Source organism: Trachypithecus francoisi, unplaced genomic scaffold (assembly GCF_009764315.1).
Source record: "Trachypithecus francoisi isolate TF-2019V2 unplaced genomic scaffold, Tfra_2.0 Lachesis_group16, whole genome shotgun sequence".
Taxonomy (NCBI): Eukaryota; Metazoa; Chordata; class Mammalia; order Primates; family Cercopithecidae; genus Trachypithecus; species Trachypithecus francoisi.
In genome coordinates this window covers 80,376,834-80,498,729 of record NW_022681461.1, presented here as the reverse complement: position 1 = coordinate 80,498,729, position 121,896 = coordinate 80,376,834, and the positions used below count along the sequence as shown (strand labels likewise).

At 38.9% G+C, this 121,896-nt stretch overlaps 1 protein-coding gene and 1 pseudogene across 3 annotated transcripts; both read left to right on the top strand.

The window, feature by feature from the left end:
* The first annotated feature begins 1,373 nt into the window (after positions 1–1,373).
* Positions 1,374–84,654, top strand: TMEM38B (transmembrane protein 38B). Of its 3 annotated transcripts, none has more exons than XR_004443627.1 (7): positions 1,374–1,634; positions 18,471–18,627; positions 32,103–32,287; positions 33,111–33,198; positions 56,038–56,155; positions 59,022–59,127; positions 82,704–82,808. XR_004443627.1 is itself a non-coding variant. In XM_033237897.1 (7 exons), the coding sequence occupies exons 3-7, from the start codon at positions 18,521–18,523 to the stop codon at positions 82,917–82,919; spliced, it is 714 nt and encodes a 237-aa protein (XP_033093788.1). In that variant the 5' UTR covers positions 1,374–1,634; positions 16,499–16,615; positions 18,471–18,520; the 3' UTR covers positions 82,920–84,654. The 3 variants fall into 3 exon arrangements, 2 of the variants coding, with proteins under 2 accessions (XP_033093788.1, XP_033093787.1); XM_033237897.1 differs by lacking the exon at positions 59,022–59,127 and adding an exon at positions 16,499–16,615 and having other exon boundaries at positions 82,704–84,654; XM_033237896.1 differs by lacking the exon at positions 59,022–59,127 and having other exon boundaries at positions 1,375–1,634; positions 82,704–84,654.
* Positions 65,720–69,187, top strand: LOC117099437 (annotated as a pseudogene).
* Positions 84,655–121,896: the final 37,242 nt, after the last annotated feature.

The following is a 121,896-nucleotide window of genomic DNA, read 5'->3' as shown; positions in this document are numbered from 1 at the left end:
GAAAGTGTGCTACAGGTCTAAAGACTTTTCTCTACAGGAAGTGCTTGCTTAGAAAACCACACGTGTAAATATTTGAACAAATCTATTCTTTCTTGATAAGTCATGAAGTGTAGAGATTTACTACAATTTTCCTGCGTTTTAAACACTTAGTGTTTAGGGCAGTACTTCTGACATCCAGCAAAATGCTGGCTACATAGTAGGCACGCAAAAAACATTTTGTTAAATGAATTAAAATTAATGAATAAATATTCAGATAAAAAAATTCTCCTCTTGCAGTGCATACTCCTGTGGAGCTGCCTCACCTACCTAGCAGCTAATCACTTTTCTCCAATTTCCTGGTGCCAGCATGGTCCTGTTCATACATCAAATACAAGTTTGCCAAGCTAGTATTTTTTCTTACCCAAACCTACTCCTTCTTGTTTCCTATTTATCAGAATGCAACCACAATCCTCCTACCCACCTGTTCCTCATTTTCTTCGACAAATGCTGCCTTTCCGGCCTGTACAGACTGACACTCACTGACGGTATTCTGCTTCTACCCATGTTTCCCACAATTGGTCTCAATTTCTGCTGCCACAGCCTCCACTACCTTTTGCTTGGACCAGTGAATACCCTCCGATTTTCCGTTGTCAGTCGCTTCTCATCAATCTATTCTTAATCTTGTTGCTTGGTTGCACTTCCACGCCCTCATCCTCCACCAAACAACCCGGTTAGCGTAATGATTAGGAGAAGGGATTCTGCCTCTGTGCATAACATATTGATTGATCAAGAATTTAACCTCGAGCCAAACTGCCTGGCTTTGTCTGCCATTCGGGGACTTTTCCCAACCTCATTTCTCACTTTGTAGTCAACCCAAAACACCCGCCTCCATCTCCCACCTAGCTTTTGCTTCTCACTTAACTTTTAAAGTCCGGGTCACATGTCACTTTACCCACTGCCCAGAATTGTAATCTTCGTCTCGGAACTGCTCTCGCACGGCAGCTTTACCTCTCAGTACCTGATTTTGTACCATTATGTGCGTTTTTTCTCTTTTTATAAAAAATATCTTTCAGGGAAAGCATAGTTCTTTAGGGCAGGATATTGCTGTTTTATCTCCAGTAAGTCACTGTGACTTGCACTGTGGTTGCTCGATAAATGTTAGGTGAATGACATCAATTTACAGAAATAAATCCAACTCTGAGCGTCTCCCCTTGAGGATCGTGTTTTGTTCATTTGCATGCTCTTCAGGTCCTGCGCCGCGTCCAGAATGGGGAAGACGCTGGACCCTTATTAGGAGAACCGAGGCCAGAGCCTCCTGCAGCTGCTGAGAACCGGCTCGCCCCGCCCACCCGCCTGCCGCCAGTGAGCCTGCGGCTCCCTCTAAGAGCGGCCCCGCCCCCTCGGCGCCAGGGCGCGCGCGCAGGACTGGAGCCGGCCCGGAGGTGCGGGCGGCTGTGGGTGTCCCCTCTCCTACCCTTGACTGTGCGCGCGCGCGGGGAACCAGTCGCCGAGGCTGCTTCGGTTGCCGCGGTCGGTGGTCGTTATGGACTCTCCATGGGACGACTTGGCTCTGGCCTTCTCCCGCACGTCCATGTTTCCCTTTTTTGACATCGCGCACTATCTAGTGTCAGTGATGGCGGTGAAACGTCAGCCGGGTGAGTGCGGGGCGCCGCGGGCCGGGCCCCTCAGAGTGCCCCTGACGGCGAGGACCGTCTAAGTCGGGTGGGCGGCTGAGTGGCCGCTAGCCCAGACAGTTCGATGGTAGAGTTGGAGGGGCGCCAAGGGCCGGTGGGTCCGATTTCCTGAGTGCAGATGGGGAAACGGGCTGGGGAGGACGGAGGCTCTAGTAGTTGTCAAAGGAGGCGTGACCTGGGGTCCGCGACCCCCCAGCCGGGACGAGCGGGGTCGACCCTGCCAACCGCCGGCAGAAGTCCCAGGACTGGCAGAAGCCGCCGCCGCGTTTCGGAACTATAGTTACCCGCGCCAGCCCAGGGCTTGCGCGGCCTCCTGGTCGTACCGCCACTCCGTTGCAGTGTTGAAAGTCGCGTGAGGAGACAGCAGGTTTCTGACTTAGTCTCTTGGAGTAATAGATGGTTGCGGACTACTCTCCAGTTATGAAAGTTGTACAAGCACTGAAACAAAAAGCCTCCTGTAGCCAGACCAGGATTCCCCTTCACGCAGTGTCCTGACATCCTGCCTAGCACGTGAGAAGCGAGTGCGTTCCCCTTTTCACAGTCACTACGAACACAGTACAGTTAGAGTTACCTGGCATAGTTTGACTGCAGAACGGGGATGTAGCCTTGAAACAGCATTTTGAGTTCTTTCAGCAATGCGATCAAGGGACAGTAGTTGTATTTTATTGGATTTTACACCAGGATGCGTTTGCTCTAATACTGCTTTACTTTTGTAGTTATTCTACTGTCCTTTTAGTTGTATGGACCTCTTCTTTCTTTGAGGTCAGGCATTTCTTTGCCTACTTTCTTTGTGTTCTTGCTGTCTTTCGTCACCTTGCCCTACAGATAGTTGATGAGTGAGGTCTGGAGGATGATGCTGTACCTTTTTTATGGACTGCTTACTGGTTTTAAAAACTCATTAGACCTCAGAAATATTTTTCATTTACGTTGAAGTTTGTAGCTCAGTTTAAATCACTGATACAAATTTTGACCTGAGTAAGGATGGTATTACTGTATTAAAGTAGAACACATTATTTGCATAAGGTATTATTTCCTTGATTTGAAAAAAAGTTTTGTTACTACTACATGTTCAGAATTTGATTAAAAAAAATTTTTTTTTGTATAGGCTGAATCAGATGTTCAAATTGTGGTCCAGGGACCCATGGGATTCTCTGACACTGCCAGTTTAAAATTACTTTTATAATAATATGCAGATGTTATCTTTGTCACTCATTTTTTCAAAAGTGTACAGTGGAGTTTTCCAGAGGCTGAGTTGTGATACTGTAACATAAGAAAGTAGATATGGGAATCTAATAGTTTTCTATTTGAAGCCAGACATTTGTTAAAATGTGCAACACTATGATTCTTCTCACTAAATGTTTTTTGTTTTAGAAAAGTTATTTTTCATGGAGAATACATTATCATAATTATTATTATTGTTTTTGAGAAAGAGTCTCTCTGTTGCCCAGGCAGAAGCGCAGTGGCGCGATCTTGGCTCCGTGCTGCAACCTCTGCCTCCCGGGTTCAAGCAGTTCTCCCTGCCTCAGCCTCCCGAGTAGCTGGGATTGTAGGCGCCTGCCACCACATTCGGCTAATTTTTGTATTTTTAGTAGTTGAGACGGGGTTTCGCCATGTTGGCCAGGCTGGAAGAATACATTATGTTAACATTTAATACATGTACTTTTTAAAAAATGAAAACGTGAAAAACAATTGTTGCATAGTGGACAGGTCTATGCAGTCCTACCCACAAAGGCTAAGGAAGCTGAGAGGGTGAGGAATTCAGTTTCTCAGAAAGAAACCTTTAAAAGGGACTTAAGAACAGAAGCCATGTCTTGGGTGGCCCCAAGGAGATGGTGGATCACCCCCATTACCCAACCCCCAACCCCCAACCAGGGATGTGTAGGACAGTTGCTTAAGGGCAGGATTTATGGTAAGTGAAATAGCGTCAAGGTTGTTTGACCTAAGGGCAAGGTTGGTAAGTATATACTTTTACACAAGGAACAGTAGATAAAATATAAATCTTAGAAGCAATCCCAGAACTGGGGTTAATCATAAGTCAACATGGCGGATGTTGGGGTTGCTTTAGCCTCCACAACTATTTAAAATTTTCTCAGTTACAATTTCTAAGATGCTAAGTATTGATACTTGTAACCAACATAAACAAAACCCTTTAGGGTTCTCAAAAAATTTAAGTCAGATTGTTTAAAAGATGTAATTTACATAGAGTCTATTCACCATTTTTAATAAAGTTCTGTGTTTTTGAACAGACACATACAGTCATTTAACCACAATCACAATCAAGATATTGAACAGTTTCCTCACCCACCCCAAATTCCTTCGTGCACTTTTGTGTAAGCTGTCCCCCATCCTTGGCAACCATTAATCTGTTTACTAATTTTTAGGGATGTAGAGGGCTCCTGAGATTCCAAAAATTGAGAACCATGTGATTATTGAATACTAATATAGTATCATACAGTACCAGTACTTGTAAAGAGGTAAAAATGATAGAATTCAGATGCAGGAGTGAACGGTGTACCTGTTTAGCCTTTTACCTGAAGTGCGTTAGATTGCCCATTTCCTTTGACAGTTCTATTATTGGTCTTCAATATCTTGCCATTCTGATGATCAGAAAACAATTTTTCATTTACATTTGTCATGGTACTGATGAGTTTGTGCCTCTTATTGGTCATTTGTATTTCCTGCAAATTGCTTGATTTTTTTGTCCATTTTCTTATTGGGCTGTAGGCTGTTGTCTTCTATTGACTCTCTTTGTGGATCATGGATATTAGTTCTGTTTATGTCTGTAGTCCTTTTTTCCCATAACTCTTGCTATCTTTTAACTTTGTTTATATTGTCTTTTATGGCAGAAGTTTAAACAATTTCATAATATTCTTACTTTTTCATAAAAAATCTATTAATTTTTTTCTCCTATGTCACCATTGGGATTTGTGTATTTTAAAAGGGCTTTCTCAGGCCTAAGGTTATAAAAATACTCCTCCTTGATCTTTTTTAAAAAAAATTCTATAGTTCTAAAAAAGTATAGGTTCTTAATCTATCTGCAGTATTTTTTGTTGTATAGATGTTCCTTTGCAAGTATGATCATGGCTGGATAGAACAGTTGGAACTCAGTGGTCTCAACAGAGTATGCTCTATGCTCACTGAACTGGTTCTGCTCTGGACCTTTACTAAGATCATCCCTCCTGCATAGACCTCTGGAGTGTCCTTAGTTCTTGTTTGTTTTCGTTAGCCTCTCATTTTTATTTATTTATTTTTTTCTGTGAGCTACTGAAATCCTTTCAATGAATTCTTTATGGCTTAAGTTTGTTGGTTTTTGTTGCTTGTAGCCAAGAACCCGGGTTCCATTTCTTTTTCTAGCCTCTTTATATTAAAGTGTGTTTTGTTGAATACTAATGATAGTGGGTGACTTTGTCTTACTCCTGAATTTAAAGAGAAAGCTTTTAAAGTTTTCTCAAGAGTGATGTTTGCTATAGGTTTTTATGAGGGATACTTTTAAGGAAGTTTTACTTTATTCCCAACTTTCTAGGATATCCCTATATCTTTACACCATCCTGATGAAGGTGACATATTTTATCAAGTGCTATTTTTTTTTCTAAATCTATTGAGATCATATTGTGTTTCCCATTTAAAAATGTAATGTAGTGAATTACATTATTACATTTTTAAAAAGTGATGAATCATCCTTATATTCTTGGACTAAACTACTTGATACATTATTTTAATTCATTAGGGATTTTGATTTGGCAGTACTTCATGTAAAATTTTTGCATTTATGTTTATAATAGAAATGAGCCTGTTAGGTTATTTTATTGTGTGACCCTCAGTTTGGGCCCAAGGTTATGCTGTTTTTGTAAAATAGAATGGGAAGCTTTTCATTTTTTAAGCTTGGGATGGTTTATTTAATAGGCATTGCTTGTTCTTTGATATTTGGTAGACTTCAACTATGTAGTTTTATGTTTTTTGGTATATTTTAATGGGTAAATCTTATTTTTTTTCCAATCCAGACTTAAGTCATTTTGGTAATTTATTATCTCTCCCAGGAATCATCTATTTCTTTTAGACTTCCAAATCTATTGGAGTAAATGCTTACATTATATTGTAGAAAATTCCTCTGGATTCTCCAGTAGCTAATTCTTAAGTGTTATCTATTTCACTTGAATCTTCTGGATCTTAATCACTTTATATCCTATAGTAATTTTTACACCCCATATATGTCTTTTTTTCTTCTAACTCATTTTGAATATAAGATACATTTGTTCAGGCTCTGTCAGTAGATGGAGTGAGTAGCTTGTATTACTCTCCTTTTATGTGGTCAGAATTCCTTTTTCATATTCAGAACTGAAGCTAATATGTGTACTCCTCCTACTGCAACACCATTTCTTTTAGATTTTTACGTAGAATATGTATCCGTTACTTAATTGGCAACTTTTTCCTGTCCCCCCAGTGATTGATTCTCTAGAACTCACACCTGCAGTAAACTATAATTCATATATATACTACTACCGGAGTTCTTCATATCTTTAGCCTCTCAGATGTGTTACTCCTTGAGACTTTGTTTTGGTATGTACTCTACCACTGCCAGTACCTCACTCCCTACTTTCCCACCATTTGTATCGGATCATTTGTACTGTCTGCCTAGATCTTAAAAAATGCCACCGGAGGCAAAATGAGAAAGGGGATTAACTCTTTTCTGCCTAAGGTGTGAAGGACTGCATCCCATTTTTGTTTGGTTCAGGTTTTTGGCTTTAAAATCCCAGGAAAGATAATACTCCTCCACCCTTCTCTGTAACTTTTGCTTCATAACCAAATACATAAAAGACATCAGGTAATACAACAAGTGGGATTTTTTTCTTTGTTTACCTCCATTTGTCTTGTGAACAAACATGTGAATCCTCCTGAACTCTGGCATGTGATTGGCTATAGTTTTCAGTCTGGGCTGATAGTGTAAGTTTTTTTGTTTGTTTGTTTTTTCTTTTTTATTGTACTTTAAGTTCTAGGGCACATGTGCACAATGTGCAGGTTTGTTACATATGTATACATGTGCCATGTTGGTGTGCTGCACCCATTAACTCGTCATTTACATTAGGTATATCTCCTAATGCTATTGCTCCCCACTTCCCCCACCCCACAACAGGCCCCGGTGCGAGATGTTCCCCTTCTGTGCCCAAGTGTTCTCATTGTTCAATTCCCATCTATGAGTGAGAACATGCGGTATTTGGTTTTCTGTTCTCGTGATAGTTTGCTCAGAATGATCGTTTCCAGCTGCATCCATGTCCCTACAAACGACATGAAATCATCCTTTTTTTATGGCTGCATAGTATTCCATGGTGTATATGTGCCACATTTTCTTAATCCAGCCTGTCATTGATGAGCATTTGGGTTGATTCCAAGTCTTTGCTATTGTGAATAGTGCCGCAATAAACATACGTGTGCATGTGTCTTTATAGCAGCATGATTTATAATCCTTTGGATATATACCCAGTAATGGGATGGCTGGGTCAAATGGTATTTCTGGTTCTAGATCCTTGAATCACCACACTGTCTTCCACAATGGTTGAACTAGTTTACACTCCCACCAACTGTGTAAAAGTGTTCTATTTCTCCACATCCTCTCCGGCATCTGTTGTTTCCTGACTTTTTAATGATTGCCATTCTAACTGGTGTGAGATGGTATTTCATTGTGGTTTTGATTTGCATTTCTCTGATGGCTAGTGATGATGAGCATTTTTTCATGTGTTTGTTGGCTGCATAAATGTCTTCTTTTGAGAAGCGTCTGTTCATATCCTTTGCCTACTTTTTTTTTTTTTTTTTTTTTTTTTGAGGCAGAGTCTCGCTCTGTCGCCCAGACTGGAGTGCAGTGGCGCAATCTCGGCTCACTGCAAGCTCCGCCTCCCGGGTTCACGCCATTCTCCTGCCTCAGCCTCCCGAGTAGCTGGACTACAGGCGCCCGCCACCTGGCTAGTTTTTTGTATTTTTTTAGTAGAGACGGGGTTTCACCATGTTAGCCAGGATGGTCTCCATCTCCTGACCTCGTGATCCGCCGTCTCTCGGCCTCCCAAGTGCTGAGATTACAGGCTTGAGCCACCGCGCCCGGCCTCCTTTGCCTACTTTTTGATGTTTTTTTTTTTTTTCTTGTAAATTTGTTTAAGTTCTTTGTAGGTTCTGGATATTAGCCCTTTGTCAGATGAGTAGATTGCAAAACCATTCTGTAGGTTGCCTGTTCACTCTGATGGTAGTTTCTTTTGCTGTGCAGAAGCTCTTTAGTTTAATTAGATCCCATTTGTCAATTTTGGCTTTTGTTGCCGTTGCTTTTGGTGTTTTAGACATGAAGTCCTTGCCCATGCCTATGTCCTGAATGGTATTGCCTAGGTTTTCTTCTAGGATTTTTATGGTTTTAGGTCTAACATTTAAGTCTCTAATCCATCTTGAATTAATTTTTGTATAAGGTGTAAGGAAGGGATCCGGTTTCAGCTTTCTACATATAGCTAGCCAGTTTTCCCAGCACCATTTATTAAACAGAGAATCCTTTCCCCATTTCTTGTTTTCGTCAGGTTTGTCAAAGATCAGATGGTTGTAGATGTGTGGTATTATTTCTGAGGGCTCTGTTGTGTTTCATTGGTCTATATCTCTGCTTTGGTACCAGTATCATGCTGTTTTGGTTACTGTAGCCTTGTAGTATAGTTTGAAGTTAGGTAGTGTGATGCCTCCAGCTTTGTTCTTTTGGCTTGGGACTGTTTGGGCAATGTGGGCTCTTTTTTGGTTCCATATGAACTTTAAAGTAGTTTTTTCCAATTCTGTGAAGAAAGTCATTGGTAGCTTGGGGATGGCATTGAATCTATATGGGCAGTATGGCCATTTTCACGATATTGATTCTATCCATGAGCATGGAATGTTCTTCCATTTGTTTGTGTCCTCTTTTATTTCGTTGAGCAGTGGGTTGTAGTTCTCCTTGAAGAGGTCCTTCACATCCCTTGTAAGTTGGATTCCTAGGTATTTTATTCTCTTTGAAGCAATTGTGAATGGGAGTTCACTCATGATTTGGCTCTCTGTTTGTCTGTTATTGGTGTATAAGAATGCAGTGACTTTTGCACATTAATTTTGTATCCTGAGACTTTGCTGAGTGCTTATCAGCTTAAGGAGATTTGGGCTGAGATTATGGGGTTTTCTAATATACCATCGTATCATCTGCAAACAGGGACAATTTGACTTCCTCTTTCCCTAACTTGCCTGATTGCCTCCTTTCTTTCTCTTGCCTGATTGCCCTGGCCAGAACTTCCAACACTATGTTGAATAGGAGTGGTGAGAGGGCATCCCTGTCTTGTGCCAGTTTTTGCCCATTCAGTATGATATTGGCTGTGGGTTTGTCATAAATAGCTCTTTATTTTGAGGTATGTTCCATCAATACCGAATTTATTGAGAGTTTTTAGCATGAAGGGCTGTTGAATTTTGTCAAAGGCCTTTTCTGCATCTATTGGGATAATCATATAATTTTTGTCTTTGGTTCTGTTTATATGATGGATTACGTTTATTGATTTGCGTATGTTGAACCAGCCTTGCATCCCAGGAATGAAGCCCACTTGATCATGGTGGATAAGCTTTTTGATGTGCTGCTGGATTTGGGTTGCCAGTATTTTATTGAGGATTTTTGCATCGATGTTCCTCAGGGATATTGGTCTAAAATTCTCTTTTTTTGTTGTATCTCTGCCAGGCTTTGGTATCAGGATGATGTTGGTATCATAAAATGAGCTAGGGCGGATTCCCTCTTTTTCTATTGATTGGAATAATTTCAGAAGGAATGGTACCAGCTCCTCCTTGTACCTCTGGTAGAATTCGGCTGTGAATCAGTCTGGTCCTGGACTTTTTTTGGTTGGTAGACTATTAATTATTGCCTCAATTTCAGAGCCTGTTATTGGTCTGTTCAGGGATTCAACTTCTTCCTGGTTTAGTCTTGGGAGAGTGTATGTGTCCAGGAATTTATCCATTTCTTCTAGGTTTTCTAGTTGATTTGCGTAGAGGTGTTTATAGTATTCTCTGATGGTAGTTTGTATTTCTTTGGGGTCGATGGTGTTATCCCCTTTATCATTTTTTTATTTAGTCTATTTGATTCTTCTCTGTTTTCTTCTTTACTAGTCTTTCTAGCGGTCTATCAATTTTGTTGATCTTTTCAAAAAACGAGCTCCTGGATTCATTGATTTTTTGAAGGATTTTTTGTGTCTCTATCTCCTTCAATTCTTCTCTGTTCTTAGTTATTTCTTGCCTTCTGCTAGCTTTTGAATATGTTTGCTCTTGCTTCTCCAGTTCTTTTAATTGTGATGTTAGGGTGTCAATTTTAGATCTTTCCTGCTTTCTCTTGTGGGCATTTAGTGCTATAAATTTCCCCTACACACTGCTTTAAATGTGTCCCAGAGATTCTGGTATTTGTATCTTTGTTCTCATTGGTTTCAAAGAACATCTTTATTTCTGCCTTCATTTCGTTATGTACCCAGTAGTCATTCAGGAGCAGGTTGTTCAGATTCCATGCAGTTGAGTGGTTTTGATTGAGTTTCTTAATCCTGAGTTCTAGTTTGATTGCACTGTGGTCTGAGAGGCAGTTTGTTATAATTTCTGTTCTTTTACATTTTCTGAGGATTGCTTTACTTCCAATTATGTGGTCAATTTTGGAATAAGTGCATTGTGGTGCTGAGAAGAATGTATATTCTGTTTACTTGGGGTGGAGAGTTCTGTAGATGTCTATTAGGTCTGCTTGGTGCAGAGTTGAGTTCAATTCCTGGATATCCTTGTTAACTTTCTGTCTCGTTGATCTGTCTAATGTTGACAGTGGGGTGTTAAAGTCTCCCAGTATTATTGTGTGGGAGTCTAAGTCTCTTTGTAAGTCTCTAAGGACTTGCTTTATGAATCTGGGTGCTCCTGTATTGGGTGCATATATATTTAGGATAGTTAGCTCTTCTTGTTGAATTGATCCCTTTACCATTATGTAATGGCTTTGTCTCTTTTGATCTTTGATGGTTTAAAGTCTGTTTTGTCAGAGACTAGCATTGCATTCCCTGCCTTTTTTTGTTTTCCATTTGCTTGGTAGATCTTCCTCCATCCCTTTATTTTGAGCCTGTGTGTGTCTCTGCATGTGAGATGGGTTTCCTGGATACTGCAAATTGATGGGTCTTGACCCTTCTTCCAATTTGCCAGCCTGTGTCTTTTAATTGGAACATTTAGCCCATTTACATTTAAGGTAATATTGTTATATGTGAACTTGATCCTGTAATTATGATGTTAACTGGTTATTTTGCTCGTTAGTTGATGCAGTTTTTTCCTAGCCTTGATGGTCTTTACATTTTGGCATGTTTTTGCAGTGGCTGGTACTGGTTGTTCCTTTCCATGTTTAGGCTTCCTTCAGGAGCTCTTGTAGGGCAGGCCAGGTGGTGACAAAATCTCTCAGCATTTGCTTCTCTGCAAAGGATTTTATTTCTCCTTCACTCATGAAACTTAGTTTGGCTGGATATGAAATTCTGGGTTTAAAATTCTTAAGAATGTTGAATATTGGCCCGCATTCTCTTTTGGCTTGTAGAGTTTCTGCTGAGAGATCCACTGTTGTTAGTCTGATGGGCTTCCCTTTGTGGGTAACCCGACCTTTCTCTCTGGCTGTCCTTAACATTTTTTCCTTCATTTCAACTTTGGTGAATCTGACAATTATGTGTCTTGGAGTTGCTCTTCTCGAGGAGTATCTTTGTGGCGTTTGCTGTGTTTCCTGAATTTGAATGTTGGCCTGCCTTGCTAGGTTGGGAAAGTTCTCCTGGATAATACCCTGCAGAGTGTTTTCCAACTTGGTTCCATTCTCCCTGCCACTTTCAGGTACACCAATCAGGTGTAGATTTGGTCTTTTCACATAGTCCCATATTTCTTGGAGGCTTTGTTCATTTATTTTTCCTCTTTTTTCTCTAAACTTCTCTTCTCACTTCATTTCATTCATTTGATCTTCAGTCACTGATACCCTTTCTTCCAGTTGATCGATTTGGTTACTGAAGCTTGTGCATTTGTCATGTAGTTCTCATGTCATGGTTTTCATCTCTATCAGTTTGTTTATGGACTTATCTGCATTGGTTATTCTAGTTAGCCATTCGTCAAATCTCTTTTCAAGGTTTGTAGTTTCTTTGCGCTAGGTTCATAATTCCTCCTTTAGCTCGGAGAAGTTTGATTGTTTGAAGTCTTCTTCTCTCAACTCGTCAAGGACATTTTCCGTCCAGCTTTGTTCCATTGCTGGTGAGGAGCTGTGTTCCATTGCTGGTGAGGAGCTGTGTTCCTTTGGAGGGGGAGAGGCGCTGTGATTTTTAGAATTTCCAGCTTTTCTGTGCTGCTTTTTCCCAATCTTTGTGGTTTTATCTGCCTTTGGTCTTTGATGATGGTGACATACAGATGGGATTTTGGTGTGGATGTCCTTTTTGTTTGTTATTTTTCCTTCTAACAGTCAGGACCCTCAGCTGCAGGTCTGTTGGAGTTTGCTCCAGGTCCACTCCAGACCCTGTTTGCCTGGGTATCAGCAACGGATGCTGCAGAAGAGTGAATATTGCTGAACAGCAAATGTTGCTGTCTGATTGTTCCTCTGGAAGCTTTGTCTCAGAGGTGTACCCGGCCATGTGAGGTGTGAGGTGTGAGTCTGCCAAATGGGGGATGTCTCCCAGTTAGGCTACTTGGGGGTCAGGGACCCACTTGAGCAGACAATCTGTCCGTTCTCAGATCTCAGACTCCGTGCTGGGAAAACCACTACTCTCTCAAAGCTCTCAGACAGGGACATTTACAATTGCAGAGGTTTCTGTTGCCTTTTGTTTGGTGATGCCCTGTCCCCAGAGGTGGACTCTACAGAGGCAGGCCAGCCTCCTTGATCTTCGGTGGGCTCCACCCAGTTCGAGCTTCCTGGAGGCTTTGTTTACCTACTTAAGCCTCAGTAATGGCGGGCACCCCTCCCCCAGCCTTGCTGCTGCCTTTCAGTTACATCTCAGACTGCTGTGCTAGCAATGAGGCAGGCTCCGTGGGCACGGGACCCTCTGAGCCAGGTGCAGGATATAATCTCCTGGTGTGCCGTTTGCTAAGACCCTTGGTAAAGTGCAGTATTAGGGTGTGAGCGACCCGATTTTCCAGGTGTTGTGTGTCACGGTTTCCCTTGGCTAGGGAAGGGAATTCCCTTCCCCCTTGTGCTTCCTGGGTGAGGCAATGCCTCGCCCTGCTTTGCCTGTCACTTGTTGGGCTGCACCCACTGTCTTGCCTTCACAGTCCAACACGACCCAGTGAGATGAACCTGGTACCTCAGTTGGAAATGCAGAAATCACCCATCTTCTGTGTCACTCACACTGGGAGCTGGAGGCTGGAGCTGTTCCTATTCGGCCATCTTGGCACTGTTTCTTCTTTTCTCTGTCTCCTGGGCATTTTATTAGGAAGTTGGAATATGCTGTTTTGGTGGTTGCTAGTGAGAAGCCATTTTAATGGGAAGTTTACATCATTAATTTTAATCTTTCTTATCTTACATTTTAAATGTCTTTTAAGTCTTCATTAAAATAAATACATTTCTTCAATTCTACATCAAACCACCATTTTGTATAAGACTTCCTGACTATAGTAATTTCTATTACACACAGAATGTATTGTTTTACTCTAAATTCTGATGTGACTCTTCTGCTAGCCTCTCTCAAATCATACATAATTAATTTTAGCAAATATTCATTGAAACTCTGTATTGGGCATTATATTAGATGTTGAGGATACCACAATGAAAGATGCTGTTATAGCTCTAAAGAGACTTATTGGTGCTTTTTCTCTATTTTTGATAGTGTCACATAAGGTTGCATTACTTTTTCTACACAATAATAGTAGGCATGATTGATTTTAGATATAGGGAGAACATTTTAGTATATTCTATTCCTCACACATTCCTGTAAGGTAGGTATTATTTAACTCATTTTATAGATGACGAATAGTTTTAAGGGATAAAATAACCTTCCTTAAGTCATATAGTTTAGTAAATTATGGAGCTAGTTCTTGACTCCAGATCTGGTTAATTCCAAAATTTCTCACTATTCTGTGCCTTACCTTTGCATGCCCATTTAATGTTCTTGGTTTCAATAATTAGCAATTGCTCAATAAGGTATCATTTGACATGGTTATTTTCTCCAATGATTTCTGTCATTTCTGTGAATTAAATCCTGGAATAAAGTTTGTCATTGTTCCTTTCCTCTAATTTGTACGAGACTGCAAGTTTATAGGTCTAGAATTTACCAGTTCTGGACATCCTGGAAAGGTGACAGCAGTGGTGGCAGCCCAGTTTTGCAATGTCTTTATGAATCTCCATGTAAAAACAGGGAGAAGTGCAAAAGTTATCAATGTCTAGCTCAATGGATTTTTCAAACACACCCACAATCAATATGCAGATAAAATGAGAACGTTTATGACCCTCCCCACAGCTTTGCCCCTTTGTTACATGATTTGAAGAGCCAGGGGCCATGTGCAGGGGTTCATGCCTGTAATCCCAGCACTTTGGGAGGCTGTGGCGGGTGAATCTCTTTGAGTCCAGGAGTTCGAGACCAGCCTGGCCAACATGGTGAAACCCTGCCTCTACTAAAAATACAAAAATTGGCCGGGCATGGTGGCACGCGCCTGTAATCCCAGCTACTCAGGAGGCTGAGGCACAAGAATTGCTTGAACCCGAGAGGTGGAGGTTTGCAGTGAGCCGAGATCGTGCCACTGCACTCCAGCCTGGGTGACAGAACTAGACCCTATCTTAAAAAAAAAAAAAAAAGAAAAAAGAAAAAAGAAAGCCAGGTTTTACTCCAGTATGTTTCAGAAATGACAGTTCATAATTTACTTCTGTGAGTTTAAAGAATTTTGCTTAAATTTGTTTAATATTTTTTAAATGAAAGAAAAGTTAGAATATTTGGATGACCTGTCAAAAAGTATTAGTCGGGGAGTATGTTGTGGTAGAAAGAGCTCATAAAGTCAGGAGACCTGCATCTAGTTTAGAGTGTATCAGTAATGGGCTAGGTAGCTTGGGATAAGAACTTAAACTCAGTATTTTATTTGTGTGGTACATGAGCTGTCTAGACCACCACCTGAGCAGTGTTTCCTCCACAGGGGTCTCAGTTTGGGCTCTAAAGAGTTCCTCTACCAAGTTTCTAAATTTTAATAATTTCAGTCTATTTTTTGCTCCCCCAGAGTAGTAACTGCTTTCTGGAACTGAACTCTGTGATAACATAGTATTTACTTTTTGCCTTTTCAATAACCTAGTTAACAATTTTATACCTACCGAGTTCTATTTAAATAACAGTGTTTTCTATCTCTGGACTGGACAGAAACCCAGGAGCAGGGTTTGAACTTCCTACTTTCTGGTTTGCATATATCTTATTAAGATAACTAAAGTACTTGCTACTTGCCGCTCATCAGACCCGGCCAGTATAATGTCATCAGTGGAGATCAGTGTGATGTGTGATCTCTCAATGTGATCAAAATCTCTGGACTATTTTAGAGAGCGAGAGTGTTAACATAGACCTGAAGCAAGACTGTAATGGTTGAACAAAGCACAAAGTGCTTCTGGGATTTTTTGGAAATTAATATAGGAAGAAAAAAGCATTTGCTTCCAAGTTTTAAGAATTGTGTTGATTTGACCCCATAAAAATACTACATCTTGAATGCTAGCTGCAATTACAGTCATGACCTTTCTGTGTTTATAATTCATAGCTATTCTCCAAGATCCAATCTGTCTTATATTTAGATCAAACAGTTAAGTTAGTGGAATGTGATAGCTATCACCACCTTTTCGTCTTTGGTTTTGGCACCAATTTCTGTGGTATTGTTTTTGGTTACTTTGTTGGTGAGGAGAGGAATCTCTAGGGGCTTCGATGTGATCCATTCTACCATATTGATCCTTATGCTACCATATTGATCCTTATGCCATAAATCAAAGAATCTATATGGGCATTGAGTCAGTTGCCAAGTATGTCTGTTCTAAGTACTCATTAAGGAACTGGGGAATAACTACAAGGTGAGTATGTGGATCTGCCTGGTCCACTATGATTCAAACTTGATCTAAGGCTGGGCGCAGTGGCTCACACTATAATCCCAGCACTTTGGGAGCTGAGGCAGGAGGATCACTTGAGGCCGGGAGTTCGAGACCAGCCTGGCCAACATAGTGAGACCCTGTCCCTGAAAAAATTAAAAAAATTTAAAAACCAAAAACATCCCCCAAGCTTGATCTAAAAGGCCTTGAATTGTGTCATAGGTAATCTGTAAGCCTCTGTTGCCTACGTGATTATTTTTACATAATTTTGATGAAAAAGCATACTTGAGGCATATGGGTTGTTCATTTTTGTCTCTTTTTAAAAAGAAGATAAATCTATAAAGGGGAAAGACTAAATCAAAAGTAAACTAACATGCAATTTAAAAATACTTAATATGTAGAGTTGAAGCTTTGAGAAGGCTAGAACATTCCCATGCTTCTTTCTAAAAGTTATGTCAGCCACTAGCAAGTTGAATGTTAACTGTTTTGAAAATAGCTACAATGCAACTAGTTCTTAAAAACAGGGATACACTCTAGAACTAAAATAGACTGAGTACAACAAAATAAAGAAGTCATGTATGCAGTGCATTAACAAACTATATTTCTAAGTTTTGTTATAACTGTAAGTTCATAAAACTATTTTAAGCATAGTCTAATGATTCATTTTGCCAGAATTTGGGATTATTTTGTAGATGTGATTTTAAGTGCATTTATGGAAGTAGAGCGTGACTTTATTTTCCTTTGTAGCTTTCATTTCATGATGAAGGTATTTATTTATTTATTTTCGATACAGGGTCTCACTCTGGTGTCCAGGCTGAATGCATTGGCACTGTCATGGCTCACTGCAGCCTGGAACTCCTGGGCTCAAGTGATTCTTCCACTTTAGCCTCCTGAGTAGCTGGGACAACAGGTGTGTACTATCAAGCCTGGCTAATTTTTTATATTTTGTAGAGATGGGGGGTCTTGCTATGTTGCTTAAGCTGGTCTTGACCTCCTGGACTCAAGCAATCCTGCCAGCTCAGCCTCCCAAACCAAAGTGTTGTGATTACAGGTGTGAGCCACCATGCCTGGCTGAAAGTATTTTGATATTAAAGTTCATGTGTGATTATTTGCGTTTTAAACATCTTATATTTGGAATTAGATTTAGGTCTCAATGTGACAAATGTTGCTAAGAATTTTGGGGAAAATCATTCTATTGATAGCATATTTCAAACATCTTAATGTAGGACAGAGAACTTTTTTTTTTCTCTTCTAAATGACAGTACATTAAAAATAAAATAATTTGAGTTGGAAGCCAGGTGTGGTGGCTCACGCCTGTAATCCCAGCACTTTGGGAGGCTGAGGCGGGTGAATCACTTGAGGCCCAGGAGTTCCAGACCAGCCTGGCCAACATGGCAGAACACTGTCTCTACTAAAAATACAAAAATTAGCCTGACATGGTGGCACCTGCCCGTAATCCAAGTGACTCGGGAGACTGAGGCACGAGACTCGCTTGGATTCAGGATGCTGAGGTTACAGGGAGCCAAGATCACTGCACTGCACTCCAGCCTGGGCGACAGAACGAGACCCTGTCTCAAAAATAAATAAATAACTAAGTAAATAAATAAATACAATTTGAGTTAGAGACACTGTTCATATCTAGAATGTTTTATTGGCCTTTTTTTGGGTGTTTTTTGACTTTGACATTTAAAAAATATAAGCCAGTTGTTGTTGTTGTTTGTTTTTTGTTTTTGTTTTCTCAGTAGCCTTCAGTTTGGGTTTGTCTGATTCAATTAGTTCAGGTTGTATATTTTTGTTAGAAATACCATAGAAGTGGCCGGGCTCAGTGGCTCATGCTTATAATTCCAGCACTTTGGGAGGCCGAGGTGGGTGGATCACGAAGTTAGGAGTTCGAGACCAGCCTGGCCAACATAGTGAAACCCTGTCTCTACCAAAAATAAAAAAATTAGCTGGGCGTGGTGGCAGGCACCTGTAGTCCCAGCTACTCGGGAGGCTGAGGCAGGAGAATTGCTTGAACTTAGGAGGTGGAGGTTGTGGTGAGCCAAGATCGTACCACTGCACTCCAGCCTGGGGAACAGAGCGAGACTCCGTCTTAAAAAAAAAAAAAAAAAAATACCACAGAAGTGATGATGTGTTCTCAGTGCATCATATCAGCAGTCATTTGATGTTATTTACAGTGATGTCTGCAAGGTTTCCCCCACTCAGAAGTTATTATTTCCCTCTACAATTAATAAGTAATTAGTTAAGACTCATGTTGAGGTAGTATAAATATCTATTCCTAAGAAACCTTTCACCTTTAGGTTTATTTTGTTACTCTGTTTCTCACCTGTCATGTTGAAAGCTTAGTTTGTTTATTTCAGCTTCTTTATTTTCTAATATACTTAAGATTATAAATGATTCTTATTAAGTCACTTTGACATACTGTCTGAGAGTACTTACTGTAGGGTTTGAGATGAAAGGAGACAATAAGTGAGAATATTGTTTATAATAATCCATTACTAGGAAACTGGCAATGGCAGCCTAAACAGAACAGCATATTTTTAAGGTGCTAAAGTGCCAAAAATCACCCATTAACAAAATGTTTCCAGTCTTGCTTTAAAGAATAAAAGATATGGTTTTTAATGATTTTGATTGGTACAACTATGAATAATAGCTGTTGAAAATTATGAATTTAAGAAGTTTATCTGTTTAGTGCAACTTGTACTTTGGGGCTTGTTTAATAAATATATAATGATTGCAGACCATATTTTACTTTACCATTTCAGGAGCAGCTGCACTGGCATGGAAGAATCCTATTTCAAGCTGGTTTACTGCTATGCTCCACTGCTTTGGTGGAGGAATTTTATCCTGTCTACTGCTTGCAGAGCCTCCATTGAAGTTTCTCACAAACAGCACTAACATATTACTGGCATCTTCAATCTGGTAAGCTGCCATTATGGTGACCTATGTGACATTTAAACAATTGTGTTGTAAATTGTTAGTAAAATGAATTTTTTTTTCTTTGAACAATATTTTATGTGCTTGAAAAGTTAATGCATCTACAAGGGAGGAACCCAAATAATGCCAAAGGTTTTTTTTTTTTTTTTTTTTTTTGAGATGGAGTCTCGCTCTGTTGCCCAGGCTGAAGTGCAGTGGCATGATCTCAGCTCACTACAGCCTCTATCTCCTGGGTTCAAGTGATTCTTCCACCTCAGCCTTTGGAGTAGCTGGGATTACAGGTACCCACCCCCATGCCCAGCTAATTTTTGTGTTTTTGTAGAGACGGGGTTTCACCATGTTGGCCAGGCTGGTCTTGAACTCCTGACCTCAGGTGACCTGCCCACCTCGGCCTCCCAAAGTGCTGGAATTACAGGCATGAGCCACCGCGCCCAGCCATGCCAAAGGCTTTAAGTGCAAAGTATGTCTCTTTCTTTTTCGTGTCCCCTTATCTTCTCCCAGAAGCAATTATTGTCTGCCATTGTCTTATGTACCTTTTTTGTTGTTGTTTTTTTGAGCATAGTCTTGCTATGTGCAAGACTGCAAGTGCAGTGGCGCGCTCTTGGCTTGTTGAGGGATGCAGAGGATTAGAGAGACCAGAATGGGTGAATACAGGAGGATATTTATTTTGAGGTACGCACCGGCTCAGTGGATTTACTTCCAAAAAGCTGGACCTTGAACAAAGACAGAGCAAGGTTTTTATAAGCGGGCTTATAAGAGCAAAACAAAAGTAGTTAATCATATAGTGTATAACTTGTGGCCTTGTAGCTGTGTCAAAAGAAAAACAAGAACTGGCTAAATACAGGTAGCTGTAAAACATAGTTATGCTTAAGAGGCAAGGGAAAGGAGTAACAGTAAAGGAATTTGTCTTTCTCTCTTTTTTTTTTTCTTAACCTTGCTCTGGAGAGGGCGGGGGTGTCTGGAGCCCGCCCATTCCTTTGGCCTTGGCTTTTTGGACAGTGTTATCTTATAACTGTCCTTGAAGTGAGCTGCTAAGCAGAGGAAAACTTGTTTTTGTGTTTGTTTGTTTTGTTTTTAACCCTTATTACAGGCTCACTGCAACTTCCACCTCCTGGGTTCAAGTGATTCTCCTGTCTCAGCCTCCCGAGTGACTGAGATTACAGGCATGTGCTACCACGTCTGGCTAATTTTTGTATTTTTAGTAGAGATGGGGTTTCACCATGTTGGCCAGGCTATTCTCAAACTCCTGACCTCAAGTGATCTGCCCGTGTCAGCCTCCCAAAGTGCTGAGATTACAGGCATGAGCCACCATGCCCAGCCTCTTATGTGTCTTTAATAGAAGCATTTCCAATATGAAAGGGCGTTAAGTATTTGGCCCTAGAGTTTATCTTGTGAACCTAACTGATACACACAGATATACAACATGATAAAATCATATATGTGACCAACTGAAACTAACCAAAAAGTGCAAACAATTATGGCTCATATTATTCTTCTCATACTCTGTTGATTTTATGAGATCTTTAAATTTTATAATTTTGAAGTGAAGAAAAAAATGTTACCAGGAATTGCTTTGAATTCTTGCAAATCCAAATTTGTTACCTTAAGAGGATTGATCCATCAAGTTTAAAAAAACTATAATACAAATTATACTGCTTTTTTATATATAAAGCAGAAACTGTGTTTTCTATTAAAAACCATATCATTAAATATATAACAGGAACACTTACAGTTCATTTTTATTGTGATAATTTTAAAATGAATATGTAACCAGTTCTGAAAGGGATATTACAAATAATAACTATAGGAAAAAGTAATCCTGGGAACCTATGGCAGTGTTGAGTTGTTACCATATGTCAGTTAAGTTCTTTATATTCATTGTCATATTTAATCACAGGAGTACCGTAAGGTAGCTATTATTATTTCCATTTGACAAATGATAAAATTGAGGCATAGGGAATGCTGCTATAATTTTCTTGTCTAGTAAGTGGTTGAGCTTAAGTTTTTAACTTTAGAGTCTTCCCACTTTATAGCCACTGTCTCTCACAGATTTGTTTAACCGTCTCTTAAAGTGTAGTCTTCCAGTTGCTATGTGTTTTAAAAAACTTTCCCAAAGACTTTAATTTCTATAACAATATTTTTAAAAGTTATTAGCATTTTGGAAGAATTTTTTGATGTGTATAGATGCTGAAACTATACAAAAAGGAAGATATCCAGAATTTGATACTTTCTATTATTTCTACTTCTGTTCCTATAATACTAACCTTCTGGATGATTGCAAGAGCTTCCTAGGTGGTCTTGCTGCTTGTTTGATTATCCCTTTGAGTCTATTCTTTATTCTTCACAGAGCAGACAAAATTATTACAGTTGGCCTTCTGTATCCATGGGTTTTGCATGCTTGAATTCAACCAGCTGTGGATCAAAAATATTTGGGAAAAAATCCCATAAAAAATAATGCAACAATAAAAATAATGCAAATAAAAAAATGTGTAACAACAATTTATATAGTATTTATACTGTATTAGGTATTATAAATAATCTAGGGATGATTTCAAATATAGCGGAGGATGTGTGTAGGTTATGTGCAAATACTCTGCTACTTTATATAGGGACTCTCACATTCACAGATTTTGGGGGAGAATCCTGAAACCAGTCCCCCACAGATACTGAGGGACAACTTAAGTTAGAACATGTCACTCATGTGCTCAGTAATTTCTTATCTTATTAAGAACGATCGCAAGGTCAAAAAAACCAAACACTACACGTTCTCACTCATAGGTAGGAATTGAACAATGAGAACACTTGGACACAGGAAGGGGAACATCACACACCAGGGCCTGTTGTGGGGTTGGGGGAGATGGGACGGATAGCATTAGGAGATATACCTAATGTAAATGACGAATTAATGGGTGCAGCACGCCAACATGGCACATGTATACATATGTAACAAACCTACACGTTGTGCACATGTACCCTAGAACTTAAAGTATAAAAAAAAAAAAAAGAACGATATCCCAAACTTTTACCATGGCCTGTAAAATCCTACAAAATATTCTCTTTCACTTTCTTTCATGTAATGTTTTACAACTCTATTCTTGCTCACTTTTCTCTAGTCACATGAGCTTTGCTAGAGCTTTGCAATTTCTTGAACGTTCAAATGTAAGGTATTCTTCTACCTCAGTGCCTTTGTACTTGCTTGCTTCTCTTTGTAATCTTTTTTTCCTCAGAAGTGTCATATTTTATCAGAGAGGCCTTCACTGACTGAAGTAGCACCTCCTCTTCCATGACTATCACATCATGTTTCTTTATTTTTCCTCTTAGAATTATTGCTATCCAACATGTTATCTGTTGATTTTGCTTTTAAATGTTGTTTTAACTGTACTGGAATAATAGCCCATCAGAGAGTGAGCCACCATGCCTGGCCCCTGGCTAATTTTTAAAATGTTTATATTTGTTGAGGTAAGGTCTCACTATGTTTCCCACATTGGCTATTTTTTTTTACTATAAAAGTTCTTTATTCACTATGCGTAGAACATGTCCCCTGTAAAATGTACATGTAAATCACTAAAAAGTAAAATTTGGTGAACATATTCTCAATTAGAGAACATACTACATCAGTTGGGATAACAGCTGTCTGCCTTTAAATAATCTAATTATAACACCAAATCTCCTTCATATGTAATACAAAGTTAAATACTTATTTTGGGGGTTATTACCTAGTATGTGTTTGGTGAGGCTGAGTAAACAATTTAATATAACTTAGTATATTACAGTCACTGCACAATAAATCAGTTTATTACAGATTAAAACAAATCATTTTTTCATTATTTGTAATAATGGGATCAAACACTGGATACTTTTAAATGGCATATAACCACACAATTACTTATCTTTGGTAGTATATTGGGTTCTATAATTGTATTAAGATATGAATGGTGTAAAATATTGTTATCAATAATACACCTCAAACAAAACAATGAGGCCATACTGTAATGATTCACTAGATTGTGCTCAGTAGACATTTACTGAATAAGGGAATTATCTATTTTTCTCCTCAATTATCCCGTACAATGTTTTGCCCACAGTAAGCGCTCAATAAATATTTGCTGAACATACTGACTAGGATAGAGGTGAGAAGCGATGGGCCCACTTAGCTGGATGTCGAATATAATTGGAATTTACCTGGGAAGGAGAGTAGTTAAGGAAGATGTAAACTGCATGTGGTGTACAAGTAAATAAATGCAGATCCCCTTCTCTCTCTTTTTTTTGGAGATGGAGTCTTGCTCTGTCGCCCAGGTTGGAGTGGAGTGGCTCTTGGCTCACTGCAATCTCCGCCTCCCGGGTTCAAGCCGTTCTCCTGCCTCAGCCTCCTGAGTAGCTGGGACTACAAGTGCGTGACACTATGCCCAACTAATTTTTGTATTTTTAGTATAGCTGGGGTTTCACCATGTTGGCCATGCTGGTCTCGAATTCCTGAGCTCAAGTGACTTGCCTGTATTGGCCTCCCAAGGTGCTGGGATTACAGGCATGAGCCGCTGTGCCTGACCTACTTCCTACTTTAAATAACCGTTATGATAACATACCAGTATCTTGACTTTTATGGTAATCACTTCTTTGAATATTTTAATAATTTTATAACTCAATGTTTATCCTTAGATACTATACTTTAGTCATGCCTATTTAAAAATTTCATATGTTTCTTAATTTTTTTTTTTTAAATAGTTACGCCTTCATTTCTTTCTTTTCCTTAAACTTTATCTGTTGAAGATCCAGAGCCAGTCAATCTGTAAAGTTTTCTTTAGTCCAGAGTTTGCTGATTGCATAATCGTAGTATATAGATCATTATATTCTTCTGTTCTTTGTGTTTCCTTACAATTAGAAGATTGATGCAGAATCCAAATCAGATTAGGCTAGATTACTTTAGCAAGACTTCTAAGAGGTCCCGTTTTGTGACATTAGCACCCTTTTACACGTAGTGTCTTTTAGGAATTGCAAAGTGAAGATAGTCTGGTTTTATCTTTTCGTCTTATTAGTTGGAATATTACTATAAATGATGACAGCCTCAGGCCATCTGGTGTGGCTGCTGTCATCATGCCAGCTGCTTCAGGGAGGGCACAGGGAGAAGGTGGACAGCCCCCCATCCCCCACAGCCCACCAGCCACCCTTGGGGCCTCCATGATGGGACTGGGCCAGGCTGGTTCCTGCACGGGCCGAGGGGGAGCTTCAGGTCGCCCCTGAGCTTTGGGGCCACAAAGAGAGCTTGTACAGCAATGTTACCCCTGCCCCAGATGCCAGCCCAGGCCCAATGAGGACCTGGATCACCCACCCTAGACAGTGAGGGGACTCAGCCCAGTGCCATGCCCCACGGAGTGGAGGGAGCTGGGAACATGTGGGAGCCCTGCCCCTTCCAAGTTGGTGGGTCTGGAGCTCCCCAGGTACAAGTGTAGCTGCCCAAGTCATGGCTGCAACCCAGGCACCCCTGTGCTCTTGGGAGCCAGGAGTAGGCAGTAGCCCCGCCCTCTCTGCAGGGCCTCCTCTTTGCTGAGAGCTGCAGATGTGGGGATGACCAGCTACAGAGAGGAGCTACCCTCTCTGTTGAGAGCCGAGCACTTGTTGGGATGACCTGTCTACAAACCACAGAGAGGAGCCTCCTCCCTGCTAAGAGCTGCAGAGACAATGGAAGGACCTGCTTGCAGAGAGGAGCCACCCACCCTCCTCTCTGCTGAGAGCTGCACACTCAACAGGATGACCTGCCTACAAAGAGGAGCTACCCACTGTGGGTCTTCTCTGAGCTGCTCTAACACTAAACAAAGGTTCTCTTTGTCTTGCTCACCCTCCACTTGTCTGCGTCCTTCATTCTTCCTGGACGCAGGACAAGAGCTTGGTCAAGGGTGCCACCAGTCACAGAGGTTTCTGCCCAGAAAGGTGACATCCCAAAGATCCCAAAATACAAATAGATACTTCCTATTTAACATCTATTTGGAAACCAGCTATACAGTTCCTACTGGAAAGGTAATGCTTGCTTCTGTCCCTTCATTTACCAATTTTCAGTGTAATGAACTGGATCTCTGTCATCCTCTAAAGATACCAGCTTAAAGAAAATAATTACGAGCCCATGGACTAACCGTATTTCATTGGTTTCAATAAAATTTCAGTTATTTTCATATTGAAGCTCAAATTATCCCGTGTTTAGCCAGTGGAAGCCTCTTTAGGTTGACTCCTGAGACAGATTTTGAATTAGCTTACTTTCTACCTGGTGTTGTAAGATTCATCTTGTGCTTTTCTTCTGGGATCACTTGTTTCTCTAAGATGGTCTGGTTTCTTTTGTTGAGCAATGGCATTTCAAGACCACGATTTGAGTGCTAGAGACTTCATCTGCTCCTTGTTACTGGGTTGATTATTATGTCTCGGTCTTTTTAGTGAACAGAGCTAGGAAAAATGAAGATAACTCATGAGTTCATATTCATATTTCTAATTCAAATTCAGGACCATATAGCTTTTATTTATTTTTTCCCTATTACATATATATCTCCTTTCTTGTACCCTAAGAATTTGGATTCTTAAGGACATAGGATGTAATTCAATTAATATATTCTAATATTACTGATTTTTTTCTGTATTATGCACACAGTAGTCTTAGAGTAATGTTCAAAGACTACCATGGAAATGATTACAGAAATTATTATTGTAAATATTCTATTCATTCTCCCATTTTAACAATAAATGTACTATTTTACACTGTCATTTTCAATATATATTACTCCATTTTCTTCTGGCTTAAAGCACTGCTGTGAAAGTCTGGTGATCTTTTAATTTTCTTTCTCTTTTAAGATTTTTTTTTCTAGATCCGTAAAGATTTATTTTTTCATTAAAGTCCAGTCATTTAAATAAAATATCTTGGTGTTGGTTGTTGTGCAACAGTATTCTCTTGTACATGGTGTGTTCTTTTTGGTACCTACACTTTTTTTTTTTAATTGGGAAAGTAATACTAGTATTTGTATTCTTCCTTTGCATTGGTTACCAACTCTTATTGTTGGTATATTGGCTCTTCTTTGCCTTTCTTCAAGGATTTTTAAAAAATCTGTATTTCTAAAAAAATTAACCTGCTTTTCATCTGTTTTTCTCTTTTCACCTGCTGTTTCTTTGAAGACACTGTCTGTTATGTTTATTTCTCTTTGTGTTTTCTGGTTTGTTTTTTATTTTGGAAATGATTTTTTTTTTCTTTTCTCTCTTTTTTTCTCCTGAGTGTTGAATCTTTGGTTCTCAGTTTTGCTTATTCTTATGTGTGTTCTTTTATGTCTTATATGACTTTCTTAATGTCTTTAGCTTGTTTTGAAATAGTTTACAGTTTTGATCTGTTTTGTGGGCACATTTTCCTGAGTGCTTACATTGTCTGTAGGGATTTATTCTGCTTATTTTTTTCTTGTAATAACTTTGTGTAGGATTTGATCTTGATACTTTTGGTCATTTTTATATGAAATTGGCTTTCATAAACTTGTAGAATGTGGTGGAAATATTTTTTTGACTTCACAGAGCTCCTGCTTTTGTTTTTATGTAGTGTTCAAAAGATGTGGACCTGTTTTTTGATATTTCTTGGGTCTCTTTACCTTCCTTGGCTTGGTCTGGGCCTTTTCTTTCTTCTATTCTCAGGTTTGATTCTTCCCAGTTTCTTCTCAGTGTGGGGAGCTCAGGTTCGATTCTTCTCAGTTTCTTCTCAATGTGGGGCTTGTTATAGAAGAGAGCCCTGGTGGATCAGTTTCAAAAGCTTGAAGCTCAGAGGTACTAAATTGTTCCAACCCTTTCAGAACTTCTTTTCATGGGCTCTTTGTCTTATCTGGTATTAGAGATGCCAGAACCCCTGTCAGTTGTAGTATTTGTGTGTGTGTGTGTTTGTGTGTGTTTCCAAATTAGTCTGCTCTGCTTTCCAGTGAATATCCATTAGCTGTTTTGGTATTATTTTGGTCTTAAGTTCATCAGTTGCCACCTTGTTGCTTTCTTCTTTCTGCCAAGTAGTACAGTGTTGTGGATGTTGGTGATTTTTCTCTACCCACTTGCATTTTGGGATTTGAGGGGATATCTTGTTACATAGTTTTGTTGTAAGTACAGTTGACCCTTGAACAACATGAATTTGAACTGTGTGGATCCATTTATGTGCAGATTTTCTTCTGCCTCTGCCACCCCTGAGATAGCAAGACCAACCCCTCCTCCTCATCAGCCTACTCTTTGTGAAGATGAAGAAGAATGGAGACTTTTATGATGATCCACTTCTACTTAATGAATAATAAATACATTACCTCTTAAAATTTTCTTAATAACATTTTTTGTGGCTTAATTATAAGAATACATCTGGGACAGATAGGTGACAGTGAAAAAGTTGTACATATAATATAAAAAATATATGTTAATCACCTGTTCATATTATTGGTAAGGCTTCTGGTCAACAGTAAGGTATTAATAGTCAGATTTTGGGGAGTCAGAAGTTATGTGTGGATTGTTGACTGCATAGGGGTTGGCATCCCTAACCTCCTTGTTGTTCAAGAGTCAACTATTGTGCAAGGGATTTTGGTTTTCCTGTCGTATTTCTCTGTGTGTTTTTATGGGAATTTGAAGAGATCAGAATGTATGCAGCCACTACCATCTTCTCAGAACCCTTACCATTAGTTTTTATGTCCCTTCTGTGGTCTCCTCCCATTCCATCTCTTTTCTTCCACCTTCAGAGGTTATCTTCAACTTTGTGATGTCCAGTGAAATAACTAGAAGCAATAAAAATGCTCATCCACAGAAGAAAAAATATGGATATTAATATAATGGCATTATCCAATAGAGTTTAAGAATCACTTTCTGGCGGGCGCGGTGGCTTAAGCCTGTAATCCCAGCACTTTGGGAGGCTGAGACGGGCGGATCACAAGGTCAGGAGATCGAGACCATCCTGGCTAACATGGTTAAACCCCATCTCTACTAAAAAAATACAAAAAACTAGCTGGGCGAGGTGGCGGGCGCCTGTAGTCCCAGCTACTCGGGAGGCTGAGGCAGGAGAATGGCATGAACCCGGGAGGTGGAGCTTGCAGTGAGCTGAGATCGTACCACTGCACTCCAGCCTGGGCAACAGAGCGAGACTCCGTCTCGGAAAAAAAAAAAAAAAAAGAATCACTTTCCTAAAATAAATCTCTTAGGCATAAAACAAGAGAAAATGTCGCTTATGTACAGATATATGCAAGAATGTTTTTAGAAACACTGTTTATAATAGGGAAAACTAGGAACAACTCTGTCAGCAGAGAAATGAATGGATAAATTATGGCACATTAATTCTGTTACAGTAAATACTGGTGAAAATTAGTAATTATAACCATACACAATAAGAATAAATCTCAGGAATAGAGCTTAAACAGAAAAATACATATGATTCTATTTATAAAACTTTTAACAACTATATTGTTTATGGATATAAACATGCTAAAACTACATAAAAAAAGCTAAGATTTGTATTCAATATTATGTTACTAAGATTCATCTGTATGTTTGTATGTAGCTATAGAACATACCTTCCCCCTGCTGTATAGTCCATTGTATTAATATCTGTATTTTATTCTTTTGTTGATGGCAGTTTTATTGGTTCTAGGTATTTTGTTAGGCATTACAAAACTACAATAATAGCAAGTACTTACACAGCATTTACTGTGTCTCAGTTTTCTTTTTTTTCATGTTTTATTTTTATTATTATTATACTTTAAGTTCTAGGGTACGTGTGCACAATGTGTCTCAGTTTTCTAAGTGTTTTACTTACATTATCTCACTTAAACCTGACAAGAACCCTGTGACGTAGGTATTATTTTATTCAATTACATGTTAAAAAGCATATAATTGAGACATGGAGGGGTTAATAACTTGCCTGAGGTGTCACAGTTACTGAGTAGTTGAAGCTGGGATTCCAACCTGGGGTATCTAGTCCTTTAATCTTTACTTACACAGTATATTGTTTTGTGCTCTGGAAACAGGAATGTTATCTTTGTCTTCAGAGATCCTTAAATATAAAAAATGTATGGCTTAAAGACATAGTGTATTTTACTATTTTCTTTTGTAAAGTTTTCATATTTAGAACAAATTTGTAATCTTTGCTTCATTTGAGGTGTTTTTTTTTTTTTTTTTTGAGACGGGTCTTACTCTTGTTGTCCAGGCTGGAGTGCAATGGCACGATCTCGGCTCACTGCAACCTCTGCCTCCTGGGTTCAAGTGATTCTCCTGCCTCAGCCTCCCAAGTAGCTGAGATTATAAGCACCCGCTGCCATGCTGGCTGATTTTTGTATTGTTTAGTAGAGATGGGGTTTCTCTATGTTTTGTCAGGCTGGTCTTGAACTCCTGACCTATGATCCGGCTGCCTTGGCCTCCCAAAGTGCTGAGATTACAGGCATGAGCCACCGTGCCTGGCCCATTTGATTTTAATTTGAGAGATAAAATGATGTTAGAAATGTTTTTAAACAAGCAAGCAAGGTAATCTTTAGTACAGTAGCTCATAGTGTATATATATCTGGAAATCAGCACCATCTACTGGCAAAGAGAAACAATAACTTGGTATGTCATAGTATTGTTTGGAAGACAGTGTACACTTTCATAGGTTTTATTTGTTTTGAAAAGCTGTTTCCGGGGGAAATAAATATTTTATAATTTTTTAGTATGTTTATTTTTGTTTCCTAGTACATTTTTCTTAAAATTGCAAGTATCAATTACTTATATATGGCACATTTGTGTAACCGAGACTACATTTAGATGAGGAAAAATACAACAAAAAGGTATCATTTTATGGGTGTCATTCTGTCTGTATTTTTCAAAGCATGTACAAAAAATTGGCAATTTGTTGGGGTGATAAGAGCAAGAACAAAGCTGTCATATTGGACTAACATGAACTATATTTAATTTATCATTGTGTTTTGTCTTAGTTAAGTGATACTGTCTTCCATAGAGGAGTGGAATTGATAGTAGAGTGAAAACAGAGTTCTCAGTGACTAAGCCTGGGAAGCTTCTCTCTGCCTAACTTTTTATATTAACCTAAATTCTACTCTCATTTTTTCTTAAACTGGTTGAGATTTCATTTGTTAGTGGCCTAGGATCTTGTTTGTATCCCGTTTGAGACTTTTATGCTTTCGTTACTTTTTTCTCTCTATTAACTTAACCTCTCCAAGTTAAATGTATGAGAAATCAATTGTTTTCTCATTCCACTTCTTCTCTCTTTTTCCGATGCGTTTTCTTTAGGCACTTTACAAGTTAAAGTTACCTTACATGTGATAATTTTAGTTAAAGGTGAAATTATGTTTACAGAAGGGGTTACAAGGTTATTACCTAATAAGTGTTGGTTGAGGGATCTATTAAAAGAATTTTAAAAAGCTAATTTGTTAGAGAGCAGGAATGGTTGTTGAGGGTGCCATTAGTCTGATATGTTTACTTATAAGTCTACTGAGCACAATAAACAATTGTTCTTTTGCCCTGTGGCTACTTAACTCTCAAATGAAAATAGTTTTTTTTATTTAAAATGTTAGCTTATTGTAGTTGTGCTTTAGAAAGATCTGATTAAATAGAAGAGTTGCAATAATTGCACATTTTTTTGTGTTATGCTATGATGTCACATAGTTGAATATAAAAGTCCAATATTCCTATTGTAATAGTATAAGTTTTTAACTCACGTTAAAGTCAGGCTTAGTTTACAGAATGAAAGGTCATTTGTAATATTCTTTTGATTGTTTTTTGAATATTTTACTTTTGGGTGCTAATTACTGCTAAGGTGAAAACAAATCCCCCTTTCTTAATGTAATCTGTAATAGATACAAAAATATTTTTGTTTTATTAAAAATACATTTAAAAATTAAATGTGTATACTTTCCCCATTACCTAACCAACTTCTTAGAAATTAGTTCTATATTCAAAGAGAAGTATACAGAGACTTTCAAATTTTCTATGAATGTGTAAAAATTTTAAATCATACTGGTTGTTTTTAAAATTCTTATATGAGCATGTAAAATTTTAAAGCCATACAAATGGTTTTCAGAAATCTTTTTACTACTCTCAGATAGTTTATTCTTTTTTCTCAAACTTTTTAATTATCAACTAATGCTTTGATTTGCTATATTTTGTATTTTGTCTCTAGATTGATTGCTAGTAAATGATTTAATTCAGGGCTACTTTTCATCATGCTGAGTTTTAGGTTAGAGGGTAACATGAATGATTCCTGTCATCTGAGAACTACTATAGTTCATTATGAGCATTATAGCCTTTATTTTATACTATAAAGAAAAATGTATAAAGAGCTATTTTTAGGCATAGGAACCAATTGGTTTAGTTTTACAGAGCCATCAGAATGTGGTCTCAGCTGAGATGATGAAATAAAACAAGAATCCCAAAGTCAATGACTATGGTAATATGTGAGTGGCACCTTGAAGAATAGGAAGGAATTGGTAAGTGGAGATGAAGAAGAAAGGGTGCTTTAGGCTAAACAGACTATTGTATCTTTTTATTTAGTCGCTGAAGCAGTATTTTGGCAAGCATTCCATATTTCATGAACATTGAAGAATTCTGACTTTATAAATCATGAATTACAATAGGATTAATAGCTTCTTTTAAAAGAGATATGATATTCTTTTATGCCATGTCTTTTATTCATCCCATTAGAAAGAAGATATGTTCTACTTTAAGCACAAAATTGTCTGCCAGAGTATTTGGAGAATGGCGAGAAAAAAGCATTATGTTTTCCGATAGATCTTACTGCTAGTATTTGAACAGATGCTTAGAACAAATTAAGTTTAAAAAAATAATTTACCAGAGATGGGATGAATTATTTTTAATCACAATTTAATTTTGTTAAAACTTAAGCTTAGTGAACTAAATTAAAGAACAAGCTTCATATTCTTTCGGTTGTATAGAAATGTATTTTTCCTTAATATTAATCTGCCTTCTTGTGAGCCATCATGTACCTTTGTATAGATTGTAGTTTATGTCCTGCACAGTGGGGCACAGGTGAATATGTTAGTTGGGATTGAAATGTAGCCCTTGCTGTTACCAAAGGGCCCTTTCTCTAATTCATTTTCCCAGAGGACAAAGACACTGTGTAGGAGTCCCTACCCCTGGAAATGATTATACATTTGTTTTGTTACTGGATTCAGCACTTAGCTTCTAGAACAATATAGGCACAAATTAAGAACTCACTAAATATTTCATATATCTATAAAGTATTCAGAAGTCCACAATTTACATTTGCCTCTGATCATGACTTTTTGGCAGATGACATATGTTTCATGTGATTTAAAAAATTGACTCCCTACCCAAGTTGTGCTTTTATTGAAATCAAGTTAAATGTTTATATGGAAAATTTCATTTGTTGTGTTTTGCCAAATTGTTACTGCTGTTAGGTTGGATTTTAATTTCTGTTCTTCTGATTCCATTTATATATTAAAATGTGTACATTTTATTTTCAGGTATATTACATTTTTTTGCCCGTATGACCTAGTTTCCCAGGGCTATTCATATCTACCTGTTCAACTGCTGGCTTCAGGAATGAAGGAAGTGACCAGAACTTGGAAAATAGTAGGTGGAGTCACACATGCTAATAGCTATTACAAAAATGGCTGGATAGTCATGATAGCTATTGGATGGGCCCGAGGTAATATTAACAATATGTGTTCATAAATATTCTCTTATTGGTGTGTTATTAATACCATTACTGAACAGTTCTCTAGTTACATTAATGGATCACATGCTTTAATAACAGAGACTTTTTGGAAGGTAAAAACCTTGTTTCTGTTGGCTAGTAAATTCAAAACTAGTACTAGTCATAAGCCATTATTTTGAGACCATCTTATGATAGAAAATTTTTATGATTGGTTTAAGATCCCCAGAACCAGAAAGATTTATAGTTAATTAAAGTATAGTGCCACTGTAAATAAAATAAGTTTACATAAGAAATTATGTGGTACATGTGAACAAAAAATACTGCTCTGTCTTTTCTGTGTTTTTTTCATTCAGAATTACTAGGAATAGTAAATATGATTGACTGTGGGTTCATAATCACTGAACTTTGCATCACTTGCCTTTTTGTTTTGTATGTAGGAATTGAACACAACTCTCTAACTTATTTTTACGATATACTGCACCTAAAACTGGTCATATCAGGAAAGGAAATGTATAAAGCAGAGGATTTTATTTTTCAGTTCTGAAACAAACCTCTAACCATATCTTTGTGCCCAAGGCCCCAGTTTTGACCTTAATTACAGTACAATAGACAGTTGCCATGCTGGTGAAAGAGAAGAATTGCAGTTGTTTTAGTACCCTAAATATACAAGGCAACTTTTTTCTTCTTCCCAATAATTATATTTTGGGAATCCTCTTGGAATTTTTTTTATCAGGTGATAGAATTATGGCTCCCTTTAAATATGTTTTTCAAGAAAATTTGGCTAAATATTTTTGTTTTATTTTCATATTTTTAGGTGCAGGTGGTACCATTATAACGAATTTTGAGAGGTTGATAAAAGGAGATTGGAAACCAGAAGGTGATGAATGGCTGAAGATGTCATAGTAAGTTGGTATAAATTATACTGAGACCTAGATGTTTATCCTTAGATCTTACCACATTTCTTTTTTTTTTTTTTTTTTGAGATGGAGTCGCTCTGTCGCCCAGGCTGGAGTGTAGTGGCGCGATTTCCACTCACTGCAAGCTCCGCCTCCCGGGTTCACGCCGTTTTCCTGCTTCAGCCTCCCGAGTAGCTGGGACTACAGACGCCCGCCACCGCGCCCGGCTAGTTTTTTTGTATTTTTAGTAGAGAGGGTTTCACCGTGTTAGCCAGGACGGTCTCGATCTCCTGACCTCGTGATCTGCCCGTCTCAGCCTCCCAAAGTGCTGGGATTACAGGCTTGAGCCACCGTGCCAGGCCACCAAATTTCTTTTTAAGAACATTTTAGGGACTTTAAATGTGGGTGGAAAATAGCTGAAAAAATAAATAGTAATGATAATGGGAAGAGAACTAGCAAATTTTATTCTTTTAAAAAGTCTGCTTTCTTAAATGTAGTTTAAAATATATGTTTTCCTTCTCTGTGGGTTTCTCTCTTTAGAAAACAAAACCAAACAAAAACCTCTAGATGATAGTAGAATTGTGGGAAGAGTATATATTTATGAAGTGAAAGCTATGTAGGAATAGACTTCTCTGGATGGAAATGAATAGGTGATAGGCTCTTGGCATTTTCATTCATGACTATGACATCATCCAGATTTCAGGCTATATGCATAGTTCTGATAGTAAAATGTCAAGTTTATGGGCTCAAATCAATACATTATAAAGTCCTTTGAGTGGCTTTAAAAAATGTCAGTTGGGCTTAATTACAGATAAAAATAAGAGAAAGATTATAGAAATAACCCATTGTGTGATACAAACTGCCTTTTGCATCTATTTAAGATAATCTGTTCTCTGAAGACACTGACTTAGTCTTATTTATTAATTTTTTAAAGAGACAGATTCTCTTTCTGTTGTTCAGGCTGGAGTGCAATCGTGTAGTCATAGCTCACTGCAGCCTAGACCTCTTAGGCTCCAGCAATCCTCCCACTTCAGCCTCCCAAGTATTACTAGTTGGGACTACAGGTGTGTGCTATCATGCCTGGCTAATTTTTGTATTTGTATTTTTTTTTTTTTTAAGACAGGGTCTTATTCTGTCACCCAGGCTGAAGTGCAGTGGTATGTCACTGCAGTCTTGATCTCTTAGGTTCAAGTGATCCTTCCACCTCAGCCTCCTGAGTAGTTGGGACTACAGGCATCTGCCACCATGCCTTGCTACTTTTTAAAATTAGGATAAAGGGTCTCATCTCACTATGTTGCCTTGGCTGGTCTTGAATTCCTGGGCTCAAGCGATCCTTGTGCCTTGGCCTCCAAAAGTGCTGGGATTACAGATGTGAAGCACCACACCCAGCCAGTATTTTTATTTTTGTAGAGATGGGGTCTTGCTATGTTGCCCAGGCTGGTCTTAACTTTTGCCTCAAGTGATCTTCCTTCCTTGGCCTCCCAAGGGTCAGGGATTACAGGCATGAACCACTGTGCCTGGCTGGACTCAGTCTTTTTTTTTTTTTGAGTCGGAGTTTCACACTCCAGGCCAGAGTGCAATGGCGTGGTCTTGGCTCACTGCAACCTCCGCCTCCCAGGTTCAGGCAGTTCTCCTGCCTCAGCCTCCTAAGTAGCTGGGATCATGGGCATGCCCCACTACGCCCAGCTAATTTTTGTGTTTTTAGTAGAGATGGGGTTTCACCACTGCGCCTGGCCCAGACTCAGTCTTAAGTCACAGATACGTTTCTGATGTACCTAAAAATGAAGTAGCGAAATATAGTTACTGTTCCCATAATTCAAGAAGGAAAAGACTTAGAGAATGGTGGCTATAAGAAGCAAGGTGAGGAAAGACTTCATGTAAAAATAAGCTCATTTTCTAATTTAAATTGGATTAAAAATAGATTATAATGAATTAAAAATGAAGATTGAGGGCTGGGCACAGTGGCACATGCCTGTAATCCTAGCACTTTGGGAGGCCAAGGCAGACGGATCGCCTGAGCTCAGGAGTTCGACACCAACCTGGGCAACATGGTGAAACCCCGTCTCTACTAAAAATACAAAAACTTACTGGGCATGATGGCATATACCCAGCTATAATGGGTATATAATCCCAGCTACTCAGGAGGCTGAGGCACGAGAATCACTTGAACCTGGGAGGTGGAGGTTGCAGTGAGCCGAGATCGTACCACTGCATTCCAGCCTGGGTGACAGAGCGAGACTCTGTCTCAAAAAAAAGGTCAAAAGGCAGTACAAGTGATGAAGTACATTTGTGTGAACTAACAAATTTCGGGATATTTAACTTGGAAAATACCCCTTTAAGTTTGAATGAAGTAGTTTAGAAATAGAACAAAGGAGGCTTTGATTAATGATAAGTTATAAATAAGGTATTCTTGATATTCAGGGGAGATTTTTCTCATTTTGATTATATGCCTTGAAACACCTTCCGTAAAACATTTTTTTGGGCTTTTATAACCAAAATGAAATTATGTTTCTACTTTGTTCAGAAACCTTGCATTGACTCCTCCAAATGGCCTATTAGGACCTCCAAATGTGCCTTTCCTCCTTTCCAGTTTGCTTTGATTTCATCTCTTGGTATTATCTCCCTTGCTCACTTTATTCCATGCTTGAGCAAGTCAAGTGTGGTCTGGTTTAGCACTAGCTTTTATCACTACCTAGAATGATTTTTCTTAGATCGCTAGCTCCGTTACCTACTTTGCTCAAAGTATTTTCTCAATGCTTCCTTCTCAGTGAGGACTACCCTGCTTAAAATTGCAACACCTCCTTCTATTTTACTTTTTTCTACAACATTTATCATCTTCTAACGTGTTATATAATTTACTTAATCGTTATATTTATTCTCTCCTCCCCTTGGCTCCTCTCCCCACCTTTCAGAGAATATAAAATGCCAGGGGCAGAGATTTTTGTCTCTTTTGAGTGCTCTTGTGTCCCAAGCACCTAGCACATAGTAGATAATACATACTAGATGACTGTATGAATTATCAACAACTGGGTCAAGTGAGATAGATCATTGGTTCATTATGATGGTGTGTGTTTATGTATATGGTCATGTGTTGCTTAACAATGGAGATATGTTCTAAGAACATTTCATCATTGTGTGAATGTTATCAGGTGTACTTACACAAACCTATATGGTATAGCCTACTACACACCTAGGCTATATGGTATAGCCCATTTCTCTTAGGCTACAAACCTTTACAGCATGTTACCGTAGTGAATACTATTGACAATTGTAACATAGTGGTAGGTATTTGTGTATCTAAACATATCTAAACAGAAAAGGTGTGGTAAAAATATGGTCTGAAAGATAAAAAATGATACACCTGTAGAGGGTACTTACGAAGAATGAAGGTGGCAGGACTGGAAGTTGCTCTCTGTGAGCCATTGAGCAAATGGTAAGTGAAGACCTAGGACATTAGTATACACTACTGTAGACTTTATAAACACTGTACACTTAGGCAACACTAAATGTATAGAAAAATTTTTTCTTTAATAATAAACTAACCTTATCTTACTGTAACTTTTTTAAAAAATTCCCTTTATTTTTAAAATTTTTTATTTTTAAGTATTATGGATACATAATTGTACATATTTATGGGGTACATGTGATATTTTCAACCAGGCATACAGTGTGTAATGACATCAGGGTAATTGGGATATCCATCACTTCAAGCATTTATCATTTCTTTGTATTAGGAACCTTCTGATTCCACTCTTTTAGTTATTTTGAAACGTACAGTAAATTATTGCTAACTATATTGTACTATTATGCTACCAAATACTAGATCTTATTCCTTCTACCTAACTGTAATATTTTTACTTGAGAAACTTTAAATTTTTAAAAACTTTTTAAAGCTTTCATAGTAACACTTAGCTTAAACACAAACACATTATACAGTTGTAAAAAAATATTTTCTTTCTTTGTATTCTTACTCTATAAGTGTTTTTCTATTTTTAAGATTTATTTGTTTTTTACTGTTTAAATTTTTTTTGTTAAAAATGAAGACACAAACACACACATTAGCCTCGGCCTACACAGGGTCAGGATCTTCCATATCATCATCTTCCACCTCCACATCTTGTCCCACTTGAAGGTCTTAGGGGCAATAATGCACATGGAGCTTTCATCTCCTATAATAACAGTGCCTTCTTCTGGAATATTTCCTGAAGGATCTGACTGAGGCTGTTTTACAGTTCACTTAAAAAATAAATAAATAAGTAATAGAAAGAGGCCGGGTACAGTGGCTCATGTCTGTAATCCTAGTACTATGGGAGGCTGTTGCAATCTCTACCTTTTAATTGGAGGGTTTAGTCCAATTAATTTGTAACTTGGGGTAATAAAATATATGACTATATATAAGTTGTATTCAGGTAACGTAATTATGGATATGGTTGCATTTAAGTCTATGATTTTATTATTGTTTCCTCTAGTCCTTCTTTTTGCCTTCTCTTGATTCCAAGATAATATTTGTAGGAATTCCACTTTAATTTACTTGTTGGCTTATTAGCTATACCTCTTTGAATTATTATTTTTACTGGTTGTACCAGCAATTATATTTTCAATTTTTCGTAGACTACTGAGAACGTTGTACTGCTTCATATCCATCATCTCACATAGTTTCTCATTTTTTATGTATGCAGCAAGAGCAGCCACAGTCTACCCATTTAACAAAAATCCTGAATACATTACACTATAATTAGCTGTAGTACTTGTGTTATACATTAGATCTTTAGACTTGTTCATCCTACATGTGTGCTCCTTTGTATCCATTGACCTATATTTCGCATTTCCTCCCCCAACCCTGCCCATTGGTAATTGCTGTTTTATTCTCTGTCCTTGTATATTTGACTTTTCTTTCCCCGAGATCCCATGTATAAGTGAGACCATGCAGTAATTTTCTTTCTGTGTCTGATTTATTTCATTCAGCATAGTGTCCTCTAGATTCATCCATGTTGTGGCAAATGGCAGGATCTCCCTTTATAAGGCTAAATAGTATTCCATTGTATATACAAGGTGACTATCTCTTATTTGAAGTGGTTGGGACCAGAAGTGTTGTGGATTTCAGATATTTTTGGATTTTGGAATATTTGTATTATATACTTACTTGGTGGAACGTCCCAAATTCAAAAACCTGAAGACCAAAATGTTCCAATGAGTATTTCTTTTGATCATGGTGGTACTCCTAAAGTTTTGTATTTTAGAAGATTTAGAATTTCAGATTTTTGGATTAGGGATGCTCAACCTGTATATATCACAGTTTCTTTATCCATTCATCTGTTGATATGGTTTGGTGTTTGTCTCCTCCAGCTCTCATGTTGAAATGTGATTCCCAATGTTGGAGGTGGGGGCTGGTGAGAGGTGATTGGATCACGAGGGTGGATCCCTCATGAATGATTTAGCACAATCCTCTTGTGATAAGTGAGTTCTTGTTCACTGAGTTCTCACAAGATCTAGTTGTTTAAAAGTCTGGTTCCTTTTCCTCCTTATTCTCTTGTTCCCAGTCTCACCATGTGATGTGCTCCCTTTTTGTCTTCTGCCATGGTTGTAAGTTTCCTTAGGCTCTCACTAAAAGCTGTGCAGATTTTGGTGCCACGCTTTTACCTCCTGCAGAACTGTGAGCCAATTAAGCCACTTTTCTTTATAAATTGCCAAGTCTCATGTATTTCTTTTTTTTAAATTATTGATATTATACTTTTAAGTTCTAGGGTACATGTGCACAACATGTAGGTTTGTTACATAGGTATACATGTGCCATGTTGGTTTGCTGCACCTATCAACTTGTCATTTACATTAGGTATTTCTCCTAACACTATCTCTCCCGCAGCCGCCCAACCCCAACAGGCCCCGGTGTGTGAAGCTTCCTTCCCTGTGTCCGTGTGTTCTCATTGTTCAACTTCCACTTATGAGTGAGAACATGCAGTGTTTGGTTTTCTGTTCTCGTGATAGTTTGCTGAAAATGATGACTTACAGCTTCATCCATGACACTGTAAAGGACATGAACTCATCCTTTTTTATGGCGGCATAGAATTCCATGGTGTATATGATGTGCCACATTTTCTTTATCCAGTCTATTATTGATGGACATTTGGGTTGGTTCCAAGTCTTTGCTATTGTGAATAGTGCTGCAATAAACAAATGTGTGCATGTATCTTTATAGTAGCATGATTTATAATCCTTTGGGTATATACCCAGTAATGGGATGGCTGGGTCAAATGATATTTCTAGTTCTAGATCCTTGAGGAATCGCCACACTGTCTTCCACAATGGTTGAACTAGTTTACATTCCCAGCAACAGTGTAAAAGTATTCCTATTTTTCCACATCCTCTCCAGCATCTGTGGTTTCCTGACTTCTTAATGATCGCCGTTCTAACTGGCGTGAGCTGGTATCTCATTGTGGTTTTGATTTGCATTTCTCTGATGACCAGTGATAATGAGCATTTTTTCATATGTCTGTTTGCTGCCTAAATGTCTTCTTTTGAGAAGTGTCTGTTCATATCCTTTGTCCACTTTTTGATGGGGTTGTTTGCTTTTTTCTTGTACAATTGTTTAAGTTCTTTGTAGATTCCAGATATTAGCCCTTTGTCAGATTGGTAGATTGCAAACATTTTCTCCTATTCTGTAGGTTGCCTGTTCACTCTGATGGTAGTTTCTTTTGCTGTGCAGAGGCTCTTTAATTTAATTAGATCCCATTTGTTTATTTTGGGTTTTGTTGCCATTGCTTTTGGTGTTTTAGTCATGAAGTCTTTGCCCATGCCTGTGTCCTGGATGATATTGCCTAGGTTTTCTTCTTGGGTTTTTACGGTTTTAGGTCTAACATTTCAGTCTTTAATCCATCTTGAATTAATTTTTGTATAAGATGTAAGGAAGGGATGCAGTTTCAGCTTTCTACTTATGGCTAGCCAGTTTTCCCAGCACCATTTATTAAATAGGGAATTCTTTCCCCATTGCTTTTTTTTGTCAGGTTTGTCAAAGATCAGATGGTTGTAGCTGTGTGGTGTTATTTCTGAGGTCTCTGTTCTGTTCCATTGGTCTATGACTCTGTTTTGGTACCAGTACCATACTGTAGCCTTATAGTATAGTTTGAAGTCAGGTAGCTTGATGCCTCCAGCTTTGTTCTTTTTGCTTAAGATTGTCTTGGCTAATGGATTAGAGACTTAAATGTTAGACCTAATACCATAAAAACCCTAGAAGAAAATCTAGGTAGTACCATTCAGGACATAGGCATGGGCAAGGACTTCATGTCTAAAACACCAAAAGCAACAGCAGCAAAAGCCAAAATTGACAAATGGGATCTAATTAAACTAAAGAGCTTCTGCACAGCAAAAGAAACTACCATCAGAGTGGACAGGCAACCTACAGCATGGGAGAAAATTTTTGCAACCTACTCATCTGACAAAGGGCTAATATCCAGAATCTACAAAGAACTCAAACAAATATACAAGAAAAAAACAAACAACCCCATCAAAAAGTGGGGAAAGGATATGAACAGACATTTCTCAAAAGAAGACATTCATACAGCCAATAGACACATGAAAAAATGCTCATCATCACTCGCCATCAGAGAAATGCAAATCAAAACCACAATGAGATACCATCTCACACCAGTTAGAATGGCAATCATTAAGAAGTCAGGAAACAACAGGTTTCGGAGAGGATGTGGAGAAATAGGAACACTTTTACACTGTTGGTGGGATTGTAAACTAGTTCAACCATTATGGAAAACAGTATGGCAATTCCTCAAGGATCTAGAACTAAATGTACCATATGACCCAGCCATCCCACTACTGGGTATATACCCAAAGGATTATAATTATTCTACTACAAAGACACATGCACACGTATGTTTATTGCAGCACTATTCACAATAGCAAAGACTTGGAATCAACCCAAATGTCCATCTGTGACAGACTGGATTAAGAAAATGTGGCACATATACACCATGGAATACTATGCAGCCATCAAAAAGGATGAGTTTGCGTCCTTTGTAGGGACATGGATGCAGCTGGAAACCATCATTCTTAGCAAACTATCACAAGAACAGAAAAGCAAACACCGCATGTTCTCACTCATAGGTGGGAACTGAACAATGAGATCACTTGGACTCGGGAAGGGGAACATCACACACTGGGGCCTATCATGGGGAGGGGGGGAGGAGGGAGGGATTGCACTGGGGAGTTATACATGATATAAATGATGAATTGATGGGTGCTGACGAGTTGATGGGTGCAGCACACCAACATGGCATCAGTATACATATGTAACAAACCTGCACGTTATGCACATGTACCCTAGAACTTAAAGTATAATAATAAAAAAAAAAAGTTAAAAAAAAAAAAAAGATTGTCTTGGCTGTACAGGCCCTTTTTTTTGGTTCCATATAAACTTTAAAGTAGTTTTTTCCAACTCTGTGAAGAAAGTCAGTGGTAGCTTGATGGGGATAGCATTGAATCTATAAATTACCTTGGGCAGTATGGCCATTTTCATGATATTGATTCTGCCTATCCATGAGCATGGAATGTTCTTTCATTTGGTTGTGTCCTCTTTTATTTTGTTGAGTAGTGGTTTGTAGTTCTCCTTAAAGAGTTCCTTCACATCCCTTGTAAGTTGGATTCTTAGGTGTTTTATTCTCTTTGTAGTAACTGTGAATGGGAGTTCATTCATGATTTTGCTCTCTGTTTGTCTGTTCTTGGTGTATAGGAATGCTTGTGATTTTTGCACATTGGTTTTGTATCCTGAGACTTTGCTGAAGTTGCTTATCAGCTTAAGGGCTGAGAAGATGGGGTTTTCTAAATATACAATCATGTCATCTGCAAGCAAAGACAGTTTGACTTCCTCTCTTCCTATTTGAATACGCTTTATTTCTTTCTCTTGCCTCTTTGCCCTGGCCAGAGCTTCCAATAACTATGTTGAATAGGAGTGGTGAGAGAGGGCATCCTTGTCTTGTGCCAGTTTTCAAAGGGAATGCCTCCAGTTTTTGCCCATTCAGTATGATACTGGCTGTGGGTTTGTCATAAATAGCTCTTGTTATTTTGAGATACGTTTCAACAATACCTAGTTTATTGAGAGTTTTTAGCATGAAAGTTAGTTGAATTTTGTCTAAGGCCTTTTCTGCATCTATTGAGATAATCATGTGGTTTTTGTCGTTGGCTCTGTTTATGTGATGGATTACGTTTATTGATTTGCGTATGTTGAACCAGCCTTACATCCCAGGGATGAAGCTAACTTGATCATGGTGGATAAACTTTTTGATGTGCTGCTGGATTCGATTTGCCAGTATTTTATTGAGGATTTTTGCATCAACGTTCATCAGGGATACTGGCCTGAAAGTGTCTTTTTTTTGTTGTGTCTCTGCCAGGCTTTGGTATCAGGATGATGCTGGCCTCATAAAATGAGTTAGAGAGTATTCCTTCTTTTTCTATTGATTGGAATGGTTTCAGAAGAAATGGTACTAGCTCCTGTTTGTACCTCCAGTAGAATTCAGCTGTGAATCTGTCTGGTCCAGGACTTTTTTTGATTAATTGCCTATTAATTATTGCCTCAATTTCAGAACCTGTTATTGGTCTATTCAGAGATTCAACTTCTTCCTGGTTTAGTCTTGGGAGGGTGTATGTGTCCAGGAATTTATCTATTTCTTCTAGATTTTCTAGTTTATTTGAGTAGAGGTGTTTATAGTATTCTCTGATGGTAATTTCTATTTCTGTGGGATCAGTGTTGATATCCCCTTTATCATTTTTTATTTCATCTATTTGATTCTTCTCTCTTTATTAGTCTTGCTAGCGGTCTATTTTGTTATCTTTAAAGAAAAAACAGCTCCTGGATTCGTTGATTTTTTGAAGATTTTTTGTGTCTCTATCTTCTTCAGTTCTGCTCTGATCTTAGTTATTTCTTGCCTTCTGCTAGCTTTTGAATTTGTTTGCTCTTGCTTCTCTAGTTCTTTTAATTGCGATGTTAGGGTGTTGATTTTAGATCTTTCCTGCTTTCTCTTGTGGACATTTAGTGCTATACATTTCCCTCTACAAACTGCTTTAAATGTGCCCCAGAGATTCTGGTAAATTGTAGCTTTGTTCTCATTGGTTTCAAATAACATCTTTTTTATTTTTTATTATCATACTTTAAGTTCTAGGGTACATGTGCACCACGTGCAGGTTTGTTACATATGTATACATGTGTCATGTTGGTGTGCTGCACCCATTAACTCATCATTTACATTAGGTTTTTCTCTTAATACTATGCCTCCCCCCTCTCCCTACCCCACGACAGGCCCCAGTGTGTGATGTTCCCCGCCCTGTGTCCAAGTGTTCTCATTGTTCAGTTCCCACCTATGAGTGAGAACATGCAGTGTTTGGTTTTCTGTCCTTGTGATAGCTTGCTCAGAATGATGGTTTCCAGCTTCATCCATGTCCCTACAAAGGACATGAACTCATCCTCTTTTATGGCTGCATAGTATTCCATGGTATATATGTGCTACATTTTCTTTATCCAGTCTATTATTGATGGACATTTGGGTTGGTTCCAAGTCTTTGCAATTGTGAATAGTGCCGCAATAAACATACATGTGCATGTGTCTTTATAGTAGCATGATTTATAATCCTTTGGGTATATACCCAGTAATGGGATGGCTGGGTCAAATGGTATTTCTAGTTCTAGATCCTTGATGAATCGTCACACTGTCTTCCACAATGGTTGAACTAGTTTACACTCCCAGCAACAGTGTAAAAGTATTCCTATTTCTCCACATCCTCTCCAGCACCTGTTGATTCCTGACTTTTTAATGATCCCTGTTCTAACTGGTATGAGATGGTATCTCATTGTGGTTTTGATTTGCATTTCTCTGATGACCAGTGATGATAAGCATTTTTTCATGTGTTTGTTGGCTGCAAAAATGTCTTCTTTTGAGAAGTGTCTGTTCATATCCTTTGCCCACTTTTTGATGGAGTTGTTTGATTTTTTTCTTGTAAATTTGTTTAAGTTCTTTGTAGATTCCAGATATTAGCCCTTTGTCAGATTGGTAGATTGCAAACATTTTCTCCCATTCTGTAGGTTGCCTGTTCACTCTGATGGTAGTTTCTTTTGCTGTGCAGAGGCTCTTTAATTTAATTAGATCCCATTTGTTTATTTTGGGTTTTGTTGCCATTGCTTTTGGTGTTTTAGTCATGAAGTCTTTGCCCATGCCTGTGTCCTGGATGGTATTGCCTAGGTTTTCTTCTAGGATTTTTATGGTTTTAGGTCTAACATTTAAGTCTCTAATCCATCTTGAATTAATTTTTGTATACGGTGTAAGGAAGGGATGCAGTTTCAGCTTTCTACATGTAGCTAGTTAGTTTTCCCAGCACCATTTATTAAACAGGGAATCCTTTCCCCATTTCTTGTTTTTGTCAGGTTTGTCAAAGATCAGATGGTTGTAGCTGTGTGGTGGTATTTCCGAGGCCTCTGTTCTGTTCCATTGGTCTATATCTCTGTTTTGATACCAGTACCATGCTGTTTTGGTTACTGTAACCTTGTAGTATAGTTTGAAGTCAGGTAGCTGGATGCCTCCAGTTTTGTTCTTTTTGCTTAGGACTGTCTTGGCAATGTGGGCTCTTTTTTGGTTCCATATGAACTTTCAAATAGTTTTTTCTCTGAAGAAAGTCATTGGTAGCTTGATATATAAATTATAGATAGAATCTATAAATTACCTCGGGCCATATGGCCATTTTCATAATATTGATTCTTCCTATCCATGAGCGTGGACTGTTCAAAGAACATCTTTATTTTTGCCTTCACTTCGTTATTTACCCAGTAGTCATTCAGGAGCAGGTTGTTCAGTCTCTGTGTAGTTGTGCGGTTTTCAGTGAGTTTCTTAATCCTGAGTTCTAATTTGATTGCACTGTGGTCTGAGAGGCAGTTTGTTGTGATTTCTGTTCTTTTACATTTGCGGAGGAGTGTTTTACTTCCAATTGTGTGGTCAATTTTAGAATAAGTGCTGTATGGTACTGAGAAGAATATATATTCTCTTGATTTGTGGTGGAGGGTTCTGTAGATTTCTGTTCTGCTCAGCTCTGGGCCTCTTGTATTTCTTTATAGTAACATAAACAGCCATCTGTTGATGTACACTTGGTGGTTCTCCTATCTTGGCTATTTGAATTTGGTTTACTAATATTTTTTACATCAGAGAGATTGGCCTGTAGTTTTCTTTTCTTTTCCTTTCTTTTTTTTTTTTTTTTTTTTTTTTTTTGTGGCGTCTTTGTCTGGATTAGGCATGAGCTGATGTTGGCCTCTGAAAATGTGTTAGACACATTCCCTCTAGCTCTATTTCCTTGGAAGAGTTTAAGAAATACTGGTATTATTTCTTTTTTGAAAGTTGGTAAAAGTCAGCTGTGAAGCCATCTAGTTCTGGGCTTTTTAGTCCCTTGGGAGACTTTAAGTTTATATTCCAGTCTCTATTTGTTATTGACCTGTACGGGCTTTCTAATTCTTCCTGCTTTAATCTTGGTTGGTTATACTTTTTAGGAATTTATTCACTTACTCTAGGGTATCCAGTTTGTTGGCATGTAATTGTTCATAGTAGTGGCTTATTATTCTTTTTATTTCTTTGGTGTCTGTTGAAATGTCTCTACCAGCCGGGCGCGGTGGCTCAAGCCTGTAATCCCAGCACTTTGGGAGGCCGAGACGGGCGGATCACAAGGTCAGGAGATCGAGACCATCCTGGCTAACACAGTGAAACCCCGTCTCTACTAAAAAATACAAAAAAACTAGCCGGGCGAGGTGGCGGGCGCCTGTAGTCCCAGCTACTCGGGAGGCTGAGGCAGGAGAATGATGTGAACCCGGGAGGCGGAGCTTGCAGTGAGCTGAGATCTGGCCAGTGCACTCCAGCATGGGTGACAGAGTGAGACTCCGTCTCAAAAAAAAAAAAAAAAAAAGAAATGTCTCTACTTTTATTTCTGATTTTATTTAAGTCTTCTATCTTTTTTTGCTTAGTGTAGCTAAGCATTTGTCAATTTTGTTTGGATTTTCAAAAAACTAACTCAGTTTGATTGATATTTTCCCCTATGTTTTTTCTATTTGATTTATTTCTGTATTTTTTCCTTCCTAGTGCTAATTTTCAGTGTTCTTTGTTCTTTTTTTTTATTTCCTTGATACATAATGTTAGTTATTTATTTGAAATATTTCTTTTTTTAATGTGGATATTTATTGCTATAAACTTCCCTCTTAGACCTACTTTTGCTGCATCATGTAAGTGTTGGTATGTTTTGTTTCCACTGTCATTTGTTTCAGAATATTTTTAAATTTCCTTTTTGATTTCTTCTTTGACCCATTGGTTGCCATGGAGCATCCTGTGTAATTTTCACATATTTTTGAATTTTCCAAAATTATTCCTGTTGTTGATTTCTAGTTTGATACTGTTGTGATCAAAATGACACGATGTGATTTTAATGTTATTAAATTTGTTAGGACTTGTTTTGCAGCCTAACATGTGGTCTATCCTGGAGAATGTTTCATGTGCACTAGAGAAGAATGTGTATTTTGCTGTTGTTGGATGGAACATTCTATAGATGTTTATTATTGTATTGCTGTTTCATCCCTTCCTGTCTATTAATATTTGCTTCATATATTTAGTTCCTCCAATGTTGTGCACATACATATTTACAATTATTGTGTTCTCTTGATGAATGGACTTTTTTGCCATTAAATACTGACCCTCCTTTGTCTTTTCTAAAAGTTTTTGACTTGATGTCTGTTTTATCTGCTGTATGTATACCCACCTCTGCTCTTTTTTGGTTATCATTTGCATGGAATATATTTTTCATTCCTTTACTTTCAGTTTGTGTGCATCCTTAAAGCTAAAGTGAGTTCCTTGTAGACAGCATATATAGTTGGATTTTTTTTTTTTTTTTAAATCAGTTCAACCATTATATATCTTTTTTAGGGAATTTAATCTATTTACATTCATCCTAGGAAAGGACTTTTCTCCTGCCATTTTGTTAATTGTTTTCTGTTTGTTTTGTAGATCCTTTGTTCCTTTCTTCCTCTTGTTATTTACCTAGGTTTATTTCGTTTCTCTTTCTAATTTGCATATTCACTGTATTTTTTTGTGTGGTTACCATTGGGCTAACTTTAAGAATCTTGTAGTTAAAGCAGACTATTTCAAGCTGATAACAGCTTAACTTTACTCACATAAAAGTACTCTAGATATTTTCCCTATTCTTCATTTATATTTTTGTTGCCTTAATTTACTTTTTTATCTTTTGTGTGTTCCTTAACTTCGAATTATAGCTGTTGTTTTTGACCATTTTGGTTTTTTATGTTTATACTAGAAGATTGAAAGATTTATGTAGCACCATTACAGCACTGTGGTATTCTGACTTTGATTTTGAAGTTGTCTACTGGTGAATTATATACTTTCACATACTTTCTTGATAGTAATTGTTGTCCCTTTGGTTTCACTTGTGGCACTGGTAAGAATTTCTTATAAGGCTGGTCTAGTGGTGATGAATTCTCTCAGCTTTTGCTTATCTGGGAAGATCTTTATATAACCTTAATATCTGAAGAATAGCTTTGCTGGGTATAGTATTTTTGGCTGACACTTGTTTTCTTTCAGCTGTCTGAATATATCATCCCATTTTCTCTTGACCTGTAAGATTTCTGTTGAGAAGTCTACTGATTATCTAATGGAGATTCCCTTGTATGTGACATGTCAGTTTTCTCTTGATGTTTTTAGAATTTTCTCCTTGCCTTTTACTTTTGATGGTTTGGTGATTATGCATCTTGGTAAAGATGTCTTTGGGTTGAACCTGTTTGGGGACTTTTGAGCTTCCTGGATCTGGATATCATTATTTCAACTAAGACTTGGGAAGTTTTCAGCAAATTTGATTTATTAAAAAAATTTTTTTTAGAGACAGAGTCTTGCCCTGTTGCCCAAGCTGGAGTGCAGTGTCATGGACATAGCTCACTGCAACCTTGAAATCCTTGGGTCAAGTGATCTTCCCCACCTCAGCCTCTCAAAAATAGCTGGTGTTAGAGTTTGTTCCACCATGCCTGGCTAACTAAAACACATTTGTTTTTGGTAGAGATAGGGTCTCACTATGTTGCCCTGGCTTGTCCTGAACGCCTGGCCTCAAGTGACCCTCTCATTTTGGCCTTCCAGAGTGCTGGGATTACATATGTGGATTATTTTATTAAATAAGCTTTCTGTCCCTTTTACTGTCTCTTCTGCTTCTGTGGCTTTCATAATGTGAAAATTTGCCAGATAGTGTCCCATAAGTCCCATAGGCTTTCTTTACTCTTTTTCATTCTTTTTCCTTTTTTTCTCCTGACTGGCTGATTTCAAAAACTTGTTCTGAAGTCACAAATTCTTTTTCTACTTTTCTAATCTGCTGTTGAAGCTCTATTTTTTTTTTTTTTAATTTCATTCATTGGATTCTTCAGCTTCAAGAGTTTTGATTGGTTCTTTTTAAATGATTTCTGTCTCCGTTGAGTTTCTCATTCAGATCTCTAATCATATTCCTGGTTTTGTTGAATTATCTGTCTGTATTCTCTTGTATCTCACTGAGTTTCCTTAAGATCATTATTTTGAATTCTTTTTTAGGCAGTTTATAACTTTTCATTTCTTTGGGGTCAGTTACTGGAGGATTACTGTGTTTCTTTTGTGGTGTCACATTTCCTTGCTTTTTTATATTTTGTGTGTCCTACCCAGCATTTATATCTGCACATCTGGTGGAACAATCACCTCTTCCAAACTTTACATAGTGGTTTTCATAGGGAAAGGCTTTCACCTGTATATACCAATTGGGCAGGGTATGGTGGCTCTTATTCTGAGTGGGCACACTGGTGTAGTTTCTGTGCAGCTTCTTTAACTATAATCAGTGTCATTGATGACTTTGGGTGCCTAAGTGGCTTAAGCTTTAAGAGTTTGTTGCAGCAGTACTGGCAGCATGAGTTATTAGGATCCTCAGTTGCAAGGACTTTGGGGTCCTCGAGTTCTTGTTTTCCCAACAATGGGAGTGATCCTAACTGAGGGGATCCTTCTTGGTGTCTGATCTGATATGGCCCACAGGCAGTCACAGCAGTGCTGGGCTGCAGGGTGCATGCTTGGATTGGCTGTGGAGCCAGTGTGCTGAGCTCAGGGTCTCTTGAAACTACTGTAGCACCTGGGACTTGGGCTGCACATTTACTCTATGAGATCTGAGTAGATGCAGATTGGCCACAAAATTAGGGTCTGTGACGCTGAGGTTCACCACAGCAGCTTGTTCTCATGGGGCAGGGATGTAGCTGTGACTCTGATCCTGGGGGCAGGGCACAGAACTGGCATAGCTCTGGAGAAGAAGGGGTGTTCCAGAGGCCTGAGCCCCAGAGAGCAAGAGTCCCAGAGTCAAGAGTACACACCAGAAACTCAGGCCCTGGGGCATGAGGCACTGTGCAGTGGGGACTCTGGACCCTAGGCTGGTAGTACACAGCAGAGGCCTAAGTTTTGTGAGGCCAGGTGCAGCAACAACAGTTACCCAGTAATAGTGGAGCACAGCTGTGTCTTGGGCCCTGGAGGGCAAGGAGTAGCACAAGGATGACTCTACTCTCTGAGGAAGTGGGATGCCTCAGCAGTGTAGACTTTTCCGGTTCTATGGAAGTAGGGTGTTGCATTCGTTCTGCCTGGAAGACAGGGTGGTTCAACTCAACCAATGCTCTATTTCCCTGGGACGCAGGGCCCTGCATGTTTCAGTTGCCAAGGGGGATCAACTGCTTGGCTAGACCAGTGCACATGTTCCCTGAGAGGTGGGGTGCCATGTCAGCTCTGGTGCTGCTTTGGCTCAGGTGCCAGAGGTGTGACTGCTCTGCTTGGCCAAAGCCCTCATTTCTCAGAAGGTGAAGTGCTGCATTAGCTTAGACCCTGAGGAGTAGGATGCAGAAACAACTGGGATATAGGGGATGGAGTGGCTCCATAGCAGCTTGACCCCAAGAGTAGGGCATTGTAGCAGGTAGGCTTAAGGATGGCAGGTCACTAGACAGGCATGTTACAGTGACAACAAAACCTCAGGGATGGAAGGGTACAGTAACTATTTATGTACAGAGCAGGATGCACTCCCAGAGATGCTCTGCTTTCAAAATGGTATAGCACAGTAGCAGGTGGGCTACAGAAGATGAGGGAGGTGTAGGATTCTTCCTTGGGGTGAACACAGCCATATGGACTCTGGGCAATTCCCTCAGCTGGGTTCAGTACCTATGAGGGCTGCAGAAGTCCACAGTGGTGAAGACTGTGGGTGTTCATCATAGTGATGATGGTTGTTGGGGTTCTGTTGTTTACCTTTTCTTGGAAGGGAGAAGTCCCTCCTGATTTCAAGCTGACCCTCTCAGGGGAAGTAGTGGTGGAGACAAGGACTTTTCTTCCCTTCTCTATGTGGCCATACTGTGTTTTTGTGCTCTATGGAGTTGCTTCTGCTCCTTTGCGGTATTCTGGTACTCTCCTTTAGTTATTTTCATCAAAATGTAGTTGTTATTTATTGTTTTGTTTGTTTGTTTTGGGGTGGAGGGCAGGGCTAGGAACTTGTAGTTGGCCACCTTGCTAACATCACTCTATTTTCTTGTTTCTTATGCTTTTGACATCAGTAAGAATCCATTGCCAAATCTAAGGTCATGAAGATATTCCCCTGTGTTTTCTTTAAAGAGTTATCTTAAAAGAAGCTCACAGATCCATTTGAGTTAATTTCTTTTCTTTTCTTTCTTTTTTTTTTTTTTGAGACAAGATCTCACTCCATCACCCAGGCTGAGTGCAGTGGCACTGTCACAGCTCACTGCAGCCTCAACTTCCCAGCCTCAAGCAATGCCCCCATCTCAGCCTCCTGAGTAGCTGGGACTACAGGCATATATTGCCACACCCAGGTAATTTTTATCTTTTATTTTTTGTAGAGATGGAGTCTTACTATGTCACCCAGGCTAGTCTCAAACTACTGGATGCAAGCGATACTCCTGCCTAGGTCTCCCAAAGTGCTGGGATTATAGGCGTGAGTCACTCTGCCTGGCCTGAGTTAATTTTTATATATCATATGAATTAGGGGTTCACCTTCATTCTTTTGTATGTGGATATATAGTTGTCCCAGCACCATTTATTGAATTATTTTCCCACTGAATAGACTTGGCACCCTACTAGAAAATCAGTTGAACATAGATGTATGGGTTTATTTCTAGACTGTCTGTTCTATTCCATTGTCTATGTGTTTATCATTGTGCTAGTACCATACCGTTTTGATTACTGTAGCTTTTTAGTTAGGTTCCCAAATTGGGCAGTGTATGTCCTTTAACTTGGTTCTTTTTTTTTTTTTCCAAGATTGTTTTGGCCATTCAGGGTCCCTAGCAATTTCATGTGAATATGAGGCTTCCTTAAAAATCCTAGGTAATTTTTTCCATTTCTGCAAAACAAAAAAAAAGTAATCAAACAAAAAACAAAAACAGTGATGGAATTTTGATAGAGATAACATTGACCCCGTAGATCGCTTTGGAAATTGTTGCTCTCCTATAACAATATTAAGTGTTCCTTTTTCTTTTTTTAGACAGAGTCTCACTGTGTTCCCTAGGCTGGAGTGCAGTGGCATGATTTCAGCTCACTGCAGCCTCTATCTCCTGGGTTCAAGTGATTCTCCTGCCTCAGCCTCCTAAGTAACAGGGATTACAGGCACATGCCACCACACCAGGCTAATTTTTGTATTTTTAGTAGAGACAGGGTTTCACCATGTTGGCCAGGCTGGTCTTGAACTCCTGACATCAAGTGATCTGCCTGCCGTGGCCTCCCAAAATGTTGGGATTATGGGCATGAGCCACCGTGCCTGGCCAGTTTTAAGTCTTCCAATGTATGAACATCGGATAGCTTTCTATTTAATTAGATCTTATTAAACTTTTTTTTTGAGACAGAATCTTGCTCTGTCACCTGGGCTGGAGTGCAGTGGTGCGATGTTGGCTCACTGCACCCTCTGCCTCCTGGGTTCTAGTGATTCTCCTGCCTCAGCATCCCGAGTAGCTGGGATTACAGGTGCACACCACCATGCCCAGCTAGTTTTTGTATTTTTAGTAGAGACAGGGTTTCACCATGTTGGCCAGGCTGGTCTCAAACTCCTGGGGTCAAGCGATCCACCCTCTTCAGCCTCCCAAAGTGCTGGAATTACAACCATGAGCCACCACACCTGACCCGTAGGTATTCTTTAAATGCTAGTATGTGGAATTGTTTCTTAATTGCCTTCATATTGCTTATTGCTGCCAGTTCATTTAATAAAAAAATCTAGTCCTGCCAAAAACAAAGTCAAATTGTCCCTTATCCCCACAGTAACTCTTTTAGAGTGTTTTCCTTCTTTTCCTTCTCTACCCCAAGTTTTAAGAAGTAAAATATACGTATTGTGGAAAATTTGGGAAAATGTTAACATAAAAGAAACTTGTAATACATTGTTTAGTGACAATTTCTGTTAATGTGTCAGTATATTTCTATATTTTTCTGCATAAACATTTTTACAGTAAATAAATGCAGTAAGACTGAATAATGGTTTCTAAAGTTCTAATGGTTTTCAACCCCTGAAACCTGAAATGTTACCAATATGAGAACACACTCTTTGCGTATTTGCAAATTAAAAATCTTGAGATGAAGAGATTGTCCTGGATTTCTGGTGGGACTGAATGCAGTCACATGTATCCTCATAAGAGGAAAACAGAGGGAGATTTGACCACACATCTCAGAGATTAGAATGATATAGCCACAAGCCAAGGAATGCTGGTAGCTCCCAGAAGCTGAAAAAGACAAAGAATGGATTCTTTCCTAGTGTCTTCAGAGGTAGTGTAGCGCTACTGACACTTTGATTTTGACTGAGTGATACTGATTTTAAATTTCTCTATTTTAAGCCACTGAATTTGTTGTAATTTATTACAGTAGCCACAGGAAAGTAATAGAGATTTTGATACACGATGTGGTGTGCTGCTGTAACAGACACCTGGGATTAGATAATTGGTGGAGGCTAGAGGAATTTTGAAGTGTGCAGTAGAACTATGGATGTTAAAGGCACTTCTGGTGAGGGATCTGAAGGAAGTGAGGAGCATATTAGAGAGAGCCTATAAATATATAGTCTTAGAGAATACATATATTGTTAGAAGCAAAATGTTGGTAGGAATGTTATTAAAAGTGCTGGTGAAGACTTGGAAGGAAATGAGGAACATGATATTGGGAACTGGAGAAAGGTTATCCTTGTTATATAGTGGTGGAAACTTAGCTGCACAATTGTTTGCCACAGTTGTGTGGAAACCATAACTTGTAATCAGTAAACATGGATATTTTTGCTGAGGAAATTTCTAAGCAAAGTGTTCCAGGTGCAGCCTGGTTTCTTCCTGATGCTTATAGTAGAGTGCAAGAGGAAAGAGTTAAATTGAGGGAATGAATGCTACTAACCAAACAAATAAAACCCCTCAAAACCAGGACTCTATCATTTGGGAAATTTTCAGCCTATTGGGACTGCAAAGTTGATAAAACTGAGATTCACTCTGGAAAGAAGTGAGTGTGTGACTGGACAACTTTTCCTAGTGTTGAAGGGATTGGATGTTTGACTCATGGATCCATTCAATCATTATAGCAGAAGCCAGGGATAGAGAGGAAGTTATCCAAGAAAGATCTGTGAAAGACTCTCTTTGCCTAGTGACATGGATTGGTATGCATACACAGGAGACCCAATGGGGATTTGGAAATATTAAATCAGAAGAAACACTGCCAGCTTGGACTGAAAGGAGAAAGACAGGATTAAATGAAAGAAGGCTGTCAGACTTTTAAAATTCTGCAGACCAGAATCGGGCTGATAAAACTGCTCACCTGCAAACATATGCTTGAAAAAGGAAGGAAAAGGAAGAATGACTTCATGGTAGGAGCTACAGGCCCAGAGGCCTGAGGCCAAGGCCCATAGTCTGGATTCAGGTGCAGAGGCCAGAACCACCAATGTAGAGGTTGAAGCTGTGGACTCACCTCAATCCAAAGAAGATTATTCCCAGGCCTTGAATCCTAATGGAATTTGCCCTTCTGGATTTCAAAATGGCTTGGGTCTGTTGAACCTTTTTCCTTCTCTTTTCTCCCTTTTGGAATGGCAATATCTTTAACTGTTATTCAGTGCTTATTTCATCAATGCATTTTGGAAGCAGATAACTTGTTTGCTAGTTTCAGAGGAAACTAATATAGTAAGCATAAGGATTTTCTAAATGCATTCTAATCTTTTAAACAGATCTCATACTCCAATTTAAAATGGACTTTTTCCTAAATTTAAGACCTTCTCCAATGCCTTGCCCCAGTGCATTGTCTATGAAATCCTTATTCCTTAGATTCAACCCTTAAGATAATACAATCCAAAATGGTATATGTGTATGCCAAGGCAATGCTCATAATGAGCCACCGTGGTGCAGAAAACAAACAGTGAGAAAGAGAAGCAAAATAACCTTAAAACATATATAATTCCATGTTTTTATCTTATCCTTTAAAAATTTTAATTTTGTGTACATTTTATAATGCAGTTATATATAATTTCCAAATTAATTGATAGCCATAATTTGGGAATGCTGTAAAACTTTTTTTTTTTTAACCAATAGGGATGTACAATCAAAAAGGTTTAGAGACTACTGTTCCAAAACATGACTGTTGGCAGTGCATTTGGTGGTCCCGCAGATCTGTTTCTTTCTTCAACAGTGTTTGGATGGAACAGATATGGGGACTAAAGAAAAAAAAAAAGAAGAAAACAATAAAATAAAACATGACTGTTACTCAATCATATTGTTAAGTGAGATCCAGAACCTGAAAAAGACAAAGAGTGGATTCTTTCTTAGAGTCTCTAGAGGTAGTATGACCCTACTGACACTTTGATTTTAACTGAGTGGTACTGATTTTACATTTTTCTGTTTTAAGCCACTGAATTTGTTGTAATTTATTACAGTAGCCACAGGAAAGTAATTCAGGTTTGGTCTATTGTCCAAACTTCACCCTGTTTTGAACTCAGTCCTTTGCTTGTAATAATTAAATAAATAAAGTAATAAAATGACTTATAGGAACCTTTACATTTGTCCTGTTTTGCAGTGTGGCATTCTTAGAGTTTATCATTTATCTTTTTTACTTGTAAGATAGAGAGCTAGGCAATGATTTGTTACTGAGATATACTTTAAATATGCGGCAAATATATAACATAAAGTAATGCTTCTTATTTGGTAAATTAGCATCTTATTTTAGACTTTACAATCTAAGCATTAATATATTAGCTAAAACTAATATGCTGTGCTGGAGTTAGCTAAATGATGGGCTGGAGATGGCTTTTATCATTTTATGAGAACCAATTGTGTACCTCTCTCCTCTTCCATGCAGCAGCCTGACATTGGCCATGATGGGAGTATTTACATCATGGAAATAGGCAAATGCTAAAAATCTGGCCTTTTCTTTTCCTCGACTCCACTCTGTGAGCTTTTTAGCACTGTAAGGTTCTTAATGACTAATTCCAAATCATGCTGTACAATGTGGAACTTTGAAATCCTTTATGAAAAAATTGTTGTATGGCCAAATATGTTTCAGAAATATTGCATATAGAAATGTACTCTTTTTGTTGGAGAGTCAGAATATGTATGGTTATTCTAAAATCTATAGTTTATGATGTGAAGAAAGGTATTTAACTTTGTATAACTCAGCATTTTCAACACTTTTTAAAGTGTATTAACAAACTCATCTTTGCATTACATCTATTAATAACCCATTAAATTAATGTTTTGCAGAGCACTCTTTGAAAAAGATGGAGATATGTCATATTTATTACTTGCTGATTTAAAATGTGTTTTATTTTCAGCCCTTCCAAGGTAACCCTTCTGGGGTCAGTTATCTTCACATTCCAGCACACCCAGCATCTGGCAATATCAAAGCATAATCTTATGTTCCTTTATACCATCTTTATTGTGGCCACAAAGGTAAGAATTCAAAGTACCTATAATTATTACAAATCCTGTATAACCATTCCCCTTTGATACAATTCCGCGTACTGGGCAAGTAAGAGGAACATTTATTTATTGTTATTATCTAAGAGGAAGAATTTGGGGAGGTTTACTCAGTACATCTATGACTTTCTGAAACTTAACTTTTCTGTGATTTCTTATTTGCTTTATGCTAGGGCTATCAGGAAACACTTGCAGATAGCCTAGTAGTATATTGGAGAAGAGAGAGTAGTAGAAGTAGCCAACATTGATCAGAGACTGCAAAGATGATACTGTCTCATTTGTAAAATGAGATACTTGAGATAGATATTCTCTGAGTTTCCTTTAAGCTCTAAAATTTCAAATATTTTATATAGGACATATTTGTGGTCATTCTTTTCTATTAATATTGCCTGGGTGGAAGCTTTATTCCTTCTTAAAGATAGATTAGAGACAGGCAGTCTTGGGTTCAAATCCCAGCTTTGCTGGCTAATCCCTGAATAGACAGGCCACTTCATGTCGCTGAATCCTAATTTTCTCATCTTCATTGTACAATTGTTGAGAGGATTAGAGAGGATGCATGTCTTTCTGTCACTGTATCTGACGTATCTTATGAATTTTATTTACAGCTGTATCATGAGGCTAATTCTGACTATTCATACCATGAATAAGTATTGTTCCCTGTTCACAAGTAGACAATTGATTTTATAATAAAATTATTATTTAAGTCTGGAAAATTTTATGGCCACCTCTATTTTAGACTAGATATTTTTGGCTAAAAACTTATCTTTAGGATTTTTAAAAGGAAAACAGGAGAGATAATATGTGTCTTAGGATGAAGTCACTGTATGAATCATTCATTTTTGTTTCAGTAGTCTCTGAAATGGAGATGGTCTGTGGCTGTAATTCAAGTAACAAATATTGGAGGCAAAATCTCTTCACATGTAGTCTCTTCCAGTCCTCAAATTTTGAGCTGTATATATTTTTTCTAACGGCTTTATTGAGATATATTTTCCATACTGTGTTAGTCTGTTCTCATGCTGCTAATAAAGACATACCTGATACTGGGTAATTTATAAAGAAAAATAAGTTTAATGGACTCACATTTCCACATGACTGGGGAGGCCTCACCATCATGGCAGAAGACGGAGGAGGAGCCAAGGCACATCTGACATGGCAGCAGGCAAGAGAGCTTGTGCAGGGGAACTCCCATTTATAAAACCATCAGATTTTGTGAGACTTACTCACTATCCCAAGAACAGCACGGGAAAGACCCTCATGATTGAGTTACCTTCATCTGGCCCCTCCCTTGTACAATTCAAGGTGAGATTTAAGTGTGGAGATATGAGTGATGTATGGTTTGAGCCAAACCGTATCACATATCATACAGTTCACTTAAAGTGTATAATTGAATAGTTTTTTAGTATATTCATGGAGTTTTGCAATTATCACTACAAATCAGTATTAGAACATTTTTATCACTCCAAAAAGAAACATTGTATTCTTTAAAAGTCATTTCACATTTTCCCCAATACTTCCAGCTATAGGCCATTTTATTTATCCACTCATCAGTTGATGGACATTTTGATTGTCTCACTTTTTGGCTAAAATGAATAATAAGCTGTGAACACTCATGTAAAAATTTTTGTGTGGACATGTGATTCATTTCTCTTGAGTATATCATCTATGAATGGAATTTTTAGGCCATATGTTAATTCTGTTTATCCTTTTGAGGAACTGACAGATTGTTTTACAAAGTAGCTTTATCTTTTTATATTCCCACCAGCAATGTATGAGATTTCCAATTTCACCACACCATTACTAGCGCATATTATTGTATTTTTTGTTATAGCCACCCTAGTGGTTGTGAAGTGGCATCTCATTGTGGTTTTGATGTACATTTCCCTGATGACTAATGATGCTGAGTATCTTTTTTGTGCTTGTTAGGTATTTGTATATCTTCTTTGGAAGATCATGTGCCCATTTTTAATTTAATTTTGTTTTAATGTTGAGTTGTAAAATTCTTTTCATATTTTGGATACTAGAACCCTATCAGACTTAATGATTTGCAGATTTTTTTTCCATTCTATAAGTTTTTTTTTTCACTGATAGTGCCCTTAGAAGCACAAATTGGTAAAATTTTGATGAAGGCCAGTCTCAGTGGCTCACGCCTGTAATCCCAGCACTTTGAGAGGCTGAGGTGGGCAGATCATCTGAGGTCAGGAGTTTGAGACCAGACTAGCCAACATGGTGAAACCCCATCTCTACTAAAAATATAAAAATTAGTTGTGGGTGCCTATAATCCCAGCTACTCAGGAGGCTGAGGCAGTAGAATCACTTGAACCAGGGAGGCAGAGGTTGCAGTGAGACGACATTGCGCCACTGCACTCGAGCCTGGGCAACAGAGAAAGACACTGTCTCAAAAAAAAAAAACAAAAAAACAACAAAACAAAACCAACAACCCTTTTTTTTATGAGTCCAGTTTACCTATTTTCTCTTTTATTATGTGTTCTTTGTATGTCATAACTAAGAAACCATTGCCAAATCTAAGATCATGAAGATTTACCTCTATATTTTCTTCAAGAGTTTTAGTTTTAGCTCTTGTATTTAGTTTTTATGATCTGTTTTGGGTTAAGTTTTGTGTATGGTATGATGAACAGTCCAAGGTTTTTCATGTGGATATCTAGTTCTTCCAGCACTGTTTATTGTAAAAACAATTATTTTCCTTTGTGAATTGCCTTTACAATCTTGTCAAAAATCAGTTGACTGTAAATTTGAGGGTTTATTTCTGGATTCTCAATTTTATTCCATCCATATGTGTGCCCGTCCTTATGCTATTACTACTATGTCTTAATTGTTGTAGCATTGTAGTTAGTTTTGAAATCAAGACGTGTGACTGTGGAAGGATACAAGATGGCTGATTAGAAGCAGCTGTGATCCATGGCACTCATGGAAAGGAGTGAAAAGGGGTAAGTGAATTCAGCACCTTCAACTGAAATACCCACCTTGCAGTGGGACTGTCCAGGCAGACAGCTCAACCCACGGAGAAGGAAGAAAAGCTGTGGGGTGGGGGACCCTGGGCTTTGGAATGCCCAAATGGTTTGGACAAGGAAGGTCCCCTCCAGTGCAGCACACCTCCTCTACCAAAAAGCAGCCAGACTGCTTTTTTAAGCGGGTCCCTGATTCTGTTCCTCCTGAGTGGGTGAGACCTCCCAATAGGGATCTTCAACCACCTCCTACAGCTGGGAACAGCATGGAGCCAAAGGAACCCCCACTGCCAGCCAAGGGAAGCAATGAGTGATTATGCAACCTTGCCCAGGGATCCACGCTTCTGTCATGGACCTTTGCAACCCGTGGATCAGGAGATCCCTTTGTGAACCCATGCCACCAGGGTCTTGGGTCTGATGCACAGAGCTGTGTGGAGTTTTGGCAGAGCACACACAGAGACACAGGAGTTTATATACTCTGGCCCTGGGGTCCCCAGCAAGTGAGGAAATCCATCCGTACATATTCCTAGGAAGGGGGCTGAATCCAGGGAACCAAGCAGCATCATGCTGCAGGCCCCACTTCCATGGCATCTCACAATCTAAGACCTACTGGCTTGGGTTCCAGTCTGCCAACAGCAACAGGCTGGAATCTGCCTGAGACAGGTCTGAGTTCCTGGGGGGAGGGGCGGCTGGCATCTATGCAGTTTGGTAGACTCAGCCGTTCCAGCCTGCCGGCTTTGGAGAATATGAACAGTCCAGATGAGGAAGGGTCCCCCACAACGCAGCACAGCTGCCTTGGTAGGTCATGGCCAGACTGCTTCTTTAGGCAGGACCCTGATTCATTCCTCCTCACTGGGCGGGACCTTCCTGTGGGGCCTTCAGCCACTTCAAAAGGGTTCTATTGGGACGTAGCTCTTAGGGGGAGGAGTGGCTACCATCTCTGTGGTTTGGCAGACTTAGCCACTGTAGTCTGCTGGCTTTGGAGAATACAAATGTTACAGATGAGAAAGGTTTTCCCCTCAATGCAACACAGCTGCTTTACTAGATCATTACCAGACTGCTTTTTTAAGCCGGACCCTGATCCATTCCTCTTCACTGGACAGGACCTCCCTACAGGGACTTGATCCATTCCAGCCAGGGTTCTCCATCTCTCCCTGGGATGGAGCTCCCGGAGGGAGGGCCAGTCACCATCTCTGTGACTCAGTTGACTCATCCATTCTAGGCTGCCGGCATTGGAGTGCCCAAATGGTTTGGACAAGGAAGGTCCCCTCCAGTGCAGCACACCTCCTCTACCACAAAGCAGCCAGACTGCTTTTTAAAGCAGGTCCCTGATTCTGTTCCTCCTGACTGGGTAAGACCTCCCAATAGGAATCTCCAGCCACCTCCTACAGGTACATTCGGTCTGGCAGCAGGTCAGTACCCGCCTGGGGCAGAGCATCCAGGGAAGGAGCTGACTGCCATCTTTGCTGTTTCATAGCCTTCACTGATGATACCTCCAGGTTTGGGAAAAACCAAGGTTACTAAGGTCTGGAATGGACCCTCAGCAAACCATAGCAGCCCTATGGTAGACTGGCCTGACTGTTAAAAACAAACAGAAAACAACAACAACATAAACAAAAAAGACCCCATAAAAACCCCATTTGAAAGTCAGCAACCTCAAAGATCAAAGGTAGATAAACCCACAGAGATGAGAAAGAACGCAAAAATAGTGAAAACTCAAAAAGCCAGAGTGTCTTTTCTCCCCCAAATGATGGCAACATCTCTGCAGCAAGGACATGGAACTAAGCTGAGGCTGAGATGCCTGACTTGACAGAAGTAGGCTTCAGAAGGTGAGTAATAATGAACTTCACTGAGCTAAAGGAGCATGTTCTAACCCAATGCAAAGAAGCTAAGAATCATGATAAAACAATAAAGGAGATGATAGCCAGAATAGTCAGTTTAGAGAGGAACATAATTGACCTGATGGAACTGAAAAACACAACATGAGAACTTCACAATGCAATCACAAGTATGAACAGCAGAATACCTGAAGCAGAGGAAAGCAGCTCAGAGCTTGAAGACTATCTTTCTGAAATGAGACAGGCAGACAAAAATAGAGAAAAAACAATGAAAAAGAATGAACAAAACCTCTGAGAAATAGGGGATTACGTAAAGAGACTTAACCTGTGATTGGAGTACTTGAAAGACACGAGGAGACTGGAACCAAGCTGAAGAACATACTTCAGGATATCATCCAGGAGAACTTCCCCCACCTAACAAGACAAGCCAACATTCAAGTTCAGGAAATCCAGGGAACCCCAGTAAGATGCTCCATGAAAAGATCAACCCCAAGATGCATAATCGTCAGATTCTCCAAGGTTGAAATGAAAGAAAAAATGTTAAGGGCAGCCAGAGAGAAAGACCAGGTCAGCATCAAAGGGAAACCCAGCAGACTAACAGCGGACCTCTCAGTGGAAACCCTACAAGCCAGAAGAGATTGGGGGCCAATATTCAATATTCTTAAAGGAAATAATTTCCAAACCAGAATTTCATGTCCAGCCAAAATAAGCTTCATAATTGAAGGAGAAATAAGATCCTTTTCAGACAAGCAAATGCTGAGAGAATTCATCACCACCAGGCCTGCCTTGCAAGAGCTCCTGAAGGAAGCACTAAATATGGAAAGGCAAAACCATTACCAGCCACTACAAAAACACACTGAAGCACAGACCAGTGACACTATGAAGCAACCACATAAACGAGTCTGCAAAATAACCAGCTAGCATCATGATGATAGGATCAAATTCATGTAACAACAGTACTAACCTTAAATATAAATGGGCCAGTTGCCCCAATTTAAAGACCCAGAGTGTCAGGCTGGATAAACAGCCAAGACCCATCAGTATTCTGTCTTCAAGAGACCCATGTTCTGTGCAAAGACACACATAGGCTCAAAATAAAAGGATGGAGGAAAATTTACTAAGCAAATGGAAAACAGAGAAAAAAGGCAGGGTTGCAATCCTAGTTTCAGACAAAACACACTTTAAAACCAATGAAGATAAAAAAAAAAAAAAAGACAAGTGCATTACATAATGGTAAAGGGTTTAATTCAACAAGAAGAGCTAACTATTCTAAGTATATATAAACCCAATACAGGAGCACCCAGATTTGTAAAGCAAGTTCTTAGAGATCTACAAAGAGACCTAGACTTCCACACAATAATAGTGGGAGACTTTAACACCCCGCTGACAATATTAGACAGATCATTGAGACAGAAAATTAACAGAGATATTCAGGACCTGACCTCAGCTCTGGATCAAGCAGACCTGATAGATTGCTACAGAACTCTCCGCTCAAAAACAACAGAATGTATATTCTTCTCATTGCCATACAGCACTTAATATAAAATTGAGCACATAATTGGAAGTAAAACACTCCTCAGCAAATGTAAAAGAACTGAAATAATAACAGTCTCTTAGACCACAGCACAATCAAATTAGAACTCAAGATTAATAAATGCACTCAAAACCAGACAACTACATGAAAATTGAACAACCTGCTCCTGAATGACTCTTGGGTAAATGATGAAATTAAGGCAGAAATCAAGAAGTTCTTTGAAACTAATGAGAACAAAGAGACAGCATACCAGAATCTCTGGGATGCAGCTAAGGCAGTGTTAAGAGGGAAATTTACAGCACTAAATGCCCTCATAAAATCCTAGAAAGATCTCAAGTTAACAACCTATCACCTCAACTGAAAGAACTAGAGAACCAAAAGGAAACCCCAAAGCTAGCAGAAGACAAGAAATAATCAAGATCAGAGCTGAACTGAAGGAGATAGAGACATGAAAAACCCTTCAAAAAAAAATCAACAAATCCATGAGCTGGTTTTTGGAAAACATTTATAAATAGACTTCTAGCTAGACTAATAAAGAAAAGCAGAAAAGAATCAAACACAATCAGAAATGATAAGGGAGTTATCACCACTGACCCCACAGAAATACAAACAACCGTCTGTATAAAGAACAATATACTATAAACAGAGAATAATAGAAACACCTCTGTGCAAATAAACTAGAAAATCTAGAAGAAATGGGTAAGTTCCTGGAGACATACACCCTTGCAAGACTGAACCAGGAAGAAGTTGAATCCCCAAATAGACCAGTAATGAGTTATTAAATTGAGGCAGTAATAAATAGCCTACCAACCAATAAAAGCCCACGACCAGATGGATTCACAGCTGAATTCTACCAGAGATACAAAGAATTGCTGGTACCATTCTACTGAATCTAGTCCAAAATATTGAAGGAGAGACTCCTCCCTAACACACACTGGGGCCTGTCAAGGGGAGGTGGAGGGAGGGAGAGCATCAGGAAGAATAGCTAATGAATGCTGGGCTTAATACCTATGTTATGGAATGATCTGTGCAGCAGTCCACCATGGCACACATTTACCTGTGTAACAAACCTGCACATCCTGTACATGTACCCCAATCTTAAATGAAAGTTGAAGAATAAAGAAAAATAAATAATAAAAAAAAGTGTGACTCCTCTGAATTTGTTATTCTTTTTAAGAATTGTTTGACTATTCTGGGTCACTAGCATTGCCATATGAACTTTGGAATCAACTTCACAATTTCTGCAAAGAAGCCAGCTCTTATTTTGATAGGGATTGCTTTAAATCTGTAAATTGATTTGAGAATAATTGCCATCTTAACAGTAAGGTTTCCAGTTCATCAACACAGGAGTTCTTTTGATTTAGTTTGGCCGTCTTTGTTTTCAATATACATGTCTTATGCTTTTTTTGTTAAATTTATTCCTAAGTATTTTATTCTTTTTTGATTTTATACTAAATATAATTGTTTAAAAATATAACTTCCAGGTTATTACAAATATGTAGAAATACAATTGATATTTGTATATTGATTTTGTATCCTGCAACCTTGCTGAACTCATTTATTAGTTCTAATAAATGTTTTAAAAGGTAGATTCCTGGCTGGGCATGGTGGGTCATGTCTGTAATCCTAGCACTTTGAGAAGCCAAGGTTGGCAGATCACTTGAGGTCAGGAGTTTGAGACCAGTCTGGCCAACATGATGAAATCCTGTCTCTACTAAAAATACAAAAATGGAGGTTTCAGTGAGCCAAGATTGCGCCACTGCACTCCAGCCTGGGCAACAGAGCCAGACTCCATCTCAAAAAATAATAATAATAATAAAATAAATAAATAATAGAAGAAAGATTCCTTAGGATTTTCTATATGCAGGATCATGTCATCTGCAAATAGAGATAATTTTACTCTTTCCTTTTCAATCTGCATGTCTTTAATTTTCTTGCCCAGTTATCCTGGCTAGAACCTCCAGTATAGTGTTGATAGAAATGGAGAGAATGAACATTCTTGTCTTTTTCTTGATCTTAGAGAGAAAGCATTTGGTATTTCATCATTAAGCATAATGTTGGTTATGGGTTTTTCCTAGATGCCTTTTAGCAGAGTAGGAGGTTAGTTCCTTTCTACTCCTAGTTTGCTGAATGGGTGGGAGCTGTATTATTTTTGAGTTTCTAACTTTAATCTTTAAAGAAAATGAATGTATATTGTGGGTTTGGTAAGAATAAATAAATAGCGCTGGTATCTTACATTTTCTTGAGTTACAGGATCAGCTTTGTTTATGACCTAATTTGTGGAATAAAAATGATAATTTTTCTTACAATTGTTGCTGGATGTAAAGTTCTATATTTTAACACCCAAACTTAAACACCATACTGCAATGTAATAATAATAAAGATATTTAAAAATTGGGAAACATACAATGTTGAACTTCTTTTATAATATTTCTCAACATTTTTCCTAATTAGAAAGTATATCCACCAGTTTCTAAATAGAATATTCATTTTTAACTAATTCATTTGCCCAAATCCCATTTAGAGTTTACTGAAACTGATAATATATTTCATAATCTTAATCATTTTTTTATCTTTTAAATTTTATTTCAATAGCTTTTGGAGAACAGGAGTTTTTTTGGTTACATAGATAAGTTCTTTAGTGGTAATTTCTGAGATTTTGGTACACCTAAGCAGTATATACTATACCCAATGTGTAGTCTTTTGTCCTTCATCTCTGTCCCACCCTTCCCCTCAGGTCCTCAAAGTTCGTTGTATCATTCTTATGCCTTTGCATCCTCACAGCTTAGCTCCCACTTATAAGTGAGAACACACGATATTTGGTTTTTCATTTCTGAGTTACTTCACTTAGAATAATGGTCTTCAGCTCCATCCAGGTTGCTGCAAATGCCATTATTTCGTTCCTTTTTATGGCTGATTAGTATTCCATGGTGTATACATACCATATTTTCTTCATCCACTTTTTGGTTGATAGGCATTTAGGCTGGTTTCATATTTTTGCAATTGCTAATTGTGCTGCTATAAACATGAGTTTGCAAGTGTCTTTTTCATATAATGACTTCTTTTCCTCTGTGGAGATACCCAGTTGTGGGATTACTGGATCAAATGGTAGTTCTACTTTTAGTTCTTTGAAGAATCTCCATACTGTTTTCCATAGTGGTTGTACTAGTTTATATTCCCACCAGCAGTGTAAACATGTTCCCTTTTCACCACATCTACATCAATGTTTTAAAAATATTTAAAAATAACAGTTGACTCTATAAGGAGTATTGTGAAATAGAGCTGTTGTGAAATAAAGCAGAAGGAATGGTAAAGAATGACTAAAACTGAAAAGAGGCTGTTGAGTTTTGAAATTAAGAGATATTTGGTGACCTTAGTAATACAAGCAATTTCAGTGGACTGGTAAGGGATAGAAAAATGATTGTAATCAACTGAGGTGAATAAAAAAGTGAAGATGAAGAGTATAAACTATTTTAAAGGGATTTGGAGGGAGTATAAACAGGAATAGAACTTGGAAGAGCATTTTGGCAATATCTGACAAGGGTGAAAATTCACATACCTTGTGACCTGTTAACTCTGTTTTTAGGTATAACCAACAGCAGTGTTTCCCAAGGTATGGTACAGGGCCCAACTTTATCAGGATCCCTTTAAAAAAATGCTTTAGCAGTTGCTATTCAAATTGGCGGCGGGGCTGATGGTTGTGCTGAGACTCGTCACTGCCCAGGCCGCTGGGCCTGAGTGTTGCCTTCACCGCCATGGACACCACTGGGTGCTGACAGACCTATGGAGAGTCTGGGTGTGCCTCTTGGGCCTTATCGGGCCACCAAGCTGGAATACCCTTCAGGCAGGCATGTGTTATTAGTCCTACTTTACCAGTGTGGACACTGAGGCTCACAGACGTTAGATGCCTTCTACAGTCACATCTACAGCAAGTGGCAGAGCTAGAATTCAGATCTTCCTGGTATGGCACTCTTAAATGGATTCTGCTACTTATGGAATGAAGTTACCACATCTTTTCGAGCATGAATGCCTCTAAGAAAACATAGGCAACACTTAAAAAAATATGGCAATTGTTTCACAGCAGGAGAAGCAGTGGATTGACTTTATGACCTATTAAGAAATAATAGCGATTGTAGTCCCAAAGTTACAAGGCAACAGATTATCCAACTGTTGAGGATATTTCTTAAGAATCATGTAATTGAAGATATCAAAGGCAGGTGGGGATCAGAAAATGTTGATGATAATAACCAGCCCTTCAGATTTCCTGCTACTTCGCCACTTAAAACTGTACCACGAAGGCATCCAGAATTGAGAAAAAACAACATAGAGAACTTTTCCAAAGATAAAGATAGTATTTTTAAATGATGAAACTGATCTCGTAGAACTCCTAAAAAGCATGGAATACATTTATCTCAGGAAAATGCTGAGAAAATAAAGCATGAAATAATCAATGAAGATCAAGAAAATGCAGTTGGTAATAGAGAACTAAGCCAGGAAGATGTTGAAGAAATTTCGATATATGTTGTTCTGATCTACCTGCAAACCATTTTAGGTGTGCCATCCCTAGAAGAAGTCATAAATCCAAAACAAGTAATTCCCCAATATACAATGTACAACATGGCCAATACAAGTAAACATGGGGTAGTCATACTACAAAACAAATCAGATGACCTCCCTCACTGAGTATTATCTGTCAGGAGGCCTGGCAGATTGGCCAAGAACTAATGATATGAATAATTCAACTTACGTTGGATTTGAACAAGATGTATTCAGAACAATCACAGATTATTTTCTAGATCTCCCTGAATCTCTACTTACTTTTGAATATTACAAATTATCTGTGAACATTTTGGTTATTTGTGGCTATGTCATAGTTTCAGATAGATCCAGTGGGATACATAGAATCCAAGATGATCCATAGTCTTAAAAATTCCTTCACTTAAACAATTTGAATTCCTTCAGATCAACTGAGTACCTTCTTCTCAGTCTACTTCATAGAGAAAAAAGAAGAATCAGATTATTCTGAGAGACCACAGATAAGCAATCCAGGATTTCAAGAAAGATGTGCTAAGAAAATGCAGCTAGTTAATTTAAGAAACAGAAGAGTGAGTGCTAATGACATAATGGGAGGAAGTTGTCATAATTTAATAGGGTTAAGTGGTATGCATGATCTATCCTCTAACAGCAAACCAAGCTGTTGTTCTTTGGAAGGTATTGTAGATGTGTCAGGGAATTCAAGTAAAGAGGCATCCAGTGTGTTTCATCTATCTTTTCCAAACAGAAGGACAAAATAATAAACTGTTTTTAGAGTCTAAGCCCAAAGAGGAATTCCTGTTGAATCTTCATTCAGAGAAAAATACTCAAAAGCCATTCTGTGCTGGTTTTAAGAGAACCACTACTTTGACTGCTCAAGGCCAAGAGAACTTGTGTAATGGGAAATGCAAGTCAAAACAGCTTTGTAGGTCTCAGAAGTAGTACAAGAAGGAATAGTTATATCAATACACCAGTGGCTGAAATTATCATGAAACCAAATGTTGGACAAGGCAGCACAAGTGTGCAAACAGCTATGGAAAGTGAACTCAGTCTAGTGCCACAATCAATAAAAGACTCTGCAAAAGTTCAATAGAATTTTCAGAAAATTCTTTACTACCAGCTTCTTCTGTGTTGACTGGCACACAGAGTTTCCTGCAACCTCAATTAGAGAGGGTTGCCATCGATGCTGTACAGTTATGTTGTTTGTTACTTCCCCCACCAAATTGTAGAAAGCTTCAACTTTTAATGCATATGATTTCCCAAATGAGTCAAAATGTTGATATGCCCAAACTTCATGATGCATTGGGCACGAGATCACTGAGGATACATACCTTTTCTTGGTGTGTGCTATGCTGTGCTGAAGAAGTGGATCTTGATGAGCTTCTTGCTGGAAGATTAGTTTCTTAACAGATCATCATCAGGAAATTCTTCAAGTACCCTCTTAGAGACTGCAGCGGAAAAACATCTTGACTACTTACTTAAGAAAGGGACATATTGGCCGGCGCGGTGGCTCAAGCCTGTAATCCCAGCACTTTGGGAGGCCGAGACGGGCGGATCACGAGGTCAGGAGATCGAGACCATCCTGGCTAACACAGTGAAACCCCGTCTCTACTAAAAATACAAAAACTAGCCGGGCGAGGTGGCGGGCGCCTGTAGTCCCAGCTACTCGGGAGGCTGAGGCAGGAGAATGGCGTAAACCCGGGAGGCGGAGCTTGCAGTGAGCTGAGATCCGGCCACTGCACTCCAGTCCGGGCGACAGAGCGAGACTCCGCCTCAAAAAAAAAAAAAAAAAAAAAAAGAAAGGGACATATTGAAAATCCTGGAGATGGACTGTTTGTTTCTTTGCCAACTTATTCATACTGTAAGCAGATTAGTGCTCGGGACTTTGATGAGCAAAAAGTTTCTACCTTTTCAAGCTGCAGTTGCAGAACTTTTAGAAAATATTATTAAAAACAAGAGTTTACCTCTAGAGGAGAAAAGAAAAAAGCTAAAACAGTTTCAGAATGAATATCCCTTGATATATCAGAAAAGATTTCCAACCACGGAGAGTGAAACAGCACTTTTTGGTGATGAACCTACAATCAAGCAACCAATGCTGATTTTAAGAAAACCAAAGTTCCATAGTCCAAGATACTAACTGAATTAAAAATCATGTAATAGTTGTGGAACTTTTATAAATGAAACCATATCTGAGAATGTAGCTAATGGAAAGGAAGTCTGTTATTAATAAGGTATTTCTAAATAAACACATTATGTAAGGAAGTACCAAAATCGTTGTTTATCAATGTGAGACTCCTAGGAAACTAACTAGATCTCAACTGAGAGCACATAACAATAGGTGATACCAAATACTTTTTGTTTTTACCACAGCTATCCGGTAAGGCTATCATGATGTGTACTAAAATTTTATTTACTTGAATTTTGAAACCTGAGCTGTGTTCATCAAGATTAAACAGTAATTCTGTTTTTAAAAGAAAATTTATCTGCATATGTGCAAGTTCTGAGATATTAGCTAATATCTCAGATAGATCCAGTGGGATACATAGAATCCAAGATGATCCATAGTCTTAAAAATTCCTTCACTTAACAATTTGAATTCCTTCAGATCAACTGAGTACCTTCTTCTCAGTCTACTTCATAGAGAAAAAGAAGAATCAGATTATTCTGAGAGACCACAGATAAGCAATCCAGGATTTCAAGAAAGATGTGCTAAGAAAATGCAGCTAGTTAATTTAAGAAACAGAAGAGTGAGTGCTAATGACATAATGACATAATGAATTAGTTATTTGGGGTTACTTCTTTGTTTCTAAGTATAAGAATGTGAAGAATATTTGAAAGCTCAATGAAATAATTCTCAGCTGCCAAATGTTGCACTCTTTTGTATATTCTTTTTCCACTTTTGATCTACTTATATATATGTGTGTGTTTTTAAAATATGTGTATATTTTATCAGATTTGGTTTTGCCTTAACTATTATCCCCAACTGCTTCAGTCATTCATTTGTTCTATATATATATATATATATATATATTTTGAATTCTAATTTGCATAGTCTATTAGAAGATGGGGATATAAAAGAAATATAAGGCAATCATATATTCATTCAAAAGATACTTATTTAGCAACTGCTATGTGCCTTTCAGTGTTCCAGATATGTGGAGACAATGATAAATAAAATATATAATCTCTTCTATAAGGTATTTATTTTTAATCAAGGGAGATACACTTATCAGATGCTGAAAATAACAACACTACCCACTGAAATCAGGGCATATATAATCATTCAGCTCAAGACTGACTTCTATGATGATGGAATAGGTCTCTAAGCTAGTGGTTTTCAAATTGGTGCACATTGGACTCACCCGAGGAGTTTTAAAACAGCCTATATGCCTAGGGCCTAACTTACACTAATTAAATCTGAATTTTAGGGATGTTGTATAGGGATTAATATTTTTTTAAATCCAGGTGATTCCAATATTCAGTCAACTGTGAGAATCAATGTCCTCAATGCTTTTTAAAAACATGTTTATAAGTGTCAAGATAGTGGCACATTGACTTTATTTTTTCATTGGAAGAAAATGCCTGCCAAGTATAAATGCCTCTCATCTTAAAACAAGGTTCTTCAGGTTTCTGCTTGATTGACTTGGTACAAACTTGAAGCAAGTTGCCTTCTATTTTTTACTCCAAGATTGTTTGATATCTATTCCTTAAGTGTAAAGAAATATATAATGCCTGGGTTGTAATAAAATCTTAATGTTTAATGACTATTCTAATTTCTCAATATAATTTCATACTATTTCTCTATAAAATGATAGTGTTCCATTTAACATTACTAATTTTTATTAAAAATCTGGACAGAGAATTATAAATATGACTTTATCCTAGAAACTCTGGCTATAAAATTATTGGACCAAATTGAATTCTTTCTAAGGCATTAGTACGCTAAAACTTTCTTTGTTTATAGATATGTAAAATGTGGGTTATATTGCAAATTGAGATTAAAATTATTTGGGGTTTTGTAACAATTTTAAAACATACTTTAGCAAAGTAGCATTTAATATTTATGAAATTATTAGAAATGAGCTCCTTTAAAAATTTTTAAAAGTCAACTTTTTAGAAGTGTAATTGATGCATAATAAACTATATTCATGGATAATCAAGTACATTCCGTCTAGGAGTACATTTTGATGAGTTTTGGCAAATTTGTATAGCTGTGTAACCACTACCACAGTCAATGTATGAAACATTTCTATCATTTCGGAGCTTTCCCTTGTACCTTGCTCTAGTAAATCCCAGCCACTATCCATAGCCCCAGTGTACCATTTATCCACTTTATATTACTACAGATTAGAGTTGTCCTTTCTGTAGTTTCATATAGAGTCATATAGTATGTACTCATTTTGTTTTTGAGATTTACCCATATAATTACGTGTTCCTAAGTAGGATTAGGTACCACAATTTGTTTTTCCAGTTATCTGTTGATGGGTTTTGGTGTATCTCCAGCTTTTGATTATTTGAATAAGGTTGTTATAAATAAAGCTGCTATGAATATGCGTACATATATGTCTATACATAGACATGTATTTTCTTTGTCCTCTTTTTTATTTTTTTTTGAGACAGAGTCTTGCTCTGTTGCCCAGGCTGGAGTGCAGTGGTGTAGAAATAAGCTTGTCTGTAGGACCTACATAGTCAGCATTGCCATTACTGGAGCCATCAGTGAATTTTAAGATGCCCAGATTTCGTATTGTTCAAACACACATGCTCTACAAACAATTTGTGCAGTTGATACAATCACAGGGTCCTGAGGCAGCATTCATCCTCCTCAGCTTACAAAGAAGATGACAGGATTAAGAGATTAAAGTAAAGACAGGCATAGGAAATCACAAGGATATTCAATGGGGAAGTGATAAGTGTCCATGAAATCTTCACAATTTATGTTCAGAGATTACAGTAAAGATAGGCATAAGAAATTATAAAAGTATTAATTTGGGAAACTAATAAATGCCCATGAAATCTTCACAATTTATGTTCTTCTGCCGCGGCTTCAGCCGGTCCCTCCATTCGGGGTCCCTGACTTCCCTCAACAGTATTAGGTACCACAATTTGTTTTTCCAGTTTATCTGTTCGTGGGTTTTGGTGTATTTCCAGCTTTTGATTATTTGAATAAGGTTGTTATAAATAAAGCTGCTATGAATATGTGTACATATATGTCTATACATAGACATGTATTTTCTTTTTCTTCTTTTTTATTTATTTTTTTGAGACAGAGTCTTGCTCTGTTGCCCAGGCTGGAGTGCAGTGGTGTGATCTTGGCTCACTGCAACCTCTGCCTCCTGGGTTCAAGTGATTCTCCTGCCTCAGCCTCTCGAGTAGCTGGGAATATAGGTGTGTGCCACCACGCCTGGGTAATTATTTGTATTTTTAGTAGAGAAGGAATTTCACCATGTTAGCCAGGATCGTCTCAATCTCCTGACCTCATGATCCACCTGCCTCGGCCTTCCAAAGTGCTGGAATTACAGGCGTGAGCCACTGTGCCTGGCCAGACATGTATTTTCATTTCACTTAATAACTAGGAGTAGAATTGCTAGGTCATCTGAAAAGCATATGTTTATCTTTTTAAGAAACTGCCACACTATTTTTCAAAATGGTTGTATCATTTTACCTTCCCACCAGCAATGTATGAGACTTCTGATTGTCCTACATCCTTGTTAATTATTTGGTATTATCAGTCATTTTAATTTTAGCATTTTATAGGTATGAGGTGATACCGCATTGTAGTTTTATTTTGCATTTCTCTGGTGGCTAGAGACTTGAGCGTCTTTTCATGTGTTTACTGGCCATTCATATATCATCTTTCGAATAGTGTCTGTTTAAATATTTTGTCCATTAAAAATTGTATTATTATTGAGTTGTAACAGTTCTCTGTATATTCAGGATGTCAATCCTTGGTGAGATATATGTATTCCAAATAATTTTCTCCCAGTTTATGCTGTTCCTTTTTATTTCTTTAGTGTTGTCTTTAGAAGAGCTGAAGTTTTAAATTTTGATGAAATTTACTTTACTAGATTTTCCTTTCATGGTCCTTTTTGTGTCCTATTTAAGAAATTATTTTATTCCTCAAGGTTTTGAAGAGTTTTCACCTGTTTCTTCTAAAAGTTTTATAATTTTTGCTTTTTTTTTCTGTGTTTTTTTTTTTATACTTTAAATTCTAGGGTACAGGTGCACAACATGCAGGTCTTTAAAACATATATACATGTGCCATGTTGGTGTGCTGCACCCATTAACTCGTCATTTACATTAGGTATATTTCCTAATGTTATCCCTCCCCCCTCCCCCCACCCCACAACAGGCCCTGGTGTGCGGTGTTCCCCACCCTGTGTCCAATTGTTCTCATTATTCAATTCCCACCTATGAGTGAAAACATGCGGTGTTTGGTTTTCTGTCCTTGCGATTGATGGTTTCCAGCTTCATCCATGTCCCTACAAAGGACATGAACTCATCCTTTTTACTTTTAGAGTCTGTGAACCATTTCAAAATAAGTTTTACGAGTCCTATGAGGTAAGGGTCAGGTTTTTTGTTTTTTTTTTTTCAATGAATGTGAAGTTGTTACAACACTGTTGAAAAGACAGTTCTTTCCCTCATTGAATGATCTTGCCACCTTTGTTGAAAATCAGTTGGCTTGACCTATGTGGGTCTATTTCTGGAGTGTATTCTGTTCTGTTGATTTATATGTCTATTTCTAGCCAATACTAAACTGTTTGAATTACCATAACTTTATAGTAAATCTTAAAATCAAGTAGGACAGTTTCTCCAACTTTATTCTTTTTTCAATATTTCTTAGGATAGTCTACATCTTTTATATTTCTAAATAAGTTTTCTGATTAAGTTGTCACTTTCTATGGTAAAAACACCTTCTGGAATTGTTTTTGAGATTATGTCTATAGATTAATTTGAGAAGAAATCAGGTCTTAAAAAGATTTAGTCTGTTAATCTCTGAACATGGTATGTTTCTCCATTTATTTAGGCCTTCTTTAAATTTTTGGAGTACTATTTAGTGATTTTCATTGTTTTATATGTATCTTGTTAAATTTAAATTTATCCTGAAGTAGTTCATATTTTTGGATGCCTTTAGAAATAGTAGTTTTTCAAATTTCAATTTGGAATTTTACGTTGCTTGTATTTAAATATATAGTTAATTCTTACACATTGTTCTTGTATCCTGTGATCTTGCTGAATTTGCCTGTTGGTTGTGGTAGCTTCTGTGTAGATTCCTTAGCATTGTCTATATACATAGTCTTGTCTATGATAAAGATAGTTTTACTTTTTCCTTTTCAATCTGTTTTTTTTTTCCTTGCCTTATTATATTGGCTAGAATGTCCTGTACAATGTGAAAGAGAAATGGTGAGAATAGACATCTTTGTTTTGTTTGTGACCTTAGTGGAAAAACATTCAGCCTTTTACCTTTTATATGATGTTAGCTATTAAGCGTCTTATAGATGTCCTTTATGAGGTTGAGGAAGTTCTCTTTTATTTCTAGTTTGCTGAAAGTTTATCATGAATGGGTGTGGGATTTTGTCAAATGCTTTGTTCTGTATCAGTTAAAATAATCATAGGGGTTTTCTCCTATATTCTGTTAATATAGTGAATTACATTGATTATTAAAATGTTACATAAATCTTTCATTCCTGTGATAAACCCCGTTTAGTCATGATACAGTTATCAGTCATGGATATTACTGAATCCATTTTTTAAAATATTTTCAAGGATTTTTTTTCCTGTGTGTTAATGGATATTGGTTTGTAGTTTTCTCTGTAATTTTTTTCTCTTTTTTGTATTAACATAAAACTGGGCTTTTTAAATAAATGGAAAAGAATTTCTCTGTTGTCTGAGTTTATGTAGGTTTGATATTATTTATTGGTAAATGTTTGATAGATTCACTAATGAAGTCATTTAGGCCTAGAATTTTCTTTAAAGGAAGGTTTTTGATAACAGTTTCTTACGTAGATATAGGGCTATGCAGATTTACTTGTGTCTGTTTTACTAAGTTGTATTTATTAAGGAATTTGCCATTTCACTGAAGTTTTTTATTGTTGGCATGAAATTGTTCATAATAGATTTTTGTTATCCCTTTAATGTCTGTGGAATTTGTGGTAATGTCTCTCCTTTCATTCCTGATATTGGTAATCTGTGTTTTCTTTTTCTGTCTTTTAAAAGCACTCTACCTAGAGGTTTGTCAATTTCATGGATTTGTTTCAAAGACCCAGCTTTTGGTTTCATTGGTTTTTCTGTTTTAGATTTCATTAATTTCAGATCTTTATTGTATCCTTCCTTCTGTTTATTGGGGGGTTTACTTGGTTCTTCCTTCAGTATAAAGAAAAGATTGATAAATTTGACTCCATAAATTGTTTTTTAAAGTTACGTGGCAAAAGCCACTGTGGACAAAGTCAAAATATAGCTATCAAATAACTGATAAAATACTTACAACATATATCAGAGGGCTGGTATGCCTGATATATAACAACCTCTTAAAAATTAAGGGGTAAAGGACCAAAATCTGATGGAAAAGTTAAAAGAAAGTTATCAACAGACAGTTCACATAGAAAAGATCGGGAAATGTTCCTCAAACATATTAAAAAATGTGGAACTCATACTTGAGAAACATTAACTAAAATAACACTTGAGATACCATTTATCATTCATCAAACTGGCACAAAATTTTTAATTTTTATTTTATTTTACTTTTGAGACAGGGTCTTGCTCTGTCGCTCAGGCTGGAGTGGAGTGGCATGATCACGGCTCACTGCAGCCTTGACTTCCCAGGCCCAAGCGATCTTCCCACCTCAGCCACCTGAGTGTAATTGGGACTACAGGTGTGTGCCACCATGCCTGGCTAATTTTTGTATTTTTTGTAGAATTTTGGTTTCACTATGTTGCCCAGGCTGGTCTCAAACTTGGACACAAGCTACCTGCCCGCAAACTAAAAGTTTAAAAGTCTGGCTACACATTCTGTTGATGAGGCTGTGGAGAATCAGGCACTCCTGCAAATGTTCTTTTTCAGTGTTTTCTGGATTTCTTCTATGTTTGTGTTTTTTCAATATATTTTTAGCTATTCTTGTTTATTGATATGAACTTTAATAGCGATTTGTCTAGCTCTGTAAAAAACCATGTTATTTTTATTGCAATTGTGTTCATTGTTTATTGCAATTTATAAGCTAATTTAGGGAGGCAGTTATAGGAAGACAAGCATGGAATGAGACAGGAGTGAGGACAGAGCCTTAAAGTTCTCTAATATTTAGAGAAGGGAAATCTAGAATGGGAAATGGAAAAGGAGTGGTTGATGAGAGTTTTAAGGAGGAGGAGATAGTTTTAAGGAGTGTAGATGTGCTGAATACTGATGAGAAGTGTCTTCAGGTAATGTATTGTTTAATACATGAATGACAGACACTGTTCTTAGGCCCTTTTGGGGATCCAAATGATCATATATAGATTGAATAAGGTGCAATGTATATATTTTATTCATTGATGCATTGAATAAGATGTATTGTTGAATACATGAATGAGGGGCACTGTTCTTAGGTGCTTTGGGGGATATAAATGATTATATAAACATTGAATAAGACCCAAATCCTATTCTTAAGATATTATTGTCTAAAAAGGAACATGAGATATGCCAACTCAACTTTTTAAACTTTATGAGGAGAGGTACTAAGTTTGCAGTATTCATCACTGCATCATTAGCATTGAGTCTAGTGTATATAGTTGATTTTTAATATATATTTGTTGACTAATAAATGATCAGAATGCTCTTTCACAGGTCTCTAATTATTGCACACTTAAAGATATATACCAGAAATGAACAGTTCATTTGCCTAGCTGTTTTTACATTTGTAAAAATATAAACCCTATGATTTTAATTTATTTGAATCATTCACGTTAATAATTAGCAAAGTCTGAGGGAATGGCATAATCTATGGAGAAAGCATAGAGTGATCAGAAAACCTACTTGAATATGCCATGTGCCATTAGGGATTCATTTTAGGGCCAAGTGACTTTCATTGGAAGACACTGATAAGGGCCTGTTGGAATAAACACGAGTTACACTGCAAAGGATTATTTGAATTTGGGCAGGTGGAGACAGGAAGAAGTATGTTCTGGATGAAAAGAGAGATTAATTGTGCAATTTTTCTTATATAGATATATTAAGGTATCCTTTGAATTAATGCTATGAAGTAGATGTTATATTTATTCATTCAGTGTATTCTCAATGCTAAGCACTATAGAGAATATAAAAGTAGATATAAGTGCCATTTGTACTTATATTGTGTGTCACATTTTACTGGACATTTTGAAATGGTGTAACTTGAGATATCATATAAACAATTTCTTTACCTGAATTAATGTATATTTTAGGATGTTGAAAATACCAAAATATTTTTAGGGCTTCTATTTTCTTTCTTTTTTTTTCTTTTTTTATTTTTTATTATACTTTAAGTTCTAGGGTACATGTGCATAACGTTTATATCATGTATAACTCCCCAATGCAATCCCTCCCTCCTCCCCCCTCCCCATGATAGGCCCCAGTGTGTGATGTTCCCCTTCCCGAGTCCAAGTGATCTCATTGTTCAGTTCCCACCTATGAGTGAGAACATGCGGTGTTTGGTTTTCTCTTCTTGTGATAGTTTGCTAAGAATGATGGTTTCCAGCTGCATCCATGTCCCTACAAAGGACGCAAACTCATCCTTTTTGATGGCTGCATAGTATTCCATGGTGTATATGTGCCACATTTTCTTAATCCAGTCTGTCACAGATGGACATTTGGGTTGATTCCAAGTCTTTGCTATTGTGAATAGTGCCGCAATAAACATACGTGTGCATGTGTCTTTGTAGTAGAGTAATTTATAATCCTTTGGGTATATACCCAGTAGTGGGATGGCTGGGTCATATGGTACATCTAGTTCTAGATCCTTGAGGAATCGCCATACTGTTTTCCATAATGGTTGAACTAGTTTACAATCCCACCAACAGTTTAAAAGTGTTCCTATTTCTCCACATCCTCTCCAACATCTATTGTTTCCTGACTTCTTAATGATTGCCATTCTAACTGGTGTGAGATGGTATCTCATTGTGGTTTTGATTTGCATTTCTCTGATGGCGAGTGATGACGAGCATTTTTTCATGTGTCTGTTGGCTGTATGGATGTCTTCTTTTGAGAAATGTCTGTTCATATCCTTTCCCCACTTTTTGATGGGGTTGTTTGTTTTTTTCTTGTATATTTGTTTGAGTTCTTTGTAGATTCTGGATATTAGCCCTTTGTCAGATGAGTAGGTTGCAAAAATTTTCTCCCATTCTGTAGGTTGCCTGTTCACTATGATGGTAGTTTCTTTTGCTGTGCAAAAGCTCTTTAGTTTAATGAGATCCCATTTGTCAATTTTGGCTTTTGCTGCCGTTGCTTTTGGTGTTTTAGACATGAAGTCCTTGCCCATGCCTATGTCCTGAATGGTACTACCTAGATTTTCTTCTAGGGTGTTTATGGTATTAGGTCTAACATTTAAGTCTCTAATCCATCTTGAATTAATTTTCGTATAAGGGGTAAGGAAAGGATCCAGTTTCAGCTTTCTACTTGTGGCTAGCCAATTTTCCCAGCACCATTTATTAAATAGGGAATCCTTTCCCCATTTCTTGTTTTTGTCAGGTTTGTCAAAGATCAGATAGCTGTAGATGTGTGGTATTATTTCTGAGGACTCTGTTCTGTTCCACTGGTCTATTTCTCTGTTGTGGTACCAGTACCATGCTGTTTTGGTTACTGTAGCCTTGTAGTATAGTTTGAAGTCAGGTAGCGTGACGCCTCCAGCTTTGTCCTTTTGACCTAGGATTGTCTTGGCAATGCGGGCTCTTTTTTGGTTCCATATGAACTTTAAAGCAGTTTTTTCCAATTCTGTGAAGAAACTCATTGGTAGCTTGATGGGGATGGCATTGAATCTATAAATAACCTTGGGCAGTATGGCCATTTTCACGATATTGATTCTTCCTATCCATGAGCATGGTATGTTCTTCCATTTGTTTGTGTCCTCTTTGATTTCACTGAGCAGTGGTTTGTAGTTCTCCTTGAAGAGGTCCTTTACATCCCTTGTAAGCTGGATTCCTAGGTATTTTATTCTCTTTGAAGCAATTGTGAATGGAAGTTCATTCCTGATTTGGCTCTCTGCTTGTCTGTTACTGGTGTATAAGAATGCTTGTGATTTTTGCACATTAATTTTGTATCCTGAGACTTTGCTGAAGTTGCTTATCAGCTTAAGGAGATTTTGGGCTGAGACGATGGGTTTTTCTAAATATACAATCATGTCATCTGCAAACAGGGACAATTTGACTTCTTCTTTTCCTAACTGGATACCCTTGATTTCTTTCTCTTGCCTGATTGCCCTAGCCAGAACTTCCAACACTATGTTGAATAGGAGTGGTGAGAGAGGGCATCCCTGTCTTGTGCCAGTTTTCAAAGGGAATTTTTCCAGTTTTTGCCCATTCAGTATGATATTAGCTGTGGGTTTGTCGTAAATAGCTCTTATTATTTTGAGGTACGTTCCCTCAATACCGAATTTATTGAGCGTTTTTAGCATAAAGGGCTGTTGAATTTTGTCAAAAGCCTTTTCTGCATCTATTGAGATAATCATGTGGTTCTTGTCTTTGGTTCTGTTTATATGCTGGATTACGTTTATTGATTTGCGAATGTTGAACCAGCCTTGCATCCCAGGGATGAAGCCCACTTGATCATGGTGGATAAGCTTTTTGATGTGCTGCTGAATCCGGTTTGCCAGTATTTTATTGAGAATTTTTGCATCGATGTTCATCAGGGATATTGGTCTAAAATTCTCTTTTTTTGTAGGGCTTCTATTTTCTTTTGTTTCCTCTCCTTTTTAAGTAAGAGACTATGAAGCCAAATACTGTTTAATTTAGGTAATATGCTTTTTCTTTTAATAGTTTGCTAAATAAGGAGACAGTTTGATGTTTTATTTGTAAAAGAATAAGGATTTATTCTATTTGTCACAATTATATTTGTCACCTTGTTAAATCAAGGTCTGGTAAGAGGCTGATTTCACAGAAGTTTGTCCTTGAACCTCATATGTCTATCTCAGCAGTAATTTCTGATGCCAACAATACTTCTCAACTGAATGATGAGTCTTTTGGGAGTGGAGATTCCATTAAAACACTCGACTTTGAAAAATATTTATTATAGTTCATGTTCTCAGAAAATATTTTAAACCCTGACACTCTTCTCTTTTGGATTTTGTAAAAAAAAAAAAAAAAAAAAGACATTGCTGTTTTCCTGACAGTAGACCATTGTTTTTTATTTGAATTCTATTATCTTTTATTTGCAGTTTCTTAAGTCAAGCTATGACCAAGGTGATTATGCTGGTGTGTCTCATTGTAACTATTTATTCTAAGGAATAATTTAATATAAAAAAATCCTTAGATCTTACCCAATAATGGCATAAACTTGGACGTTAATGTTATATTTAAACTCCTCATTTTACATTCTCTCCAGGTGTGTACACTCATATTTATGCATTCACCTTTCACTTGTGTGATAAATGACTTCCAGATCTATATCCATTATTTAAATGTTCCTGGGAAATCTCCATTACTGCCCTTACTCTTCTTTACTGTTTGGCAATTACTGATTTACTCGCCTATCTCTGACTAGTATGTAAGCTCCTTGAGGGCAGGGACTACGTTTAACATCTTCTGGAAGACAGTTGTTAATGTTAATGCACAAGCAGAATACTTTAATCATATTGTTAGTTTTAGATTTAGTGTTGTATTGCATTTCAGTTTGCCCTTCTACAGTGTAACACTTTTGGGGTCTTACTTTAAGCCTGAAATATATCCCTGGGCAATTTCACCTCGTCTGACCTTGAATTCCAACTTATCTTCCCAGTACCAAGCAGCTGGCTGCTAAAGTGTCTGCTCAGCTCTTTGGCCTCCCAATTGTTGCTGTCTGCTAGACTTTTGGATTCTCTTCCTTCTTATGTATGCAAAGTTTAGGGATTGGTAAATTCCTCCAGGGTGAATTGCACAAGGATTTTAGGGCTCACTTCCATGCGGTTTCCTCCTCTTTGGGCTGTATTGACCTCAGGTCCTCACAGCTTTGGCCTTCTCACATTCCAACCTATGGCTCCTTATCCCCCCTGGACTTCTGCTTTCTATTCCCCTGTGCTGTGAATTTAGGTACATATCTTCACAAGAAAAAGCAAGGGTGAATGTGGAACTCACTTTATTCAGCTTTTTTTCTCTTGGATAGTAGCCCCATCAGGTTATGCCTATTTCAGTTGTTTGTCAGTGTCTTTTAGCAATTACTTTATGTACTTCTGTCTTTTGTTGATTTTGGTGAGAGACTGAGTCCTGATAGAAGCTATTTAATCATGACTGGCCTGAAGTCCATGGGCTTGTATTTAAAAATTTTTTTTAATTGAGTTCAAATTCACATAAAATTAGCTGTTTTAAAATATACATTTCGGTGATGTTTAGTACTCTCACAATGTTGTGTGTGGATGTGTTTTCAATTTATATAAATTATAGTACACCATGGCTCTTGTTTTGTGTCTCATTTTCACCTAACAGTATGTTCTAAGAAGTTTTGCTTTTTCTTTTCTAGTCTACCTATTGCATAGTATGCATTTAACTTACCTATTCCTTTTGTGATGAACATCTACTTTTCTTCCAACTCCCCACACTGTATTGCAACTAGTAAGAATTTATTCTTGATACCATTTTCCCCAAGCAGGTAGGTTATGTAGGGGTCTTCTTTGGAAATTTGGTCCCCAAAATTTCTAGTTTGAGTCATTGTCTGTGTTCTAGAGGAATTGACTCTTGGGGAAATTCCTGGATTCTTTGGAGCTATTCTAGACTTGAAAGTTCTCCTCCCAGATTTATGTTGGCATCAGTCTAATTTCTTGAGTATATGTAAACATCTGTGAACACTGTGCATTTTGCTACATAAAGGAATGGGAGCACTCTCTACCCCTTGAGGTCTTGGTTCCTTTATATAAAAATATATATGGAAAAAATTGGGGGATAGAGACTTTCTACAATCTGTTGAGGGTGGTATTCTGCTAAATTAAACTAAAAGTCTGTGACTTTAGATGATGATAGTCAGTGTATTTGGTAATCGAACTCAAAATCTGGATATTGCAAACTTCTTTACCACTTATTAGCTTTGTGACTTTGGGCAAGTTATTTAACCTCTCAGAGCCTTGGTTCCATGTCTCACTGATGAGGGTAATAATAGAGTAGTTGTTGGGTTAAAATTAAAGAGAATGACAATGTAAAGCACTTATCTTAGTTGTGACACAAGTGCATGGTAATGTTGATATTTTATCTTACTTCCTTTGAATACTAAATGCATTTTTGTGAAAGTAGTTATTCTGCTCATTTGGCACCCCAAAATATGGTACCTTGTATTATTTTTAATGAGTTGTGTTCTTTTCCATTAAGTATAATCTCATGGAGAACAGAGATTTTACCAGAATGTAGCTTAAATTGCTTTTCCTGCAGTTTACATTAAGAATGCATTTTGATTTTTTTTCCTTTGTTTTTCTCTCTCTTGAGAAACAAAAAGCATTTGTATTTAAATTCAAAAGTGAACTTTTTCCCCCCAGATAACCATGATGACTACACAGACTTCTACTATGACATTTGCTCCTTTTGAGGATACATTGAGTCGGATGCTCTTTGGCTGGCAGCAGCCGTTTTCATCATGTGAGAAGAAAAGTGAAGCAAAATCACCTTCCAGTGGTATTGGTTCATTGGCCTCAAAGCCTGTAGATGTTGCTTCAGATAATGTTAAAAAGAAACATACTAAGAAGAATGAATAAATTTACTTGATGAGCTCTACAAGGCCAAAAAAAATTTTTTTCTTATCTACCTGTTAGATTGTGATAATTTTTCTGTGTATGTGATGTGAAATGAAGACTATAAATATGGAATGGAGGTGACAGAAAGAAAGAATTCTTTGTTTGAGGAAGACTTCCCCTTTCTGGATTGTAATTCTTGAGTGTTGTGAGTGTATCATGTGATTATGCTTTTCTGGTATAAGGGATTGTGTTGTGATTATTTGAATAGTTTTATATTGATAAAAGAAGGCAAAATTTTTTAAATGTTAGAAAAAGCAGATCTGTCATTGCAAAGTAACAAAAATTTTAAACTTTTAAAAATGTAGATATTTTCATATTTTTTAAATTTGAATCTATTTGAGCTTTAGTTCAGCAGAATTAAATTTTTACTTTACATTATCATTAAAATTGCTAGGTATGGAAAACAATTCCCATTTTGTTTTGAACACTGAGAAGAGTAAACTTTTCCTAAAACACTTTATATTATAAATGAAAATAAATTGCTGCTTTATATTTTAGATATAAACATCATATTTTTTATTAATACCTACATCAAATGGAAAATATCTGAAAGTTTTTTTCCATAGCAGATATTTTCTACTAGAAGTAATTTTACTACTTTTCTTTTAGAACAGAGTATGAGTCTTAATCTGAAGTCTTTCTCATGCCCTTGTTATAAAAAAAAACTACTGTTTTTTTCCCTCAAGAAAATCAAGGGTGTAATTTTTAATAAAGTGTTAATCCCACGTTTTGTTTCGTAATTCTCATTTTAAGAGCTTGGCTGATTTTTTTTATCTCTCATTAAAACACGTTTGTTTTAATTGTAAGGGAAATTAATTTTCTCAGCATTTTGCATGTTCTTTCTAATCTTCATTGGTCTGAATATATTGGTAGTAGTTACTGTAATTATTCAACAAAAAGTATCTCAGTTCAAAAATTTTTCCACTATGTCTTCTTTCTAGTGGCTACTGTTTTAGTTTCTAGTTGAATGTCTCTGACAAGCTTTCATATGGTTTTGTTATATTTTCATCTACATGTACATGTGTTATTAATTTTATTTTAAATGAAAACTAATCACCTTCATGTGGAAATGCTCTGAGAATTGTCCTCAGGCATTTGGTAGTAACCAGCTAACCAAGAAGAAACAGAGAAACCAGAACTTCATATGGCAGTCCATTCAGATGAAAAATGATGATATAAAATCTGGTTCCTTCTTAGCAAAATAAAAAACAAGAAAAGATGCTAAATGATGTTAGATTTTCTTACTTTATGATTTAAAAGTCCAGTTATAACATTAAAACTCTGTAACCTAGTTTCTTTTATCAAAACCATGAACCTACTACCCTTATCAGGTATTTTGGATGGTTTAGAAGTACTCAAATCACATTCAAGTTGTTGTTATTATTTTAAATTTTTAACAAATGTAAACACCAGCAGGTACTATACTTTTACTTGCTTAAAAAAATTGGGAGGGGGCACTTTTTATAGTCTTGGAATGCTAACAAGTTTATTTTTAATATTGTGACAGAAAGCATTAAGTATTTAAGAGCTCTGTATTATATTTGATACTTTTACAGTTAAAAACTTTTTAGAATTAATACATTGTTAATTATTGACTGGTTTTAAAGTTTGGGTTTAACGATAGTTGAAATGAAAGGACTCTTGTTTTACACTTGTATTAAAGACAAATTTATTAAAATAAGTTATTTAGCACCAATGGAGTATTACATTATTTTTATGTTTCTTTTATATTTTTCATGAGGTAGAGTTTCAGAACTCATCTAGTGTTTTGACTAATATGGTATATATTCAGTGATTACTGTCCAAATGGGACATTGGTAGAAACTTTATTAATCTATGCAAGTATCCTATAATCCTCAATTCAAGGCTCTTAATGTAAAAAATATACGGGAGAATACGGCCTAGGCCTGAAACTCCCATCCTGAATCTATTCAGTTCGCCTGTAGAGTCTTGACTTGGATTTGCAAAGCAGGTTGTTAGACTCCTTGCCCAATGTGAAGTGTGAATAAGGCCTATAGACCTGCCTCACACAGCTAATCAGAAGTGGTACTGAGAAAGTCAAGTCCTAATAGGTCTCCTTAAAAAAAAAAAAAGAGACAAAAAGCTGGCAAAAATATGAGCCAGCTTCCCTCAGTGATCTCACTCTCAAGTAAAACATGGCCAAATGGATATCAAACTGATTTATCAGATTAATCACTCTTCCTTACTGAGGGAGTATCAAGTAAGGGCTGGAGAGAGACAAGATATGTGGAGCAGGCGGGTTTCAGTGGAAATGATAGCCTCCCTGTGGGTAGAGACCAAAAGGTAGAGAGATGAGAGAAGAAGGGAGACTCTGGTTAGTGTGTGTGTGTGTGTGTGTGTGTGTGTGTGTATATATATATATATATTTTTTTTTTTTTTTTGTGGTCTGTTCCTTAAAGCCCGGACACGTTTCCATTAAAATCCACTTCACATCACAAGTTGATTACAATTGAGTGGAACATTGCAGGTTGTAAATAGAATAATGTGTTCAGAATGCTCTCCCTTTCCCCCGGTAAAGCCCTTTATATTGTTTGCCCCAGGTGCAAGTCACATCCTTGGTAATATTCATTCAGTTGTTTATTCAACAAATATTGAGTACCAGTTAAGGGTCAATCATTGTCCTAGGCTCTAAAGATAACAGAAAACAAGAAAAATGCTTTCTCCCTTGGAGTTTATATTCTGGTGGTGGAGAGACAGATAATAAACAAATGTGTTCTTGTAGTGGTAATAAAAGTTACAAGTAAATATTAAGCAGGACATAGGGATAGAAAGTGAGGGGAGTGGGATTGTTTGTTACAATAGGACTGCTAGGGCTTTCTGTTAAAATTGCATTTTAACAGAGACCCGAAGGACATGAGGGAGCAAACCATGTAGACTTGTGGGTAAGTGTAAGGTTCATACTGATCCTTCATATACTTGATTTAAAGCATATATTCCCCCCAAATTATTGAATTTATTTTTCTTTTTAAGAACAATTTTACTCTGTAGTTTGTAACAGACAGTACCTCTGAAACTATTTTTTACAGTTTTTGTTTCTTGAGGTAAGGTTTGCATACAATAAAATGCACAAATAGTAAGTGTGCATACCGTGAGTTTTGAAAAATGTATACAAATTTATAACCTAAACTTCTGCTTGGACATGTTACTAGCACTTCTGGAAGTTCCTTTCCAGTTAACTCCCCTACAACTCAACTTAATAAAACTGAGTCATACAATATGTTTTCGTTTGTGTTTTTTTTACAACTCAGCATAATGTCTTTGAAATCATCCATCTTGTTGCATTTATCAGTAGTTCATTCCTTTATAATTGCTTAGTAGTTTTACTATATGGGTATACCATAGTTTTTATCCTATTGATGCACATCAGTGCTGTTTCTTGTTTGGAGTTTTCTGACTAAGCTACTCTGAACATTTTTGTATAAGTTTTTGGTGAACATTTTGGTGAATGATTTACATTCCTTTGGGCATATCCCCAGTAATGGGATTGCTGGATTGAATGGTAGTTATAAGTTCTTTGAGAAATCTCCAAACTGCTTTCCACAATGAAGTAATATACATTCCTACCAGCAGTATATAAGTGTTCTCTTTTCTCTGCCGCCTCACCAGCATCTGTTATTTTTTTACTTTTTAATAATTGCCTTTTTTTTTGAGATGGAGTCACACTCTGTCACCCAGGCTGGAATGCAATGACACAATCTCTGCTCACTGCAACCTCCGCCTCCCAGGTTCAAGCGATTCTCCTGCCTCAGCCTCCCAAGTAGCTGGGATTAGAGGGTGTGTCACCACACCTGGCTAATTTTGTATTTTTAATAGAAATGGGGTTTCACATGTTGGCCAGGCTGGTCTTGAACTCCTGACCTCAGATGATTCACCCACCTCGACCTCCCAAAGTGCTGTGATTACAGGCATGAGCCACCATGCCCATCCAATAATTGCCTTTCTGACTGATGCGAGATGGTATCTAACTATGGGTTTGATTTCTATTTCTGTAATGGTTAGTGATGTTGGGCATTTTTTCATATGCTTGTTGCCATGTGTATGTCTTCTTTTGAAAAGTGTTGATGTTCTTTGCCACCACCCGTACCCCTCCTTTTTTTTGAGACTGAGTCATGCTCTGTTGCCCAGGCTGTAGTGCAGTGGTGCAGTGGCACAATTTTTGCTCACTGCAACCTCTGCCTCTCAAGTTCAAGTGATTCTTGTGCCTCAGCCTCCTGAGTAGCTGCAATTACAGGCGTGCACCACCATGCCTGGCTAATTTTTGTATTTTTAGTAGAGACAGGGTTTCACCATGTTGCCCAGGCTGGTCTTGAACTCCTGGGCTCGAGCAATCCACCCACCTTGGCCTCCCAAAGTGCTGGGATTACAGGTGTGAGCCACCGCCCCGCCCCCCCCCCCCCCAGCCCTTTGGCCATTTTTTAATGGGGTTGTTTGTTTTTTGCTTGTCAATTTAAGTTCCTTGTAGATTCTGAATGTTAGACCTTTGTCAGATGCATAGTTTGCAGATATTTTCTCCCATTCTGTAGGTTGTCTGTTTACTCTCTTGATAGTTTCTTCTGTTTCCCAAGGCAGATGTCCAGAATGGTGTTTCCTAGGTTATCTTCCAGAGTTTTTATAGTTTTCAGTTTTACATTTACTTCTTTAGTCCATCTTGAGTTGAGTTTTGTATGTGGTGGAAGGAAGGAGTCCAGTTTTAGTCTTTAGGATATGGCTAACCAGTTATCTTGACACCATTTATTAAATAGGGAGTCCTTTCCCCGTTGTTTGTTTTTGTCAACTTTGTCTAGGATTAGATGGATGTAGGTGTGCAGCTTTATTTCTGGGTTCTCCAATGTGTTCCGTTGGTCTGTGTGTCTGTCTTTGTACTAGTATCATGCTGTTTTGGTTACTATAGCTTTGTAGTATAGTTTGAAATTGGATAGTGTGATGCCTCCAGCTTTGCTGTTTTTGCTTACGATTGCTTTGGCTATTTGGGCTCTCTTTTAGTTCCATATGAATTTTAGAATACTTTTTCTAATGCTGTGAAAAATGTTGTTGGTAGTTTGATAGGAATAGCATTGAATCTGCAAATTGCTCTGGGCAACATGGCTATTTTACCATATTGATTCTTCCTATCCATGATCATGGAATGTTTTTCCATTTGTGTTGTCTCTGATTTCTTTCAGCAGTGTTTCATAATTCTCACTGTAGACATCTTTTGCCTTCCTGATTTGCTGTATTCCTAGGTATTATTTATTATTGTTATTTTGTGGCGATTGCAAATGGGATTGAATTCTTGATTTGGCTCTCACTTGGGCATTATTGTCATATAGAAATGCCACTGAGTTTTGTACATCGATTTTGTTTCCTGAAACTTTTCTGAAATTGTTTATCAGATCTAGGAGCCTTTGGGCAGAGACTCTAAGGTTTTTTAGGTATAAAATCATATCATCTGCAAAGAGAGATAGTTTGGCTTCTTTCCCTATTCAAATGTCTTTTATTTCTTTTTTTTTGCCTGATTGCTCTGGCTAGGACTTCCAGTACTATGTTGAATAGGAATGGTGAGAGCAAGCATCCTTGTCTTGTTTGGTTCTCAAGGGGAATGCTTCCAGCTTTTGTCTGTTAGTGTGATGTTGGCTGTGGGTTTGTCATAGATGGCTTTTGTTATTTTGAGGTGTTTTTTTGATGCCTAATTTGTTGAGGATTTTTAGCATGAAGTTATACTGAATTTTATTGAAAGCCTTTTCAGTGTCTATTTAGATGATCATGTGTTTTTTAAGTTCTGTTTATGTGACGAATCACATTTATTGATTTGTTTATATTGAACCAACCTTGCATCTGTGGAATAAAGCCTACTTGATTGTGGTGGATTAGCTTTTTGATGTGCTGCTGGATTCCATTTGCTAGTATTTTGTTGAGGATTTTGGTATCTATGTTCATCACTGATATTGATGTAAAGTTTTCTTTTTTGTTTTGTCTATGGTGGGTTTTGGTATCAGAATGATGCTTGCCTCATAGAATGAGTAAGGGAGTCCCTCATTCTTAGTTTTTTTTGGAATAGTTTCAGAAGGAATACTCTTTGCGGTATTCACAGTAATATCATTTTCTCCCCCATTGGATATTAGGAACAGTATAACAAGGAGGGTGTACACCTCCTGTGATATTGGGAGTAATATCATCCTTTCCCCCCATTGATATTAGGAAAAAATCACAGAAACACACCTATTGGAAGTAATATAATCCTCTTCTTTCCTAAATATTAGAAACTATATCACAGAAGAAGTGTACACCTTCTCGAAAATTGGGAATAACATCATCCTCACCACCGCTCAATGTTAGGAACAGTATTGTGGAGCAGGGGTGTACAGCCCCTGCGATTTTAGGAGTAATATCATCCTCTTCCCCCCCGGATATTAGGAACAATATCAAAGGAAGGTGTACACCCCTTCGCTATTGAGAGTAATATCATCCTCTCGCTCCCTGGATAGTAGGAACAATATCCCTGGGCGGGGCGGGGGAAGCTGTGTACAACCCCTGCAATATTAAGAGTAAAGTCATCCTCGGCCGGGCGCGGTGGCTCACACCTGTAATCCCGGCACTTTGGGAGGCTGAGGCGGGCAGATCACAAGGTCAGGAGATCGAGACCATCCTGGCTAACACAGTGAAACCCGTCTCTACTAAAAAATACAAAAAATTAGCCGGGCGTTGTGGCGAGCACCTGTAGTCCCAGCTACTCGGGAGGCTGAGACAGGAGAATGGCGTGAACCCGGGAGGCGGAGCTTGCAGTGAGCTGAGATGGTGCCACTGCACTCCAGCCTGGGCGACAGAGCGAGACTCCATCTCAAAAAAAAGGGGGGGGTGGAGCAAGATGGCCGAATAGGAACAGCTCCAGTCTCCAACTCCCAGCGCAAGCGACACAGAAGACCGGTGATTTCTGCATTTTCAACTGAGGTACTGGGGTCATCTCACTAGGGAGTGCCGGACAATTGGTGCTGGTCAGCTGCTGCAGCCTGACCAGGGAGAGCTGAAGCAGGGCGAGGCATCGCCTCACCTGGAAGTGCAAGGGGGAAGGGAATCCGTTTTCCTAGCCAGGGGAACTGAGACACACAACACCTGGAAAATCGGGTAACTCCCACCCCAATACTGCGCTTTAAGCAAACAGGCACACCAGGAGAATATATCCCACACCTGGCCGGGAGGGTCCCATGCCCACGGAGCCTCGCTCACTGCTAACACAGCAGTCTGCGGCGATCTATCCGCAAGGCAGCAGCGAGGCTGAGGGAGGGGCGCCCGCCATTGCTGAGGCTTAAGTAGGTAAACAAAGCCGCTGGGAAGCTGGAACTGGGTGGAGCTCACAGCAGCTCAAGGAAGCCTGCCTGTCTCTGTAGACTCCACCTCTGGGGACAGCGCACAGCTGAAGACCAATAGGGGAAGCAGCGGGGGGCCAGTGCAGACGCGAACAACTCTGACAGCTTTGGGGAGAGCCGTGGATCTCCCAACGCGGAGGTTGAGATCTGAGAACGGACAGACTGCCTGCTCAGGTGGGTCCCTGACCCCTGAGTAGCCTAGCTGGGAGACATCCCCCACTAGGGGCAGTCTGGCACCCCACACCTCACAGGGTGGAGTACACCCCTGAGAGGAAGCTTCCAAAGGAAGAATCAGACAGGTACACTCGCTGTTCAGCAATATTCTGTCTTCGGCAACCTCTGCTGCTGATACCCAGGCAAACAGGGTCTGGAGTGGACCTCAAGCAATCTCCAACAGACCAACAGACAGTCCTTCTGACTGTCAGAAGGAAAACTATCAAACAGGAAGGACACCTATACCAAAACCCCATCCGTACATCACCATCATCAAAGACCAGAGACAGATAAAACCACAAAGATGGGGAAGAAGCAGGGCAGAAAAGCTGGAAATTCAAAAAATAAGAGTGCGTCTCCCCCTGCAAAGGAGCGCAGCCCATCGCCAGCAACGCATCAAAGCTGGTCAGAGAATGGCTTTGACGAGATGAGAGAAGAAGGCTTCAGTCCATCAAACCTCTCAGAGCTAAAGGAGGAATTACATACCCAGCGCAAAGAAACTAAAAATCTTGAAAAAAGAGTGGAAGAATTGACAGCTAGACTAATTAATGCAGAGAAGATCATAAACAAAATGACAGAGATGAAAACCATGACACGAGAAATACGTGACAAATGCACAAGCTTCAGTAACCGACTCAATCAACTGGAAGAAAGAGTATCAGCGATTGAGGATCAAATGAATGAAATGAAGCGAGAAGAGAAACCAAAAGAAAAAAGAAGAAAAAGAAATGAACAAAGCCTGCAAGAAGTATGGGATTATGTAAAAAGACCAAATCTACGTCTGATTGGGGTGCCTGAAAGTGAAGGGGAAAATGGAACCAAGGGAAAACTCTTCAGGATATCATCCAGGAGAACTTCCCCAACCTAGTAGGGCAGGCCAACATTCAAATTCAGGAAATACAGAGAACGCCACAAAGATACTCCTCCAGAAGAGCAACTCCAAGACACATAATTGCCAGATTCACCAAAGTTGAAATGAAGGAAAAAATCTTAAGGGCAGCCAGAGAGAAGGTCGGGTTACCCACAAAGGGAAGCCCATCAGACTAACAGCAGATCTCTCGGCAGAAACTCTACAAGCCAGAAGAGAGTGGGGGCCAATATTCAACGTTCTTAAAGAAAAGAATTTTAAACCCAGAATTTCATATCCAGCCAAACTAAGTTTCATCAGTGAAGGAGAAATAAAATCCTTACAGATAAGCAAATGCTTAGAGATTTTGTCACCACCAGGCCTGCCTTACAAGAGACCCTGAAGGAAGCCCTAAACATGGAAAAGAACAAACGGTACCAGCCATTGCAAAAACATGCCAAAATGTAAAGACCATCGAGGCTAGGAAGAAACTGCATCAACTAACGAGCAAAATAACCAGTTAATATCATAATGACAGGATCAAGTTCACACATAACAATATTAACCTTAAATGTAATGGACTAAATGCTCCAATTAAAAGACACAGACTGGCAAACTGGATAAAGAGTCAAGACCCATCAGTCTGCTGTATTCAGGAGACCATCTCACATGCAGAGACATACATAGGCTCAAAATAAAGGGATGGAGGAAGATCTACCAAGCAAATGGAGAACAAAAAAAAGCAGGGGTTGCAATCCTAGTCTCTGATAAAACAGACTTTAAACCATCAAAGATCAAAAGAGACAAAGAAGGCCATTACATAATGGTAAAGGGATCAATTCAACAGGAAGAGCTAACTCCTAAATATATATGCACCCAATACAGGAGCACCCAGATTCATAAAGCAAGTCCTTAGAGACTACAAAGAGACTTAGACTCCCATACAATAATAATGGGAGACTTCAACACTCCACTGTCAACATTAGACAGATCAACGAGACAGAAAGTTAACAAGGATATCCAGGAATTGAACTCATCTCTGCACCAAGTGGACCTAATAGACATCTATAGAACTCTCCACCCCAAATCAACAGAATATACATTCTTCTCAGCACCACATGCACTTATTCCAAAATTGACCACATAATTGGAAGTAAAGCACTCCTCAGCAAATGTCAAAGAACAGAAATTATAACAAACTGTCTCTCAGACCACAGTGCAATCAAACTAGAACTCAGGACTAAGAAACTCAATCAAAACCGCTCAACTACATGGAAACTGAACAACCTGCTCCAGAATGACTACTGGGTACATAACGAAATGAAGGCAGAAATAAATATGTTCTTTGAAACCAATGAGAACAAAGATACAACATACCAGAATCTCTGGGACACATTTAAAGCAATGTGTAGAGGGAAATTTATAGCACTAAATGCCCACAAGAGAAAGCAGGAAGGATCTAAAATTGACACTCTAACATCACAATTAAAAGAACTAGAGAGGCAAGAGCAAACACATTCAAAAGCTAGCAGAAGGCAAGAAATAACTAAGATCAGAGCAGAACTGAAGGAGATAGAGACACAAAAAACCCTCCAAAAAATCAATGAATCCAGGAGTTGGTTTTTTGAAAAGATCAAGAAAATTGACAGACCGCTAGCAAGACTAATAAAGAAGAAAAGAGAGAGGAATCAAATAGACGCAATAAAAAATGATAAAGGGGATATCACCACTGACCCCACAGAAATACACAACAACCATCAGAGAATACTATAAACACCTCTACGCAAATCAACTAGAAAATCTAGAAGAAATGGATAATTTCCTGGACACTTACACTCTCCCAAGACTAAACCAGGAAGAAGTTGAATCCCTGAATAGACCAATAGCAGGCTCTGAAATTGAGGCAACAATTAATAGCCTACCCACCAAAAAAGTCCAGGACCAGATGGATTCACAGCTGAATTCTACCAGAGGTACAAGGAGGAGCTGGTACCATTCCTTCTGAAACTATTCCAATCAATAGAAAAAGAGGGAATCCTCCCTAACTCATTTTATGAGGCCAACATCATCCTGATACCAAAGCCTGGCAGAGACACAACAAAAAAAGAGAATTTTAGACCAATATCCCTGATGAACATCGATGCAAAAATTCTCAATAAAATACTGGCAAACCGGATTCAGCAGCACATCAAAAAGCTTATCCACCATGATCAAGTGGGCTTCATCCCTGGGATGCAAGGCTGGTTCAACATTCAAACTCAATAAACGTAATCCAGCATATAAACAGAACCAAAGACAAGAACACATGATTATCTCAATAGATGCAGAAAAGGCTTTTGACAAAATTCAACAGCCCTTCATGCTAAAAACGCTCAATACATTTGGTATTGATGGAACGTACCTCAAAATAATAAGACTATTTATGACAAACCCACAGCTATATCATACTGAATGGGCAAAAACTGGAAAAATTCCCTTTGAAAACTGGCACAAGACAGGGATGCCCTCTCTCACCACTCCTATTCAACATAGTTGGAAGTTCTGGCTAGGGCAATCAGGCAAGAGAAAGAAATCAAGGGTATCCAGTTAGGAAAAGAAGAAGTCAAATTGTCCCTGTTTGCAGATGACATGATTGTATATTAGAAAACCCCATCATCTCAGCCAAAATCTCCTTAGCTGATAAGCAACTTCAGCAAAGTCTCAGGATACAAAATCAATGTGCAAAAATCACAAGCATTCTTATACACCAGTAACAGACAAGCAGAGAGCCAAATCAGGAATGAACTTCCATTCACAATTGCTTCAAAGAGAATAAAATACCTAGGAATCCAGCTTACAAGGGATGTAAAGGACCTCTTCAAGGAGAACTACAAACACTGCTCAGTGAAATCAAAGAGGACACAAACAAATGGAAGAACATACCATGCTCATGGATAGGAAGATCAATATCGTGAAAATGGCCATACTGCCCAAGGTTATTTATAGATTCAATGCCATCCCCATCAAGCTACCAATGACTTTCTTCACAGAATTGGAAAAAACTGCTTTAAAGTTCATATGGAACCAAAAAAGAGCCTGCATTGCCAAGACAATCCTAAGTCAAAAGGACAAAGCTGGAGGCATCACGCTACCTGACTTCAAACTATACTACAAGGCTACAGTAACCAAAACAGCATGGTAGTGGTACCAAAACAGAGATATAGACCAATGGAACAGAACAGAGTCCTCAGAAATAATACCACACATCTACAGCCATCTGATCTTTGACAAACCTGACAAAAACAAGAAATGGGGAAAGGATTCCCTATTTAATCAATGGTGCTGGGAAAATTGGCTAGCCATAAGTAGAAAGCTGAAACTGGATCCTTTCCTTACCCCTTATACGAAGATTAATTCAAGATGGATTAGAGACTTAAATGTTAGACCTAATACCATAAAAACCCTAGAAGAAAATCTAGGTAGTACCATTCAGGACATAGGCATGGGCAAGGACTTCATGTCTAAAACACCAAAAGCAACGGCAGCAAAAGCCAAAATTGACAAATGGGATCTAATTAAACTAAAGAGCTTTTGCACAGCAAAAGAAACTACCATCAGAGTGAACAGGCAACCTACAGAATGGGAGAAAATTTTTGCAACCTACTCATCTGACAAAGGGCTAATATCCAGAATCTACAAAGAACTCAAACAAATATACAAGAAAAAAAAAAAACCCCATCAAAAAGTGGGGAAAGGATATGAACAGACATTTCTCAAAAGAAGACATTCATACAGCCAATAGACACATGAAAAAATGCTCATCATCACTCGCCATCAGAGAAATGCAAATCAAAACCACAATGAGATACCATCTCACACCAGTTAGAATGGCAATCATTAAGAAGTCAGGAAACAACAGGTGTTGGAGAGGATGTGGAGAAATAGGAACACTTTTACACTGTTGGTGGGAGTGTAAACTAGTTCAACCATTATGGAAAACAGTATGGCAATTCCTCAAGGATCTAGAACTAGATGTACCATATGACCCAGCCATCCCACTACTGGGAATATACCCAAAGGATTATAAATTATTCTACTACAAAGACACATGCACACGTATGTTTATTGCGGCACTATTCACAATAGCAAAGACTTGGAATCAACCCAAATGTCCATCTGTGACAGACTGGATTAAGAAAATGTGGCACATATACACCATGGAATACTATGCAGCCATAAAAAAGGATGAGTTTGCATCCTTTGTAGGGACATGGATGCAGCTGGAAACCATCATTCTTAGCAAACTATCACAAGAAGAGAAACCAAACACCACATGTTCTCACTCATAGGTGGGAACTGAACAATGAGATCACTTGGACTCGGGAAGGGGAACATCACACACTGAGGCCTATCATGGGGAGGGGGGAGGAGGGAGAGATTGCATTGGGGAGTTATACATGATATAAATGATGAATTGATGGGTGCTGACGAGTTGATGGGTGCAGCACACCAACACGGCATAAGTATACATATGTAACAAACCTGCACGTTATGCACATGTACCCTAGAACTTAAAGTATAAAAAAAAAAAAAAAAGAATAAAGTCATCCTCTTTCACCCTGGATATTAGCAACAATATCACAGGGGGAGTGTACACCCCCGGTGTGATATTGGGAGTGATATCATCTTTTTCCCCTTTCCTGGACTGTAGGAACAATATCACAGGGTGGGGGTGTACACCCCCTGCAATATTGGAAGTAATATATTCCTCCACGTTCTCGATATTAGGAGCAGTATCACATGTATCTGTATATTAGAAAAAATGTCACAGATGGGGTGTTCACAACCTGTGATATTGGGGCTAATACCACATTTTCCGAACCTGGACATTAGGAGCAATATCACAAGGTGGGTATACACCTGCTGCAATATTGGTAGTAATATCATCCTCTTTCTCCCTGGACAGTAGGAACAATATGACAGGGGGGTGTACACCCCCTGTGATATTGGGGATAGGATCATCCTCTTCCCCCTGAATATTAGGAACAATATCACATTTGGGGTGTACACCCCCTGCCTCATTGAAAGTAACATCATCCTCTCTTTCCATGGTTATTAGGATCAATATCTCAGGCAGTGTGTATGCCTGCGATATTGGGAATAATATCATCCTGTCCCCACCTGGATATTAGAAATAATATCAAAGGGGGAGTATAGAACCTCTTCAATTTTTGGAGGAGTATCGTTCTCCCCCCCACCCCAGGATATTAGAAACAATATCACAGAAAGGTGTACGTGTTTTGCAATATTGACAGTAATATCATCTCCCCCCGTGAATATTAGGAACAATATCACAAGGGGGTGTACGCCCCCTGCGACATTGGAAGTAATATTCTCTCTCCCCCCAGGATATTAGGAAGTCTATCACAGAGGGGTGGGTGTACACGCCCTGTGATACTGGTAGTAGTATCCTTTCACCCTAAATACTAGGAACAATACTGCAAAGGGGGTGTACACCCCCTGGGATATTGGGAGTAATGTCAACTTCTACCACCTACATATTAGGAAAAATTTCACAGAAAGTGTGCACACCACCTGGAATATTGCAAGTAATATCAACCTTTCCTTACCTGGATATTAGGAAAAAATATCAGGGGGTGTACACTCCCTGCTATATTTTGGGTAACATCATCTTCTCCACCACTTGATATTAGGAACAATGTCAAAGGTGGTGTACACACCCTGCGATATTGGGAGTAATATCACCTTCACTTCCCCCCTGGATATTATGAACAATATAACGAGGGGGGTGTACACTCCATGCGATGTTGGGAGTAATATCTTCTCTTTCCCTGGATATTAGGAACAATATCACAGAGGTGTTGTACACCTTCTGCAATATTTGGAGTAATATCATCCTCTTTTAACCTGGATATTAAAAACAATATCACAGCAGAGGTGTACACCCCTGTGATATTGGGAGTAATACTATACTCTCCCCACCTGGATATTAGGAACAATATCACAGAGTTACAGTGGGGTGTACACTTTTTGCAATGTTGGGAATAATATCCTCTTCTCTCCCCCTGGATATGAGAAAGATTATCACAGGGTTGATGAACACCCCCTGCGATATTTGGAGTAATATTCACACCCCCCCAGATATTAGGAACAATATCACATTGGTGTGTACACCCCCTGCGATATTTGGAGTAATATCATCCTCTCCCCTTCTGGATATTAGGAACAATATCACATTGATGAGTACACTCCCTGGGATATTGAAATTAATATTATTCTTTTCCCCCATGGATATTAGGAAGAATATCACAGGGTTGTGTACACCGTCTGCAATACTGGGAGTAATATCATCCTCTCCGGATATTAAAAACAATAGCACAGGAAGTGTGTACCCCATGCGATATTGGGAGTAATGTCATCCTTTCCCCCCAGGCATATTAAGGACAATATCACAGTGTGTGTACACTCCCTGTGGAATTGGGAGTAATATCATCTTTCTCCCCTTCGGATATTAGAAACAATATCACAGGGGAAATGTCACTTCCTGCATTATTGGAGTAATATCATGCCCTCCCCACCTGAATATTAGAAACTGTATCATGGGGGGGTGTACACCCCCTGCGATACTGAGAGCAATATCATCCTCCCTTTCTCTGGATATTAGAAACAATATCATGGGGGAATGTACAGCCACTACAATATTGGGAGTAATATCATCCTCTGCCCTCCTAAATAGCAGGAACAATATCAAAGTGGGAGTGTACACCCTCTGTGATATTGATAGTAATATCACAGTGTGATATGGCTCATATCACCAGGGGGAAAGAGAAAGATATTACTCCCAATATCGCAGGGGGATACAACCCCCTTGTGTTATTGTACCTAATATCCAGGAAGAGAGAGGATGATATTATTCCCAATATCGTAACTGGTCAAACCCCGCACTGCGATATTTTTCCTACTATCCAGAGTGAAGAAAGATGACATTACTCCCAATATTGCAGAAGGTGTTTACCCCCCCGAGATATTGTTCCTAATATCCAGTTACATCTGCGATATCTGTCTCAATTTCGCAGGGGGTGTACATCCCCCTGTGATATTGCTGCTAATATTCAGAAGGGAAGAGGATGATATTACCCAAATATCGTGGGGGTTGTACAGTCCCCCTTTGATATTGTTCCTAAAATCCAGGGGGGAAGAGGATATTACTCCCAATGTCGCAGGGGGTGTACACCCCTTCAGTGATATTGTTCCTAATATCCAGGGGTATATTAAACCCAATATGGAAAGGGGTGTACACGCCCCCATGATATTGTTCCTAATATTCAGCAGGGTGCAGGGGAGATAATGATGTTACTCCCAATATTGCAGGGAGTGTATAACCTTCCTGTGATATTGTTCCTAAGTAATATGACTCCTAATATCGCAGAAAGTGTACACCCCTTCTGTGATATTATTCCTAATATCCAGACTGGGGAGAGGATAATATTACTTCCAAAATCGCAGAGAGAGTACAATTCCCCTGTGATATTGTTCCTAATATCCAGGAATGGAAAGGATAATATTACCCCCAATATTACAGGGAGTGTACACCCCTGTGATATTGTTCCTAATATTCAGGGGTGGAGAGGATGATATTAATCCCAATATCGCAGGGGGTGTATACCCCCCTGTCATATTGTTCTTAACATCCAAATGGGGAGAGGGTGATATTACTCCCAATATCGCAGGGGGTGTACACCCCCATGAGATATGGTTTCTAATATCTGGGAGGGGGAAAAATGATATTACTCCGAAAAGCAGAGGGAATTTACACCTCCACCCCCCATGATACTGTTTTTAACATCTAGGGAGGGAGAGGATGATATTACTCTCAATATCACAGCAGGTGTCCACCACCCCTGTGATATTTTTCCTAGTATATAGAGCAGAGAAGATGATATTACTCCCAATATCCCAGGGGGTGAACAGCTTTTTTTTGTGGTATTTTTCCTAGTATCCAGAGGTAAAGATGATGAATTTGCTACCAATATCAGAGAAGGTGTACACACCTCTTGCGATATTGTTCCTGATATCTAGGGTAGGAGAGGATGATATTACTTCCAATATCACAGGAAGTGTATACCCCCTTGTGATTTTGTTCCTAACATCCAAATGGGGAGAGGATAATCCCAACATTGCAGGGGGTGTAAGCCCCTCCCTGTGATATTGTTCTGAATATCCAGAAGGGAGAGGATTATATTACTGTCAATATCGCAAGGGGTGTACACCACCCCTGTAATATGGTTTGTAATTTTCAAGAGAGAAAAGGATTATATTACTCCTAATATCACAAGGGGTGTACTCCCCCTTGTGATATTGTTCGTAATATCCAGGGGTGAAGAGGATAATATAAATGCCAATGTCGCAGGGTGTGGTCACCTTCCTGTGACATTGTTCGAAATATCCAAGGGGGAAGAGGATAAAATTACTCCTAATAACACAGAGGGTGTACACCCGCCCTGTGATATTCAATGAAAGAGAGGATAATATTACTCCCAATATCGCTTTCCGTATTCATTCCCCTGTGATATTGTTCGTAATATCCAGGGAGGAAGACGAAGACATTACTCCCAATATCGAAGGAGTGTACTCGTCCCTGTGATATTGTTCATAATATCCAGTCAGGGAAAGGATGATATTACTCCCAATACCGCAGCAGGTGTACAACCTCTATGATATTGTTCATAATATCCAGGGAGAAAGAGGATAATATTACTCCCAATATCCCAGGGAATTTACGCCCTCCTGTGATGTTATTTGTAATATCCAGAGAGGAAGAGGATGATATTACTGCAAATATCGCAGGGGGTGTACATCCCCTGTGTTATAGTTTGTAATGTCCAGAAGAAAAGAGGATGATATTTCTCCCAATATTGCAGGGGGTGTACACTCCCCTGTGATATTGTTCATAATACCCAGGGGGGAGAGGATAATATTACTCCAAATATCGAATGGGGTGTACAGATGGAAGGGAAGGGGAGAGGGTGGTATCAATTCCAATATCGTACACACCTTGTGTGTACACTCCCCTGTGATAATGTCCGTAATATCCGAGGGAGAGAAAATGATATTACTCCCAGTATCATAGGGAATGTCCACTCCCCTGTGATATTGTTTGTAATATCGAGGAGTGGGGGAAGATAATACTACTTCCAATATCACAGGGGCTGTACACCCTCCTGTGGTATTGTTCATAATATCCAGGGAGAAAGAGGATAATATTACTCCAATATCGCTTTCCGTATTCATTCCCCTGTGATATTGTTCGTAATATCCAGGGAGGAAGACGAAGACATTACTCCCAATATCGAAGGAGTGTACTCGTCCCTGTGATATTGTTCATAATATCCAGTCAGGGAAAGGATGATATTACTCCCAATACCGCAGCAGGTGTACAACCTCTATGATATGTTCATAATATCCAGGGAGAAAGAGGATAATATTACTCCCAATATCCCAGGGAATTTACGCCCTCCTGTGATGTTATTTGTAATATCCAGAGAGGAAGAGGATGATATTACTGCAAATATCGCAGGGGGTGTACATCCCCTGTGTTATAGTTTGTAATGTCCAGAAGAAAAGAGGATGATATTTCTCCCAATATTGCAGGGGGTGTACACTCCCCTGTGATATTGTTCATAATACCCAGGGGGGAGAGGATAATATTACTCCAAATATCGAATGGGGTGTACAGATGGAAGGGAAGGGGAGAGGGTGGTATCAATTCCAATATCGTACACACCTTGTGTGTACACTCCCCTGTGATAATGTCCGTAATATCCGAGGGAGAGAAAATGATATTACTCCCAGTATCATAGGGAATGTCCACTCCCCTGTGATATTGTTTGTAATATCGAGGAGTGGGGGAAGATAATACTACTTCCAATATCACAGGGGCTGTACACCCTCCTGTGGTATTGTTCATAATATCTAGGAAGAAAGAGAATATTACTCCCAATATCGCAGGGGATGTAAACCCTCCTGTAATTTTGTTTGTAATATTCAGGAGGGGAGAGGATATTACTCTCAATATCACAGGGGGTTTACACCCACCCTCTAATATCTAATATTGTTTCTAATATCCAGGAGAGCAGAGGATATTACTCCCAACACTGCAGGGTGTGTACACCATTTTTGAAATATTGTTTTTAATATCCATGGGAAGAGAGGACGAATTACTCCCAATATCACTGGGAATGTATATCCTTCCTGTGATATTGTTCCTAATGTCCAGTTTGGAAGAAGATAGTATTACTCCCAATATTGCACAGAATGTACATTTCCCCCCGTGATATTTTTCCTGCTCTCCAAAGCAGGAGGATATGATATTACTCCCAATGTCTCATGGGGTGTATAGCCTCCCTGTGATATTGTTTCTAACATCCAGGTTGGGAGAGGATGATATTATGCCCAATATCGCAGGAGGGGTACAACCCCACTTTGATATTGTTCCTAATCTTCAGAGTAGTAGAGGATGATATTACTTCCAATATTGAGAAGAGTTTACACCCCCCCCCCGCCAAGATACTGTTCCTAATATCAAGTAGGGGAGAGGGTGATATTACTCCCAAGAGCACAGGAAATGTACACCCCGCATGTGTACACCCCCTGTGATATTTTTCCTAATATTGAGAGGAGTGGCTGATATTACTCTCAACATCACATGGGGTGTACACCCCGCTGTGATATTGTTCCTAATATCCAAGTGTGGAGAGGATGATACTACTTTCAATATCGCACAAGTGGTACACCCCCGGTGATATTGTTTATTATATCTAAGATAGGAGAGTAAGATATCACTTTCAATATCACAGCGGGTGTACACCTCTTCTGCGATATTGTTTCTAAGATACAGAAAGGGAGAGGATGATATTATTCTGAATATCGCAAAGGGTGAACACCTTCTTTGTGATGTTGTTCCTAATATTCATTGGGGAGAGAGTATTATATTACTCCCAGTATCGCAGGAAGTGTAAACCCTTTTTGGATATTATTCGTGACATCCGGTGTTGGAGAGGATGATATTACTTCCAATATTGCAGGAAGTGTACAACTGCTTGTGTTATTGTTCCTAATATCCAAGCAGGAAGAGGATAATAGTATGCCCAATATCACGGGGGGGGGGGGAGCGTACACCACTCCATGTAATATTGTTTCTAATATCCAGGAGGAATAGAATGATATTACTCCCAATATCACAGGGGGTGTACACAACTTTTGTGATATTTTTCCTAATATCTAAGGAAGGGAGAGGATAATATTACTCCCAATATCACAGGTTTCTATACACCTTCCTGTGATAATGTTTGTAATTTAAAAAGGGGAAATATGATATTATTCCAAATATTGTAAACACGCTGTGTAGACTTGCCTCTTATCCAGGGGGTATTATTGCCCATATGATGGGGGGTGGACACTCCCCTTTAATATGGCATGTAATATCTAGGGGGAGAGAAGGGTGATATTACTCCCCATATGGCAGGGGTGTGGACACCCCCCTGGCATATGGCTCGTAATAACCAGGGTGGGGAGAGAGGGGTGGTATTACTCTCCATACGGAGGGAGTGGACACCCCCCTGGCACCTGGCTTGTAATACTCAGAAGGGGAGAGGGGATGATATTACTCCCCATATGGTGAGAGGTGTACACCCCTCTGCCATATGGCTTGTAATACCCAGGAGTGAGAGGGGGGTGATATTACTCCCCATATGGTGGGGGGTGGACACCCCCCTGGCATATGGCTCGTAATACCCACAGAGGGGGAGAGGGGTGATATTACTCCCCATGTGGCAGGGAGCAGACAACCCCCTGGCATATGGCTCGTAATACTCAGGGTGGGGAGAGGGGGGTGATATTACTCCCGATATGGTGAGGGGTGGAATTTACCCTGTGATATTGGGAATAACATCACCTCCCTCTCCACCGCTTGATATGACAAACCATATGGCAGGTGAGGTGGACACACCCCGCAATTTTGGCACTAATATCCTCGTCTCTCTTTTTGAATATTAAGTGTAACACTACAGGTGGGGTGTACACCCCCGGCATTATTGGGAGTAATATCATTTCCACCCCCCACCCCGGATATTAGCAACAATATCACAGAGGTGGTTTACACCCGCTGCAATATTGAAATTAATATCATCTTGTCCTTACCTAAATATTAGGAACAATATCTTTGGGGTGGTGTACACCCCTTGCAATATTGAAAGTAATAACATCCACTCCCTCTTCCCTTGATTATTAATTACAAGTCACAGGAATGTGTACAACCCCTTGGATCCTGTAAGTAACAGCATCCTTTCCTTCCCTGTATGTAAGGAAGAATATTACAGGAGTGTGTGTACATCCTCTGTGATACTGGGTGTAATATCATCTTCTCCGCCCTGAATATTAAAAACAATTTCACAGGGGGTTGTACACTTTCTGCGATATTTAGGGTAATATCATATTCTTTTTCCCTGGGTATTGAGAACAATATTATGGGGGGGAGGTGTACACCCCCTGCGATATTGGATGTAATGTCACCCTCTCTTTCCCTGGATATTAGGAACAATATCGTGCAGGGGGGGTACGACCACTGCAATATTGGGAGTAATATCATCCTCTTCCACCCCTAGATGATAGGAACAATATCACAATGATGGTGTGCACAGCCTCCGCTCTTGGGAGTAATATCAACCTCTCCCCCTGTGAATATAAAAAACAATATCATGGGAGGAGTGTGCAGCTGCAGGGCTATTGGGAGTAATATCATCCTCTTTCCCCCTGGATATTAAAAACCGTATTTCAGGGGGTGCATACCACCCCTGCGATATTGGGAGTAATAACATCTTGCCCATTGGATATTAAGAACAGTATCACAAAGGGGGTGTACAAACTTTGCAATATGATGTCACAACCTCTCCCAACCTGGATATTAGGAACATTATCACAAGGGGGGGGTGTGCACCTCCTGTGATATTGGAAGTAATATCATCCTTTCCCCCGTGGATATTAGGAACAATATCACAGGGGGGTGTACACCCCCACCCGTGATATTGGGAGTAATATCATCCTCTTTCCCCCTGGATATTAGGAACAATATCATAGAAAAGGTGTACACCTGCTGTGATATTGGAAGTAATGTCATCCTCTCCTTTTCTAAATATTAGGAATTATATCACAGAAGAAGTGTATACCTTCTCGGAAATTGGGAGTAATATCCTCTCCACCACTTGATATTAGAAACAATATCACAGGGGGGTGTACACCCCCACCCGTGATATTGGGAGTAATATCATCTTCTCCCCCACTGGATATTAGGAAAAATATCACAGGAAGGTGTACACCCTCTTTGCTATTGGGTTGGGAGTAATATCATCCTCTTCCTCTCTGGATATTAGGAACAATATCCCGGGGGGTGGGGTGGGTACAACCCCTGCGATATTAAGAGTAATGTCATCCTCTTTCACCCTGGAATTTGAAACAATATCACAAGGGGAGTGTACACTCCCTGAGATATTGAGTGTAATATAACCCTTTCCCAATTTGAATATTAGAAAAAAATACCACAGGAAGGAGGTACGCCCTGTGTGATATTGGGAGTAGTATCACCTTCTCCCCACACTGGACTGTAGGAACAATACTGCAGGGTGGGTATGTACACCCCCTGCAAAATTGGGAGTAATATATTACTCCACCTTCTAGATATTAAGAGCAATACCACATGGGGGTGTACACATCCTGCAATATTGGGAGTGATATCATTCTTTTTCCCACCCTGGGTATTAGAAACAATATCATGAGGTGGTGTATACCCTTTTGTGATATTGACAGTAGTATGATTTTCTCCATCCTTGAATATTAGGAACAATATCACAAGGGGGGTGTACAAACTGCAATATTGGGAGGAATAGCATCCCAACATGGAAATTAAAAACAGTATCACAGGGGAGATGTACACTCCCTTTGATATTGGGAGTAATATCATCCTCTCCCCACTTGGATATTAGGAAAAATACCACAGGGTGGGTGTACAACCCCTTCAATATTGGGTGTAATATTATCCTCTCTCCCCCTGGATATTAGAAACAATATCACAGGAAGGTGTACATCCTTTATGATATTGACAGTCATATTATAGTCTCCCCCCTTGAATATTAGGAACAATATCACAAAAGGGGTGTACACCCCTTATGATATTGGAAGTAATATCATCCTCTCCCCCCTGGGATATTAGGAAAAATATCACAGAGGGGTGTACACCCCCTAGGCACAATTTCACAGGAAGTGTGCACACCACCTGGAATATTGGAAGTAATATCAACCTTTCCTTACCTGGATATGAGGAAAAATATCAGGGGATTTATACCCCCCATGATATTGAGAGTAACATCATCTTGTCTACCACTTGGTATTAGGAACAATATCAAAGGTGGTGTACACACCTGTGATATTGGGAGTAATATCACCTTCTCCCCCCAGGATATTATAAACAATATCATGGGGGTGGTGTACACCCTCTGTGATGTTGGGAGTAATATCATCTTCTCTTTCCCTGGATATTAGGAATAATATCACCGAGGTGGTGTACATTTTCTGCTGTATTTGGAGTAATATCATCCTCTTTTAACCTGGATATTAACAACAATATCACAGGGGAGGTGTACACCTACTGTGATATTGGGAGTAATAACATCCTCTCCCCACCTGGATATTAGGAACAATATCACAATATTACAGGGAGATGTACACCTTTTGCAATGTTGGGAATAATATCCTCTTCTCTCCCCCTGGATATGAGGAAGATTATCACAGGGTTGATTGTAGGGAGACCCTCTGAAACTATTGCTACGGAATAAAAGATAAAATGCTCCTGATTATTGTAAATACAAAATTACATGCAGGATTGTGTAAAGACAATGCCAGAATGGACTGCCTGAATGAGCCAACAGCACGTAATGTGCTTCACCCTGCAGGGAGCCTATGAATGGACATGCAGTCAGGGAAGTTTCACAGCACCAAGATTCCTACCCAGAAAAGCAGGTGTTCATAATTCTGGGAATGGAATGCGACCCTCGTGGAGAGCCTATAAATGGACGCATGGTCGGGGGGGGGGGGCACCTGTCCGTATGGATAAGATAGGGCTATAAACACTCTCATCTTGCCACAGCTCTTCTAGGCCTCTTTAAGGTTAAGGCATACTCCCTTCTGAGAATTTCTGGTCCAACCGGTTGTCTAGCTTCACGTCCCGTTACTATGGATTGTCTGTAACCAGCTTTTGCTGCAACTGTTACTGCTGAATAATATCTTGCTAATCATAGGTTATGGATAGACTGTGTTTCTGTTTTAAGGCTCTGTTAGAAATTACTGATGCACACACTATATTGTAAATTCTTACCTATGTATACTGTACTTCTGCATACAGATGTTATGTTAAAGAATTACTTAATCCAGGCCGGGCGCGGTGGCTCAAGCCTGTAATCCCAGCACTTTGGGAGGCCGAGACGGGTGGATCACGAGGTCAGGAGATCGAGACCATCCTGGCTAACACGGTGAAACCCCGTCTCTACTAAAAAAACACAAAAAACCAGCCAGGCGAGGTGGCGGGCACCTGTAGTCCCAGCTACTCGGGAGGCTGAGGCAGGAGAATGGCGTAAACCCAGGAGGCGGAGTTTGCAGTGAGTTGAGATCTGGCCACTGCACTCCAGCCTGGGTGACAGAGCGAGACTCTGTCTCACAAAAAAAAAAAAAGGGAATTACTTAATCCCCATGTGACCATCTCACCTCACAATCAAATAACCCTAAATCCTTCACTAACCTACTCCCGCCCTCACTAAACTTAATAATAAATGCTGGCATATCCAGTGCATTGTTGGCACTGCAGGACTAAAAGACGGTGACCTCCCTGGACCCAGCTTTCACTATCTTGTGTGTGTCTATTATTTCTCGACCTGCCGATCCACCTGGGAGCAAAGAGAGAGCCCTGTTGCATCGTGGGCTGCTGGCCAGATCCTGCAATAGTTGATGAACACCCCCTGCGATATTTGGAGTAATATCAACACCCCCGGATATTAGGAAGAATATCACATTGGTGTGTATACCCTTTGCCATATTGAAAGTAATATCATCCTTTCCCCTGCTGGATATTAAGAGGAATATCACAGGGATGTGTGCAACCTCTGCGATATTGGAAGTAATATCATCCTCTCTTCCCTGGATATTAAAAACAATATCACAGGTAGTGTGTACCCCCCAGGGGTGGTGTATATCCCCTGTGATATTGGGAATAGTATCATCCTCTCTCCCTGGAATACTAGATAAAATATCACAGAGTGGTGTATATCCCCTGTGATATTGGTAGTAGTATCATCATCTCACCCTTAAGTATTAGGTACAAAATTACAAAGTGGGTGTACACTCCCTGAGATATTGGGAGTAATGTCCTTCTCTACCCCCTAAATATTAGGAACAATACAACAGGAGGTGTGTACACCATCAGCAATATTGGAAGTAATGTCAACCTCTTTCCACCTGGATATTAGAAATAATATCACAGGGGTGGTGTACACCCACTTTGATATTGAGAGTAATATAATCCTCTTCCCCCTGAATATTAGGAACAATATCACAAAGGGTATATACACCCCCTGCAATATTGGGAGTTATGTCATCCTCTTCTCCCTGGATATTAGGAACAATATCTCACGAGGGTGTACACCCCCTGCTATATTGGGAGTAATATCTTCTCCTCCCTGGATATTTAGAACAATATCACAAAAGGGTGTACACACCCTGTGATATTGGTGGTAATATGATCTTCTTTGCCCCCAGATATTACAAACTATATCACAAGGAGAGTGCACACCCTCTGCGATGTTGGGAGTAAGATCATTCTTTTTCATTCTGGATATTAGAAACAATATTACACGGGAGGTGTACACCCACTGTGATATTGGGAGTAATATTTTCTTCTTCCTCCATGGATAGTAAAAATAATATCACAGGGGTGGTGCATACCTTCTGTGATATTTGGAATATCATCCTCTCCCAACTTGGACGTTAAAAACAGTATCACAAGGGAGATGTACATCCCCTGCTATATTGGTAGTAATAGCATCCCCTTCCATCCTGATATTGGGAACAATATCACAAGGATTGGTTACACCTTATGCGATGTGGAGAGTAATATCATCCTCTCCCACCCTGGCTATTAGGAACAATATCACAGGGGAGGTGCACATCCCCTGCCGTATTGGGAGTAGTATCATCCTCCTCCCACCCGGGATATTAGAAACAATATTACAGGTGGGTGTACACCCCCGCAATTCTGGGATTAATATCATCTTCTCTCTCTCCCCCTGGATAGGAGGAAGAATATCACAGGGTGGGTGTACACCCCCGTAATGTTTAGAGTAATATCATCCTCTCCCCTCCTGGATATGAGGAACAATATATCACATTGATGAATACATCCCCTGCAATATTAAAAGTAATATCATTCTTTCCCCCTATGAATATTAGGAAGAATATCACAGGGGTGTGTACACCATCTGCGATATTGGGAGTAATATCATCGTCTCCTCCCTGGATATTATAAACAATAGCACAGGAAGTGTGTACTTCTATGTGATATTGGGAGTAATATCATCCTCTCCCCCCAGGCATATTAGGCACAATGTCACAGGGTGTGTACACCCCTGTGAAATTGGGAATAATATCATCCTTCTCCCCTCTGGATATTAGGAACAATATCACAGGGGGAAGGTACACCTCCTGCAATATTGGAATAATATCATGCTCTCCCCACCTGAATATTAGAAAAAGTATCACAGGAGGGGTGTACACCCCCTGCGATATTGAGAGTAATATCATCCTCCCTTCCTCTGAATATTAGAAACAATATCACGGGGGGTGTATAGCCCCTGCAATATTGGGAGTTATATCATCCTCTGCCCCTCTAAATAGCAGGAACAGTATCAAGTGGGAGTGTACACCCTCTGCAATATTGATAGCAATATCATTGTCTCCCCACTTCGATATTAGGAACAATATCACAAAAGGGGTGTATACCCCCTGTGATATTGGGAGTAATATCATCATCTCTCCTCCTAAATATTAGAAACTATATCATAGGGATGGTGTACACCCCCTGCAAGTAGTATCATTCTCTCCCCCCTAAATATTAGGAACAATATCCCAAAGAGGGTGTACACACCCTGCGATATTAGGAGTAATATAATTTTCTCCCCACATGGATATTAGGAACAATATCACAGGGATGTGTGCACCCCCTGAGATATTAAAAGTAATATCATCCTCTCCCCCCATCGATATTAGTAACAGTATTACAAGGTGGTGTGTACATCCCCTGCGATATTGAGAGTAATATCATCCTTTCTTCCCCTGTATATTAGGAACAATATCACAGGGGGATGTCCTCCTTCTGAGTAATTGGAATTAATATCATCCTCTCTCTTACTGGATATTGAAAACAATGTAACAGGAGGGGTGTACACCCCCTGAGATATTGGGAGTAATATCATATTCTTCCAACCTCAATATGAGGAACAGTAGCACAAAAAAGTGTACACCCCCTGCAATACTGGAAGTAATATCATCTGTTCTCCCCATGGATATTAGAAATAATATTTTCAGGGATGCACACCCCTTGCTATATTGGGAGTGACATTATCCTCTCCTACCTGGATATTGGAAAAAATGTCATAGAAAGTGTGTCCACCCCCTGCAATATTGGGCGTAGTATCACCTTCTCCAAACCTGGATAGTAGGAAAAATGTCAAAAGGGAGGTGTACACCTTCTGCAATATTGGGAGTAAAAGCATCCTCTCCCCGCCACAGAGTAGGAACTATAACACAGGGTTTTTTGTGATATTGGGAGTAGGATCATCCTCCCCACTGGATATTAGGAACAGTATCACATTTAAGGTGTACACCACCTGCCATATTGGAAGTAACATCATCCTCTTTTCCAGTGGTTATTAGGAACAATATCGCAGGCAGTGTGTACACCTCTTGCAATACTGGGAATAATATCATCCTGTCTCCAACTGGATATTAGGAACAATATCACGGAGGAGGGTACACCCTCTTCAGTATAGCTAGTAATATCATTTTCTCTACCTTGGGATATTAGGAAGAGTATCACAGGGCGTCATACACCACCTGTGATATTGACAGTAATATCATAGTTTCCCCCTTTAAATATTAGGAACAATATTACAAGGGGGTGTATGCCCCTGCGATATTAGGAGGAATATCTTCCTCCTGAGATATTTGGAACAATATCACAAAAGGGTGTACACCCAATGTGATATCAGTAGTAGTATCAGCCTCTCACCCCTAAATATTAGGAGCAATATCACAAAGGGAGTGCACAATCTTTGCTATATTGGGAGTAATGTCATCCTCTATCCCTTGGATATTAGGAGCAATACCACAGGGGGTGTGTACCCCACCTTCAATATTGGAAGTAATATCAACTTCTCCCCAGCTGGATATTAGAAACAATATCACAGGGTTCAGTACACCCCCATCGATATTGGAAGTAATACCATCCTCTAACCCCTAAATATTAAGAACAATATGACAATATCACAAAGGGGGTCTACAGCCCCTGCGATATTGAAAGTAATATCATCCTGTCCCCTTTGAGTATTAAAAAAATCACAGGAATGTGTATAACCCCTGCGATATTGAAAGTAGTATCATCCTCTCCTCTGGATATTAGGTAGGATATCACAAGTGGTGTGTACACTTTCTGGGTTATTGGGAATAATATCATCCTCTGTCCCCTGGATATTAAAAACAATATCACGGGGGGTGTACACTCCCTGTGAGACTATGAGTAGTGTCATCCTCTTCCCCCATAAATATTAGGAACAATATAACCGGGGAGGTGTACACTTCCTCGGCATTGGGAGTAATATCATCCTCTCCCCCTCTGGATATTAGGAACAATATCACAGAGAGGGTGTACAATTCCAGGTATGTTAAGATTGATATCTTTTTCTCCCCTACTGAATATTAGAAACAATATTGCAGGCGAGGTGTACACCAACTGTGATATTGGGAATGATATCATTCTCTACCCCCTGAATATTAGAAACAATATCACTGGGGGTTGTACACCACTTGTGATATTGGAGATAATATCATTTGCTCTTCCCCAGGATATTAGGAGCAATATCACAAAGGGAGTACACTCTCTGTTCTATTGAGAGAAATATTATTTTCTCCCTATCTGGATATTAGGAACAATATCACATACCATCCCCTTCCAACTTGCATATTGGGAAAAATATCACAGGGGGTGTGTACACCCTGGATATAAAAAAGAATATCACAAAGGGAATGTACACCCCTGTGATATTGGGAGCAATATCATACTCTCCCCTCCTGGGTATTAGGAACCATATCAACAAAAGGGGTGAACACTCCCTGCTATATTGGGAATAATGCATGCCTAGATATTAAAAACCGGAAGTGAGGTTTACACTCCCTTTGATATTGATATTAATATCATTCTCTCTTCCACTGAATATTGGGAGCAATATCACAGGGTAGGTGTAAACCCCCTGTGATATTTACAGTAATATCATCATTTCCCACATTGAAAAATACTGATATCACAAGTGGGATTTACACTCGTGCGATATAGTGAGTAATATTATCCTCTCCATTTTTAATATTAGGAACAGTACATGGGGGAATGTACACTCTCTGTGATATTGGGAATAATATTATTTTCTTCCTCACTTGATACTAGGAAAAGTATGACAGGAGCATGTACACCCCCTGAGATATTGGGAGTAATATCATCCTATACAACCCCCCTGCGATTTTGACAGTAACATTGTCGTCTTCCACCCTGGATATTAGGAACAATATCACAAGGAAGGTATACACATCCTGCAATATTGGGAATAATATCCTCTGCCCCCCTCGATATTAGGAACAATATCACAGGGAGGGTGTACACGCCCCACGATATTGGGAATATTACCCTCTCACCCATAGGATACTAGCAACATTATTACAGAGATCTGTAAACCCCTTTCGATACTGGAGGTAATGTCATCCTCTCTGCTCCTGGATATTAGGAACAATATCACAGAGGGGGTGTACACCTCCTGCGCTATTGGGGGTAATATTGTCATCTCCTGCCGTGAATGTTAGGAACAATATTACAAAATGGGTATACAACCCTGGGATATTGGAATTAATATCATTATTCTCCCCCTGGATATTATAAACAATATCACGAGGTGGGGGTTGTACACCCCCTGTGATATTGGAAGTAATGTCATCTTGTCGCCCCCTGTATATCTTGAAATATATCACAGAAGAACTGTACAGCTTCTCTGATATTGAGAATAATATCATCCTCTCCCCCACTCGATATTAGAAACAGTAACGCAGGTGGGGTTTACCCCCTCTGCCATATTGGGAATAATATCTTCCTCTCTCCCCATGGAAATTAGGAGCAATATCACAGGAAGGTGTACACTTCCTGTGCTATCGGTAGTAATATCATCCTCTCACCCTCTGTATATTAGGAACAATATCTCAGGGGGTGTGTATAACCCCTGTGATACTGGGAGTAATATCCTCTCCCCCGCTAAATATTAGGAACAATATTACAGGGGCAGTGTACACTCCCAGCGATATTGAGCGTAATATAACCCTCTTCCAACCTGGATATTACAAACAATATCACAGGGGCGATGTACATTCCCTGTAATATTGGGAGTAACATCAACTTCTCGCCCCACACCCCAGGCAGTTGGAACAATATTACAGAGGGGGTTTACTCCTCCTGCGATATTGAGAGTAATATCATTCTCTCCCTTCTGATTATTAGAAGCAATATTACATGAAAAGTTTACGCCTCCTGCAATAGTAAGGGTAATATCCCCTTCCTCCACCCTCGCATATTAGGAACAATATCATGGGGGGTGTATGCCTCCCCCATATTGACAGTAATATAATCTTCTCCCTCCTTGGATATTATAAAAAATATCACAAGGGAGGCATACACCCTCTTCGTTATTGGGAGTACTATCATCCTCTCCCCACCTGGATATTACTAACAACATTACAGGGGGGTGTACACTTCCTAAGACATTGAGTGTAATATCATCCTCTTCCCAGCTGGATATTGGGAACAATATCATAGGGTGTGTGTTCATTCCCTGCGATATTGAGAGTAATATCATTCTCTCCCCCCTAAATACGAAAAACAATATCACAGAAAGGGTGTACACCCCCTGTGATATTGGTAGTAATATCTTTCTCTGCCCCCTTGGATATTAGAAACAATATCACAGAAGGGGTGTACACTCCCTGCGATATTAGGAGTTATATCATCCTTTCACCCATTGATATTAGTAACTATAAAAAGGAGTGGTATACACACCCTGTGATATTAAGAGTAACATTCTCTCCCTACCTTGGTATTAGGAACAATATCACAGTGGGGAGTGTACATCTCCTGAGCTATTGGGGGTAATATCTCTATTACCCCCAATATTGGAGGTGTACATCTCCCCTGTGATATTAGGAACAATATTACAAGGAAGGCATACACCCCCTGCAATATTGGAAGTAACATCATCCTCTCTCCCCCTGGATATTAGGAACAATATCACAGGGGGTGTGCACTGCCCTGTGATATTGTTCATAATATTCAGGGAAAAAGATGATATTATTTTTGATATTGTAAACACCTTGTGTGTACAACATCTGTGATATTGTTTGTAATATCCAGAGGTAGAGAAGATAATATTACTTCCCATATTGCAGAAGGTGTACACCCCTTTGTGATATTGTTCCTAATATTCAGGTGGGGAAGGATGATATTACACTTCATATAGCAGGGGTTTACATCCCCCTGTGATACTGTTCATAATATACAATGGGGCAGGAAATGATATTACTCCTTATATTGCAGAGGGTGTAGACTTCCCAGTGATATTGTTCTTAATATCCAGGAGGGGAGAGGATAATATTACTCCTCATATTGCAGAGGGTGTACACCCTTCTGTGATATTGTTCATAATAACTGGGGAAGGAGAAGATAATATTATTCCACATAATCACAAGGGGTGTACACCCCCCAATGATATCGTTTGTAATATCCAGGGGGGAGAAGTTGATATTACTCTCCATATCACAGGAGGTTTACACACTCCAGTGATATTGTTCATAGTGTCTGGGGGGAGAGGAAAATATTACTTCCCATATCACAGGGCGTGTACACCCTCCAGTGATATTGTTTATGATATCCAGGGGGAAAAAGAATAACATTACTCTCCATATCTCAGGGGGTGCACACCACCCTTTGATATTGTTTGCTATATCCAGGGAGAAAGAGGATGATATTACCCCCCATATTGCAGGGGATGTACACCCCCTTGTGATATTGTTCATAATATCCAGGTGTGGCGAGGTGGATATAACTCCCCATATTGAAGGGGGTATACACCCTGCTGTGATATTGTTCATAATGTCCAGAAGAGGAGAGGATGTTACTCCCCATATCACAGGCAGTGTACACCCCCTTGTGATAATATTCAAAATATACAGAAGGAGAGAGGGTGATATTAATTCCCTGTGATATTGCTCATAATAACCAGAAAGGGAGAGGATGATATTACTCCCCATATTGCAGCAGGTATACACCCCCCTGTGATATTGTTCATAATATCTAAGGGGGAGAGAATAACATTACTCCCAATATCACGGGGGGTGTACATTTTCCTGTGATATTGTTCATAATATCCAGGAAGGGAGAGGATGATATTACTTGCACTATCACAGGGGTGTACACCCAACTATGACATTGTTTGTAATGTCCAGTGGGGAGAGGATGATACTACTTCCAATATCACAGAGGGTGTACACTCCCATGAGATATTCTTCATAATACCCAGATGGGGAGAGGATGATATTCCTGTCAATATCTCAGGAAGTGAACACTCCACCTTGATACTGTTTGTTATATCCGGGGGGAGAGGATGATATTACTTTGAATATAGCAGATGTGTACAGCCCTTTGTGATATTTTTTATAATATACAGTATGGGAAGGATGATATTACTCCCAATATCTAAAGGGGTGTTCCCCTTCTGTGATATTGTTTGTAATATCCAGGAGAGTAGAGAATGATTGTACTCCCAATATCACAGGGGATGTACACCTTCTGTGACAGTGTTTCTAATAGCCAGTGGGAAAGAGGAAGATATTACTCCCAGTATTGCAGGGGGCATACACCTCATTGTGATATTGTTCCTTATATCCTGGGAGGGAGACGATGATACTAGGGGCAATATTGCAGGGGGTGTACATCCCCCCATTATATCATTTTGAATATTCAAAGGGGGAGAAAAATGAAATGACTCCCAATATCACAGGGGGTGTACATCCTCCTGCTATATTGTTTCTTATATTCAGAGGGGAAAGGATGATATTACTGCCAATATTGTGGGGGTTTTGCACACCTTCTGGGATATTTTTCCTAATATCCTGAAGGGGAGAGCAGAATATTATTCTCAATATTGCAAGGGGTGTACACCTCCCCTGTGATAGTGTTCTTAATATCCATGATGGGATGCTGAGACCAGCTTGGTCAGGGAGATACTAACCCAGCAGTGCTACAGGAATTAAAGACATCCACACAGAAATATAGTGTGGAGTGGGAAATCAGGGGTCTCACAGCTTTCAGAGCTGAGAGCTCTGAACAGAGATTTACCCATATATTTATTGATGGCAAGCCAGTCATAAGGTTTACTCAAAGTATTCCTTATGAGAAATAAAGGGATGGGCCGAAATAAAGGGATGGGCTCTGGCTAATTATCTGCAGCATGAACATGTCCTTAAGGCGCAGATCGCTCATGCTATTGTTTGCACTTTAAGAATGCCTTGAGCAGTTTTCTGCCCTGGGTGGGTCAGGTGTCCCTTGCCCTCATTCTGGTAAACTGACAGCCTTCCAGTGGGTGTTAAGGTCATCATGAGCATGTCACAGTGCTGTAGAGATTTTGTTTATGGCCAGTTTTGGGGCCAGTTTATGGCCAGATTTTGGGGCCTATTCCTAACATGTGCCCCTTCTTTGTTTTGCAAAGTGATAAAAGCAAAGGCAGCTTTGTCATGGTGAGCTACTTCTTGCAGGAGTCAGGATCCACATCTGCAGACTATACAAAGACAAACAACACAGATTAAAACCAATCATCATTGAAATCATAGAACTTTCAAGTGTTTTTATCCATTTGAATGGGTTACCAGCTGCTAATCTGTCTCCAGCTCCTTCAAGCTCTCCAGTTCCTGACATTAAAGTCAGATGTGCCTGGGATGCTTTAAATATTTGTTCTTTTAATTTTGCAATATCCAAAGACAAGTTTGTAGAGTGTCCTTCTAGATGCTTTTTTATTCTTTCCCAAATTTTGATCTTGTTAAGAGCTATTAACAGTTTCCACAAACCCTTATGTTTAGCTCCTACAACGGGCCACATCATTTGAGGTTGAGGTACCACTATACCGCCATGGTTCCAGATGATAGGAACTGTTGCCATATTTCTTATCATTTCTACCATCTGACCATTTTGTTCAGACCAGATGAACACAGTGCTGCCCTGGCACACAGACTGAGAGGTACAATTCAAGCTAAACATCCCCTTAGGGGAACAATTAATAATGATTCCATAGGAATCATTGTGCAGCACCTCTGCCTGTTCTGCAATGCAATCTTCCTAAACAAGTACGTTCATCTTTTCCGGCCAGGTTCAATTTTTTTTTAGAAATAGGTTTTTGAGGGCGGTATGCCTCAATTATAGGAGCAGATTTATGATGGTAAATACTGAGATCAGAAAGCATTTGTAACTGTGTCATGGAGTGATTATATCCAGGCATTATTGCCAGCTAAGATTGATAAGTATGTCCAATAAGTATAATTGCTCTCTGTTTCAGCTGTTGTTGAAGGAATACTCATGGCAATGGTGATCACTGCTATCATAGCTACCATTAAATTACTCACTGTGACTGGTTGTCCCGCTTTCCTCAGGTTTTCTTCTGCCATCTGTGACAGCTTCTTGATCTGTCCCCAAGTAGGTGGCTATGTTCGATGTGTGTTGCTCCTGACAGTTGGGATCCTCCTCAGCATCCATCTCAACATGGCTGCAACTGGGGGTCCTTGGGATCCTCTTGGAATCTCTTCCTCAGCACATGGCTCATGATAAGGTTTCAGGTGTCTTGAAGGTATCCAAATCAGCTGTTGATTCGGCTCTGGAGAAACACAAGCATAACCTGTACCCCAAGTTATTATTTTACCTATTTCCCAACTTTGTGTTATTGGATCTCCCCACGAAACCAGTTGTTCTGCTTCTGTCTTTGCAGCTAGTTTCTGTAGATGCTGTTCAGCTGCTCCTAACATCTGGCCTTTGGGCAGGCTCAAAAAATTTAAAGTTAATAATGCTAGATTCAATTGTGCATATGGTGTCCCATAGTCCCTGTTTTTTCCCCCTCTGCTTTTGCAACTTCTGTTTCAGTGGGAGATTCATTCTTTTCACTATGGCTTGTCCTTGAGAATTATATGGGATACCAGTAATCTGTTTAATATTCCATATAGAGAAAAATGTAGCTAGAGATTGGCTAGTATAGCCTGGGGCATTATCTGTTTTAATAGAAGCTGGAATGCCCATTACTGCAAAACACTGCAAAAAGTGACGTTTAACTCAGGCAGAAGACTCCTGATTGGCATGTAGCCCAGACAAAGTGAGAAAAGGTGTCCACACATACATGTACATAAGCTAGTCTCCCAAATGAGGGAACTTGTGTGATATCCATTTGCTAAAGACAATTAGGTTCTAATCCTCGAGGACTAACTCCTCCTGTAAAAGATGAGGAATGTGCCATTTGGTAAGTTGGGCATCACTGGATGATAGCTTTAGCTTCTTTCCAGGTAATGCTGTATCTGCAATTGAGACCAGAGGCATATTAAAAGCAGTCAATACCTTAATTACAGCTACAAGCTCTGCTTTTTGAGCTGAAGTATTGGGCATCTAGAGAACTTTACCTTTTGATCCAGAATAAGAAGTTTTACCATTACTAGACCCATCTGTAAAGACATTTTCAGCACCTTCAATTGGTTTAAATTTAGTAATATTAGGAGGAATCCAATCAGTTAATTTCAAACATTGAAACAGTTTCATTTTAGGAAAATGAATATCAAGAATATCCACAAAATGAGCTAAATGGGTTTGCCAAGTAAGACTATTTATAAAAACTTGTTATATTTGTGCCTTTGTGAGAGGGACAATAATTTTTCCAGGATCATATCCATGTAATATAATAATTCAAGTTCTCCCATTTCCTATCACAATAGTGATTTGATCCAAATAAGGAGTTAGAGTCCATGAATCAGTATGTGGAAGAAAAAGCCATTCTACTAAGTCCTGCTCTTGGACAATAACACCAGTAGGTGAATGCTGTGTTGGAAAAATTAGCAAATCTAGAGCCTTCTCTGATCTATTTATTTGAGCTTTATGAACCTGCTTTTCGATTAGTTACAGCACTATCTCAGCTTCTTTTGTTAATTGTTGAGGGTTAGTGAGACTAGGATCTCCTCTAAGGATACAAAATAGATTATTCATGGCATAGGTAAGAATGCCTAGAGCAGGTCGTATCCAATTAATGTCCCCTAGTAATTTTTGAAAGTCATCTACTGTTTTCAACTGATCCCTACATATGGCTACTTTCTGTGGCACAATGGTAGTGTCATTTACTAAGGTCCCCAAGTAGGAGTAAGGAGTAGTAGCCTTCACCGTTTATTAAATAGGGAATCCTTTCCTCATTTCTTGTTTTTGTCAGGTTTGTCAAAGATCAGATGGCTGTAGATATGTAGTATTATTTCTGAGGGCCCTGTTCTGTTCCATTGGTCTATATCTCTGTTTTGGTACCAGTACCACGCTGTTTTGGTTACTGTAGCCTTGTAGTATAGTTTGAAGTCAGGTAGCGTGATGCCTGCAGCTTTGTTCTTTTGGCTTAGGATTGTCTTGGCAATGAGGGCTCTTTTTCAGTTCCATATGAACTTTAAAGCAGTTTTTTCCAATTCTGTGAAGAAAGTCATTGGTAGTTTAATGGGGATAGCATTGAATCTATAAACAACCTTGGGCAGTATGGCCATTTTCACGATATTGATTCTTCCTATCCATGAACATGGTATGTTCTTCCATGTATCTTTTATTTCACTGAGCAGTGGTTTGTAGTTCTCCTTGAAGAGGTCCTTCACATCCCTTGTAAGTTGGATTCCTAGGTATTTCATTCTCTTTGAAGCAATTGTGAATGGGAAGTTCATTCATGATTTGGCTCTCTGTTTGTCTGTCATTGGTGTATAAGAATGCTTGTGATTTTTGCACATTGATTTTGTATCCTGAGACTTTGCTGAAGTTGCTTATCAGATTAAGGAGATTTTGAGCTGAGATGATGGGGTTTTCTAAATGTACAATCATATCATCTGCAAACAGGGACAATTTGACTTCTTCCTTTCCTAATTGAATACCCTTTATTTCTTTCTCTTGCCTGATTGCCCTGGCCAGAACTTCCAACACTATGTTGAATAGGAGTGGTGTGAGAGAGCATCCTGTCTTGTGCCAGTTTTCAAAGGGAATGCTTCCAGTTTTTGCCCATTCCGTATGATATTGGCTGTGGGTTTGTCATAAATAGCTCTTATTATTCTGTGATACTTTCCATCAATACCGAATTTACTGAGAGTTTTTAGCATGAAGGGCTGTTGAATTTAAGTAGAAAGCTGAAACTGGATCCTTTCCTTACTCCTTATATGAAAATTAATTCAAGATGGATTAGAGACTTAAACGTTAGACCTAAAATCATAAAGACCCTGGAAGAAAACCTAGGTAATACCATTCAGGACATAGGCATGGACAAGGACTTCATGTCTAAAACACCAAAAGCAATGGCAACAAAACCCAAAATTGACAAATGGGATCTAATTAAACTAAAGACCTTCTACACAACAAAAGAAACTACCATCAGAGTGAATAGGCAACGTACAGAATGGGAGAACATTTTTGCAATCTACTCATCTGACAAAGGGCTAATATCCAGAACCTACAAAGAACTCAAACAAATTCACAAGAAAAAACAAACAAACCCCTCAAAAAGTGGGCAAAGGATATGAACAGACACTTCTCAAAAGAAGACATTCATACAGCCAATAGACACATGAAAAAACCCTCATCATCACTCACCATCAGAGAAATGCAAACCAAAACCACAATGAGATACCATCTCACACCAGTTAGAATGACAATCATTAAAAAGTCAGGAAACAACAGGTGCTGGAGAGGATGTAGAGAAATAGGAACACTTTTACACTGTTGGTGGGACTGTAAACTAGTTCAACCATTGTGCAGAACAGTGTGGCCATTCCTCAAGGATCTAGAACTAAAAATACCATTTGACCCAGTCATCCCATACTGGGTATATACCCAAAGGATTGTAAATAATGCTGCTATAAAGACACGTGCACATGTATGTTTATTGTGGCACTATTCACAATAGCAAAGACTTGGAATCAACCAAAATGCCCATCAGTGACAGACTGGATTAAGAAAATGTGGTACATATACACGATGAAATACTATGCAGCCATAAAAAGCATGAGTTCATGTCCTTTATAGGGACATGGATGCAGCTGGAAACCATCATTTTCAACAAACTATGGCAAGAACAGAAAATCAAACACCGCATGTTCTCACTCATACATGGGAATTGAACAGTGAGATCACTTGGACACAGGAAGGGGAGCATCACACACCGGGGCCTATTGTGGGGAATGGGGAGGGGGAAGGGATAGCATTAGGAGATATACTAATGTAAATGACGAGTTAATGTGTGCAGCACACCAACACGGCACATGTATCCACATGTAACAAACCTGCGTGTTGTGCACATGTACCCTAGAACTTAAAGTATATATATATATATATATTATATATATATATAAAGAGTAGTAGTCTGAGTTTTGTCAGGAGCTATAATTAAACCAGCATGAGAAATCAAGTTTTGCAAGTGATCATAACATTGGAGTAATATTTCTTGAGTGAGGACAGCACAAAGTATATCACCCATATAATGAATAATATAACACTGAAAATTTTTTACGAGTAGGTTACATTGCTTGCCCTACATAGGTCTGGCAAATTGTTGGAGTGTTTAACATGCCTTGTGGCAACACTTTCCAATGAAAACGCTTAGCAGGCTGCAGGTTGTTTACTGCAGGAATTGTAAATGCAAACTGTTCACAGTCTTGCTCAGTTAAGGGGACAGTAAAGAAACAGTCTTTTAAATCTATGACTATTAAAGGCCAATTTTTTGGAATTATATTAAGAGAAGGCAATCCTGGCTATAATGCTCCCATAGATTGTATAGCTGAATTGATGGCTCTAAAATCTGTT

Excerpts from the sequence above, each read along its gene's own strand:
- TMEM38B (XM_033237896.1), top strand. The coding sequence starts at position 1,523 with ATGGACTCTCCATGGGACGACTTGGCTCTGGCCTTCTCCCGCACGTCC. Across the intron at positions 18,628-32,102 it reads TTACTGGCATCTTCAATCTG|GTATATTACATTTTTTTGCC; the intron begins GTAAGCTGCCAT and ends TTTTATTTTCAG. Across the intron at positions 33,199-56,037 it reads GAATGGCTGAAGATGTCATA|CCCTTCCAAGGTAACCCTTC; the intron begins GTAAGTTGGTAT and ends TTTTATTTTCAG.